The sequence below is a fragment of the Ischnura elegans genome, chromosome 11 (assembly GCF_921293095.1).
Source record: "Ischnura elegans chromosome 11, ioIscEleg1.1, whole genome shotgun sequence".
In the NCBI taxonomy this organism is placed as follows: domain Eukaryota; kingdom Metazoa; phylum Arthropoda; class Insecta; order Odonata; family Coenagrionidae; genus Ischnura; species Ischnura elegans.
Window position 1 is genome coordinate 89,690,547 of NC_060256.1, and position 137,025 is coordinate 89,827,571.

The following is a 137,025-nucleotide window of genomic DNA, read 5'->3' on the forward strand; positions in this document are numbered from 1 at the left end:
GGATGTGTGGCGTAGAGGTCATTATGCGCCATTACAGCTGATTACTTTTCTCGCAGAAAAAGTGCAGGCAGTGGCGGATCTATTGGGGGGGGGGGTAAAAGGGGGCTAAAGCATTGAATATCCTATTTACACTAGATAGAATGGTAATTTTTCCGACTCCCACTACTGCTGGAATTTTAACCCCCACTCATTCCCCCCTTGTCCCTATCCTGCATCCGCCACTGAGTGTAGGTTCAATATTTAAAAGCAATATTAAGATAGTTATTTCTTTTAAAAATCAAGAGTTCAATTTCTGGAAATAATTGATTATTCATGAAAATGGTGCTTTCTAGAAATAATTCAATCCCAAATTTACTATTCCATGACAAATTGCCTTACGTACAAACTAATATTGACTTTCGTGCGAAAGATTGCGCGATTGTGCGTTGCGGGTGACTCCCGTAAAAGTTATCACCGCGGCTAGTCCCGGTATACTTTAAACCAATATTGACTTATTCAAATTCTCGGCAGTGTTGTATTCGCAGTCCAGTATCTGGAATGAGAACTTCTTTCCTTCCAGATACATTTACTGCGTGTTTAAGGTATTCATTTCAGTTTTTTTTTCTCCAATATTTTGTGGATCATATATTCTCTGACATGGTAGTTATGTGAATACCGTGATAATGTATTTAATTTATGTGCTAAGAAGCGAAGGTATAAGCTTTTTATTATAGATTGATGCCTTCAGATGATCACCTAGGCCTGAAAAAATGGAAATTGGAAACATGTTTGATCATCGTTCTGTTCTGAAAAGGGCTGGTCGGTCCCTTCTTCTGCTACAGCCGAAAGCCCTTCTGGTGAGGAGATTTGTTTGGTTTTTCATCTTTGTCGACCGTGACAGGCGTTCATGTCTCCAATAATTCCTATCTACTCACCTTTACTTTTATTCCATTTCTTCTAAATTTCTTCGCTAAAAAAGACTTTATTTGGTATATTAATGGCACTATACCTTCGAGGTAATTCAGAGGGATAGAATTATGGAAGAGCATAAAAAAATCAATTTTTGCACTGAAAACGTTTTGAAAATTTTTTAAACATGCTTGATCTGGCGTTGAGGTTACTTATCAGCTATCTATCACAGTTATTGCTATCATTCATTGAAGAGGTAGGTACTCTAAGGAATCATTTTGTTGCGTGGCGTTGGTGCCTTAAAATCTATGATGGTGGGAATACTTAAGGTAAATAAATAAAGAAATTTTGATACTCGTAGTGACGAGAATTTGAAATTAATTGGGTAAATTAACCTCAGGGACAAAACCTATATTGTAATTGTACCTATTTTTCTATCTTTTCAGAGAGAAAAGAAGGTATAATTATTATGAAATTGATTTTGAATTGATATATAAATACAATAACTAATCGATATTTTATGGAAACGATGATTTCAATGTGAACTATAGAGTGGGCTATACACTTCAAATTTTCTGCCATTTTTGCGTGTGTGACCATGATCATGGATACGAATAAGTAATGTAGAAAGTTCGCTAAAAAAATCTTTGAATACAAAAGTCTTTTCCAGTTATTGGAGTAGCTGGTTTCAGATTTCATTCGTGGCATTAGTCCAAAAAAATAAACTTTGTGATTTCAACGTGTTTTAAAAACTCACAAATGATCCGGATTTTTCCAAAAATATGGCGAATAATTGTCTATTTATCTCGAAAAATGGTTTGCGTCCCATTAATTTAGCTGTTTTTGATCGATAAATCGATTTTTATTAAAATTTACGATGCCTAGCTAAAAATATTCAGGATTTGATATCCTATTCTGTAACTCTGGCAAAAATGATGCGAATTATTTTGGTGAAGTGCACTCAAGGTTTCTTCCGGTTTAAATTATCGGTCGACGTAATTAGAGAATACTGGGTCTATTTAAGAATCTTTGGCCTATCGTAATTAACTGATTTTTCGTGACTTTTTAATGCCTCATACGGAAAGGTAATTTTTGAGTTGATGTGTTATTGAATACCTTTTCTCGACCAGTTTCAAGATAATTCTAGGAAGTCGTTGGTTATTTGCTTAAATAGAAACAAAAATATTTCTGGTTGTCATCAGCGTTATAATTTCCAGTTTAAACCTTTTTAGGCATGTAAACGATGATGGAATGTATTAGTGTCATTTTAATCGTAAGTTGTGATAAAATATTTTCGTTGAATAATATGGAAATTAATGAATCCGCTTTTCTTAAAGGATTTTATTTTATTTTTTACAAATCTTTTTTCCACTTTTCCTTCAGCAATTTGGAACAATTTTGCTCAAGGGTTGCTTCTTTTTGGTCGAAACTCAAAAAGCATTGAGGATCATAATCTCATGTTATTTCTACATTGCATTCCCTGGAGTGTTATTGTAACTATTAACTTAGTTTCACTAATATGTAAAAAGGAATCGTAAATGATCTCTACATTGTCTTCACTCATGTCATTCAAAGCTCTATTCATAAAGAGTACAAATATTTCGAGGTAGACACTGCTTTCTCCAAATAGAAATCCCCTCTATTAGCATCTTTGTGCATGGAGGGAGGAATTGAATAGGCACCAACAATTATTACGGGAGTCATGGATCTTTTTGTTGTATTTTTAGGCTCTATTATGCCTTGACGGTGTCGAGTATCCACTGCACGTAAGGTCCGACCCTCGTGTATATCCCTGGTCTTCCAGCGGTCGCGCAAATGTTTGGCCCGATCGAAACGATGCCTCCGACCGTCCACTGTCCGCCTCGCCTCCCCGGCACCGTGTCGATGGTCATCAATGGTCCTCCGCTATCTCCCCGGCAGGAATCCTTGCCTGCTTCGCCACCGGCACACATTTGGTTGGCGTTGAGGGTGATCTGGCGCTGGTAAACGGGCTGGCAGGCATCGTTCGTCATCACGGGGATTCGAACCCACAGCTTCACTGGGCTTGAGGTACCTGTGAAAGTAGGGCAATTCTCGTTAAAAAGATCCGATAAAAATGTGCTGTTTTCACATTTTTTCTATTTAGGTCGTGTGTGAAAAACTAAGGCCCGTTTTTCCATTAATGGACAGTTTTTATTCCATGAGAGAATGATTGGAGATTCATCGGTTTTTCAAGCATAAAACAAAACAAATAACAAATACATACATTCAAGTACCTACAGAGAGTATGAAGGTTCAGAGCGAACCCTTCAGGGATACAACGCCCCGGGGCCGGGAACCAAGCCCGTGGCTTATACGCCCGATCGACCGGGGAGGGGGAGGAGAGGAAGGGAAAAAGGAAAGAGGCGCCGCCGCGATAGGAGCCCGTCGACGCCTCTGGGATAAGGATAGGAGCGGAAGGAACGGGAGAGGGAAAAACACCTCAACGCTATAGAAGCGAAGAGGGCCCTACTATAAGCGAAACCAAGCAAAGCCATTAATATTCTAATGATCTTGGAGAATCACTCTATGAGGAAGAATGATCCAACGATCAAATCGTTAGATTTTTTAAATACCTACAGTAAAATTCACAATTTTAAGAATCAAATCAGTATATCACAGCATCACAATAACTTTAATGTCAATATATCCAGTGCATATTCTATGCTAGATTATTTTTTTTATTCGTTAGATTATTTAGAGTGATTTAAAATGAACGACTTTGAAATGCACGCCTCCCGTATATCGTCATTGAAGATTTATTTCTTGCTGGATTTGAATATTTCATTTCCATTTAGTGTTGTAGGTAGCTTTTAATACTCACTGTTCTCTGTCCTTCCCCATCCAGCCACTATCATGGACTCCGTCTCATACCGCTTGGTGATAGCAGCACCGTTGGGGAGGCAAATCGGAATGATGTAGTCTGAAAATTTCAATGGGAGAAATCGAAATATATACGATATGTCAATTCTCATCTATTAATAGTAAAAATGGGGCAAAATACCTTATCGGGGAACTAAAATCTAGAATATAATCCGTAGATTCAAGAGTCATGGAATGGAATTTTTCCATATCGAAATAAATATTTGCAAAATTCCACGATTATAAAATTTATTACGACCGAAATTTCAATTTTATTGCTTCACCTTGAAGATGATGTAGTTACATTGAAATCTAGGTCGTAATTTATTTTTCAATCGTTGAAAATTGCAATTATTTATTTCTATATAAAATCTAGAATTCTTAAATCCATATGGACTAAAATCGTAAATTTATTTGACAAGTTTATAACTACTATAGTGTTATTTTAAGGAAAAGTTGGTTCGACTTCTTGCTGCCATTTTATTTATGATGCAATTTTGTCAAATTTTTAGATTTTTATTTCCTTAATTTTTGTACCCAATTGGTTGGAAAGTTACTTTTTCATTTCGATCATCTTCAAAGAGGACTTTACCACATAAAATCACCTTCAAACAGAATGCCGTAAGAAGCTTGTGAAACCTAAATAGCGAGATGTTTTAAGAGTGTAGCATAAAAAATGAATTACTATCGAAAGAGACTTATTAGAACATCGCTGAGATCATATGCCATATTTGTATGCAGATGCTATGACCATGCTATGTGCAAGTTTCTACGATTGTATGGTGACATTTAGGCAATTCAGCCCATGTCCAGAGATTCGTTCGGGGCCCTTAGTCGGGGCTCATCATCAAGGCTGAATGTTGTTTTATATGATTGAAGATGAGCCCCGAGTCGGCGCTTGAAACGTTGGCCTTTTTGGATAAATTAACCCGGTGGGAATCCCGAGAAGAGTTGACACATTGGTCAGTCTATATATACAGGGTGTCCCATTTATCTTGACCACCCGAAATAACTTTTTGTCCAGATGCAAATTCAAAAATGTGTCAAGCAAATGTTCATTAGCCGTCAGGGGGACATTAATCAGCATGGTTGCCTTCCTTGTAGCTTTGTTATTTACAAAGATATGAACAGGAGGAGTTATAGGAGAGTATATGAATTGCCGAATGAAAAATATAGGGTGCCAATTAAAAGAGACATACCGCAGTTCATATCTTTGTAAATAACAAAGCTACACGGAAGGCAATCATGCTGAATAATGTTCCCCTGACGGCTAATGAACATTTGCTCGACTCATTTTTGAATTTTCATCTGTACAAAAAGTTATTTCGGGTGGTCAAGATAAATGGGACACCCTGTATAGTTAATAAATATACGCGAATCACTCACCGGAGGTGGTCGCCTCCCTTTCCAGTCGCAGGAGGGCAATGTCGTGGTGTTTGTCCCTGCTCTCGGACTGGTACTGCGGGTGCGGAACCACCTCGGCTATGTCGAAGTCCTGAGCGGGATCAGCGCAAAGGCGTCCTTCGGTGTAATTCATGCAGTCCGGCTCCGTCTCCGTGTTGTGCTCCCCAAGACGCACGCCAACCCTGTAAAAACCGTTCTTTACAGTGCTCTATACATAAGGCTCAAAGAGAAAATAATAATATTTTTCTATTACTCCACACAACAAATTTCTTTTAATGTAGAGTGATTTTAGGTAGCCTTGAAGGAGTACCAGTTTAAGGCTACCGTCAAATAATAATGCATTATGCTTTTACTTAAAGATACATATAGCTCGTTATACCATGAAACCCTCTTGACAGTGTATGAGCGTAAATTATAGCTAACTACTAACATTTTATTTATAACTCATTTACATAAATTACTACAATATTTGCCCTGCAGTCTCTTTGGTGAGAAGCCAAGAATATTTATTTCCCAAATATTTTTGGGCAGACTTTGAAATAGTACATGACTGGGGTAACACATTGAATACCTTTGGTCCTACATACAGAAAACTTCTTTTAAACATCGTCTAATTATGTTTTGTTTAGGTTTACCTTTTTACGGATGGTAAAGGGAGAAGGCAGGCATTGAAATATTTCCGAGTTACCATTTGTAGTACATATATAAAAACCCTAGAACCTTATAAATATTTAGATGAATGTATGGAAACAAACTTAAATGAAGAAAAATTGGGAAGGATCTTTCAAATCTATTCTTTTTCAAAATAACACGAGTAATACGTAACACAAATCACTCTCCACGAGGAAAATGAAAAAAACTTCGCACGTTGCACTCGGTTTTATATATAGTACGGTATCGATTTGGGTAGCCAAGCATTTCAGAATTTAATCCAACAATTTGAGTGTAAATAATTTAAAAAAAGCTTTAGAAAGAACTTGCTCGGCATTTGTTGCGTTTCTTGAGGGAAAATTAATTAAGAATAAATTTAAGAATTAAATTAAATAAGGATTATTTTTATTGTTTATTATCTAATTATCTCTAATTGACGTAAATATGTTCGTCTCCGTGAAGATCGAAAGTAAATCTAATATATCTGTTATTAATTATATTGTTAATTAATTGCTGGATACGCCTTTAAAGAACATTTGTGGAATCGTTAAACTCTAGTATGCAATGATCCATATTTGGAAAAATCAATAAGGGTGCAAGTACAATGCTTATGTGAGCAGATAAACTTTTATTTTGAAGATTCAGTAAATAGAGAATTTTATTTCCTTTGTTGCACATTTCGGATTCATAATGGGCCCAAATAAAATTGGTGGAAAGAATTATGCCAAGATATCGAGCAGCCTCTTTTTTTAATTTTACAATGCTCGTTTGAAGTCGAATGGGTGGAAGGCTATCATGATCGATACTATTTAAAAGTCTTGAATTTCCTGAAATGATTGCTTGAGTTTTATGAGCTTTGGATGTAGGCAGTGGATATTACCCCAATTGCTTATGGATAAAAAATATCTCGGTAATTGTTTCAATAAAAACAGAAGTTCGTCCAGAGAACAGTGAATATAAAATAGGGTGGTTTCCTATTATTTTTTTACTGCCTAAATCGAAAGATAATTACTCCTGGAGTACGTATTTCCGCTTTTAGATTTTTAAATGACGATATCTATTTTTCGCCATTAAATGAAAAGTGAAAAATTTCAAGCGCGCAAAAACGTGACGGGTAAGTATGAATGCCGGGAAAACTCCGTGTGACGTCGTTCTGGTTCCCGCTGTCGCAAGTGAGGTGACCTAGGTGCGAGGCTCTGAGCGCTGATAAACGACGCAGGATGCTAGCAAGTAGCAGAGTACCATGATACTGGTAGCGCTTGGCTTAAATAAGGATTATTAATACCTTATCAAACGAAGAAAACTTTCCGACCTTAGCCAGTTTTAATAGGTGGTTATTAAGACATGTTTCCCTGAGCTCTGTGCCTCATGCATGCATTGGTAACCTCAGGCGATGTAAAACTCCTATCTACTCGTATAGAAACTAGGTCCCTGTGACGTCACGTGGAGTGGCGTCGCATGGGCGCCAATATGGCCTTTTTCAAATGAGGATAAAATTGACCATTGCCATTCGTCTAAATTGGGATACCTAAAACCAAATAATTTGTATATTATGAACACACTAATGGTGGGTAACGAATCGCAAACAGTGCCCTTCGTTTTCTTTGATGAAGGAAACTACCCTATTGCAGATTGTCTACGCAGAGCTTATAGTTACATCCAGAGTGCGTGGCTTGCCTGTTTTCATTAGGTAGACAATTCCCATCTTGTCCTCTGTTCTTAAGTACTTGACATCAGAAGCTATAAGTCCTTAAACACAAGCTATTCAGTTAATGCGTTTTTTTTCATTTCTTCAACCAGTGTATAGGATTTACAGAATTATTGGGCTATAAGCCTGTTGACACGTACGTTGAAGATACTGGTATAAATCATTTTCAGAAAAATGGAACGTAGAGCAGAAGAATTCTGTGATGTGGACCGAATCAGATTCATGAAAGGTAATTGCACGAGAAAAACAATTCTGGCTCTTGGGCTGCTCATAAAGAAGATAATGGAGAAGAAGAAACCTACGTTCATAGAATTTGTCGACTTGGAGAAGAACTTACTTTACAACTTGAAATGGAATTTAATGCCTACAATTCGGAGAGAAATTGGTATGCTCCTCAATGATCTAAGAATTGTACACAAAGTCTACAGAAACTTAGTTGCCGAAATAAAACCTGGGCAAAACTGCGAAGAAGCAAAAATAGGAAAGGGAGTGAGACAAGGGTGTACACTGTCCCTCCCTCATGTTTAATGTATACATCAAGAAAGCCGTCTGTGAAATGAAAGAGAAGGCTCCAGTTATCGATATCCGTGGAGAAAGAATTAGTATGCTGCGGTTTGTTGACGACAAAGCAGTGATAGCCAAGAAAGAAAATGATTTGAAGAAGACTTAGACCAATATGGAAAGGGCAATGGCCAGGTATCAGATGAAAATATACGAAGGGAAAACTAAGGTATAATTATGCAGTAAAAGAGAGAAGAATTCGACAAATATTGAACTGGAAAAACAAAACTTTTTTGTTTGTTGTTACTAAGGAAGCCGAATAACCAGAGATAGGCGAATCAAGAAAGAAATCGTCTGTCCCCCTACTTCAAGCGAAGGTCTTTGGCAGCATGCAGAGTTTCTCTTTTTACTTACAGTCTTGTATTGCCGATCCCTCTAACACAGTGAGCTGCAGTCAGCACGTATCGATTACTGATAAGAACGCCACCGCATAGGAACTGGCGTCCCGTTCCTGAAAAATGAAATTTTGAATTAACCATCAGGTCATTGTATCCGTAGGAGGTTATTTATACTCAACATTGAAATTCATCTCTAATGACAAGATACCCAGCATTAGTTCCATTTCGACTTTGATGATTGACTGTAAAAAAATATTATTAAAAAAATGATGACCCTGTAAGTGCCTTGTTGTGGTCTCTTGATATCCAAATGGTGCCTTAAATTTGTTGTATTAATATGAATCTTAGATTTTCTTTTTTTCTCTTATCTTGATCTCATTTAATTTATGATCAAATAATAATTCTTGGAATGACATATACTCCAAGAAAAAAGAATCATTGATATGAATCTAAAAAGCCCCCAAAGCATGTATATTCTGCTAATGCAAGCACCTCTTGAAGGACATTGGATCAGGACTTATATAATGGAACATATTTTAGAATTCCATGAAATATGCCTGTAAAATGGTTTGAAATATATATAATTATTGTCTAGTTAGTGAAAAAAATGTTACGACCCATGTAAGCACATGTTGTGGTGTGTGTGCATGTGGGAGCACATGTTGTGGTGTAAGTGTGGTGTGCATGTGGGAGTCCAAATGCATGCTGCATGCTGGTGATTGATCACCCCCTGCCAAACACCCTAGAGGTGGCTCGCAAAGTATTATGTAGATGTTGTAGATGTAGATGTTTAAAATAAAAATATGTGATTTCTTAAACTTTCCAGAAATTCAATAGATAGAACTTTTGGGTTAACCTCGTCTTGTGTCTTGTAAGCCGTCAACGTTTCTTCCCCTCTGCCGGGGACCTCTTCAGGACAACAAGGCTACAGGGCTGCGCTTCTGCTGCTGGCGGCTAGCTCTCTACCGTCCAGCCGCCATCGTTGACGACTTTTAAGACGCAAGACCTGGGTTAACTAAAATTTTTATCTATTGACAGAATGTACCGAAAAGTTTCAACAACTTTTCCTTATGGATTATTCCGCCAGGTACAATTTCCTACTTTGTACTTAATAATTTTCCCGCAACATAACTATCAGTTTAATCCGCGAACTGAATAAAATACAAAGGAAAGCTGTGCGATCCGTCAAAAACTGATACGGACGTACAGACAGCGTTAACCAGATGTTCAGCGAATCAGGCTGGGAGCTGTTAGAGGCTCAGAGGCTACGCGATAGGCTTAGATAGCCTGAATAATTGAGAATAGATATCTTTAAGAGTGACATGGAGAACATCATATTAGAGATCCACCTTATTTCCAGGTCCAACAGAAGTGATAAATCAAGGGAGATACTTTGCCGACCGGATAGATGTGGGAATTCGTTTTTCCCCCGAACTATAAATAATTTTAATAAATGCTAATCGTAATTTCGTCAGAGTATTTCCTTTTTATGCGTAAACGGCTGTTGTCCTAACACCCTTGCCACACGTATTTATAGGCGGCTTGCGGGGCAGTGTGCAGATGTGGATGAACGTAAATACTCACGCGTCTGGTACTGCAGAAGTGCTAGCCATGGGTATTCCTTGAGGTCGGCCTCCTCTCCTCCGAATATCCTGTCGTTGGCGTCGGCGCCGCAGATGTCCGTCCTCAGGAGTCCCCAGTTGGGGTGGTTGGCCAGGTTGCCTCCACCGCCACCCCCCTGGTTTCCACCGCCACCTCCCTGGTTTCCACTGCTACCCCCTCCGGTGCTGGTCGGTGGCCTGCCTGACGTGACGGGAGGTCGGGTTGTTCCGGAGGTGGGCACCGGCGACACTGACCCCGAGTTGGGGCAGCACACGAACGGGCGGTTACCCTGGGAAACATTCAGTACACATTCCAGTTAATCGGGGCACATCGAGACCCAGACCCACGAATATTTATTTATTTCCTAGAAGGCCAGCGTACGTTGTTCGGGAAGGATAGTACGCGGGAAAAAAGGTTTTTTAATAACTATCGAACAGGTATGACAGGGAGTATTTTTATTCAATTGTATTAGGCTCAACTATGTGGAAGTTAATGCTCGAAAATAAAAAGGAGACTTCGTTGATTTCCACTGATTTATTTCGTCCGTACGACATGTTTCGAACCATAGAGGTCATTATCAAGTACCTATAGCCCTTGATTAGTAACTCGATACTGATTAACTTAAGCAATTGAAAAATAACATGAATAAAGCACTTGATTAATTACTTTTTTGTATTCCTTTTGCGGAAACTTACGTTAAGCTCCTAATTTTATGCTTTTCAATCAGAACAAATACTTGATAATGACCTCTATCGTTCGAAACATGTCGTACGGACGAAATGAATGAAAGAGTATTTTTGTTAAATTTACTTAAACTTCGATGCAAATAATGAAGCACTTTATTAACTACTTTTTTGTACTCCTTTTGCAGAAACTTACGATAAACTTTTTATGCTTTTCAATCAGAGCAAAGTTTTTCTGAGTGGATAATCTTTCGTATGCGTACTTTACGCCGCTTTTATTATCCATTCGAGCTTAGTAGCGCTCTTTAATCAAACTGCTGCGGCCATTTTAATAGTATCTATCAAACGGAATTTGTAAAACTGGTTTGGTAAATTTTGCCGAAATATTCAATGCTCCATATGAACCCAAAATTTCGATGAATTCATCAGAAACTGGTATTTCAAACCAAACTTTTTTTTTCACCGTCCCTACCCATAAAAATGGGAATCTTGGAATTAATAGTGAAATGGGTTTAGGCAAAGGAACATAGCAGGTTTGATGATGGTACACATTTGTATCAGCAAAAAATGGGAAAACGATTTCCGTATATCGCGCGGGGTCATCTTACACCCCGCTTCACAGCATTGATCGTTGTGTGTGACGGTTTGTGCGCAGGACAAAAAAGCCCGTGTAAACCCATACCCTAACAAGAAAGTTTGCACCTAGAGGAATAATAGTTAAGTGTAGAAACCTTTGAGTTACGTTTTCCCTTTGAGCATGTCAAGAGGTGTATGTACCAGGCGGAATATCCGACCGCGGAAGATGTATGACGTGAAGTGAAAAATGGTAATGAGAAAATGACGCGTCGGACGCAACCAAAATTAACGCTCTGGGCTTTGGGAGTATGAGATTCACCTAGATATTAACTTAAACCTGAATCACTCGATCATTTTTTTTCGTCGCGAAAGTGATCACTATCGCGATCACTGCGCAAAATGATCGTCGGCGGCAATTGTTTTTCGCGATCGCGATGAGGATTCCCGTCGCTATTTTTCATCACTCGTCCCGTCGCTTTTTCCGTCGCGAAAACCGTCACTAAAACCACATATCAGCCAATCGGAACGCATTCCCCTATGGAGCGATTGCAGCGCAGCATTTGATAATTGTGGGAATGACATAAATAAACAAACACGCTATATATTTCCGTGATGTGGGTCCTATGACAACGAGCTGTGCTATTGGAAATGATGCGAAAAGCGACGGCGGGAGTGACCGTGTGATTCAGAAAAATGATCACTAGAGCGATTGCTTTTCGCGACGGGAAAAGTGATCTCGATAGTGATCAATTTCGCGACGAAAAAAAATGATCGTGTGATTCAGGCTTTAGATTGCAATCCGTGCAGTCATATGGTATGTCAATTATGCAGTCAATTTTTTTTACCCCCGCGGAAACCCGGTAGAAGTTTATTCAATTTATGCCGAATATTACGCGACTCGTTTCGATGGTTTATCAACATTTTCAAGTCACTTTTTCAAGGAAACTTGAAAACGATGCTTAATCATGGCAACGCGTCGTGTTGGTAGGTTAGCCCAAAACTGCTCGTGATACATAACTGGTAGTGACGGTGGATTTGAAGCAAGACTTTATAGCAATATGCAACTTGATGTGTCCAATTAACCTTTCCTGAGGCGCAATATTGGAAATGCTGACTTCAGGCGCAATGTGACTGACAGGCACGGATGTAAAAAAGCATTGTTAACTCTTAGCACGGTTCAGTGGTACACCTTTAAAGTTAATGCAACCATTACTAGTGTACTCGTAAACTTACATGATGTCTTTCATGCTATGCATATACTTCTTTACATACGGCGCCGGACCGATCCAGCAAGATCCGATGTAATATACCCTTTAGGATGTTAAGTATTATTATATGTAATGTATTTTAGCATGTGAATTCTATTAGATCAGTTTTTCTTATTTTGCTATCTTATTTATCCAATGATGGCTTTGTTTTTCCATTATTTTGCTTAATAATGCTGCATAACCAGCTACTTATCAGTCAGCATAAATGCGAAAAGTGAAGGTTGCAAGATGCGATTTAATGTACTCTTTAGGCTATTGAGTATTATATGTATTCTAGCATGTGAATTCTATTAGATCAGTTTTTCTTATTTTGCTATCTTATTTATCCAATGATGGCTTTGTTTTGCTTCATTTTTCCATTGTCTTTCTTGATTATGGTGAATAATCCGCCACTGATCTGTCGGCATAAATGCGAAAACAAAAGGCTGTATAGAGCATGTCAAAACAAAAAGCTACCATTAGCGTCATAAGGGTCTATGCCGCCTAGTGGAACGGAGAAATGAAAAAAAATCTTGCTCTATGCCTGTCAGATCCATTGCGCCCGACAGAAGATTAAGGGTTAATCAAGTCATTAAGTGGAACCTGCACGATATTCTAATCTTAAACAACCAGTTTTACAATCAAAAAGTCTGGAAATTTTTGAGGATTGTGTGAGAAGAGCGACAAAAGTCAGGGAGTCAACTTAAAAAAACTAGATTTTCGATAAAAAAAGCCGGAAAAATGGTATGATAGCGTGAGAAGTTTGCAAAAGTCAAGTAGTCATCTTATGCAACCAGTTTTGCGATAGAAAAGTTCGGATGATTGTTAGAATAGTGTGAGAAGTTTGAAAAAGTCAGGGTGTCATCTTGAAAAAAAAAACAGATTTACGATCAAAAAGTCTGGAAAAATGTTATGATAGTGCGGGAAGTTTGCTAAAGTCAATTACTCATCTTATGCAACCAGTTTTACCATCGAAAAGTCCAGAAAATTGTTATTATTATTATATTATTGTCAGGGGCGTAGCTAGGAATAAAGGCTAGGGGGGTTTTAGGCGCAACTAATACTTACGGGTTTGGAGGTATTGCATACCAACCAGGGTAAGCAGGAGCTAAGGGGGCCCTCCAGAAAATTTTAAGAACAATGGTTAAAAATGGCGAGTTTTACGGATTTCTGGGGTATATTTGATAAATACTAACACTATTTATTCTATAAGTAATAGTGATCCAAATAAGTAAAATGGATTAAACTTAAAAATTTCTCTGAGCGCTGATTTTATCCCCCAACCCCCCCCCCCCTCGCTGCGCCACTGATTACACAGGCCAACAATGAAAAAACTTTTTTACTGAAAATACCTCATTCTTATGTTTTTGAAGTTGCTGAATCCAAATATGATGGTTTTATAGTTGTATCACCCACCATTTATTCACATTTTACAGTTAAATTTATGAAATCAAGCATTATTTTTTTAATTTAACAGCTATTTTATAGTTATGATAAAATTGAAAAAGTAGGACTAGTGAACGAAGATAATGGGGATTACCGTTGGTACTTCACCGAGAAGTTCAGCGAGCGATTCATCGCAGAAAAAGCTACACAAGAAGCTTCAAGGAAAAAAGGGAAATAAAATGTAGACCAATTCCAGTTGACAAGTGAACCCTGTATTATCACGCTGTAGTAAATGCAAACAATTTTATCACGATGTAGTGAACAGTAAATACAAACAATTTTATGATGTAGCACAGTGTACTGACATCGATTTCCCTGTATACCGTACAGGGGTATTAGACTAAATATTAAATACATCTTGCTTGGAAACTATGGGTGATACAAAAAAACTAAGGCCAGGTTTGGATTCGGCACATCAAAATCTATAAAGATCAGCTATTAAAATAAAAAAAAAGGTTTTCAAACAAAATTTTTTTATAGGCCTGTGTTACTGTAACATAGTGTGAAAAAGTCTGTTAGTTTCGTTGTGATACTAGAGAGTTTTCGCACTGGTTGATTCGTGCCAAATGTAAACACGGATTGTGTACGCACCTGGAACCCGCATTGCGACCGCCGCAGGAAGTCCACCGTGCTGGGCGGCAGCGGCCTCTGGTTGATCAAGTTGCGCAAAGAGTCGCACGTGGCGATGGAAATGCACTGCCCTTGCTGGCCGTTTGGGGTTTGGCATTGCCCACCAAAGTTTTCTGAAATTCAGGAGAGATAACAATAAGAGCTTGTTTTTGGCATTGATCATATGCACTCATTCTTGCTTTAGTGAACACAGTAATGATACACTCTACAATAGTAATGATACTCTAATCAGTGGTGTAGCGAGGGGGGGGGGGGGGGTTTGGGGGATTAAACCCCCCCAGAGCTCACAGAAATTTTTAAGTTAAATCTATTTTACGTAATTGGATTAATATTGCTTATAAAATAGCGTGAAGATTAATAAAATATCCCTAAGAAGACCGTAAAAATCACCATTTTGAACCATTTATCTTAATTTTTTCCGGCGGAAGGCCTCCGCACCTCCCGCTTACCCTGGAGGGTATGCAATACCCTCAAGCTAACCAGTATTAGTTGCGCCTGAAACCCCCTCTAGCATTAATTCCAAGCTGCGCCCCTGACTCTAATGACCACCTGGTAGTATAGGTTACTAACTTATGTATTCCTTACATGTTTCTGCATGTTTTATGTATTCCTTGCATGTTTCTGGATTTTCCTAGTATTTTTAACAGCATGTTTTGTATGTTCTAGCATCACTGGCAGATTGCCTTCACAACTAGTTGGCAAGTTTTGCCTTTGCACGAATGTGGAAGTATATATTGATGATTAAATTAGATGATACTGCCTTTAACTCCTACTTAGAGGTGGTTGAAAGTTCTGGTAAGCTTCTGTATTAGGTCAAACGTCAAGCTAATCAAAACTTTAAGACACCGCCAGGTAAAGTGGATGGCTGTATCATCTTGCGGTTAGTGCAAAAACCAGAAATTATAAAATTGGCTCTTGGTATGCGTGAAATTTTCACGACCCTTTGGTGTGCATGTGGGATTACTCTTACATGCCGCATACCGGTGATGGATCACCCCCTACCAAACACCCTAGGGCTGGCTCGCAAGATATAGGGTGGTTTCCTATAATTTTTTATTGCCTATATCGAAAGATTATTACTCCTGGAGTACGTATTTCACGCTTTTAAATTTTTTAATGACGATATCTATTTTTCGCGATTAAATGAAAAGTGAAAATTTTCAAGCGCGCGAAAACGCGACGGCTAAGTAGGAATGATAGGAAATGTCCGTGTGACGTATATTTGGTTCCAGCTATCGACGTGTGAGGTGACCTTGGGGCGAGGCTTGAGCGCTGATACGACGCAGGCTGCTAGCAGGTTGCTGAGTACCCTGCTAGCAGGTAGCGCTTGGCTTAAATAAGGATTATTAATACTCTATCAAACGAAGGAAACTTTCCGAACTTAGTTATTTTTAATATCTGATTATTAAGACATGTTTCCCTGAGCTCTGTGCCTCATGCATGCATTTGTAATCTCAGACGATGTAAAACTCCTATCTACTCGTATAGAAACTAGGTCCCTGTGACGTCACGTGTGGCATCGCATGGGCGCTAATCTGGCCTTTTTCAAATGAGGATAAAATTGACCCTTGCCATTCGTTTAAACCGGTATTTCCAAAACGAAATAATTTGTATATTATGAACACACTAATGGTGGGTAAGGAATCGCAATCAATGCATTTAGTTTTCTTTGATGAAGGAAACTACCCTATTACGTAGATGCTATCGCTTTTTGGTCACTCTCGATGACGCAGCTCCCTCCGTTGTTGAGGTAATAATTCATGAAATAGATAAATTGCACGATTTGGCCAAAATTGAAAGTGCACCGATCAGTCTGAAAATTAGTTTGTCGACGTATCACGTTGTCTAGATTCGAAAAATTAAATTTTTGAAAAATCTTTTTTTTTAACCCCCAATAAGTAGAGAATTAAGACTTGGTTACACGATACATCACACACGCACGAGTTATTTTCTAAATGCATGAACGCGAGAATGGACACCAAAATGAACCGTGTGCGAACGCATTTACGGAAAATGGAACCTGTTCTAATTTGGTTTATCCATTCGTAAGTGTGTCGTTCCGGTCCACAAAAGTCATTCACACAAACAGACATTAACTCGTGCATGTCAGTGTACCGTGTAAACAGGCCTTAATAGTTTGCTTTCCAACTATTATGAAAGAAATGAAAAAAAATGGTCAGCTTTAATCTTCAATTCCCTAGATTTCATGTATGGAATGCATGAAGAGTACGGTGGCCGTTGGAAAGTTATGTAAAAAGTAAATGATATTCCGTTCCTGTTCGCCATAATCATTCATGCGATCAGACTTTTATTCATTCGTATTCAAATACATACGTATTAATTTATCGTGTAACAAGGCCTTTAGATATAGTTGGCAACACTGTAATGTATGGGAAAGTTAATGTTTCGACAATTTTTCCTAGTGTTTCGATATTTCCTATGTTCCTAGGGTTTCAGACTATTTTAAAGGGGGTCGGTTCTTTGATTTTATTTCGTATCTCGTCTCGTTCACCCCAAGTGCCCATAAATAAAGGCAGTTGGCAACACTTTCATTGGTAGAAAATTGAAATTGAAATTTAGTGTTTTTGCGATTTTTCTTATGTTCCAGACGATTATACACATACAGGTCTATTCTTCAACTTTTTGTTGTATCTCGTCTCGTTCTCTCCAACCATTTGTATGAGTGAGTGAGTCAGAGAATGGTCAGAAGTGGGTTTTATAGTACGTAGACGCCTGTTAAAAAAGTGATGTAAGCTTCTCCCATAGCCATAAACAAAATAACATTTTGTCCTGGCCTGAATTGGACAAAATCATACTTCGTATAAAATTTAGGAACTTTACTTAGCTGCCAATGTAAAGTATGTCAAAAAACTTTTGCAAATTTATGTCAAAGTATTCCTTTTTTTGAAACATAATATATTTTCATAAACTTTAATGTTTCTTGCGCAGTTTATTCAATCAATCAACTCTGTCTATTTGGGTTATTGCGGTGGGCTTTAGTGGCATATTCATTATTGTTTTGCCATAAAGTTCATGTCGCCATAGTTACAGCTTCTGCAGGATAAACAAAAGAAATGTTTATATTGTGGAATAAATTAATTTTGCTTCATTTTGTATTATTTCGCATTGTTCTTGTTATTATTGTATAAAGCGCCTCAATATTTGCAAACCATATGATTATGTCTCCGTGGTGTGGACTTCATTACTCAAAGAAAAAGACGTCGCAGTAGTTGTCAATGCATGAAATACAATTAGGCAGTAATTATTAGAAGGTGTTGTGTGGAAATGTTCATCACTTTCGTGCAGGTAATAGGAGGTGTAGTGGAAAGCACTGTTTCCATTACAAAGGGAATACTCCCCTACTTCTATGTGATAATGAACAAGTCATGTCGCTGCTGGCAAAACATCGGTTATTACGATAATCGCGTCATACTAGAACATACAGCTGTTGGAGGGAACGTAATTCCATGGAAAAATGAAAGTGCTCCGCATCTCCGTGACGCTAGGCCGTTTGAATCAATCAAGGACATATCATTCCAACTTGGACGACAATTCTTGCTCATCGCGGTTTAAGGAAAAGGAATTTTTACGAATTGGAATTAGAGCGGTTTTTTCCGTTAACCTAACTCTTACATAGGCCACAGTTACTTTTTAAAAATCAACGAACAACTTGAATCGACCAAATGGTCATTCCAAGCTTAAAATCAGTTCCTGCATCTTGGAAAAAAACCTCTATAAACACATTCTTCATACGATGTCTCTTAATCTAGCTCTAAAAATAAAATATTTTATATATATTAGGTTCCACTTTTTATTATTTCATGTTTTAAACGTTGTCTCAATTTCTATGTACTTCATAGTTTATTGCATAGTTAAACTGATCAATGAGCTCAGTTTATTTGGATAATCACGGTGGGCTATAGTTCATTATTCATTATTGTTTTGCTGCAATTTTGTGCAGTCAAATTTATCGTAGCCTCATCAATTGGCCCTTATACATGACTTCTTAATGAACGCTTTTCCAACGAAATTGAAATAAAGGAACGGGATTATACAACGATCTTGAAATTTTAAAATATTAGATTAAAATTAAAATTTATTATTATTTTTTTAAATCTGTTAAAACTAGCTTCCTGCCATACTGAATTTTTTTCGTGTTTCTGAGAGGTCAAAAATAAAATGTCATGCTAAATATGAAGTGTAAAGTGTCAAATTTAATCCAGAAGAACCTAACCAGTTTATAATGGAAATAAATTCTTTCAGGTTGGGATGGAGAATTGAATTGTAATATTTGAATAAACATAATCAGTAATTACTCTAACGTCAGACTATCTTAAATGAAATGTAAAACTTGGAAGGTCTTCCGCTCAATTCCTATATATTTCGAAGTGAATACTATTGAATTAAATGGGGGTCACCTTGCATTTTGAACCTGGAATAAATTCCTTTGGGAATTAATGAACATAGATAGGGTAGCGGTCGGCGCAGAGTCCCGCAAAGCCGTAGGTCCGTGGGTCGACTTCTGATCCAGGGATTTTTTTCCCTTGGCAATTAATGTGAATTCCACAGCTTCTCACGCGGTATACTTGAAATATACCGCAAAGGTCGCCTTCATTGTAATAGATCTACATCTGCTTACTTCTCCACAAGCCGTCTCATCAGCGTGTGACTTTAGGACACCAAAATTTTACGAATAAAATGGAAATGCTCTTTCGAAGTTCCGCCTTGCATTTATTTATCGTTTAAGTCCTTTCTTCTTCAGGGTAAAACAAATTCCAATACCTATCCGTTCGGCAAAATACCTCTTTCAATTCATAGTATCTGTCGGACCTAAAAATAGAGTGAGGTTCGAATATAATTCCTCCTTTCGCTCTGAAAGATATCTACTTTGAGTGCCGGCTGCTAAATTTAAAGCCCTACTGAAAAATCCAGCTATTTTAACTATATTCGTACATTTTTTTAAACATTAGCATCAAAAATATATTTATGTCGATATGCATTTCAATACAAATGGACTTTGCTCTCTTTTTTTGAATGAGTTGAATAACATTTATTGCTAATTTTAAAATATGTAATTTCACAATGAAAACCTACTGTTTTTGAAAAATAAAAAGTTGCAACGTATGATGTACCACCATAACATGCATAATAATTTTTTTAATACGCTCAATTTGAACTATTTAAAGCATGGAAATCATAAACAAGCATTTTTCCAAGCAAAGCATTATAAATCCCGGATGACAAAAAGGGTCAATGCACCCTCAACGAACCCAAAGAATTTTCACAATAAGTGGCCTTAGATGAGGATGCCGGTAGCTACAGAGGACTTTTCGTCCTCAAGACATAAAGTGAACTCTTTTTCCATCGAGCAGTTGGTTTTTGAAAAAGCGGAACCCCTAAGCAGTAAACTGGAAAAATACCACGGGCAAAATATTACGGCTTCACGCATACAAAGCCAATTAAATGGAAAGACGTAATATTACGTCCATTTCAATCCTCAGAAGGATTACCAGGACGTAATATTACATCCATGGCATGCAAAGTGTTCATTACTCAAACAATCTTAGCTTAGCGCGCAGCCTTTGAGTGTCTAGCGGCTCCCAGCCTACTTCACATCAGATGTATTTATGAGTTCATACGTTTGTCTTGATGTTAATTATATATACATATGAATTTTTTGTTCTACTCTGTCATATATTTAGTCGCATTCTGTGAAATCGATGTATAATGTAAATCTACTTATTATTGTAATATGTCTGACTCTATTATATTTATAACCATATATGTTCCTAAGGGACAAACTTGTCCCGGAATAATAAATGTCATTTTCTATTCTATTCTACTTCGTTTAACGCTTTCTGTAGGACCGTAGCAGTTTTTAACGAATCGCGCAGTTTTTTTTTTTTTTATTTTATCAAGGTCATGGATTAAGTCTTTCTGCATCGGATCCCATATGCTAGCTGCATATTCAAGTTAAGATTGGTATCTTCCATGCCTCATAAAAATTATTCTTTATTTTGGAGTACCGGGAATGTTCAGAGCCATTATTATTTTTAGACTCTCATGTTGTGGCTGTGAGGAAAGGGACATGTGATATGATCTCATGAAAGATGTTTGGCCGCCTCGCGAGGGGACGCGAAGAAGATCCAAGAAAGGTCGTTTTGAGATGCGGTTCTGCCTTGTTTTGATATTCCTTCCACCACCTTGGACTCTCTTGCCCTTGAAAGTGGACTTAAATGCTGAAGGTTTTCCGCGAAAGGAAAAACGTCTGGTTTATTGGATGGAAGTACAAGGAAATGAATCGCCATGCGTGAAGGAAAAGACGTTACAAGGTACAAGAAATGGAGACATGCGTTTGGATGCGAGAGGGTGCTCATTTTTCTCTGAAACGTACGCAGTATTTCTTTAAGAGATACTTTTTCGCCGCCTGTTGTGCGGATGATGTCACAGCCCAAGAACGTAACTGGCGAGTGATGTAAAGACATTACGTAAAATTAATTCCAAGCGTGGTAAGATAATTGAGTTTACTGCCATATTAGTTCTGTCATGCAATGGTAATTGTTTTGAAAATGTGGAAATTTTTCAATCAAGGGAAAGATAGACACTGTCAATAGGCGATTAGGATTGAGTTTGTGTTGGATTAGACCCATAGGACCGATCGAATGAAACAGTAAATGAAATGAGGGGAAACGCTTGAACATGTCATTTTAGATTTCAGGCGAGATGGAGTGGAAATGATGCGTAATAATTGTGGCAGAATAGAGGGAGATCAATAGCCTTTTTCGAGCATAATAGGCCTGAATCGAAAGATAATTAATTACCCCTGGAGTACGTATTTCAAGCTTTTAGAATTTTAAATGACGATAGATATTTCTTGCGATTCAATGAAAAGTGATAATTTCAGAGCGCGAAAACTAAGTATAAATGCTGGGAAAAGCCCTTTGACGTCATTATGGTTCCGGATTTTTGAGGCCACCTTGGTGCGAGGCGATGAGCGCAGCTACGACGCAGACTGCTTGCAGGTAGCGCTTGGATTAAATAAGGATTATTAATACCTTATCAAACGAAGAAAACTTTCCGACCTTATGCACTTTTAATAGGTGATTATTAATACATCTTTCCCTGAGCTCTGTGCCTCTTGCATTGGTAATCTCAGACGATGTAAAACTCCTTAGCATCTGGGTCCCTGTGACGTCACGTGGAGTGGCATCGCATGGGCGCCAGTCTGGCCTTTTTCAAGTGAGGTTAAAACTGATCATTAACATTTGTATAAACTGGGATTTCTGAAATCAAAACTTTGTATATTATGAATACACTAATGTTGGGTAACGAATCGAAATCAATGCATTTCGTTTTTTTTGATGAAGGACATTGCTCTAATGCACTCGAAAAATATGGGCCACTATTTACCTGATATTTTACAAGCAAAAATTGGCAAAAGAAAGTGCTTGGAGAGCCCATAAATCCAAAACGCAAGCACTGAGGACATGATATGAATGTGTTAAGTGACATCAAGGCCATAAAAAGTAAGAATAACTTCCTGCCAGGGAGCTTAAAAAAATTACCCACCTGACGTAGAACGAAGTGGAATACATCGTCTTACGCTGATTTCTTATTAGCTAGTGATAATTTCATTACTCGTTAAAAAATACAAACATCAATTGTCAAAAGGATTTAATGTTATGACGAAATCCTGATTATAAAATAGCCGAAGTATTATTTCAGACGCGATACCGTGGAAATAGTTAACGCTAATTATTCCATGTGGTTTTTCTCCGAATATTTGTGGAAAGAGGAAGCGCTATCAAATTTAAAATTCAATTAGCCATTGACTGCTAACGAGTCGACTCAGGAAATTTCCAATCACTGGTGCGTATAAGACAAGCAGTCAATAAAGCAAGGCTGGAACGAGGAAAGCGGAGGAACTTTGATTATCGGCTACCCTGAAAGAAAAGGGCTTGGTGTTAAGGTCAAGGAATCATTTGGTGTTCAATGTAACAATAAATTTTTTTGTGATTATCCACGAACATTTTATTTCACCGACTTACGTTTCGGTATGTTTATTGCCATTATAAAGTTAATTCGCCGTAGCCTTCGTTAATCAAATTAATTGTAAATAGGAATTTCCATGCGTTATTTTTTGCCATATTAAGCATCCTCCGTTTCCACAAGGTATCGCCTGCCAAATTAAAAATATCTGATCTCAAATAATCGTTGATTACAGCTAAAAATAGCGTCGAAAGAAAAGAAAAAACTACATTTATTGATAGCCGGTTGTTGCTTAGAAATTCAGTATGATGTTCAGATCGTAAGGCAATCTAAATATTTATGACACTTCTCATTTTTAGCTTATATATTGAAATTCAATTCTTAGAAATCGTATATTTATGACAGCTAGTGCGAATAGGTCTCGATGAAGAGTCAAATCTAGTATTATATGTTTAATTTCTTCTTTTCGCTCTCTTGTTTCATGATAGCTATTTTGTGATAACTAATTGCGTGCTAGTGAAACTTATCGCGATAGCGAAATAAGGCGATTTAAGTTCGTTAATTCTGCGAGGGAAAAACTCTCCATTGACCTGAACTTGAACTATAGGACACTTCGAACCAGGAAGGAAAAATGACTCCTCCATCGCCTAACTGGTGGATATAACACCCGGTGCTAAATAAGGAGCTCCTGGAAATAAAAAATCACTTCGTTGTGCATTCCACACTAATGCACTGCATTAAACAAGTAACTTTGTTCACAGTCACGTGAATGGTTTCAAAATTATTTAAAACAAGGGTGAAATACTTAAAAAGAAAAAAAATAATTTGGCTTAGCAAGGCTTTGAACCCGGATCTCTTATTTATAGGTCGGGTATGCTATCAGTTACAAGAATAGAATGCCGAATCAATTAAAATAAGGCGTAGTGTAACTGATATCACAACAAACAGGTAAGTGGGGGATACAGGTTCGAAATGAGATCATGCCAAATGACGTTTGCACCTTTGATGTAATTTCCACTGTAATACTTTGTTGTACCAACCATAGTAACAATGATTCTACGTCAAGGTACGAGTATGGATTATATGAAGAGAATTTTCATTTCCCATTTCATGGTTCTCCGAAGTAAATCCTCAAACGTTGAACTTGAGATCCTGTTTGGAATCCAGATTGTGGTGTAATATTTTTTTTTCGTCTCGATGGAATTTTTGCTTGCCATTGCACCCAAGTTGAGAATCCCGTTAGGTTCACCGCTGAAGTGTCCATGATTATCGCTTAAGGCCTGGTTAAATGGTGTATTGACACGCACGAGTTAATGTCGGATTGGATGAACCCGAGAATGAAAGCAAAAACACACTACGTATCTTCCCAACTTGCGCGTATGAATGAACAGAAAATGGACCCTGTTCTAATTTGGTTCATGTATTCCTACATGTTCCGTTTCGGTTCACAAAAATCATTCATGCAGTAAGGCCTGGCTACATGGTACATTAGCATGTACTAGTTAATGTTTAAATGTATGAACGCGTGAATGAACACGAAAATGCACCGTTTAACCTCCCAACTAGTGCAAACGCATGAACAGAAATTAGAACCTGTTCTAATTTGGTTCGTGCATTCGTACTTATTCCGTTCCAGTCCACGAAAATCGTTCATTTTATTTCGGATACAGCTCTTATCGGCCATTTTATACCAGGGTAATCAACAAATTTAGCGAGTAAACGTACACGAACAGCCATGCCCTGGATCGGGAAACGTACCCAGGCGGGAAACGAACCCTCGCGACCTCTTCATTGGCAGGCGAGGACGTTACCCCGCCGCCACCGAGGCCGGCGAAACTGTACAAGTTCATGTACTAGACTACTGCGCGTCAGCATGTGTCGCGTAACCAGGACTTAAAGAAATAAGCGTAGCTTTTATTTCCAAATATCGACTTTTACACTTACGTGCGTAAACGGTGGACCATAGAGAGAGCAGGAAGATCAGTTGAAAGCTCCGGTGTAGTCGGCTGGCCGTCTTCGTTTCCATGGCGACCGAGTGAGGATTGGCACGGGTCACCGGAGTTTTAGTGGAGGCAGATGCACATTCACGCACGCGTGTTCAGTGGACGCCCAGAGACGAAGCACTGCGGCGCCGAGGCCGCGTAGACGTAAGGACGAGACGTCAAAGGGGATTTGGAGGGGGGGGGGGGGGAATAAAGGGAAGTGGGGGGAAGGGGTGGAGAACTTGGCTGCGGAAAGCAAACAGGCGTGACTATTAACCGTTGCAAACCTCTGTCACCCGAGTGGGAAAACCAACATCTCGAAAGGCAGTCTTTCGATTTAAAACAAAGTGCACCATATTAAAGCTCTTTTATTTTGCGTTTACTAATGGCATTAACACCTTGCGTGCCATGGGCGTAATATTACGTCCTGCTAATCCTTCCGACGATTACCATGGACGTAATATTACGTCTTTCTATTTTATTAACTTTTTTTGCGTGAAGCTGTAATATTTCGTCCATGGTATTTATCCAGTTTACTGCTTCGTGGTTCTGTTATTTGAAAAATTAACTGCTCCGTGGAGTTATTGCCCAATTCTGCCCTCCTGACTGCGCCACTTGCTTGGCGATGGCTGGAAGGTTTTTTTTCAGACTCTCTGTCCACGGAGGGAAGGGTTGATGTGGAAGAGTGACGGAATTATCGCGAGAGAAGTTTCATCGGCCCGCCGCACCGTCGGGAATGCGCGATTGTTGCGTCCACGTAGCCGAGGACTAGGCGCTTCTTTGCTCTTTCCGACCGGCATGGTAGTCGAAAATAGGGTAGTTTCCTTCAAAAAAGAAAACGAAAGGTATTGATTGCGATTCGTTACCCACCACGTATTCATAATATACAAATTATTTTGTTTTAGAAATCCCGGTTTTGACGAATGGCAATGGTCAATTTTATCCTCATTTGAAAAAGGCCAGATTGGTGCCCATGCGATGCCACTACACGTGACGTCACAGGGACCTAGTTTCTATACGAGTAGATAGGAGTTTTACATCGTCTGAGATTACCAATGCATGCATGGGACACAGAGCTCAGGGAAGCATGTCTTAATAATCACCTATTAAAACTACCTAAGGTCGGAAAGTTTCCTTCGTTTGATAAGGTATTAATAATCAAGCGCTACCAGCTAGCAGGGTACTCTGCTACCTGCTGGCAGCCTGCGTCGTATCAGCGTTCAAAGCCTCGCCCCAAGGTCACCTCACTTGCGGCCGCGGGAACCAGAAATACATCACACGGAGTTTTCCCAGCATTCTTACTTATCCGTCGCGTTTTCGCGCGCTTGAAAATTTTCACTTTTCATTTAATCGCAAAAAATAGATATCGTCAATTAAAAATCTAAGAGCGTGAAATACATAATCCAGGAGTAATAATCTTTCGATTTAGGCAATAAAAAAATTATAGGAAACCACCCTATTGGAGAGAATAACATTCTTCTTATGACTAAATGATAAACATGTTGCAGTACATGTATCCAGGTTAAATTTTTATCATTATCATTGGTGGATGCCTGAACAACAATCGGTAATACTTAAATGGCATAAGGTATGAAGTCTCTAATTTGCCATGAGGAAGTCTGATCGGGTGAAATGAGATAGGTAGGAGAAAAATATCTTATTAACATCGTATTTCCGTGGAAGGAATAAACTTATGATGGTAACTAATTAGGTAAGTTACCATCTAAATAGATATACCGAGCGAAGTTAGGAATACATTAGGAGCAAATACGTAGGAATTCGATTAATAAAACACGGAGGTATAATCTTTTTCCGTAAGATTTAATGATTAACATAATGAAATGGATGTATTCACGTAAATTTTTATAGATGAACATTGTTAGATACCTGAACTATAATAATTGAAAAGGTAAGTGTGTAAATGAGGTTACATACTAACATATTCTCATACCCATGTACAATTTTTGTACTGATGTTGTTCTTTTTTTTACCAAACCACCCAATATTCCCAATGAGCCCATTATAGATCTCCAATGAGCCCATTTTCTCCTTGAGAGGGGAATTTAAATCCAAAAATTCCCTACCCAGACTAACCCAAGACTTAATTATACCCCGTATCTATGAAGGACGATCAACATTTGGATTCTTCTATTATGAATTACCTATTTCCACTCATTTATTATTCATGCATGTTGAAAATCTTTTAAGGCTGTCGAAAATCTATATGAAATTTCATTGCATGATTTTAAAATTATAAATTATAAATTTTGAGTTCATTTGTCGTTTATTGTTTTATTGAATTCCCCCCTACGACCTTATACTTATTCCCATTAAATTCAAAGATTATTGCGCCTACTTTCTTTACCTCTTTGTATTTGACCTTGAGTGTTAAATCTATATACACTATCCCATTGATCGTGTGTCACTTTTGACCTCTAATTTTAGTGTCTTCCCTATGTGGTAAATTCATGAAAATTGGCATACTTATTGGGAAAAGTCGTATGTTTTATTGAGTGTTAGCAAAATTTTACAATTTTGAACTTTTAACCTCACAATGTGGGTAAAAACGAAAATCTAAAATTTACCTTATGTACTAACCAAATTTGCTCGTATGTAATTTGTTGGTATATAATGTTAAAAAATTCGAGATTTAATAAATTCTGAATGTCATTGACAAAGATGTCATTTCTTTTGTTTTCGGGCGCGAGAATAACGAAAAAAATACACTTTTATTTACGAAAATTCAACCGTTGAGCCAGTAAGGTCAATGCCAAGGTCACTGGAGTGACATGAAGAATAGCATACCAACAAAGGTGTCGATCCATAGGTTTTGTAGGGTGCCCTAGTCAATGGTATAGTCCAAATACCCGTCTTATGCACTAACTGACCTCCAACACTAATAATAATAATAATAATAATAAAATGCCTTTATTCGGGCGAGGTTGAGACTGGAAAGTCCCCTCTTCCACCTAACCCCTCGATAACGTCAATGCAAGCATATCATAAAATATTAGACAAACGTTTACAGTACCAAGAATATACAATATACACTGTTTGTGAAATGTCAAAAAATATAAACAACTATTTGTGAAATTTTTGTGTAGAAAAGATTTAAGTTGGTGGGAAAAAACATGAGGATAAGGGTGTAATATCCTTCAGCGAAAAAACCCACTGCAGGAAAACGCCCACACAAGAAGGGGGGCGTGAAAAACCTGCGAAAACCTACTGAGTGAAAGCTAATGTCATGTTACATGCAAAATACAACATAGTTCATGAGATACATAGGATACACAAATATTACACAAGCAATTAAGATATAAAATATAACATGTATATATATACAAGCATTCAGTGATGCATATCACTTTGTCGCAGGTGCTGCTCAGTGTCATGTATACCTACTTGTTGTGAGGTGAAAAGTGCTTTGTGTAGCCTCCTCTTAAAAGATGCCAATGATGATGAGTTCCTAATTGAAAGGTTAAGATTATTCCATTCCCTACATGCAGTAACGGTAAATGATTTGTTGTAAATGACAGTTCGGTGATGAGGTATAACAAGATTGTGATTCCCTCTTGTGTTAGTCATATGGACAGTGTCAAGACTCCTGAATTCGCATGATAGGTAAGGAGGTGTTTTTGTGTTTAGAATTTGATATAGGAGAGAAAGATTATGCAGCCGGCGTCGAGAGTCAAGTTTCAGCCATGACAGTTTATTAATATAATCGGTTATATGATCCGATAATTGTAAGTTAAATATGAATCTAATGCATCTGTTCATGGAACGTTGAAGCTTAAGACTAAGTTCTTGAGAAAGGTCCTGGTAGGAAATGTCAGAATAGTCAAATAAAGGTAATATTAAATTAGATACTAATTGCGCTTTAAGAGATGTAGGGATGACATATTTAAATTTTAATAGGGGATAAAGTGATTGATTAACAGATTTAGTGATTTTATTTACATGTGATGCCCAAGAGAGATTTTGATCAATAATTAATCCTAAGTTTCTGACTTCATCGCAAAAAGAAATTGGGGAATCGGCGATACGTAAATTTGGCAGTTTATCCCTCTGCACTCTCGCTAATATTCTTGGGTAACCAATTAGTATTGCTTGAGATTTATTAGGATTTATGCATAGGAAGTTATTATTGCACCATTCTTGGAGGTATGCTAAGTCATCATTGATAGACATCAAGCTATTGCTTAAATTATTGACTGTGGAATGCAAATAGATTTGTAGATCGTCTGCATAGAGGTGATACTTGCAATTTAGTCCTGATGAGCAATCATTGATGTAAAGTGAGAATAGAAGTGGACCGAGGATGGAGCCTTGTGGGGCTCCTCTAGTAAGGTGGATCCAAGAGGATTCCAAATTATTACGGAGGTCTAAGCGTGTAGAGCTATACGTCGGGCTACCGTAACATTCAACGTGTCGAACTATAGGTTTTAAAGGGTGCTCAAGTCAGTTGTGCAGTTCACAGACGCGTATTTTTAATTTTTTGACCTCCAAAGGTCATTATGGGGGGTCAAAGGTCATTGATGTTTTATAATATCAGATAGACTAGTGTCCCCAACCAAATGTTTTAAAGGGCAACCAAGTGAGTGGCGTAGTTCACGATCCTTAAGGAACAAACGTCAGCCAAAAATTGTAGGAACTGTTGGAGTACCAGAATGCCTTTTCCGCGAGGACAAGTCTTGGGGGGGGGGAGGGAGAACTCCCCCACCATTCGAAAGCGACAATTGACTTTCAAGTGTTTACAAGGATGAATGAATATATAATTGAATGTTTATTATGCTCCAGGATGACCTATCCAAGCAAAGAAAAGAAAATGCATATCATGTTCTGCTCTGAAAACGATTGTAATTTTTTAATTATATTCCATAAATATGAACTAAAAAGAGAAAGAGAGAAAACTAAGGTATTACAACTACATTGTAGTATGGAGCAGAAGAGAAGAAGTCAAGACTAATATTAAAATAGGCAAGCAAACTCAGGTAGAGGTGGATGATTTCCGTTATTTGGGAAGCAGTATCACCAGTGTAGGGAGAAGCAAGAAAGAGATTATCAGCAGAATAGCCCAAGCCAAGAGAGGCCTGATGAGGACAATCGTCGAGGAACAAGTGGATGCCAAGAAGGATTGAAGGAAACCTCGAACATAATATATGGAACAGGCAAAGGAGGATGTGAAAGAGAAGAAATATATAGGTGTGAAAAGATTAGCTGATAGGAGAATCGAGTGGAGAGCTGCGTAAAACCAATCCTAGGAATGCTGGCCAGTGAGAAATATGATGACCAGCGATGCAAAAAATATATTTATTTCCTATTTTAAAGAAATCACATCGAAAAAAATGTTTCGACGAAAACATTTTGTTCACTGTGATTTCAAAAAAAACAACAAAATATTCATTATCAATGATAAAAACATGTGTTGAGTGAAGATAGGGATCACACCACATATGGATAGAGCACCAGTTTCCTTCCTTTTGCCTCCAATTTACCTCTTACGAGGTATCCCTGTATGTATATACTAATTTTCCATTCAGCTTTGACTAAAATACAATAGCACCTCGAAAATTTTCGATACAGGAGTCCAGAGGCTAGACTCGAAGTCAGGGGCGAAGTGTTTGCCCAAGGGCCGTGCAGACGACGTGGTCAAGGGTCCCCAAAAAGCACACTCAGTCGTAAAAAAGTGAGATAAAAATTTTAGATGAGCATTTTAATGACTTAAAAAAACAGGTAAGTGTAACATTGTTTTCAGTTCTCCTCATACCTGAGTAAACACATCCACAATTTTATGTTTGTCCACCTAAATCTGACGGTCCTTAAAAACTAAGAGCTACATATTTTTGTACGACAAAGTGCTGCTCAACCTAAACGTTAGGATCTTAATTTTATAACGCTCGCTCACCTGGCACTTAGGTACACGGGACGGTCATTACAAATACTTAACGCCCTGGGGCCCCGGAGGCAAGACAAAGATTAGAAATGCCACTTGAATCCTGCCTCTAAATAAATGCAATGGGCAAAATAAAAATTCTAAAATTCAATTTGTACGACCAAATGTTGGTTATTTCACCGCATCCCGTATAGAATTCAAATGATTTTAAGAACACTGATGTAATTAATAAAAAAACAACTATGCCGTTTTGATGTCACATATTTCTGCTTCCGTAAAGTTAGAGTTTTAGCTCATGTATTCGACCATTATTACAGCTTCAATAGAAGGTCGATTTCTGGAATGTCCTTCAGAATATCCTGGAATGATTTTTACGTGGGATAATAAACACGTCTACCTTTTTATAAGTGATCGCGAGGAAAACAAGGCAACTACCCCACAGCGAGGGAGTGTATTATCAAGATCAGATCAGAGTTTGAGTGCTACGTGAGATGATCAAAACATTATCAAGTGTCTCTAGGCTCAAGGCTCTACTTCACACGGGACAGCATACAATCAGAGACTTTATATATTTTTTTACATCATTTGTGTTTTACTTGAGAAATGTTATACCCTGGCCCGTTCCCACCTAGTGACGGAAATATGTCCGTCAAAATCGATTTTTCGATCAAACGATTGTTAATCGAAATGAAAAGCTCGACTTTTTAACAAAAATCTAAATTTGATCCAAATGACCGATCAATCGAAAAAGTCAACTGTTCTTTTAAAAAAACAACAGTTTGTACAAAAACTTATTTATTATTAATTACAAAATCACTCAAAATACGCATTTGAGTACCTACTAGAAAAAATCTACTAATAATACATGCCTGAATTATTTGCAGTAAAAATTTATAAATGCTCGCGCATTTAAGTTTTGGGATCACCACTTAGGACCTTTCGGCTTCACTAAAATTTAGATCTAAATCTAAAACGTAGATCGAATTCGATTTCCTCGATATCTGACGATAAAAACTCGATTTTCGATTTGGATCGAAAACGATTTTTCCATCGCTATTCTCGCCGGCCCAACCTGGACACTTCGCCCCTGCTTCGAGTGCCATTTAATTTTTAAATGTTGAATATTGAAAGCATTCCTTTGCATTTCCTTACTGCAAAGTTGACAAGGACACTAATTAACTCTCAGGAAGTGTTCCCTTGCCGCAAACTGTCGGTTACGTAAGATATGAACGGGATGAGAAAAACATTCGACCATATCAGGAAGTCCGACAGTAGGTAAGAGCTGTGACCGCAGATGGTACCTCACCGATGTAAGATATGTCCACCGCAGACATCCTCCCCTCGAGTCGTTTTACTCCCTATGTCCCAACTGGATCCTGTATAATTATCGTATTAGGAAAATACACCTTGGCGGTCTTCGGGTGTTCGTGTTGAAACTAAATGCAAAGTGAGATTCTGGTATTTCCAACTATGGTCAGCCATTCCCAAATAATTCTGGTTAAGAAAAATGTACAATCCTTTTTACCTCATAGCTACTTCAGAAGGAAATTAAATTTCAAGACATCTCATTTTCAAAATAAATAGTGAAACTTTTCTGCTCAATCATAACTATGGTGGCAGCTACATGTATTTTGCCATTTTGCCGGCCTCAGTCGCGGCGGGATAAATTCTTTGCCTGTCAGACCGAAGGTCAGGTTTTTGTTTCGTTGGTTCAAGTCCCGCCTAGGCGTAAAACCAGGGCATTGGTGTTTGTGATTGTCTATCGTTGTTGATTGTTGTAAATTCCCTGTTGTAAAGGCCTGTGTGCTGTTTACAGGGAGATAAAAATATATATAAAGAAATAAAAATTAAACTTCACCCCACAAAAGAACACGTAGTCTCAATCGTTCCAGAGTAGAGTTGAACATATAGAACCAGTAAATATAAATTGAAAATATAAAAATATAAATTGTAAACATAAAAATGTAAATATAAATTGGTTAACCTCCACAGACCGTATGGGGAATACAAAACTGCAATTTTTTTGGTATCATTATCATCATGTTCGGGTAGAAATTATAGCAAAATGCAATACATTTTGAAGAGTTAGTGTAAGAACACCATTCCAGGGGGTGTATGCCTGACGCTGATATGAAGTTGCCCATTGGTTTCTTAATTCCGAGGGGTTGATTCCGCTTGGTGAGCAAGGCGATCAAAATAGGGTGGTTTCCTTTTATTTTTTTATTGCCTAAATCAAAGATTATTACTCCTGGAGTACGTATTTCACGCTTTTAGATTTTTAAATGACGATATTTATTTTTCGCGATTAAATAAAAAAAGAAAATTTTCAAGCGCGCGAAAAGGCGACGGCTAAGTATGAATGCTGGGTAAATCCCGCGTGACGTCGTTCTGGTTCCCGCGGCCGCAAGTGAGGTGACCTTGGGGCGAGGCTTTGAGCGCTGATACGACGCAGGATACTAGCAGGTAGCAGAGTGCCCTGCTAGCTGGTAGCGCTTGGCTTAAATAAGGATTATTAATACCTTATCAAACGAAGGAAACTTTCCGACCTTAGCCAGTTTTAATAGGTGATTATTAAGGGATGTTTCCCTGAGCTCTGTGCCTCATGCATGCATTGGTAATCTCAGACGATGTAAAACTCCTATCTACTTGTATAGAAACTAGGTCCCTGTGACGTCACGTGGAGAGGCATCGCATGGGCGCCAATCTGGCCTTTTTCAAATGAGGATAAAATTGACCATTGCCATTCGTCTAAACCGGTATTTATAAAACCAAATAATTTGTATATTATGAATACACTAATGGTAGGTAACGAATCGCAATCAATGCCTTCCGTTTTCTTTGATGAAGGAAACTACCCTATTATTTGTGTGCGAAATTTTTCATTCTAACGACGATATGAGCCTCCGGATTGAGTATTCGGAGCAGAAAAGTTTTGACACATCAAATTCCTGTCGCTCTCCAATCTGTGGCGACCGTAAATGGTACCATTATATTTTGTGTCGTTGCCAAGGAGACCTGAATATTTTGTTTATGTATCCAATTCAGAGACTGTGATTATAAAGGGCCTTGCTTAGTAAGCATAATAAATTAATTTGATGAACGTGGAGATCTTCTGACTATTCCATTTTCCTCACATTTCCTAAGTCTATGCTTGAATTGCTTTTGAAGGGATAAGGATTTTTTTATGAGTTAGGTCGTAGCGAAGTGAATAAATTTACTACCATATATTTTCCTAATAATTTAAGACATTTTGACATGGATAATGATTTAATAGCTTCATATAAATATGTGGTAAGAAAGATTTAGCCTCTCATTAAAAAAATAGTTCATAGATATTATTTTAAAATTTTTAACCAGGCAAGAATATTTGATTTTACGGCGGTGTAGATATGTAGTTTGTATTTTAAAGAACGCATTTTGAAATTAATTTAATATTTTGCATCGGAAATACAGTTTTAAAATTAATTTGATTTTTTTATCTGAAATGCAGATTCTAAGAGTAATTTGTATCTGACGTGTATTTTGCCTATCTCTGCTCCTAATCAAGCCAACTTTTGGACTGAATCACTGAGTGAGTGAGATATAATAAAGTTTTCTCGATATTTTTCGAACACCATGATTTAGTAATCTTGTAGTTGTAACTTAGTTATCCTCGATTTCCAAGTTTTCATGTAACATCTGCACGGCAGTATGCTTCAATGGGCTTGTGGGAGAATATGTCTGAGCAACAGCCGTTAACAATAAAAGGAAATTAAGGGCGCGTTGGATATATTTGGTCATGAGCCTTACCTAGAATGGATTAGTCTGCTGCACCGCCTGTCAAAGCCCAAGCAGCAGACGATATCCATCGGATATCTAAATAAGGCAAATCTACATCAAAAACACGTTGATATTACACGATGGATATTTTTTCAACGTTACATAGATATTCTACTTATAATATCCACGACGAGCTGTAAAAATAACGTTGCACACATATTCAAGTTAAAATATCCGTAATATTAAAAATTGTTGATCAAAACAGTATCCATAGGTATGTTCTGTATTGAATTGACATTGAATATATTTTGTTTGTATGTCTGAGGATTACCAAAAACCATAATAAGCAAACCCCATTATCTACTCATAAGATGTTGTGAGGATATCTAGGAGATCTTGTTAAACAGAATAATGGATGAAACAAATAGAATATCTATGTAAAATCAAACTTTCCATCATGAAATAACCAAGTGTTTTGGATACATCAACCTTATTTAGGTATCCGATGGATAGCATCAGCTGCTTGGGAAGCCTCATACTCTCCCTTGTACATCACTCTTAGTAATTGTTTCTGCTCTTTCTTAATGACTTCATTCAATTTATCTTTTTAAATAATTAGACCAAATTACAGGGCAATATCCTCCTTGAAAGAACAAGGTTTAGACACGGTGGCTGAATCTCAAGCGAACGTTCTCGAAGAGTCTAAAGGATAGGGAGCCACTCGTTGAAACAGCTTATCTCTTCACTACTAAAAACGGATGGTTCTTTCGAATTAAGTTTTCTCAGAACCGCGCGTGGGTGGTATTTTTATTACCCTGTCATTCGTTTGGTGTATTGCCTTTTCATTGGCGAGTCTGATATCAGTATCCCGAATGACGGAGGAGAAGATGGACCCCGTTACGTTGAAGTTAGCGATATTGAATAGGGTGGTTTCCTAATATTTTTTATTGCCTAAATCGAAAGATTATTACTCCTGGAGTACGCATTTCACGCTCTTAGATTTTTAAATGACAATATCTATTTTTCGCGATTAAATTAAAAGTGAATATTTTCAAGCGCACGAAAACGCGACGGCTAAGTATGAATGCTGGGAAAACTCCGTGTGACGTCGTTCTTGTTCCCGCGGCCGCAAGTGAGGTGACCTTGGGGCGAGGCTTTGAGCGCTGATACGACGCAGGATGCTAGCAGGTAGCAGAGTACCCTGCTGGCAGGTAGCGCGTGGCTTAAATAAGGATTATTAATACCTTATCAAATGAAGAAAACTTTCCGACCTTAGCCAGTTTTAATAAGTGATTATTAAGAGATATTTCCCTGAGCTCTGTGCCTTATGCATGCATTGGTAATCTCAGTTGATGTAAAACTCCTATCTAGTCGTATAGAAACTAGGTCCCTGTGACGTCAAGTGGAGTGGCATCGCATGGGCGCCAATGTGGCCTTTTTCAAATGCAGTTAAAATTGACCATTGCCATTCGTCTAAATTGGGATATCTAAAACCAAATAATTTGTATAGTATGAATACACTAATGGAGGGTAACGAATCGCAATCAATGCCTTTCGTTTTCTTTGATGTAGGAAACTACCCTATTCAGCTCGGTTTTCCATAAAGGTTGTTTTACAAGGGGCACGTACTTGCACAATCTGACGTGTGTACGAAGGCGCAGTCAAAATTGCGTCGTGTAAAGCGGTGAATTGCTGGAACACATGCGATAATGCGTGGACGTGAGATGGCAAAATAGCCCCTGTTCTAATTTCGTTCATGCATTCGCGCAATTCCACACCATTTTAGAAATTAATGCGGCTCTAAGCTGCTTCCGTGCCCCGTGTAAAACGGCCTTTAAAGTCTGGTAAAAGGACCTATTAACCCGTGAAAGTTTATTTGTGAATAACTGAAGGATTTTGGTGGACCGGAGCATGTACGAATGCTTGAACCAAATTAGAGCAGGTTTTTTTTCTTTGTTCATGCATTCACCAAAGTTGCGTGAATATTCGCCTTCATTCTCGCGTTCATGCAATTAGAAGTGAACTCGTGTGCGTATGTATCGTGTAACCAGGCCTTGAAGAGTGGGTTAAAGTATAGGCATGGTAATTCAATTAATAATTTATAATCATTTGACGTGGTTAGGATTCGATCGTGGATCTCTAGTATTTTCCCTAGTTGTTTCACCATTTAGTGTACTTAGGTAGCCTTTGCTCTAAAGGCATTAATAATTTAACTGACAGTAATTATTTAATTGATGAATTCTCTTTCGTAAAAGAGGAGGGTAATTGTAATAGTATATGGTAATTAGGTAGTAGTATATAGTAATACCCAAACATATAGTATTTTCCCGTTTGGGAATCGTGTCGTTGTGGTGGCTTCCCACCCAGCGGGCCCGGGATCAAATCCCGGCAGTGGTAGAGAATTTTCAGAGACTGTTCGATCCCTGCTTGAATGTTGTGTGGAGGACATCTCAAGCGCAACACCCCGTCCGTCGGATGGGACGTTAAGCCGTGATCCCCTTGGCGCTTAGCAGGCTAATGCCGACGCCGGGTTTCTCTCCACCCTTCCTTACCCTTCCCTAATGGCGCAAATGACCTTAGCTGTCGGTCGCCTCCTCCATATACCATACCATACCATTTTCCCGTTTGTAACGATTCTTGGATTTGAAAAGCATTGCGGCTGAGAAAATGAACGCAAAGCTCAATTGGCGTCTGAAAGCGGCCAGCTCAGGAACTACTTGAAGTCTTCCGAAATTTTGTCCTTGTCATGCCCTCATACGACCGGGAATTTTAAATACTATATTCCCTGTATGCCGGGGAATATTAATCATATCCGTCGCCTCATGACGACGCGTTAAAGCTTACGTACTACGAATTTTTCCCCATATTCTTCGAAGTATACTTCGCTCACGACTCACCTAGAATGGAGTTTGCTCTTGTCGGGACATCTGTGAGCACAGCCTACATATTAGGCGTTGAGATTACCTTAGGGTACAATCGTTCCGGTGGCGTAGTGGGTAAAGCATCATCAGAGGTTCCACAGATCAAGTGTCAGTGGCGGAAGATTTGATGTTTGCACGTATGTTATGCGAAAAAGCTATAGCCAACGTTTCTGTCTATTTTAAACCATCATCAGGGCTTAACTTTGTACATATTCATTAATATTATTATAATAACTTTTTAGCGTAACTTTTTTGCATAACATACGTTTACCTGCACTCCAAGAAATATTTTTATATAAATATTTATAGAAAACAACGTTATTATCACGAAATATGAAGAGAAGTAATTTTTTTCAGCGTGGAATTGTTCATATGTACCATCACAAGTTATGAACAATTTGACTTTTCAAAAATTGCATTCTAGATTTCCTAACCTTACCTATTTCCTCTTTTTTTAACCCCTCCTTCTTCTTTTGCCAGTAAATTTCTGTTCAACCAATTTTTCAATTGATTTTGATGTAAACAAATTTGCGATTATGATTCTCAATTGTTCTTGTTACTTTCAATAATCGCAGCTCCGCCATCGGATTTTGGTGGTTATTTTGAACTTATGTCCATATTTAGTTTTAAATTGTAAATAAAAATCGAAATACAGTTAAATCATAATAAAATTATTAATATCAAACTTTCATCTGGTTCTGAGTTATCCTTAAAATGTCAGCTTGATAGCTAATGGGAAAGTGGGTTAAATTTGAGTTGCGAGATTTGACACGGACAAGATGACGAACAACTAAGCGAGCTTATAAAAATGTTATAATAAGCAATAAATATGAACACACTGTGGACATTTTTCTGATCACTGATGGCTTTGGAAAATCTAGCGCGAGGTCCTGAGGATTTTGCAAGGCTATTGAGTTCTTACGCGCTTGTTTATTTGTTGGAATTCAATCTTGCGTAACCACAAACGCCCACTGTTTAGCGAATTTAATAAAAACCTGGCAAGATATCTAAATTGATTCGTTATAGTATCGTGAACAGTGGCGCCGACTCCATGGGGCCTGAGGGGGCCCGAGCCCCCTCAAAAATTCGTTGTGTGTGTGAGGAAAAATGTGCCAGACTTGTTGATTTTCCCCGGAGAGTCCAGATATCGAGATTCGAGTTACCAGGGTTCTAATGTTGATCATATGACTCTTCGAAAATGCTTAAAAAACTTATAACTCACTACTTATAAAATTTCCTGGGGCAAGATCCCCGATTTGGGCCCCCCAATATTTTTTGTAAGTCGGCGTCCCTGATCGTGAAGGAGGTTATTTCCATCCTACAATAAGGATTTCCTTTAATAAAACGGGTCCAATATTTTTCTTACTCACTGGAATATATTCAAACGAAGATACTATGGCCTAAATTTATTTACCTAGCCACACAAGGTGGCTTACAAGTTACAGCGCACTGTATAGATTTAGGTAACGATACTGGATCGTAAACCCTTCATCATCGACTCCATAAATAGTACTAGGAAGTTCATGATTCTCTCTTGGTGAAACAAACTTCCTAGTCATTCCCTATCCATTTGTAAAAAACAAGACCGCCGATGTGTACGATAATTATCAGTCAAAACTGCTATTAATAACGGTCCAGCCTGTTATCCATGCTCCGCGCCGCTGAAATCGGTAATCCCCAGATAATCAGTATGTTTGGTATTCCCATGACCTCTATTTTTTAACGGTCGCGAGCTCGCGGATAGTGTGTATTAACGGCCGTCCTTAATTTGCATGAATATTAATATTTCCGTTTCAAGTTAAGCCGTCTGGTTTCTGTACTTAATCCTTGACCTCTTCCAGCTCATGGTAACGTGGATCCCATCGTAACATCCGAAGTCCACTGGGAAATACGATGCGTTAGTAATCTATTTTGGCTTTCATTACATTAGCACGACTACGTGTGATGACAGTATATTCCGGAAATAATTCAATCTAAGGATTTTTCTAATAAATTTAATTATTTCCCGTATCGGTTGAAAGAGTTATTTACTCCTGCCAATATTTTGAGTTGAAGTGTGTATATAACTAAATACACTGCACAGTGGTCCCAATCGCTAATCTAGCGGGACAAAAGTCAGGTTTGCAACTTTTAAAAATAAAGTCACCGCAGGTGTAGCGATATCCGCAAATAAATGCTTCATCATGATTGGTAACTTATACAACGTTTATATAAATTATAACAATGTTATGCTACTGCAAAGTCGCGCGTTGAGATTGCCTACCCTCCGCCTACACCCTGACGGTGGCTGACTCGCTTGCATTAACACGTACATGCTACATAGCAATAAAGAAAGGAACCACAATTTCTAACGGTATCTTAAATCCATTGATATATAGCATTATTCAGAGTGATTTTTCTTCAAATATAATTGCTTTCAAATACTAGATTTTAAATGGTAATATCTCAGTCTTTAAAACCTCGTTTTTTAATCGATTTCAAATGTTTAAATTGACATATAAAAAATGTATGTCGAGGTAGGAATGCGAAACCTTCAAAGACATGTAGAAACGTCCTTATAGTTATAGATATTTTTATCGCATATTTTTTTGGTGCACTGTACTGAATTTGTGCAAGAATTAAAGCCGTCACGCCTGTTTACACAATAATATGCTACGTACGTACGAGTTAATGCCTGTTTGCATGAACGATTTTTGTGGACTGGAACAGAACATGCACGAATGAGCCAATTTAGAAGAGGTTCTGATTCGCACAAGTTGTTAGTAACATGGTGCATTTTCGTGTTCACTCACGTGTTTATACACGTAGACATTAACTCGTACGTGTCAATGCACCGTATAAACAGGCCTTAAAGGAGAATGTTAAATTTCCATACCAATGGAAAGGAGTCGAGATACGAGAAATCAAAAAAATTGTGGTGGCCAGTGTCGTAAAAGACGACGTCAATGGCATGGAATTCGCGATCACCGATGGTGCAACTAGAATTTATTTTTGAACGCGTCAGTTACATTTTTGGAATAATTCAAGAATTATGTGCCGTTTTGGATTGTATTTTTTAGCCTCGACCCCTGTACTATAAACAAATCGGATATTGAAACCCCCTCCCCGAATTAAGCCAAGATATTGCGCACGTGGCCATTGAGAAGGACCTCGAGAATTGCTCTGCTTTTAAATATGAGGTAAATCACGCAGCTTTGAATTGTTTTCCTCAGCTCATTGGCCTCGGATGAGAATCTGGGAATACAAATCATTGTGATCCCACACAGTTAGTAGCCCATACTTTGTACTAGCAAGGATATAACTTGAGACAAAAGGTGACTTTTTATTTTTCAGGTTGGCGAACATGGTTTAAACTGGGTGAGTGCTCAGAGTGGTATCTATTGTTGCATGATCATACTGCCTTAAAAGAGTTGTGTCGATTTACCAGTTATTTCTTAAGTGCATGAGTTTTTGCAGGAAAGTTTTGTTATTGTCGAATGAAATAAAAAAAACTACTGCAGTGACCGAAGTCAGAGTATTTTAGTTTTGGCATGGTACTGGCATTAGAATACAAATGTGCCCAAGTATAGGGGAAGTACCCCCTCAGAATAAGGATGGGAGAGAGGGTGCTTCCAGGCTGAGCAGTGGCAAATTCTATAGTCAACGTGGTAACCACGTGACATATGGAAAAGTGCGGGAGATTTGAATCTACCGTGGCGCGGGAGGCTTTAAGCTACTGTATTACGGTGATAAGATAAGGACTGAAGAAATACAATAGGGCTCAATTACTTCGAAATACTCGAAAATAATGGGAAAGAGTCTTAGTAAAAGTAATCAGTATAATTATATCTACAATTAATTTTCATTTTTCTCTCACGTATGAGTTAACTTTTCAACTATGAAATGTATGTTGCAAAGCTTTGTTTCTGTGTCTATTTTAAATGCTTGTCAGGATATAAATTGGTCAAGCATTAAAAGTTTCAAAATAATATCAGAAATAGTAAAAACTCAGTTCAAATGTTGCATAGATTCCCTGTAAGGCACTTACGCTACGTTTCCAAAAGATTTGGCCGTAGTGATAATATTGAGCGATGCTAAACGTGTAATTTATATGTTGATAGTAAAATTATTTCACCATGGAAAGTAAAATATTGCGTAGTTTTCAAGTCTGCCCATTTTTTTTATGGCCAACAGTATTTACATATTCACCAAACCGTTCAGATGACTCATTTTTTTTCGGGTTTAATAGGCTTCCTTCTGGACCAAACAAATGAACTTGATGTTTTTCAATTTTTTTGGGTGATACTATAGGGGTAGTTGTATATTTTCATAGTATACTTTTTCCTGCAGATTGAGCAAGTCAAGACAAAGTCGAGTTGTTTTTAGCATGCCCAATCAAATAGAAATTTTAAACGCAATTAAAATTCAATTTACTGCAACTGAGATCAAGTAACTGGGTCATATTTTATACACGAAAGGAACGCAACTAGACCCTAGCCGTGCGAAAGCCATTCTGCATATTGAACCTCACTACTGCCTCGAGTTGTGAAATTCTATATGCCAAACAAGACAGCAGCCCTGACTAATTTGCGATTTTAGATAAAATTTTCTGATAATCTTGCTAAAATCAATCCAAGATGGTACAGGACAGAGGGACGAACTGCCCCTGGCGAAGTCGAAAAATTCGTGCCCACCGCAATCCACTGCATGCTGCACTCCAGGTCACCATATTTTTTTCAAGAATGCTTACAAACATATTGAGCATAAGCAGAAGGCAGAGAAACAAAAACAAGAGTTTGAGTTCAAGTTCTGTATTTTCATTCTGGTCATACATTACAATAGAAAATAAGAAAACTGTGATTACACGAAAGGAATAGCAAAATAGTACAAAAAATAAATGAGATCTTGAAGAAACAGTAAACATCATTTAATTAGAAACACATGGCAATGTGGCATCAAGCACACTTGATATCATACCAGGTGAATAGCAAATAAGAATTGTATGTTATCCATGATGAATTGGCAGGAAAAATATTTTTGAAGACGTTATATTAACAGCAGACTCAGACCTCTGAAAAGAATATGGAATTGTTAATTCTACAGGTCGAAGCTAAAAAATTATATAGGGGAAAAGTAAATCACAGTTTCAACTATCCATATGAAACAAAAAATGAATAGATTATTCCTTGATAAACTGAAGAATGGCGCATGGGCAATGAATGAAGTGCTACATGAAAACACCACGATCATGCAGAAGATTTGGAGAATAAATGGAAGGAATAATTAAACAGGCAATGGGTACAAAATTAAACACTCCTGGTTGCATCTATCAATATAAAATATAAAAAAAAAAGGATTTGAGGTATTGAAAATTAATCCAAGCAGGAAATCTTTTTTAACCTTTTATGATTCCTTCACTTTAAAATATGGGCTTTTATTACTACTATTTTCAACGCTAACTCGTGCTAACTGTAAACATTATGTCACTTCATCTCATCTCAAAATTATAACGATTTCATTCCCATATTTGTTAGTGTAACCAGCTAATCACGACTCTGTTAAAAAAGGGCCTTCTAGCCTTACCAAGCAAAATATATCAATGAAATACGTTCATTGTTGCTTATGACACGGCTAAAAATGCTATGGGATGGCTTGTAGTTTTTTCTTTTAACTTAAAATTGTGAAAAATTATTCTTGACAGACTTAACCTATACGTTCGGATTAAAATTCTGTCGAACAACGCTTATGCATTGTGTCACGAAATTTTAACCCGGAGTAGCTGATGCAAGTAGAAACCAAAATTACAACAATTTTTAAATTGAAAACGCACCATTTTTAAACTACAGAAACTTTAAATCAAGCGCTCCGATTGGCCGGGAGTTTGCCGTGTTGCCGGATGCTATAAACAATCCATGACTTCGAATGCTTTACCTGCCGGAGATCGCGACGTATCCAAGGCATCCGGCAACAGGGCAAACTCGCTGCCAATGAAATCGCTTTGCTAAAAACGTTTGTAATTTAAAAATGGTGCGTTTTCTACCTAAATATCTCTGGTAACTTTGGTTCCTACTGGCATCGGCTATGCAGGGTCAAAATGTTGCTCGACTGCAGTGAAAGCTCAGGAGATATGCGGGTTGCACACACCATATTTTGATGTAAATTTGCACTCATTTACAGGCACTATCTTTTATTGAAGCAGCTATATAATGTGCATATAACCTTTTTCATAGATTAAAACACTCTGTATGGATGGTATAGAAGGTAATATTTCCTTTTAAACTCCTTTATATGCAAATTTTGTATGACACTCACAGACAAATAAAGGGCATCCTGTGCCTTAAAAATGTGGAAAAAAGTCAGATATCTAAGACAACGAAATAACTGTTCCCTAGTGTTATAGGTATATCTTAGGCTTCATGGCTCATGCGTCATTAAGGCGTGATTGAGTCCAGGATCCATTGCATGTAAGCTCCGACCCTGGTGTAGATGGCTGGCAATCCATTGCTGCCGCAATATTCGGGCCCCCTGGACACGACGCCCACCGCCGTCCAATGCGCCCCCTGTCTCCCAGGCAACATTTCCACGGTCATGAGGGGTCCCCCACTGTCGCCCCTGCAGGAATCCTTGCCCCTCTTCCCGCCGGCGCACATCTGGTCGGGGATGAGGGAGGTCTCCTGCCGATAGATGGCCTGACAATCGCTCAAGGGCACCACGGGAACTGAAACCCACAGCTTCACCGGACTTGGGACTCCTGAAATTAATAATGAGATGTTTGCGGTATAATAACACGTTGAAAAATAAGAATTAATATGAATAATAAAATCAGAAGAACCAAGCGTGATGGAGTGGAATTTTTCCATGTTGAAATAAACACTTGCAACATTTTTAAGGTACAATATCGTTGGAGCCAAGGTGCAAAATTTCAGCCATTTAGTACCATGATGAAAATGATGTAGTAACATTAAAGCCTAAGTCGTTAATGAAAGTTTACTGTCGTAGAAAATTGAAAGTGTTTATTTCTTAATAAATATGAATAAACACGAAATTTATAATAAGGCGTTGCCAGCCTCGGTGGCGGCGGATCTATGTCGTCGCCTGTCAAACAAGAGATTGCGGGTTCGAATCCTGTGTGGATAGGTTGCACTTATCCAGGGAATGGTAGTTCGTGCACGTGTAATAGTAAAATTGTTGAAAACCCGATGTAAAAGGTCATTCTGCCGTTTTCGGTGGCACGGGAATAAATAAATAAATTGTAACTCAAAAAGATACCATTGATCACGTCATCATCATTACTCAGCAATCCTAACATTGTTTGACGCAGCTCTCTACTGAGAACTGAACTCCATTGAGAACTGAAATTTAATGAGAACAGAACATGGATTCAGGAAAAGTAGATCATGCGAAACCCAGTTAGCGCTTTTCGCCCACGATATTTTAGTCTCCGGAGAAGACAACATTCCAGTAGACGCGATTTTACTTGATTTCAAAAAGGCATTTGATAAAGTGCCCCACGGAAAGTTAATAACAAAACCGAAATCTTATGGTCTAGATGAAGATTTCATTTCCTGGATAGAGAACTTTTGAGCGACCGCGTCCAAAGAGTAGTATTGGACGGTGCAGTCTCCAATGGGTTTAGAGTCACTTCTGGCGTCCCTCAGGGTAGTGTCATTGGCCCACTCCTATTCCTTCTTTATATAAACGACATTGGCGAAGTAGTACACAGTAAGTTACGATTATTTGCTGACGACGCTATAGTTAACAGAGAAATCCGTTTCAGCAAAGATACAGATGAACTAACGAATGACCTTGCTGCTACCCAGGCTTGGTGCGATGCATGGCAGTTAGAATTAAATTCAGAAAAATGCGTAATAATGAATTTCTGGAAGAAGAATAACTCCCTACAACGAAGCTATATAATTCGGGGTACCCAATTAGAGACTGTTGAATCCGTGAAATATCTAGGAGTTAGACTCAATAATGATCTATCGTGGAATAAACATATTCGGGAAATAACCGGTCAAGCTAATCGTAAAATGGGTTTCGTTAAAAGATTACTAGGAAAGTGCGACGACAAAGTGAGAGGAATTAGCTACTTTTCCCTCGTTAGACCCCATGTAGAATACGCTGCCAGTGTTTTGGACCCTCATGAAAAAGGCTTAATAACAGAGTTAGAACGCGTTCAAAGAAGAGCTGCCAGGTACGAGAGAGGTCGTTACGATAGTCTTGTTAGTGTAACTGACCTCTTAGATAAACTCGGATGGGAATCGCTGTCAGACCGTAGATTGAAAAGTTGACTAAACCTTTTAGATAAATTCAAGAGCAGTGTCTTTACTAACGAAGCTAGGCATATCTTACGGACGCCAACATACTACGGAAGATCAGGTCATATAAATAAAATAAGAGAGACAGAGTGTAGAACAGACAGATTCAGAATGTCTTTTTTCCACGATCAATAAGAGATTATAACGGCAGCGATAGAACTCATAAATAGATTAGATGACTTGTAGTGTAGCCTACGAACCTATGTAAAACTTAATGCATGTTTCTTAATTTTATTATTATTTCTAACAGCATATGGTAGTATAATTTGTTAGTATGCGTGACGTATTTTGTACTGTGTGGTGTGCGTGTTCTAATTGCATTGTGCATGCTGGTGATTGATCACCCCCTGCCAAACACCCTAGAGGTGGCTCGCAGGATATAATGTAGATGTTGATTCCTCTTTTGTCCTCTCTAGATAGGGCGAGTCTGAGGTAGCTTGATATCACTATGGTGAAAAGAACATACCGAACGTCATCATAATTCAGCTACAATTATGCACTGAACATTTTTCAAAAAGCTCAATTTTAAAAAAGACACCAGACTGCGTGCGGATGGGACAGATACAGCCTTAATAGATATTTTTGGGCCCCCCAAAATCCCACCCATGGCTATGTGTCTGATGCTATCATGGGTAATAGCCTAGAGTAGTCACTTGGATGCTAATGGAAAAAAATGAATCGTATATGGACAGCTTATTGTAAGATCATCATCATCATTAGTCGACAGTCCTATGAATAGTTTGATGCACCTCCTTATACTTCTCTACTATTCGCTAGTCTATTCATAGTGACTTGTTTCTTCTCTTTTACATCTCTTATAATCTGTCCTATGCAACTCATTCGGGGCCGTCCCTTGCCATTCTTCCCTTCCACCTGTCCTTCTACGATAGTATTCAGCAGGTCATACGGTTTCATAATATGGTCAAATAAGTTGTCTCGTCTTCTCCTTAAGGTTTTTAGAAGACTTCTCTTTTCTCTCACTGTTCTTATCACCCCCTCATTACATCTACATCTACATAATACCCCGCAAGCCGCCTAAAAGGTGTATGGCAGGGGGTGTTAGGACACCAGCCGTTTATGGCTATAAAAAAAAATGAAGGGCTCTAACGAGGTTGGGAGATTACTTACTAGGTCGATCCGTTTTATCTTCATCATTCTTCGGTAGCGCCATATTTCGAATGCTTCCACTCTTGACTTATCTGCTGCTGTCATCAACAACATGATCATGGATTTATTGATATGAATAGGATGAAAATATCATACCGAACGGCAGTATGATGCAGCTAAGAGTATGCACCGAACGATTTCCAAAAAGCACAATTTAAAAAAAAGACACCAAACTGCGTACAGATGTAACCCACTTAGAGTATTACAAAACAGAGGGTACGAAGTCTATTTGGATCGCAAATTTCTGCACAGATATAACAAGAACATGAACTAACTAGCCGAATGTAAGACTTTGAATCAACTGTTGGAATTATGACCACTATAAACAATTATATAAAAGGTTTTAAATTTTCCTCATTTTTGCTTTAAAGTCAGTCATTTTGTGCATATTTGGATTTATTCATTGGAAAAAAATAAAAAATGGGAGTACATGAAAAATTATCGCTAAAAATTGCAGCTCAATCGGACATTATTTGACCCTGACTGTTGATAGAAATTGCCAACATTTTGAAGAGCTCTGCCTCAGTAGGTTACTTATTGTACTGTGTTCATTTGGGTTACATGTTTTTGAAAATTTGAAGTTGCTTAAATTCAATTATGGAAACAGATCCTATAAAACACACAGTGACGTAATAATACGCAAACCTTTAAAGTAGGGATGAATCTATTCCAAATTTCTATTCTTGATTCCAACGATTCTCGGACACAGAATCGGAATCGAGAATCGATCGCCTAAAGTTGATTCCGATTCCATCGATTCCAGGAAGATAAAGTTTTAGAGAAAAGAATATAGATCCCAAAAGATGGTGAAAACGTTTCCCATTACTGGCAATGTATTTATTAGACTTGAAAATGTAGCGTTAAAATATCTGTATATTCCTCCCAGCACCATATTGAGTAAAATACTATTGAGCACATCAGGCACTCATGCGATGCAAAAAGAAATAGAATCAATCTCGACAGAACAATGATGCTTGTTTTCTTATACAAAAATATGTATGAATAGATTGTAATTTTCATTGCACATCGTCATTTAATTTTAACAATCCCGTCATTTAATTTTAACACTATTTAGCATTTATTACACTTACTCTTCTCGGTTCTTCCCCATCCAGCCACAATCATGGACTCCGCCTCGTAACGCTTTTGAACTGCAGCACCAGTGGGAAGGCATATTGGAATGACGTAGTCTATGACAGGGAATAGAAGGAGAAAACAGTTTGAAAACATAAAAAAGTTACGACGAGACAAAACATTATACAAGAGGAAAACGAATTTTAATGCAAAAATACCTAGTTGCAGCACAGAGTGTTACCTTCATGGTGATAGTAAAAGAGAAAGCAAGCCCAAGCATAATGCTATAAACTTTTTTCCATTTGTGTGAATTTCACTAACTATGAAGTAATTTAGGAATGAGTGTTACATATTAGCTGAAATTAAACAATAACCTCTTATTTTTGGGCTCAAGCCGCCTCTGGACAGTCAATATTATTGTACAGTATTTTGGTTTGTGCAATATCATTGATGGTTCGTTCGATTGATCTTTATATAGACTCGGGTGAGAATCTCTGTCAGACCATAGACTGAAAAATAAACTAAACCTATTAGGTAAATTCAAGACCAGTGTATTTTCTGACGAAGTTAGCCGTATCTTACTTACGCCAACCTGCTACGTGAGATAACATAAATAAAATAAGAGAAACTGTAGAACAGAGAGATTCAGAAGGTATTTTTTCCACGATCAGATGTCAGTGATTACAACGACAGCGTTAGAACTCACAAACAGATTAGATGACTTGCAGTGTTGCCTACCTACTTATGTATACCCTAATGCATGTTTCTGAATTTTATTATTATTTCTTACAGCATGTGGTAGTATAATTTTTTAGTATTCGTGACGTTTTTCGGACCGTGTGGTGTGCATGTGGGAGTCCTCTTGCATGCTGCATGCTGGTGATGGATCACCCCTGCCAAACACCCTAGAGGTGGCTCGGAGGGTATTATGTAGATGTATTCGGGAAAAATGGAAAGGTTGTGCAATATATTGCATGATTTTCAAAATATTGAAAATACATTGCGCAAACGGGATAAAATGTTGCCGTTTGTTGGCAATGTTGTGCAGTATTCTGTCAGTTAGACTCCAGCAGTCGTTTGTACCAGTCGTCTCAACATTGTGTTACTATCATGGGTGACAAGAAATCCGAATAAGATATTATTGTGGAATGTATTGAGGTATAACGTGGTCTTCCGGCTCTGTGGGATGTGAAGTGCAAAGATCATAGTAATCGTGCGAAGAAAGGGTAGCGGTACAATGTTATTATGAAAAAGTTCCGCGAATAATACGGATGTGGAGAAACAAAAAGTAGCAAAAAAATTAAGTCTTTGTGAAAAATCTTCCGAAAAGAATAGAGTGATTTCCTTCATCAAAGAAAACGAAAGGCATTGATTGCGATTCGTAACCCACCATCAGCGTATTCATAATACACAAATTAATTGGTTTTAGAAATACCGATTTAGACGAATGGCAACGGTCAATCTTAACTGCATTTGGAAAAGGCCAGATTGGCGCCCATGCGATGCCACTCCACGTGACGTCACAGGGACCTAGTTTCTATACGAGTAGATAGGAGTTTTACATCGTCTGAGATTACCAATGCATGCACGAGGCACAGAGCTCAGGGAAACATGTCTTAATAATCACCTATTAAAACTGGCCAAGGTCGGAAAGTTTCCTTCGTTTGATAAGGTATTAATAATCCTTATTTAAGCCAAGCGCTACCATCTAGCAGGGTACTCTGCTACCTGCTAGCATCCTGCGTCGTATCAGCGCTCAAAGCCTCGCCCCAAGGTCACCTCACTTGCGGCAGCGGGAACCAGAACGACGTCATACGGAGTTTTCCCAGCATTCCTACCTAGCCGTCGCGTTTTCGCGCGCTTGAAAATTTTCACTTTTCATTTAATCGCTAAAGATAGATATCGTCATTTAAAAATCTAAGAGCGTGAAATGCGTACTCCAGGAGTAATAATCTTTCGAGTAAGGCAATAAAAAAATAATAGGAAACCACCCTATTGAAACGGATTCACGGGGCAGAGAAGTGTGGTGCCAGTGATGATGACTTGTGGCCACAGCAGTTATCACACAACAAAATACATTTTTACTCAACACGTTGACTTAATGAAATTCTGGTAGGGAATTTTTGTACAATGTGGTTGCACATATGTGCTCACGATTGCGCAATATATTGCGCAACCTTCAATATCGCCTTCGGTATAGTCTTTTGCACAAACCAATATATTTGTAAGATAGTATGGACCGTCCAGGGGCTGCCGTCAAAATATTGTGCTACCCACATCATCAAAGAAATATTATTTTCTGTCATTCCGTTAATAATGAACCTACAGTGACAAATGAAGTATCATTTTATACGTTGAATCACCGGCTTCTGGCAAAAAATACAATCTCAATTCAAATTTCACTATTTACCCATTAATGTGACTGAAAAGTTTTGATTTTTCCATGTCGATTACCCGCTGGAGGTATATCGACTCCATACATTTTTTTATTCTGAACTAGAAAAAAGGTTTAAAAAACCGTCAAATCCATAACAAAACCAAAGAAACGTGTAAGCAGGAAAAAATATTAAAAAGAAAATCGAAGAAGTATAAAGAGTGTTTAACGTTCTGTAAAAGAGTCAGCGTATGTAAGGAACTTAAAAGATAACATGTATAAAAAATGAATCAAAATATCGTGTTGAAAGTTTACGAGAATTATTATCAACAGGAATTGGCAACAATAAATGAAAATAGTTCGAAATGCAAATAGTGATTGTACATGGGTGAACGGTATTAAGTTTTTATGTATATGAGAGAGAATTAGGTAGAGAGACCAAGCTCTCTTGCCTGTATTGTATTCATATGTTTTGTATATTGCTGCAAGAAATCAAGAATAATGAAAGTACTTTTGGATGCACCTTATTCTTTATTTAAAACCCAATTACACCGTGTCCTAAACATATTTATTCACTGCCCTAATAGCACCAAAAACATTATATCTGTATATTTTTAAGATTTCTAAATACATCGGTATACAGATTTGCATTATACATATTTTATACATGTCTGATGATCCATTGTCCTTGATGTATACCAGAATCTTTAAAATATACAAATGATATCCTTACGGCGTAACCAGGGATCATCAAACATGTATAATATACACATTTACGACGAGTTATACGTATTTAATCTATATAAAATCCATATTATGGCAGCAGATATAATACGTATAATATCTACATATTTTCTGCGTGGTAGAGGACATTTTCATTTATTTTATACAGATATAATATGTGTACAGTGTGTACTATGATACGTATTAAATCTAGATATAACCCTTTTGGTGCTACTAGGGTGATAGCGGAAAAGTACGAAATTTTTCACAGGTTACCTAGTTGCAAAATAATATTCAACGTCTATGAGCCGCTTAAATAAAGCGCTACATGTCCCTTCGTATAGCTGCATGATTTACATGGCGTCCCTGCTGCCGTGCGACTTTCTCACCTGTGATTTGGGCTTCTCTATCCAATCGGATCAGGGCAATGTCGTGGTGCCTGTCTCTGCTAGACGGCTGATATTGAGGGTGACGGATGACCTTGGCTATCTTGAACACCTGCACTGGTTCCCCACACAATTTCTTCCCACTTTTACTTATGCAGTCTGGATCCGTGTCGATGTTTTGCTCCCCGAGGCGCAAGGACACCCTGTGACAAGGAGATGGTATAACTGAGTACAAGGATCTGACCTCTATAGCCTTGAGTACAAATTGTATAAGGAAATGCTTCAAATGCTTCTAACGTGTAACGATCGATAAACGATAGATAAACTCGGTTGGGAATCTCTATCGGACCGTAGCACAGTGGGCGGAAATCGGAAAAAGCCGGACAAAATTACAAAATGGCTTTTTTTGAGTTATATACTTGAAACTTCGCAAGTATACTCAAAAATGATTGAACTTTATTGATATGTACCTCATTTGACATAGATCCTACCCGTTACTGAGATACAGAGGCTCAAACGTGAGCAAATTTCCATAAAAACGCCCGTCTTCAATTTTCTCTGAAAATCTTCCAAAGTAAGTGAATGGTGAAGTTATGGGTGGATTCTTGCCGAATAAAAAACCACATAATCTGTTATCATGGTTTTTTTTATTTAATATTCCGTAATCTTAAAGAATACAGTCCATTAATTCTTACCGTGCAGTAACAAAATGGCGGATACTGTTTTTCGACGAAGTTTTACATTTAGGTAGAGTTTCAAATAGGTTTTCGGCAAGGTCGCGCAGAGTAACTTATATGAGAGCATTGTTTGAAGATTTTTTGAGGTCTTTATGCAGTTTTCTTTGAAATAAGTTTGCGTCGCCGGAAATTACATTGATTTTTCGATCGCGCGGCAGGGTTCCTCTCCATGCGTCGGGAGTTGGATTAGCCGCGCCGCGGTAAGGTTATTGAAGCTATATGGGTTTTAACGCTCAACATTCACCGTTTTTATGTTTTGCTTCAAGACACCGATTCTCAAATGGTCTATGGTGAAGACAGTGGAGGTTTTTTCATGCGATGTACTTGCACGTTTCATCGAAGTTCATTTCGTTATCTTCGGATACGATCGAAGACCATGCTTCTATTAAAAGCGTTCAAACCTCGACAAAGTGAGTTGTTTTCTGGGACTCATACAAAAAGACCTACCAGAAAGATACCAGCTGAGACCCTTATACCTTCTTCAATCACCGATCCCTGACCCTCAGGATTCTAATTTCGAAAACGGTCGTTTTATGACACCCTGGAGCGGAGCCCTTGGCCGTCTTAACGGAGGTATTTCCATGGGAACTTCTAGCTTTTTTAAAATGTGCATCATACCCTCAGTTCTACTTTGACTTACAGATTACCATGTCTTTACACGTTTACCATACGTTCTTCCCCGTGTACGCATTAGGGCATTAGATAATCATAGTTTCGACAAATTTATTATTTCTAAATTTTACATAGGCTCCATCCGCAATTCCATAGAAAATGCCACCTCACATTATTACATGACTTGATATCTACAAAATAATATTGGAATTGGTGAAAAAATCATTCACTCGGTAAAAAATATTTGCTCCATTATTTATCGCGGAGGCTGAATTTAAGACAAGACCCTGATGCTCTGAAATTTCTCAATGACTTTTTGACAAAACGCATCCTATGGCCATACCTTAAGAAATGGGTAGAGTGTTCTCGAAATAATGAACGATTTTTGTGTCGACACAAAAGTTGGCTCGCTGACTCTATAACATTTCCAGAATTTGTTATGCATCACTTTCCCGATACTTCAACGACAGCCGGTTGAGTATTGTATTTTTGTACAAATCTATTCCTCTCAAATTGATTGATTAAATAAAATTCCCCCGGTAGCTTCATGCTACAAAATTCATATTATATTTGCCAGGCATTCTAGGGCGGCCAAAAAAATGTCGCACCTCATGTGTTAGATCACGCAGAAGAAAATTCAAACTTAAAAAACTACTGCTACTACTGCTGAGCTTGCTCTCGCGGCATCTGTGAGTTTGAGAGAGAGGGGAGACACTGCAGCAGCTCACCTAATTGCAGAAATAACAACTACGACCCCTACTCGGGCTAAGAGAGTTCTTTCAAAGTGGAGGACGAGTGAAAAGGTCCACCCTGAGATGACAGTGGAAGAGGCTCTGTCATTGATGATTGCCTCTGATTTGACCAAGCGTCAACATCGGTCTTTTCGTAGGACAGCTCTGAGCCATGGACACGAATTGTATCCCACTTATGATAGAATAGCGATAGCAAAAAAAGGCAGCTTATAACGAAGGGATTAAAATAACTGAGACCATGTGCGAAGTAAACCTTCAAGCACCACTGAACCACACCATATTGGGAACAATAGCCTGCTTAGCCACCACTTCCACCTCTCAAGAATTAAAATGTGTGGTGAACTACAGATTAATCTCTAAGTACGGTTTTGATAGAGGTTCGGGTCACTCTCAATATAAGCAAATGTGGCAACAAGTGGATGCTTCAGATAAATTCCTAGTCATTAGTTCCCTTGTATCTCTTAGTTTGATTAACGGCGCTACAGGTAACGACTGAAGTTTCCACTTTCTCTTGGTTAATTACATTTATCTCTAAACTTTTGATAAAGAATTTAAATTGCATCGGAGGCACTTCTCGCATTTAGGCTCTACAATTTTAGATAACACTATCTGGGAAAATCCACTGCCGACGTCGACACGATTTTGTCATCCCATCCGCTTTAGGCAAAAAAAGAGACAAAAGAAGTTACAAAATCAGAAAGACATTACCTATATCGAAAGGCAGGTGGATGGCCTTAATGATTTCAACTCTGGATTTTACACGATCAAGTTCTGTTTACTACTGACCATGATCAACGGAAAAGTAATGCTTATATTGCTTGCCTTATTTTCCTAATTTTTTCTTAATCTTAAAACCCATTTAATTCATTATCCTACAGGGAAGTATAGTCATTTTGAAATTAAGAAAAACGATAGTTTTTAGTTTGCAACACACTGAAGGACAGCTGAATCATGGGGTTCTAAATCTGCGGTGCAATAGCGTCGGGTATGAATAACTTAGGAGATGTAAAATATCGTTCACCTGATATCGATAAATATTCTGTTGGTTTGTGTACGCTGAGCTGCCACATATGATTTTCTGAATGCATATTGGATATGTCGTATCGATTGGAATTTAAACAGTGGCATTTGATAATTTTAATTTTAATTTATTTTAGTTAGGAAAGGAATGCTAAGAAAATTTTCAGCTAAAATTGATAATATAAATTAAAATAACTATTTTGAAAAAGATGTTCGGGGATTTATTGAAAAACGTACATACAGGATTTATTGATTTCAGGTTTATTGAAATTTATTGATTACAGATTTATTGAAATTTCTACGCTCCACAAGCAAATTAAAATCACTTTCACAAATTCTGCGCACTCAAGAGAACTTAACTTTCCTTCACCACAGTCACAGTAGAACTAAGGGTATAATACACGTTTTAAAAAATCTAGAAGTTCCCGTGGAATTGTCGACCTAAACTACCCTGTCTTCATCGTATCTGCTTCAACAACTTTCTAGTGCTTACTGTAGGTGCAGAACATGAGATTTTCACGCGATCCATAATTTTCGTCCATAAAATTTTGATTATTTAGTTGCCATCAGTAATCTATGTTCATGATAGGTAATGTTAAGTCACTGAACACTGCATTATTAGCTATCTTTTTGAACATAATTCTCTTCATCTCAAGAGTAAAACATTAGATTTAATGACGCTTTTTGCAGTTCGTTATTTGTTCAATTTGCCGACTTGGGTGGCGGCGGGGTAAAATGCTCGCCTGTCAAAGAAGTGTCGGGTTCGAGTCCCGCATGGGTAAGTTTCCTTTATCAAGCGCAACGTTGTCGCAGAATAATTTATTCACTCCATTTATTTAAGTATTGATCCGTCGGTACGTATGAATAAAGTATGAATTTTGTAACGTAAAGATAAATGTGGAATAGTATTTATTCAATAAATTTGAAGGAAATAGATTTTTACAAAAATACCAACTCCCGTAGAAGTATAGAGAAAGTAATGCAAAGCATATTCCGGAAATGTTATGGATTCAGCGGGCCAATTTTTGAAGCGACATTTTAAAAAAGCTAGAAGTTCCCATGGAAATACCTCCGTTAAGACGGCCAAGGGCTCCGCTCCAGGGTGTCATAAAACGACCGTTTTCGAAATTAGAATCCTGAGGGTCAGGGATCGGTGATTGAAGAAGGTATAAGGGTCTCAGCTGGTATCTTTCTGGTAGGTCTTTTTGTATGAGTCCCAGAAAACAACTCACTTTGTCGAGGTTTGAACGCTTTTAATAGAAGCATGGTCTTCGATCGTATCCGAAGATAACGAAATGAACTTCGATGAAACGTGCAAGTACATCGCATGAAAAAACCTCCACTGTCTTCACCATAGACCATTTGAGAATCGGTGTCTTGAAGCAAAACATAAAAACGGTGAATGTTGAGCGTTAAAACCCATATAGCTTCAATAACCTTACCGCGGCGCGGCTAATCCAACTCCCGACGCATGGAGAGGAACCCTGCCGCGCGATCGAAAAATCAATGTAATTTCCGGCGACGCAAACTTATTTCAAAGAAAACTGCATAAAGACCTCAAAAAATCTTCAAACAATGCTCTCATATAAGTTACTCTGCGCGACCTTGCCGAAAACCTATTTGAAACTCTACCTAAATGTAAAACTTCGTCGAAAAACAGTATCCGCCATTTTGTTACTGCACGGTAAGAATTAATGGACTGTATTCTTTAAGATTACGGAATATTAAATAAAAAAAACCATGATAACAGATTATGTGGTTTTTTATTCGGCAAGAATCCACCCATAACTTCACCATTCACTTACTTTGGAAGATTTTCAGAGAAAATTGAAGACGGGCGTTTTTATGGAAATTTGCTCACGTTTGAGCCTCTGTATCTCAGTAACGGGTAGGATCTATGTCAAATGAGGTACATATCAATAAAGTTCAATCATTTTTGAGTATACTTGCGAAGTTTCAAGTATATAACTCAAAAAAAGCCATTTTGTAATTTTGTCCGGCTTTTTCCGATTTCCGCCCACTGTGCGTAGGTTGAAAAGTAGACCAAACCTTTTAGATAAATTCAAGAGCAGTGTCTTTTCTAACGAAGTTAACCATATTTTACGGACGCCAACGTACTACAGAAGATCAGATCATATAAATAAAATAAGAGAGATAGATTGCAGAACAGACAGATTCCGAATGTCATTTTTTCCACGATCAATAAGAGATTATAACAGTAGCGATAGAACTCATAAATAGATTAGATGACTTGTAGTGTAGCCTACGAACCTATGTAAAACTTAATGCATGTTTCTTAATTTTATTATTATTTCTAACAGCATATGGTAGTATAATTTGTTAGTATACGTGACGTTTTTTGGATCGTGTGGTGTGCATGTGGGAGTCCAATTGCATGCTGCATGCTGGTGATTGATCACCCCCTGCCAAATACCCTAGAGGTGGCTCGCAGGGTATTATGTAGATGTAGATATTGATCGTCCATTTTGCACCGAACCGCACTGAAAAAAATAGTTAGAAATACAAGTTTCTGATGAAATTCATAGAACGGAAATAGAAAAGATGCATGGAAGAGTTACTTGGTGAGCCACTGTGTGTGTTATTGAGATACTTGGATCGTGATCCCAAACGTCTTAATGAGTTTATTAGTAGTTGGAAACATGCGATTATTTTATCTTCTTATGGCGGGCTAAACCTACTTTAATCGGTGGAATACTTTTATAAATAAATCGTGCGTGGTACAAGTTATTTTCTAAACTTCATGATTGGATATTTATTTCCTCTAATAGGGTTTTTAGATAGAAAGGAAGGGGGTAGGCCTTATTTTGAATTGAAGAGGGAAGTTCTTGAAGGAAGGAGAGACTCCCAGGATTCTTCTTGAGTACTCCATGGAAACCTACCTTAATCGGTGGAATACTTTAATGTAAGGCAGGCTGATGTTGGCGGTAGCTTACCGTTTTCGACGAATGAATCGCCATTAACGCCAGGATTACGTATCACGAAAGAAAGTAGCTTTTTTCGTTATCTCGTGCATTCGCTCAACCGAAGAAACTTAGTTACTTATTGGACTAGTCCTTAGCATTTGGACTTGTCTTACTATGCACAAATCAATAAATGATGTGATTATTTAAATAATCACGTCACAGAGGCTGCATAATAATCACGAAATCGATATGACAGGACTCGATAACGATTCTTAATGCTAAATTTCTTTCAATTAGATGGAATGAAGATAAAATGGAGATTATTTCATTAAGTAGCACGCTAAATCGAGTTTCACCTATTTAAATTCTTGTGAACTAGTGGAAACTTCTTTCAAATTCTCTTCATTCACGCCAATAGCCGGTTTTATAGTGTCTGGTTAGCGCTAACCATAAGATGTTACAGCCTACCGCTCTACCTGGTGGTGGCTCAAAGTTCTGGTCAGAATGAAGTCTAATCTTACACAGCAGTTAATGGGAACTTTCAACCGCTTCTTGTTAAAGTTAAGGCTGTATCATCTTATGGCTAGAGTTTACCAGACTTGACAGAAACCGGCCCTAATTCAAGTTGGTTTGAGCGAAGATTATGTCTCCACATACCTCAATTACTTACTTTATTTTATAGAACCCGATGTGAGAACACCTTACCTTATAATATCACTTACAGTTTTACTCTGAATTTTAGTCCAGTGACGCAATGAGCTGCTGTCAGCACGTATCGGTTACCAATAAGAGCTCCACCACACAGGAACTGAAGCCCGTACTCTGCGAAAAGGCCGTATTTATGTAAGTCGATCATTTAATTAATTAAGTCGCTCCTTTAATTTGATTAAGCCTTATCTTCTCATGTTCTTAAGCCTTATTAAGCCTTCTTAAGTTCTTAATCAAGTCTTATCTTAACTTAAGTTAACTTTTATCTTTTTTTATTTGAAATTAACTTGTTGACGTAATGTTTTTTCTTACAATTTTAATCAGTTTTGTGCAATATGATAGAAAAAAAGAATTCCTTTCTTGACTTTGCGGTTTTAAGTGTTCTTTGCCTTCTAATACGTAAATTACGATATCATTTTCATTAAATATTAGTCATAGCATTTAATGTAGTGGTAAAGTATTATAAGAAAATTTTTAATACTTTGGTAGATAATAAACAACTTTTGCTAAGCAACCATATTACACAATACACAGTGATCGCCGAAACCGGTGAGTCTGTCGGCAATGAAAAAATCCATCGGCAAGCGTGAGAAGATTTTGGTAACATTTCTTTTTAATATTTACCCCAGAAGAGGTAGAATGACTGATGCTGGATTTTGTTAAAGTTATGAAACTGCGACTTGTATGAGAGGCGCTTCGACTAAGGGTGGCATGCAATGTTGGCTGGAAATCCTTCTTGCTCTTAGTCTTGACTTAGCACTTATAGAGGCGTTTTGTAAAGCTCTTTGGTAACGGCCGTTATACCTCTTTTTCAAATCCGCTTATTTGAAAATCGCGGATTCTCAGATGAAAAATTTATCGCACTTCTGTTATTTAATTTTAAATTTAAAAATTATTTTGTTTAACTCTAATTTTATTTTACTGTGACGGTAAAAGCGAAAAACGTCATCACCTAGTGGTAGGTGAACTTAATAAATACATCGCGAGATGTGTACTATTTCCCCAAGAATGTAATATTTAGTTCAGATTCCAGATTATTTATCAGATAGCCTCGTTCTTCTCATTATTTACTCATGGTTGAACCTAAACATACCCTCTTCCTTTTACGTTAGAAACAATGAGCGTTGCAGATGACCCTCTAGTCGATGCAGCACTCAAACAGTTCTACTAATACTAAATATACCCATATACTTCGTCCATAATCATGTATCTTGCGTCATTTGTTTTCAATACGATTCAGATTCATTTTTTTACTACACAGTTGAAATTAAGACGTGTTATTGTTTCTTTTGAGCACAATGTTTTGTAAAAAATATGAAAACCAATCTATAGTTTATATTTTTGAGAGTGAAAATATCATTGGAGCTACTCATCCCACTATGACTCAATCTAAGGTGTCCATGAACCACCACTTCCCAATCGGTCTTAAGTTCAAATGCCCAGGTCATCTAAAATATTGTTGCGAGTATTACTGCACAGTCATCTTTAACACAAGTTCAACAATATTGGTTTGTTTTAAAAATACGTTTCCACTAACATGTGTAAGTACTACATACGCGTACAGCTGAATTTTATATTTATATTACCACTAGTGGCTGCTAAAAAATTATCATATTTGGCAAAATATTGAGATTTTCTGAAAATTTACATTACGCTTTGCTGGTGAACTCATAGCGTGTTTTTTTTGCTTGTGCATGAAAACAATAAGAAACTAGGTCAATTTGTGAAAATTTCAAGATTCTTTCTGTACTGTTGCCCAAATTATAGGCATTTGAAAACTGACTGCTTCCACAAAGCTCGCCAGAATGGACATTTCTGATGTTATTTTTTAAATTAATGTCACTTTATGAAAAAATTGACTTAGAAAATTAAAAGTGGTCAATTTGGAAATAATTTAATAAATATTTCTCTAAAATTTGAAAACCAATATACAGTTAAACAAAATACTTTACATAGTTGAGACGGAAAACATTATTGGAGCCACCCATCCCACTATGACCCAATGGAAGGGTTCCATGAACCAGCGCATGTTATTGGTCGTAGGGTTCAATGCCCAGATGATCTAAAATATTGGTGCGATTATTACTGCAGTATATAAGCAGTGATTCGTCCGGATTTCCTTCACTTTTGATCCATTTTCTTGGGCAATATTTCGCCAACGTTCCAGTTGGATTCCTAAGGTCCACTGAAGGTTAGCGCCATACTTAACAGGAAGAAAAATTAATGTGCACTGTTTCATATATTCCATACTTAAAAACAATGAACCGCGGTATATTATGGACTTCTTTCCCAAGAGAACAATATTGCCTAATGTTGTTCCAAGCAGTGGCGCAGCGACCTATTTTTTTGGGAGGGATAAACCCTCCCCCAACCCACCAGATCTCAGAGAAATTTTAACCTAATTTACTGAATTGAGTTAATAATACTCAGAGAAAAGTGTAAAGATTAATGAAATATCCCTCAGAAAGCCGTAAAACTCACCATTATGAACCATTTTTCTTTAATATTTTCTGGGGGGGCAGCACCTCCCGCTTACCCGGGCAGGTATGCCATACCCCCAGACTCCCCGGTATCAGTTTTGCCTATAAACCCCCCCCCCAGACTTAATTCCTAGCAGCGCCCCTGGTTCCAAGAGCTGAACGGAAAACAGCCGGTGCTTACCCGTTTGGTACTGAAGGAGGGCAAGCCACGGGTATTGCTTGAGGTTGGCTACGGTTCCTCCAATTATCTTGTCGCTCACGTCAGATCCGCAGATGTCGGGCATTAAGAGGCTCCAGTTGGGATGCTGTGAATAGTCCACCCCGCGATCCTCGGTGCTGTCGTCTTCTTCGGGGAGCGGATCGTCCGTAGGACAACACACCAGTGGACGGTTCCCCCGAGTGACATCCTAATCGTCAATGTAAACGAGGTAATTTATATGGATGTATTTATTGCCAAGTTGAAAAAATCATTCGGTAACCATTTTTAGCGATACATCAACTGTCCCCCAACCGGTAAAACTTTGAATACACCGGGAATATACACGACGGAGCAAAATTGTCACGAAATTATAATCCTGGATAGCTTATGCCAGTAGGAACCAAAATTACATCATGACGTTTATGTCGAAAACGCACCATTTTTTATATTTTATAGACTTCAGGATCAAAAAGGAACTTCCTAACGATTCAAGTATTGGGTAGTTTCCTTCATCAATGAAAACGAAAGGCATTGATTGCGATTCGTTACCCACCAATAGTGTATTCATAATATACAAATTATTTGGTTATAGAAATCCCAGTTTAGACGAATGGCTATGGTCAATTTTAACCGCATTTGAAAAAGGCCAGATTGGCCCCCATGCGATGCCACTCCATGTGACGTCACAGGGACCTATTTTCTCTACGAGTAGATAGGAGTTTTACATCGTCTGAGATTACCAATGCATGCATGAGGCACAGAGCTCAGGGAAACATCTCTTAATAATCACCTATTAAATTGTCTAAGGTCGGAAAGTTTCCTTCGTTTGATAAGGTAGTAATAATCCATATTTAAGCCAAGCGCTACCTGCTAGCAGGGTACTCTGCTACCTGCTAGCAACCTGCATCGTATCAGCGCTCAAAGCCTCGCCCCAAGGTCACCTCACAGGATGGAAGCGGGAACCAGAATGACGTCACACGGACTCTTAACAGCATTAATACATAGCCGTCGCGTTTTCGCATGCTTGAAATTTTTCACTTTTCATTTAATCTCGAAAAATAGGCATCGTCATTGAAAAATCAGAAAGTGTGAAATACGTACTCCATGATAAATGATCTTTCGATTTAGGCATTAAAAAAATAATGGGAAACCACCCTCTTGAGCTTTCCATTTTATTTAGTCAACTGAGAAGCACAACAACAACAATGAACATGTTATTTATAAAAACAGTTAAAGCATTAAATTTCAATCTCAAAAATTTATAAATTAAAGAAACTTTCAGCAAAGTGTTCCGATTGGCCGTGAGTTTACCCTGTTGCCGGAAAATCTGGACGAAGGCAAAGGCAAATGCAGGAAAAGCATTCGAAGTGATGAGATTTTCTGAGCATCCGGCAACAGGGCACACGCGTGGCAATCCGAAGTGCTTTGCTGAAAGTTTCTGTAGTTAAAAAATGGTGAATTTACTTTTTTTAAATTACTTCATATTGCCGAAAAAAATTACTTGACACGACTATCGGCTTTGTGCTCGAAGATATGAAATCAAGCATAGCTGTAAGCTTATTAAAAAAATCATTTCTCTGCGTCAAATTTGACTTTTTAATATTGATTGTCATTTCGACTGCTGCAGTGATTGCTAAAAAAAATTTATCCGTTCCCTTATATATTTTTGACTTGATATAATTAGTACTTAGGGGAAAGTATTTGAAAAATAGATAATAGTAGATTAATCATGAATGGCTTGTATAAGTCATAAAATTTCATATGTTATGATACATAAAAATGTCATTTGAATGCCTAACTATCTCGTGAATTTATAATTTTCTCTCCATATGGATATCCTAAAATGTGTGTTAAGCGAGCCAACTTCTCTAACGCCAGAAAGTCTTGTAGATTCATCGAATTAATTCCTCTGAATACCATCAAATAATATTCATCAACTATATATAAGAATGGAGTGCCATAAAAGGCGAGACTTTTCAATCAAGTTCAATCAGCCTGTGAATTATTTTCATTTACCGGAACTTGGCGACTTATTTCTCTTTCTGGTACCCTTGTTCCTAAATATAAGTCGTAAAAATTGGATTTAAAGTGATGAATTTTTATGTTTCATGGCAAAAGAATTCAGTAATTCTCTTTCTAATTGAATTGCTCATAATGAAATTCTATGGAATCAGAAAATGAGCAAATTATTCAAAAGAAATGTATTACTACGTTCTACAAGAACTTATCTATTGGTCCCACACCACCGCACAAATATACCTTCGATCCTTCGTAGTTTCTATTTCTCGCAGATTGAATTCATTGCCGGATGATTTCAAAACATGTAAATACTTGACAAGTTTTCAATGTTATAACTTCAAACATGCTAAAATGAAAAAGAAATTGATATTTATATTTTTTATTGCTGTATTCTCATTCACTCGTGGGCAACACATATAAGGAATACTTGCGGCATAGCCCTAATGAAATTAGGATTCGTCAAGCGTATTTTGGAAGGATTTCGGTTGAGAAAGTAAAAGAAAGGTGCTATTTCGCACTCGTCCGACCGCACTTTGAATATGCAACGAACATATGGAATCCGGTGCAGAATGACTTAATCCGTGAACTAAATGAAATACAAAGGAAGGCTGCGCGGTTCGTCAAAAACTGCTACTGGCGTACAGACAACCCAGATGTTGAGTGAATTAGGCTGGGAGCCGCTGGAGACTCGCAGGCTGCGCGCTAGGCTTAGATCGTTTAAACAATTGAGAATAGATATTTTAAAGAGCGACACAGAGAACATAATATGAGAGCCCCATTATATATCCCCGTCCGACAGAAGCGATAAATTAAGATAGATGTTTTGCCGAACGGATAGATATGGGAATTTGTTTTTCCCCCGAACCATATAGGACTTTAATGAATGCTATAATCGTGATTTCGTTTGAGCATTTTCTTTTAATGTGTAAATTGCTGGTGCCCTAAAACCCCCTGCCACACGCCTTTTAGGCGGCTTGCGGAGTAGTATGTAGATGTGTACGCAATATCCAGGATTTTTAGTTGATTTTTTCATTATGTTTTATTTATTTGTTTTCTATGTAAATGTAATGTATAGGTTGTACATTTATCAATATACGATACTCTTAGATAGGACCAAGTAGTTCTCAATATTAATGTCTATTATTATTATTCAAAAAAACGTCCAATATCATGGTATTTCCCTTTAGGAACCTTATCAAAATCAAAATTATTTTTATCGGGCTGGACGATATTGCTTGTAAATTTACGTGCTCACCACGTATCCACACTGCGACTGCCGCAGGAACTCCTTTGTTTCCTTGGATATGTCCGGCGGAGTTATTAGCGCTCTTAATGGCTCGCAGACGGCTAGCGGAATGCATTCTCCTGCCAGGTCATCAGGCGTTCGACAGAGCCCGCCATATTTGATTTCTGTGCAGATATGAGAGGTAACAAGTGAAGATATCAGTATCAATAAATATTTTCATACCAAAGAAACACAATTTTTTACTCAACCCCCAAGAGCTATAACCAATGGAATGTTAATTACTCTTCTTCAAGTGAAGCCAAAAGGTTACACTCTGTTACGCTGGTCAATAAAAATTGTAAACTTAAAATATCACTCTGACAAGCCCTGAAGAGGAAATTTTCTTAATAGGGTTCAGGATGTATATGTGCTGACTATGATGACAATGGGATAGGCTTACATCGAAACGTCGCACAGTGGGGTCAAACCGCACATTAAGGCACACAAGTCCAAAGATGAAAGTTAAAATTGTAGTTTTTTTAATATTAGGGTGGGTAATCGGATGTTCTAACTGCATAACGGATTATTTCACAGGTTGGTAAGTATGCTCCTGCGCGTAGGAATTTGTGACAAAGTAAGAGAATAGAGAAGCACAGGTATCGTAAACGCAGACGCCTAAATGGACGGTCGATTTTAAACCGTGATTATAGTTCTTTGGTCCTCTTGATTTCAATTTTGAAACTTGATCCATTGAATCAATCGATTGAAATAAGAATGGAAAATATAAGTATGCTTCTAGTATTAATATTTTGGAGATAATAACCGTGGAGAATTCATGAATGGGGAGTCGTTGACTTTTCACGATGAAAAGTTTTAAAGTTGGGAAAAGTTTTATAATCAAAAGGAATTCTATCGTGATTTTAGATGTATTATTCATTAAAGAATGAGCGTAATAATTTGAAAGAGATCCAACGCCATCGAGTGGCAAAAGGATTTAACGATAAAAGGATAGCTATGCATGACAAGGCGAAAGGGAATTCATCCGGCCGCTATGGCCGCATGGCAACGGGTAAACTGTAATATGAACAGTGTCAATTAAGGTATTATTATTATTTTGAAATAAATCAATTTTGCATGCTCTATGAATTGTATCTACTGTTAGGTACAAACGGTGAAGTTTTCTAGACAAGGGCTGAGGTTTTTGCGATGCGATTCCACTCCAGGTGACGTCACAGGGACCTAGTTTCAACACGAGTAGATAGGAGTTCTTTATTGTCTGAGATTAATAATGTATGCATGAGGCACAGGGCTCAGGGAAACATCTCTTAATAATTACACATTAAAAATACCTTAAAATACATTAAAATTAAGTTCGGAAAGTCTCCTTCGTTTGATGGGGGAATAATAACCCTTATTTAAGCCAAGCGCTACCTGCTAGCAGGGTACTCTGCTACCTGATAGCATCCTGCGTCGTTCCAGCGCTCAAACCTCGCCCCAAGGTCACCTCACACGCCGACAGCTGGAACCATAAATACGTCACACGGACTTTTCCCATCATTCCTACTTAGCCGTCGCGTTTTCGCGCGCTTGAAATTTTACACTTTTCGTTCAATCGCGAAAAATAGATATCGTCATTCAAAAATTTTAGAGCGTGAAATGCGTACTCCAGGAGTAATAATCTTTCGATTTAGGCAATAAAAAAATAATAGGAAACCACCCTATTGCAGACGACAATGCTTTTGATCGAGGAAGAAGTACGGGAATAGAATATCAAAATGTGGCACCAGTGATCTATGCGCAGTGAACGCGCTATTTGGAATTTTACAAAAAAGTGGCAAAATCCCCGCTTACCCTGTAAGGGTTAAGAAGGCATTAGCATGGAAAGTGTTAAGGATGGTTGCGTTACTCACGTGCAATCGTAGTGGAATGTATGGAGAGAAGGAATATCAATGGAAGGGTGCCGCAGATTCGACTGACCGTCATCCTCACCGTGTATGCGTTTCGCTGGTCAAGGAAAAGAATGCCTGTAAAGGCACACGCTAGTAGTAGACTTGGTCGATTCCGGAAGACTGTTGCACTGAGGCTTTCCTGTGAAGTTAACGACCACAAAGGCGGTAGGGGAAGCTAAGGGTGGGTCCTTGGGAGAGGTTTGAAAAAGGAAGTGGAAGAGAAAAGCCGCACTCACTTTTTAAGATAATTAAGGCTGGGTTATTGGAAAAAAATATTATAGAGGTATATACTCTTCCTCCTACATTGGAAGGAGCGATCATAAATTCAAAATTAGTTCAAGAAGCAGAAAACAGTAATTTTGAAAAAATCCTTCCTACATAATAAAGGAGTGGAACGACCTACCCGAATATATTTTTAAGATTTAAGATTTTTTCCCCGAAAATGCTAAAATTTCTGAGAATGACTTTTCATCAATTCTTGGCTGATGTCATTGTGATTTAAAGGGAGAGTTGGAAATTGGTTTATTTTTGTCAGTCTTCATTTGTTAGTCGTGTGACGCTGGAATTAATTTTTTTAATACTATCGGTGTATTTCCTGTTCCTTTACCTTTTTTTCTTAAATTTGTAGACTTTTCATTCATTTATTTAAATCTATTGCTGCCACCATACAATAGCCTACTTTTAGCAACGTGTAATAAATAAATAAATAAATAAACAATGAAAAACAATTATCGTTAGATTCCAGTACCTCCCCGTGCCTCCATGAAAAATGGCGTCATGATTTCGTTTTTTCTCGGCGACTTATATTAATAAATATTCTCGGGTTACTGGCTGAGTGAGAAATTTTTAGGCAGACGTCTCAATGGAACATTCTTCCATTGTCGTCGGAGCAGTGATGAATACAGGTTTGTTCTTTCGCCCAGCATCTCACATTCAGTGAATGTTGCTCTCATTAAAAGCGCTCAAGCCTTGAAAAAGTGAGTTGTTTTCCTGAGACTCAAACACTCAGACCTCTCAGAAAGACACTAGCTGAGATTCCTTATTTACTCCCCGATCCCTAACCCTCATGCTTCCAATGCGAAAACGATTTTGATCCCGGATTTCTACGATAAGCAATCTAACTCTCTAACTACAGGTCCACCACATTGCCAACTTTTACGCATAATTTGATATTTCACTTGCACTGAATTATTTATTTCATGCTTAATAACTGATCATTCTATAATTAAAATATGAAGATACCACCAGGCACCGTTTTTTTCATCAAATAATGTACTTTTTCAATATGAAGAGTATTGCCCAAGGTGCAACGTGAAAGATAGCCAGTAATGATCTACAGTTCGTAATTGCTCTGTCACTTTAGAAAACAAGGATAAGGCGAAGGATGCTTTGCGGTAAACGGTCATTGCAAGAGTACAAGGAAATATGCGGTCTAGGTCTGCAATACTGACAAGCGCCGTGTGAATGCACTTTTATCGCAAGTGAAAGAGACGTGCTATTTCGCACTCTTCCGACCACACCTTGAATTCAGCGACTATGTGGGATCCGGCGCAGAAAGACTAAATCCGTGAACTGAATAAAATACAAAGCTAAGCTGCACGATTCGTCAAAAACTGCTACGGGAGTACTGACTGCGTTACGCAGATGTTAAGCGAACTAGGCTGGGATCATCTAGAGACTCGGAGGCTGCGCGATAGGCTTAGATTGCTTGAACGATTGAGAATGGATATCTGAGCGACACGGAGAACATAATATTAGAGCCACACTATATTTCCAGGTCCGACAGAAACGATAACTTAAGATAGATATTTTGCCGAACGGATATGTGTGGGAATTCGTTCTTCACTAAAAATTTCGATAAAGTACTTAAATAAATACTAGGCCTGATTTTGTTGCAGGATTTCCTTTTTATATGCAAGCGGCTTGGGTTCTAATACACCCCGACGCTCGCCTATATAGACGGCTTCGGAATAATAATAGTAGGACTATTAAAATGACGAAGAAATGCTGTTAATATAATATAATTATGACCGACATAGATATCATCCATATCTTCAAGCTTATTAATCAAGCTCAACCGTGATTTTTCTGTAATGTATTTAAGTGGGGTGGGGCCATTGTGTTATCTAAAGCTGCCAGGGATGAAATCAGGATGCGAGGCTATTAAATTTCCAAGTAGATATTTCGGTATGACAGCTTAAAAGTTCAAGAAATGGAAAATATCCATTCGGTCATATTTGCATGATTATTTATAGGCGTCCGATATTTAAGTGTAAGTTGGTGTCCGAACACCTCCTGCCACACGCCTTAAAGGCGGCTTGCGGGGTAGTTTGTAGATTAAGTAGATCACCTCGCTACGGTACAAACCAAATGGGGGTTAGAGGGAGCAAAATCTTCCCCGAGAATCATTGTGGGCACCATTAAACATAAAATTTAAAAAAATGCCTTCAAAAGTTGACTTTGCTCTATTTGGAAGATATCATTAACGAGTGAAATCGGGCGCCCTTTGAGGAATTCTTTCGGGGCTCAGCACTATGTCATTGACTTCATCTCCGCCGACGGATCGGAAAACGACTTGCCGCCCATTTTCAAGGCCTCTTTATTCCACCGCGACACATTCCACACTGCAAAATCTGATACCCGTGTCTGTGTCTTTTCCTCCCCCGGGATTTCCAACATAAATAACCGCCGCGTCATATCTGATCTGATGTCGTGCGTAGAAACTTCAGGGGTTCTTTCCGGACCAAAAAAAATCTCCCCCTTTCCATTTTCACGTTCCTCCTCGCCACATACATAATAAACTCTCTGCTTCACATTCCCCGATTCCGTCTTCCCATCTCTCAACGCTCACTTTAATACTAAATCCCCTCCTTGTTTAACTCACTGGCTTCAAAAATTTTTTCCCTTGATCTCTTTCCCTCTACCACTATTTTTTTTTTTTTTTTTTTTATTCTAAAACCACCGGATACAGCTCTCATTGGCCATTTTACTCCGGGGTGTTCAACATATGTAACAGTAAACGTTCACAAACAACCATGCCCTGGACCGGGGAAACCTACCCAGGCGGGACTCGAACCCGCGACCTCTTGTTTGGCAGGCGAAGACGTTACCCCGCCGCCACCGAGGCCGGCATTTTCAAAACCTCCCTAAAATGACACCTGAACAATTCACCACCCTCTAACCCATAATCCCCCTTCTCATGCTGAAGAATTTTATTTCTTGATTTTTGTTTTTATATAGCCACTGTATTATTTTTAAGCCGTTATTTATTTATTGAGGTCAGCCAATGTAAAAGAATATGAGCCGTTTTTGGCGGTTAAATAAAAAAATAAAGATAACACGCCTTGGAAATGGGCAGCAAGTCCTATTCCGAAATTTCGACGGAAATGAAGTCAATAACCTGGTGCAGAGCCAGAGAAAAAATTCTTAATATTATTCACTGGGTCAAACTAAATCGTGTGGGTCAATCTTAAGTCTCCAATATATCTAGAAAAAAAATATTCAGGGTTCATTTTAGGAGAACGTCCAATTTGGGGTTAGGGGGGCATCTGAAGGTGGTAATTATTATTTGGTGGTAATTGTTATTGGATTGGTTCGGCAAAATATCTATCTTAAGTTATCGCTTCTGTCGGACCTGGAAATATAGTAAGGCTCTAATATTATGTTCTCCGTGTCGCTCAGATATCTATTCTCAATCGTTCAAGCAATCTAAGCCTATCGCGCAGCCTCCGAGTCTCTAGATGATCCCAGCCTAGTTCGCTTAACATCTGCGTAACGCAGTCAGTACGCCCGTAGCAGTTTTTGACGAATCGTGCAGCTTAGCTTTGTATTTTGTTCAGTTCACGGATTAAGTCTTTGTGCGCCGAATCCCATATGCTCGCTGAATTCAAGGTGTGGTCGGAAGAGTGCGAAATAGCACCTTTCTTTCACTTGCGATAAAAGTGCATTCACACGGCGCTTGTCAGTATTGCAGGCCTAGACCGCATATCTCCTTGTACTCTTGCAATGCCCGTTTACCGCAAAGCATCCTTCGCCTTATCCTTGTTTTCTAAAGTGACAGAGCAATTACGAACTGTAGATCGTTACTGGCTATCTCACACGGTGCACGTTGGGCAATGCTCTTTGTAGTGAGAGAGTACATCATTTGATGAAAAAAAGGTACCTGGTGGTAAGTTTATATTTTGATTATAGAATAATCGGCTATAAAGCATGAAAATAATTAATTCAGAGAAAGTGAAATATCGAATTATGGCGTAGAAGTTGGCTATGTGGTGGCCCCTGTAGTTATAGAGCTTATCGTAGAAATCCGGGATCAAAATCGTTTTCGCAGTGGAAGCATGGAGATTGAGGAGATTACCCGGATGAAATCCTAAAAAGAATTTACAGATATTCCTGTCAACTGTTTTTTAACACTTACGGTGCAGGTGTAAATTTTGAATTCATATTCAATGGCGAATCTATTATTTCGCATATTTCGTATTTAAAAGACTGATTACCGTACAATTATGTCAAATAATCATATTTATTTTTTATCTTCTTTATTTTATTTAATTAATTTTTAAACCACCGAATACAGCTCATATTGGCCATTTTATATCGTGGTATTCAACAAATTTAACAATTGAATGTACACAAACAACCACGCCTTGAACAGGGGAAATCTACCCAGGCGGGACTCGAACCCGCGACCTCTTTCTTGATTGAAGTGGGATCGGGAAGTAAATAAGGTATCTCAGCTATTGTCTTTCTGAGAGGTCTTTGTGTATGAGTCTCAGGAAAACAACTCACTTTTTCAAGGTTTGAACACTTTTAATAAGAGCATGGTCCCCGATCGTATCCAAGGAAAAGTAAATTAACTTCAACCAAGCGTGCACTTACCTCGGCTGAAAATCCTCCTTTTTCTTCATTATAGACTATTTCAGTATGGGTATGTTGAAACTCAGTTTAAATACGGTGAATGAAGAGCGTTTAAATACATGCAGTGTCAATTACCTTACCGTGTTGCGGCTAATCCAGCTTCAGACGCGCGGAGACGAACCTTGCCGCGCATTCGAAATATCAATTTTATTTCCAGCGTCGCAAACTTATTTCGAAGGTAACTGCATATATACCTTGAGAAATCTTCAAACACTGCTCTGATGTAAGGTATTTCGCATGAATTTGCCGAAAACCCATTTGAAACTCTTACTAAACGTAAAAGTTTGTCAAAAAACAGTGTCCGCCATTTTTAACTGCATGGTAAGAATTCGAAGATATTCTTTAAGATTACGGAAGCTAAAAGAAAAATCACGGTAATAACCGATTATAATTTTTTTATTCCGTAAGAATCCACCTCTAACTTCACCATCTACTTTGGAAGATTTTCAGAGAAAATCGAAGACGGGCGTTTTAATGTAAATTTGCTAAGGTTTGAGCCTCTGTATCTCATTGACTGTAACGGGTAAGATGTCAAATAAGGTGTAATTCCATAAAGTTCATTCATTTTTGAGTTTACATGCTATTTTTCAACTTTTGATCTCAAAAATGGCCATTTCGTAATGTTGACCGGCTTTTTCCGATTCCCGACCGCTGTGCGTCGTTGATAAAGAAGAAAATGAAGCAGTATAGGGTAGTTTCCTTCATCAAAGAAAACGAAAGGCATTGATTGTGATTCGTTACCCTCCATTACTGTATTCATAATATAAAAATTATTTGGATTTAGAAATCCCAGTTCAGACGAATGGCAACGGTCAATTTTAACTGCATTTGGAAAAGGCCAGATTGGCGCCCATGCGATGCCACTCCACGTGACGTCACAGGGACCTAGTTTCTATACGAGTAGATAGGAGTTTTACATCGTCTGAGATTACCAATAAATGCATGAGGCACAGAGCTCGGAGAAACATGTCTTAATAATCACCTATTAAAACTAGCTATGGTCGGGAAATTTCCTTCGTTTGATAAGGTATTAATAATCCATAATTAAGCCAAACCCTACCTACTAGCAGGGTACTCTGCTACCTGGGTACTCTGGTACCTGCTAGCAGCCTGCATCAGCAGCTTGCGCCTAGCGGCGTACATGTCTTCGCCCCAAGGTAACCTCACACGGTACGGCGCGCGGCGGCAGCGGGAACCAGAATGATGTCACACGAGATTTTCCCAGCATTAATACTTAGCCGTCGCGTTTTCGCGCACTTGAAAACTTTCACTTTTCATTATACGCGAGAAATATATATCGTCATTTAAAAATCTAAAAGCGTGAAATGCGTACTCCAGGAGTATTAATCTTTCTATTTAGGCAATAAAAAATAATAGGAAACCACCCTATTGTAAAACAAAAAAAAACGTATTTAGTTCCCTGGATTCCCACCTGGCCGACTCGACGTTTGCCAAAGATTTGAGAATGACTACGTGGACAAATTAAATGTTTACAACATGCTAAGGTCATCTATGGAGTTAACCCAGATCAACTTGTTGCTCCCTTTACCGCGATGAAATTAACTTTTCAAAGATGTAAAAGTCGACAAGTGAGGTATAACCAGCAAATCTCGGTATTTAAAAGTACTCTCATTTTTATCGCAATGTGCAGCATTAATGGGAAAGAACCATCAAATGCATATGAAAATTTTTATTTTTAATTTTTTTTCAACAGGACAAGGATTTCATAGGAACATATGTACAGTTCGATTCACATGATGAACGTCTTCATTAAGCTCCCTCTCCTTACGGTATTTCGTCCGTTCAAGGTATTTATGACGTATTGATGGAAATAAATAATATGTAACCTTGTTTTTTTATTGCGTACAATAGAGTGTGAAGATCGTATCGTATATCCCACTATACTTTTCAGTATCGAAGATAAGTGGAAGTTTTCTCCTTCACTTTACTTATATTGAGCGGGAATATGTGTTTACATATTTTTACACACGCTAAATGCCCGTTCCAACTCTTGTGTTATTCATTTCTCGAGTAGATGATGGAAGGCCTGTACGTTGAATATAAATTTATTTGAGAATTTAATGTGAAAAATAATACTCTCTGAGTCGCTTTCAGAAATCATTCGGGAAAAGGGAAGAGAGGCTTGATTAAATGCCAAAGTTTTTGAAAAGGTTCTATGTTAACGCCGAAAGACCAAGAAAGCGTTCGAAAGCGATAATAATAAACTTAACTTTATTTTGAGTTCACATAATGACGAAGGGAAAATTCTCATATTACAATTAACGATTATCGAACTAACTCCAATGTAGAGACACCTAGCGGTCATCGCCGAGCAAAAAAAATAAGCATCGAATTTCCAATAGTACTTCCAGTACTGAAGTTATTAATGCTGCGATGACCGTTATATGTCCTCTCCGTTTCAGGTGTTTTGCAAATTAGGTCGTCGTTTTACTACAAGTAAACTCTAAATCAAGTTAAAGTGATTAGGGGCGCTTGTGCCAACGTCCTAAGTAAGTAAGCCCCTTAAAAAATCTCACATCGATTTTATGTCGACTTTATGAGAAAATATCACGTAAGTATGTGTTAGTACTGCACAACATAAGGAAAATGAATACTGGCAGATTTTGGCGTTTCAATTTTTTCTTCTTTTGTTCGCCTTATGAATAAATAAGAACTCGACTTTCGATCGAGCGAGAGAACTCAAAACTATAAAAAAGCATGCATATTTCTTCCACACGCCCATAAATGCACCATATGCCTCGTTCACCATGCACATTTGTTCATTCACAGTAATGAGGACGTATTGCTTCTAATAAATAGTAAAATAACCGTGTTTTTTAATAACGTATATTGGTCAGCGAAAGGTCCAATCCCTAACCCTCTCATTATATTTCTTAGTCTCTGAAACAAGGAAGTGGAAGCTAATGCTGTTTTCTGGCTCCATTCGTTTTCATATTGTGGGCGTTCTTTTTCCCATGTTTTATCCTGTTGCTTAGTTTGAATCGATTTGTCACCGATGTCATCGTTTTCGCAGAATTCCACTCTCACTAGGCATGAAGGCCTAAGCATACATCCATGGTGTTCGGGCTGGGATGACTCGCGAGTATCACTATAACTGGCTCAGCTGTAGTCCTGGGCGAAACGTGAAAGTGAGCGATCGTCGTAGTTCGATGAATCGCGTTCACTCCCGGATGTTGTCCAGTATCCAGTCGAGGTAGTTGGTGACCCTGGCGTACACGCCGGGCATGTTGACGGAGCCGCAGAGCCTGGAGCCGAATGAGACCACGCCGATGAGGACGTGCCGTGGGGAGGAGTCGGACGCGTTGGCCGAGATGTCCTCCTGCCTGGAGAGCGGCCCGCCGCTGTCTCCCTCGCACGAGTCCTGATCCTCTTGGCCGCCGGCGCAGATCTGGCTGGCCGGCTCCACGTCCGCGTCTTGCCTGAAGGCCTCTATGCAGGTGTCAGGGGGAACCACACGCACGTCCACGAAGCGGAGAGTTGGACTGCCGGTCGGGGAGCCTGTGGAGATATCATTATTGTTTTATTGTCAGTATTATTTTAATATTAATGAAAAAAATAAAAAAAGAGAGAAATCTACATAATACCCTGCGAGACACCTCTAGGGTGTTCGGCAGGGGGTATCCAATCACCAGCATGCAGCATGCAATTGGACTCCTACATGCACAGCACACACTACAAAAAACGTCACGCATACTAACAAATTATACTACCATATGCTGTTAGAAATAATAATAAAATTAAGAAACATGCATCAAGTTTAACAAAGTTTAGTAGGCTACACTACAAGTCATGCAATCTATTTATGAGTTCTATCGCTGCCGTTATAATCTCTTACTGATCGTGGAAAAAAAGACGTTCTGAACCTGTCTGTTCTACAATCTATCTCTCTTATTTTATTTATATGAACTGATCTTCCGTAGTATGTTGGCGTCCGTAAGATATGGTTAACTTCGTTAGAAAAGACACAGCTGTTGAATATATCTAAAAGGTTTAGTCTACTTTTCAATCTACGGTCCGACAGAGATTCCCATCCGAGTTTATCGAAGAGGTCAGTTACACTAACAAGACTATCGTAACGACGTTTCACATACCTGGCAGCTCTTCTTTTCACGCGTTCTAACTTTGTTATTAAGCCTTTTTCATGAGGGTCCCAAACACTGGCAGTGTATTCCAAATGGGGTCTAACGTGGGATAAGTAGCTAATTTCTCTCACTTTGTCGTCGCACTTTCCTTGTATAATAATAATGCTAATGTGGATTTGAGAGTTTTAGACTAGCATGAGATCTCACGATGTAAAACGCATAAGGGTTCCAGGCAGTTTAAAGTTTTTGTTCCTAAACTGTTTAACAGCGGATGAGGGCTCATGGGAGCCCTTCGAGGATACAACATAACGGGGCCGGGAACCAACCCCGTGGCTTATACGCCCGATCACCCGGAGAGGGGGAGGAGAGGAAGGAAAAAGTAATAAAGGCGCCGCCGCGAGAGGAGCCCGTCGACGCCCATGGGGTGGGATAGGGAAGGAAGGAATGGGACGGGGAGAAACATCTCAACGCTATAGAAGCGAAGACGGCCCTACTAACAGCGAAACCAAGCAAATGCTATTAATGTTCTAACGACTTTGGAGAATCACTCTATGAGGAAGAATGATCCAACGATCAAATCGTTAGATTCCTAAACTGTTTAAAAATCTAAAGGGTTAATTGGTATCAACCAAGGAGGTTGTAAATATACTGGAGGGGGCACCACTGGTTTCGAGCGTGGAGCGAAGTGTGGCGGGAATGGGGGTGCTTGGGTAGGACAAGCCACGCCCACTTCACCAAAACATTTACAATCCCATAAGGGTCAATGCTTACTATTTGGTGAAATTTTTCGTGATAAGTCGGTAATACATTATAATAAACTATGAAACGCACAATGTTAACCTTTTTTCCTTACTTCATTGGTAGACTTCGCAAATTTATGACTCAAACATCTTTCATCGGGAAAAATTATTATCCATCACCACGGTTACGTTCCACAACCAGCTCAGTCTGAAATAAAATTTTGCGAGAGTAAACTAGTCATTTACCGGCACTAATACTGGTATTTAATTTTAGTGTAGTCAACGAAAAATTAGCAATTACTGTAATAAAGTATGTTTTCAAGGATATCCTCACCAGTGAAGATGCTATCAGACACAGATTTTATACATTAATAGAAGAATCGCGAATGATGGGAGCGAATCTTGGACGTTGACAGCAGCAGAGAAGTCAAGATTGTAGGCATTCGAAATGTGGTGCAAACGAATAATGATGAAGATAAAATGGATTGACCGTGTGAGTAACGAGAAAGTGCTAAGAAGAGTGGGAGAAAAGAGAAACCTCCTAAAAACCTTAAGCAGAAGAAGAGACAACTCAGTTGGCCACATTTTGAGACATGATGAACTGATGAAAACAACCGTAGAAGGACAGGTGGAAGGGTAGAAAGGCAAGGGACAGCCCCGAATGAGTTACATAGGACAGGTTATAAAGGATGTAAAAGAGAAGAAATACGTCGCTATAAAAAGGTTCGCGGATAGGAGAGAGGAATGGAGAGATGCGTCAAATCAATCTTAGGAATGTCGAATAATGATGATGATGATCTTAGACGTCCATGTCCTATTAATTTTTTCCATTTTCTACCTAGTAACTAGTATAGGTTATTTTAGTTATTACCCAGGATGGCATCAGACACATAGCCATAATGATGATGATGATGATCTTAGACGTCCATGTCCTATTAATTTTTTCCATTTTCTACCTAGTAACTAGTATAGGTTATTTTAGTTATTACCCAGGATGGCATCAGACACATAGCCATAATGATGATGATGATGATCTTAGACGTCCATGTCCTATTAATTTTTTCCATTTTCTACCTAGTAACTAGTATAGGTTATTTTAGTTATTACCCAGGATGGCATCAGACACATAGCCATAATGATGATGATGTTGATCTTAGACGTCCATGTCCTATTAATTTTTTCCATTTTCTACCTAGTAACTAGTATAGGTTATTTTAGTTATTACCCAGGATGGCATCAGACACATAGCCATAATGATGATGATGATGATCTTAGACGTCCATGTCCTATTAATTTTTTCCATTTTCTACCTAGTAACTAGTATAGGTTATTTTAGTCATTACCCAGGATGGCATCAGACACATAGCCATGTGTGGGTTTTTGGGAGGTCCAAAAATATCTATTAAGCCTGTATCTGTCCCATCTAGCTCAGACTCCCACACATTTACTCTAGTTTAGAAGTAATTTTAAAATTTTCGCGAATGTGTTTGCGTTGCTGGTGTGGTGTGGTGCTTGCATTAAGAGTAACCTTTAATGTTATAATTACTATGGTATTTGCAAAGATAACATAAAATTGGATATGTAGCTGGCAGTACAGAATACACTTTTTGTGTATGCGGATAAAAATGTTTTTTTAATATTTTTGTTATGTTTTGTTTTCATTTTAGTAGCTGAGCATTTTTTCGTGTGCTTAAATTTCATATTGATAGCCAGTGATGACCATTCTTTGAGACCCTCATGTTGTATTAGTCTTTGAATCTGGACTTTTAAACTGGATTTCCAGCTCTATTATTGATGTTCCTTTCCACTTAATCATACACTTTATTTTATTGTTGAGCTATGAATTTCTTGAAAGCGTGTTATCGTACTAATTTGCCCTATCATCATTTCTTCCATTCGTTTTTATTTTTATTAGCTTTTATAGATATTTATAAAGTGAACCTTCCAAAAAGCAGATGTCTCACCTAAATTATCTTATATTTTTATTGATAAATCATATTTACTTTATTTTTCGCCTCATAATCATAATTTTGCATTTAAATTCAATCCCCCACTTACAATAGGGTAGTTTCTTTCATCAAAGAAATCGAAATGCATTGATTGCGATTCATTACCCACCATTAGTGTATTCATAATACACAAATTATTTGGTTTTATAATTCCCAGTTTAGACGAATGGCAATGGTAAATTTTAACCGCATTTGAAAAAGGCCAGATTGACGCCCATGCGATGCCAATCCACGTGACGTCACAGGGACCTAGTTTCTATACGAGTAGATAGGAGTTATACATCGTCTGAGGTTACCAATGCATGCATGAGGCACAGAGCTCAGGGAAATATCTCTTAATAATCACCTATTAAAACTGGCTAAGGTCGGAAAGCTTTCATCGTTTGATTAAGAATTAATAATCCTTACTTAAGCCAAGCGCTACCTACTAGCAGCCTGCATCGCATATATCCTCGCCTTAACGTCACCTCACTCGGCGGCAGCGGGGATCATAATGACATCAAACGGGCTTTTCCCAGCATTCATACTTAGACGTCGCATTTTCGCGCGCTTGAAATTTTTCACTTCTCATTTAATCGCGAAAAATAGATATCGTCATTTAAAAATCCAAAAGCGTGAAATGCGTTCTCCAGGAGTGATAATCTTTCGATTTAAGTAATAAAAAAATTATAGCAAACCACCCTAATGACCTTAGTTGCCGGTCGCCTCCTCCAAGAACCATATCATGCCAGAGGTTAGCGATCACCAAATAATGTAAGCCAAAGAGTCGTAGAATCTACATCTACATAATACCCTGTGAGCCACCTCTAGGGTGTTTGGCAGTGGGTGACAAATCACCAACATGCAGCATGCAAGAGGACCGACACATGCACACCGCACGGTCATAGAAATATTACGCACACTAGAAAAATATACATGCTTATTCATAAAAAATTACTAATGGTTAGTAATTCCTAGAGCAAATACATGCAAGGGTAGAACAATGAAAACACATGCAATGATTGATCCTAGCGAGCGACGCCATTAATCCTATCAATTGAGACAACGTTGCTATCCATAATAGTACGAGGGAAGAATGACATTTTAAATCTCTCTGTTTTGCCGTCTATTTCTTTTATTTTATTCTCATGATCACGTCTACTATAGTATGATGGTAAACGAAGGATATGATTCACGTCGTCTGAGAAAATATCTTCTTCGAATTTCCTAAGTAAGTTAAGCCTATACTTCGATCTACGCTCCTGTAAAGATTCCCATCCTAACTCGTGTAGAGAATAAAGACAAATGTTGCGATAGTTATTTTCAGTCCCCATCCTCCTATTACATTGTAAACTGCTGCGTGAGCTCTTTATATTGGCACGATGTTGCCGGCAATTCTGAGAGGACAGTCGTGGTGTCATATACCAGAGAAGAAACTGAACGGGATTATTCAGGCAGAAGCATTATTACTTTCCGGGCGTCGAAGTGAAGTTGCGGGCTGGCAGATGATCCCTCGTTTTTATTTTAATTGAAGTTGAGTGGTAGGCTATGAAGGTTGTTCTATGAGTAATGGGCGATTCTTTATGTGTGGTCGCTGTATCAACTGTCGTCATGTTATTGTTTCCGCAACAGTAACCATAGTAGTGCAATTAGTTTGTTTAGCTGAGCGTCTATGTTTTGATTGAAAAGCGTTTGTTGTTTATCAACACTTACCTATTTCTGTTACTCCCCAGCCGGCGACGGAGGACCTCAGGCCAGTGTAGTTCTTCGTGGTGAGGGAATCAAAAGGCAAGCAAATTGGCGAGACGTAGGCTGAAAAAGTGAGTAAAAATTATTAATATCAAATACAGAAATATTTATTTACCTGTGTTACATCGTCCATTTTATTTCTGGAGATATGAGTGTCTGCTTAAATAGTTTGAAAATATTTACGAAGATTTTGTGTAAAGGCTTAGAAGGCTTGGCCTGTGGTATCTTTCATCTATTCCTCGGCCCATCAAACGCCAATATCTCCTCAAGGAACATGCACCACGTTAATATTTAAAATAAGTGCTATAATGTACTGAAATAACAAAATAGTGTGAAAGTGATAATAAGGAAGTGAAATTTTGTTTTTTATAACCAGAGGTAGTAACCAATGCAACTTCTCGCAGTTCATACTATCTGTTGAACGTTACCTAAGATGATGAATTCACAATAACACTCAAAATATTTGGTGTCGTAAGTAAGCATGGATTTATTTGATTTTCCTCGCTATGTTCGGAGGTAATGGATGTGCATTCTGAGAAGTAGGTTGAAAGATCGACTTGAAGCAAGTGATAGCCTATCGATACTTAAAATCCTCTGTAGCAAAGGTTGGCTACCTTTCTAAACAAATAGCAATCAATTATTCCAAAATATGATCTGATAGGTACTTGCATTTATCATATTAAAATGTTGTGCATAATTATACCACATGAAAAAAGTGCGTTGGTGTTTGATTGAGATACACATATACAATTATTTATTTAAACAAATATTACTGGCATGGAAGTATCAAGGATTTATTCTTTAGGGGGGCACAAGGGTCTGACAGGCAAACGATTTTCTCATACTTAAGATTAAAAACAACATACTACAATTACCGTATTTAAATTATATATATTCTCTTCATTTTAATATGAAAGTTATCAATATGAAATTAAATGAGTCGTAGTTTCGTAGTTAAAGCGTTTTGATATACAAATACACAATAATACACTAAATCTTCGTAGTACACAAAACAAAACGGGCGTAATGATAAAATACAAAAAATTTTGTCTATTTTTCGAAGCGTCTGGTTGGGGAGGGGGGCGCGTGCCCGCGTGCAATCCTTGATTTTTGGAGCTTCGGTTGTTATTTCTATTGCTACCCACAAAAAAAAAACGTTTTTGTTCACAGTAAACCGATCGTAAGGTCTATATTTTCACGGCCTTTTTCATGAACTAAGTTCTGAAACCACTTTTCTCTGCTTTCTCCATATATTTTATATCCGTAGTGCTGACAGATGTTAGTTTAATAGTAGATATTATACGAGTAGTATCGTAAGTATATGGGTAACAGGTAGCATCGTCACGAACAGGATACTTGTACAAATCTGGAATGCAAGCTAGGAAACTTCGGGCAATACGACTGCTATAATCTGGTGTAGAACCCAAGAAGAATTCCTGCATATTATTCGCAAGGAAAAATTTTAATCGTTTGACTACCTTTTCCTCTCTATATGATATTTCCTTTTTTCACTCCGTCCGATTACCATTGGAGCGAAAAAAAGTTATGAAAACAAGATTCTTCGAACACATGGTCTCGCTAAGAGGTGTCGTAAATTTATGGCTCTGTGCATCCTTTTTCAGTTATAATTGCAGAGCAGAACAACAGGGTAGTTTCCTTCATGAAAGAAAACTAAAGGTATTGATTGCGATTCGTTACCCACCATTAGTGTCTTCATAATATACAAATTATTTTGTTTTAGAAATCCCAGTTTAGACGAATGGCAACGTTCAATTTTAACCACATTTAAAAAGGCCAGATTGGCGCCCATGAGATTCCACTCCTCGTGACGTCACAGGGACCTAGTTTCTATGCGAGTAGATAGGAGTTTTACATTGTCTTAGATTACTAATGCATGCATGAGGCACAGAGCTCAGGGAAACATGTCAGGTTGGAAAGTTTTCATCGTTTGATAAGGTATAAATAATCCTCATTTAAGCCAAGCGCTACGAGCTAGCAGGGTACTCTGCTACCTACTAGCAGCATGCGTCGTATCAGCGCTCAAAGCCTCGCCCCAAGGTCACCTCACAAGGTGACAGCTGGAACCAGAAATACGTCACACGGAGTTTTCCCAGCATTCCTACTTAGCCGTCGCGTTTTCGCGCGCTTGAAAATTTCCACTTTTCGTTTGATCGTGAAAAATAGATATCGTCATTCGAAAATCTAAGAGCGTGAAATACATACTCCAGGAGTAATAATCTTTCGATTTAGGCAATAAAAAAAAATAGGAAACCACCCTCTTAGACTCGAAGGGTACTTCGGTAGGTTATCGGGTCGGATATAACGCGGTGGAGATAATGATTATCATTAGCATCCTTGGACTGGAGGGATGATGTTTCCTCTCCATAAGCCTGTATCACACGATCATTTTTGCCGTAATTTTCGGGTGATCACTCGGACATGATCGACGCGCGCAATTGTTTTTCCTGATGGCTCCAGTGAAGAGGATTCCCATCACTTTTTTCATCACTCGGTTCGTCGCTTTTTCCGTCGCTGAAACCATAGCTCCAAACAATCGCGCGTCGTCCATCTTGTCAACTGCCACCACCTCGGAATTTTAAGATCATAGATAACCACTTTGTAAGCACATTAACCCAAATTATGGCGCAAATAATTGATGCGTAGGCATGGGAAAGGTAGGAGGTCAGAAAAAATTCGAAATTTCGTTTTTTCAAGGAGAACGTGGTGCATAAATATGCCAACCGCATGGACAAGGTAGAAAGTATTTTGGTACAATATATCAGTTGCTACGACTGACGAAGTTTGTACACTAATATAATCTTCACAATGTTGGCAAACCTCTTTCTTTCTGCTCCTGTAAAATTCACATTTAATGACTTACTAGTTACTACGAGGGCCGTTTTTTTTTCAACCTCCGACTTCTCAGCAAAAACATCGTACAAGCGACAGGCGGGTACTGCGCAGGTAGGGTAACTGCGAGTCCTTCGCACCACACGCTCAAGTCATTTTTGACAGTAATTGTTATTTTAAGGTTAGTAGCAATCTCATTAACTACACTGCCTCGATGGATTCTACCGCCAAGTGTCCACTGCGGAGCGACAGCCAGAAAACTCGCCGAATGGCTTCAGCATTGACATGCCTTGACCATTATGCCGGTTAAAAGGATTTTTAATGCAATGTTGCTAGAGTGTGAAACAGTGTGAAAAATTACGTCCATTCCCATTCAAAACAAAAGAGGAGACATGCTGACATCTAGAAGTGTATTAATCCATGACAACGCTCGTCATCTCAGCGCTGATTTAGCTCAACTGCCGCCAACAACCTAGTGCCGTGTGACTACCGCCTTTACGCTGAAATGGAGATGTGGCTTGGAGGGAAGGCGTTTTCAAACGGGCGATGAGCTTCTGGACAAAGGCAAAATTCATTGGGAGTCATTGGCGGCAACATCCTGACTGACCTGAATTCTCAAGAGTGAGTCATTCGGGAAAAGACATACTGGATTTTTAATGGTTAAAAACGTAACTTTTATTAAAGACTACATCCATATTTTGTTTAATTTGCTATTGTTAAACTATATAATATGATTTGAACGCAAAAGTAGACGTTTTAGATCAGCGATAGCGGGAGGGACCGCGTGATTCAGAAAAATGATAGGTCGAACGATCACTTTTCCGGCCCCGAAAAGCGATAGCTCGAGTGAGCACTGGGAGAGACGAAACATATGATCGTGCGAATCAGGCTCAACAGAAGGTTTCAGTTCCCTCGAAATGCCAAAGGGGAAGGATCTAAGGGGAGGAAAAAGGGACAGGGACTCTTATCTATGGGTAGACAAGGTCCCCACTCAACCGTGAAAACCTTAAAACCGTGAATAAGCCGTGAATTTCGTCTGCCGTGAAAAAAACCTGGAAATAGCCGTTAAATTCGCTGTACAACCTTAAAATCCTCTCAGACTTGATTGTAGATCTACGATTGACGGATAAAAAGAAAAATCGATACTTCGATCATTATTTCAAGGTCAGTCACATACAGACACTCTCCACGCATCTATCTGCACACGTGTATTCGAAGCGCAAATATTGGTCCGCGTGCCATGAAAACACACAGACCTTAAGGCTGTTATTGGACGACCTTTAACCAAAGTGATCATTAACCCTGGCGAGAAATCAGATACCTCTTCACTTTCCTGTCACCCTCCATTTTCCCACTCACAACCCTTAGCCGACCTTACGATACATAAGACACGGTCTCAGGCGTTATTTCGTGGAATTGCTTCATTATTGAATGAAATAAAATAATTGTGTTTTATTTCATTCAATGACCTTACGATAGGCGACGTCATAAGAGCGCTTTCATTGCTGCGTTTTGCATTCTCGGCGTTTGTCGCGTTTCCTATATATTTTTAGGTAACGTACGGCCGGTGATTGCTATGTGATCAATATTTCTTCCTAAAATGACTCATCAGCAGACCGTGAATTTGACGGAATTTATACCGTGAAAACCTGGAAAAAACCGTGAATTTTATAATTTAGTATAAGTGGGAACCCTGATTGAGTTTGCAAAGAAAGTCATGGCGCTTACTTGTGATGTTGGCATCCCTGTTGAGACGCACTAGGCCCACGTCATGACGGTATTTGGGACTGTCGTACGATCTGTGGGGCGTGGCGTTTTCTGGGCTGAAGTCCTGAACTGGGTCAGCACAGACGCCATCTCCGTCACAGTCTATAGCAGTCCGCTCGTCGTGCTCACCCAACCTCACTGTCACGCTGAAATCAAACATAAAATGTTAGTTGCTCACTGAAATTTATTTAATAAATGCCCAAAAACTCCCTACCATTGATGACTTCATTTAATAATTATCTCTAATAATTAGTAATAATCTCGTAATTAATTTCAAATCCAGGTTGAAGGCCAGTAACAGCTCCCTTATTACTGGCATTTGGGACTACGACCAAATTATCCCAACAACATATACACTACCTCAACAAATCACTCTCATATGAGTCTTTCCTAAGTCTCAACGTCCTTCAAATCTTAGGTTTGTAATTAATAGTTTTTAAAATCTTTATTCTTTAAATAGAAAAAAGGAAAATAATAAATTTTTAGAATTTCACAATTGCGAAAACATATAAAAACAAAAAGGAAATCAAATAAAAATCCTAGTTCGTCAAAAAGAAATATTGAAAAGTACAAATTAAAAAAAACAATTCCTCAAATTTCAATATATATAGTTAAGTATCTATGTGCAATTTTATAATGTCACTAAAATTTATTCAAATGCTTCATTTTCAATTTCAAATCGTTAGAAACAAGTTTCCTTTTCACACAAACAACATTTTACTCCGCCAACTTAACCCTTTGCGCTGTAATGACGAGTCAAGCCCGTCATGAACTTCCGATGCCAAACCGCGCAATGACGAGTGTATCTCGTCATCAGGTTCTCATAATTTAAGCATAATTTAGAGGAACAATATAATTTTTTTGAAAGCTTAACAATGTCAAAACATTCACAGTATATATAAGAAGTTCATATTTCATGAAACATGATGCATTGGAAGGATTAAAATGATTTTATTCGAGTGGCGATAGCTATGCACTCAATGTTTAATGATCAGATTTTATTTCACGGTTCTACGTTTATAACAAATTACAAAATGTCATTTCATAGCCTACCATTTAAAAGAGAACCACAGAAAAAAATAAATGGAGAACAGGAGCACGATATTCGAAAAATAAATCGAAGTGGAAGGAGTTAAATATATGCGCCAAAAATTAAGTAAAAAATAAAAAAAAAGTACAGCAAAGTCTTGAGATGCGAGCCGTCGAGCGGGCGAAATTCGAGGAGCGGCCGACTGCAGCGCTGCACATGGTCACACAGATGTGTGTTAGCTGCATTAAAGTGACCAAAACACAAACACACTTTATAAAATCAGTTTTTTTCTTTACATTCCCTATTGTTATAATTTTTTTACAATAATTGTCGTTCATAAATACATATTTCTTATTCAAAAATTCGTAACAAAACGATAGGGTAGTTTCCTTCATCAAAGGAAACGAAAGGCATTGATTGCGATTCCTTACTCACCATTAGTGTATTAATAATATGCAAATAATTTGGTCTTATAATTCCCAGTTTAGACGAATGGTAATGGTCAATTTTAACCGCATTTGAAAAAGACCAGATTGGCGCCCATGCGATGCCACTCCACGTGACGTCACAGGGACCTAGTTTCTATACGAGCAGATAGGAGTTTTACATCGTCTGAGATTACCAATGCACGCATGAGGCACGGAGCTCAAGGAAACATGTCTTAATAATCATCTATTAAAACTGCCTAAGGTTGGAAAGTTTCCTTCGTTTGATAGGGTAATAATAATCCTTATTTAAGACAAGAGCTACCTGCTAGCAGGATACTCTGCTACCTGCTAGCAACCTGCGTCGTATCAGCGCTCTAAGCCTCGCCCCAAGGTCACTTCACACTACGACAGCTGGGACCAGAAATACGTCACACGTACTTTTCCCAGCACTCAGCCGTCCGTTTTCGCGCGCTTGAAAATTTTCACTTTTCGTTTAATCGCGAAAAATAGATATCGTGATTTAAAAATCTAAAAGCGTTAAATACCTACTCCAGGAGTAATAATCTTTCGATTTAAGTAATAAAAAACAATAGAAAACCACCCTATATGGGTACATTTTTGGGGCAGGAACGGATTAATGAAATTTCAATTAATTTCAATGAGGAAAAATTGCTATGAGATTGATTGATTGCAAGGTTGCGGAACGTATTGAACAAGTATCTCGAGGTATCATTGTATTTGTAAAAAGCTGGTTTGGGTGAGTCACTGTACTAACCGTCAATCCGAAAATATAGTTTCCAACAACTTTATACTTACACGCTCTAAGGCGATGTGTCATTTGATTTAATCAATTATATATATTTTCACGGCTAGTATCTGGAGTAGGCGACCGACAGCTGAAATCATATGCGCCGTAGGGTCGGGTAGGGAAGTTAAGGTGGAGAGAAACCCGGCGTCAGCATTCGCCTGCTCCTAGCTAAAAGCCCCAAAAGGGACCACGGCATAGCGTCCCATCCGACGGACGGAGTGCTACACTTGAAATTCCCTCGACAAAGTACTCGAGCAGGGATCAGCCAGTTACTTAAAAACTCCCTTCACCGCCGGCATTTGAAGTATGCTGTGCTATAGTGATTATGATATGGCGATATTTACCACAAATTTTTGCTTCTTCCCTTTGTTAGTTTGAAACATAATATAAAACGCTGTTGTAGCCTATTGCCTAAATTATCTTCAAATACCTGAATTTTTAGTCATTATATTGAAACAATCGTTTGCGAACCATATAATAACTTCAATGGACTTGCGTTTAATTATTTCTTTATTTGTAAAAGTATTTCCTTTACTATGCAGCGATCAAGGAATAACTCCATTGGACTGAGCCGGAAAACAAACCACAGGCCCTGCATAAGTGATTGATACTCTTGCATGAATTAATGACTTTTATGGTCTTTGAATTTCACATTTTTTACCTCTGTTAAGTCTTTAAAAGTATGGAATTTCTTTCCCATGCATTCAAAACTGAAAATAGGGTAGTTTACTTCATCAAAGAAAACGAAAGGCATTGATTGCGATTCGTTACCCACCATTAGCGTATTCATAATATATAAATTATTTGGTTTTAGAAATCCCAGTTTAGACGAATGGCAATGGTCAATTTTAACCGCATTTGAAAAAGGCCAGATTGGCGCCCATGCGATTCCACTTCACATGACGCCACGGGGACCTAGTTTCTATACGAGTAGATAGGGCGGCGCACATATCGTCGCCCCAAGGTCACCTCACGCGACGGCAGAGGGAACCAGAATGACGTCACATGGGATTTTTCCCAGCATTCATACTAAGCCGTCGCATTTTCGCGCACTTGAAATTTTTCACTTTTCATTTAATCGCGAAAAATAGATATCGTCATTTAAAAATCTTAAAGCGTGAAATGCGTACTTCAGGAGTAATAATCTTTCGATTTAGGCAATAAAAAAATAATAGCAAACCACCCTATTATGGGAATATCATGTATTCCCTTCTTAAAGAAGTCACTTGCCGCATGTTTGCAAGTATAGAAGGTAGCATTTGAATACTCACAGTCTCATTCCAGATGGCAATTTAGTCACGCAGTGGGCTGCGGTGATAACGTATCTGCTGTTGATCAGAGTACCACCGCATCGGTAGACCACATCGTTGGAGTTCCTCCCTGTAACGCAGGAAAAAAATCAGTCCAAGAAAACGATATCTACATAAAATTACAGCAAGTTTACACTCAGGTCGAAGCCTGTAAGGTCGTCTTTCTCCTTTCCATTGACTGCGCAATTGATCGCGCATTACGGCTTTTGCCATTAGTCCGCCTACTTTATCTATACCTATATAATGTCAGGGGAGGCTTCGGGGGGTCCAAACCCCCCGAAATATAAAGATACAATTATTTTCCTTCAAAAAAGAATACAAAATAATGAAAAATCATGAATATACAAAATATTTATTCTACAAATGAAGTTTTTTCGATTACGAAAAGTGTTACAATTAGGTTAAAACCCATTACTTAGTACCCTGTTTTTAAAAAAATTCCCCCCATGGTTTTGGAACCCTCCCCCGAATGAAATTCCAGGCTACGCCACTAGGTGACCAATCACCGGCTTGAAGCATGCAAGACAACCTCAATGCACACTACACAGTCATGAAAATATTAGGCATAATAGCAAAAAAAATACGACCACATCCATGCTAAGGCATAACTAACCAATGGATAGTAATTCCTAAAGTTAATCCTTGCAAGGTTGAAAAGGTTGTGAGTACCCGCGCCATCCCAATAGGTGTTTTTGCCGTATAAATATGCGTTAAAAGAGTATCAAATATTGTCAACGAAAAATGTCTTTATGTTAATTCTCGCTTTCACTCGTAGCGCTGTGACCCTGGACAAGGCCTGCAGTCTTTTCTGGAGACCCTCTATGACGTAAGACCATACCTCCATCCTTTGTAACCATGCAACACCGCATCTCCCTCCGTTGTTGAGATAATTCACGAAGTAGTGAATTTTCAACGATTTAGTCAAAACTGAAAGTGCTCCAATCGCCTTGTAAATTGGTTTCTCATTGTATCACGTGGCTTAGATTCGAAAAATAAAATGGCTTTTTTGACCCCAACCCATATTGATCCCCAAAAATTAGATGCATGGAGGCATTTGGCTACTCTATAATAAATAGAAACTTTAGTGTTTACACAATTTATTTCTAGGGTTTCAAACGATTTTTTGAGGGGGTCGATACTATGATTTTTGTCGTATCCATCTCGTTCGCCCCAAACATTTGTATGAGTGGTTGGGCGAAAGTGGGTTTTAAAGTATAAAGATTCTTTTACTAACTCAGGTTCTTTTTATCTGTAACTTTACCTGAAAACATTTTTATGACAGATCTTCGGGATGATCGAGCAACTCCATGAACCGATGTACCTTTCGTTACCATTACGTACAAATATTTTCGACAATTATCAAGTTATTTCTGGAGCTTTGTTACGGCATGTCTGAAAGTGAACATATAATTTTTCCCCATTTTGGACTGGAAGTAGAAAGTGACGAACAAATAAGAAAATTCCATTATTTTCACTGTAGCGCTAGGAAATTTAGGGATCTACAGAGTCTGTAAGTTCTCCTCACTTTGACGGTAACTTGGATTTAAAGAAAATGTTCATGGAGTATTCTAATCAGGTTGCTTTAATTTAATTTAAATTATTAGATTCGTAGTTAATAACTTTTTATTTACTAATTAAATCTTTTCTTTATTGGTATCTAATTAATTATTTTACTTACTGGAGAATCAATTGTCGAAACAATGGCGGTTTATCCTAAGAAAATTGTCGACGGATATTTTTCATTTTACTCATTTTTTTTCTAGGTTGTGCCGGCAGAAGTAGATATTTACCAAAATGGCCAACCAAGGTTGCGAACAAATCAACATCGAAGAGCTGAGGGCCTCTGCTCAGGTGAGGAAGTTGAGAATTAAGAATCTCAATCCTTTTCCTTATCTACTCGGTGTTACTATGGAGTTGAAAACTCAAAAACAGTCGCTGTTGGTTCACAACGACTATTGAATGTCTTCACTGAACTGCTGAAGGTCATTAGTCGGAAAATGTCAATTTTTTCTTGAAATTATCCTGTAGCACAGAAGAGAGTTTTATCTATTGAGAGAAATAAAAAGTACATTTAGTTCTATAAAATCATCGATTTCGTTATTTTTACGCGGTTTATGCCTTAGCTGATTGAATATGCTATTAATGGGTCGGGTATGCCGAGTTGAATTCCTGTAAATGGCGGAAGATTACTTCTTTGCGTCAGAATCACATGATCGATTTCCACGCAAAATTACAGGGATAAAATCAATGAATAGATATGATAAGTTCGCGTGCACCATTGATTTAATTGTAATGGCAGCGCTTTCGTCTATATCTAGGGTTCATTTCATATACCTATCTATGCGACTGAGAGGCCGGCCCAAGTATTTTGGGGGGTGAGGGCGGAGGGCAGGTGACTTCCTGAGAAATTACTAAGAAATTCATTGACCACATTAGATATGTGGTTCCACCAAGTGAAGCCTAAGCATGTGATATATATATATATATATATATATATATATATATATATATATATATATATATTCTATAACTCGACTGACACCCGACCTTAAACCAACTCTCTTACTTTTTCCAGTGTGAGGGCTACGGTTTAGGCCCCTCGCGGCCAACTCACTTGCGACGACCCAAGTCAACGCTGTCCGGCGATAGCGGCCGCAAGGGTACCTGTGTGAACGAGTGCCCGTCAATGGTCACAGCTATGTGCGGGTGGCTGTACACCGTGGCAGCGGACCCCTACTACTGGGACCTGACCAAGAGCGTCGTCCTGTTCGCCATCGGGGTCAAGGTGGCCAAGGAATGCATTGGACTCGAATTTTTGACCACGTGCAACTGAAGCATGCACTTGGTCGGGAACCTCTAACCATTAATTCCGTCAAGCCTTGTATCATTCTCAATTTGAAAATTTTCTAAATTTTATCGATTACTTGGCGTTGATTAAAAAATTGTTTCAGTGCAAAAGAGTGAAAAATGACTTGGTAAAATTAAGAAATGTTAGTTATCATTTTGATTTTCTCCAGTTGCCTTGAATGTATGACCAACTGCACTTTGCATGTATTATTAATGTTGTTTTTGAAAATAAATGTAGCTACGACGTAATCTATTTATACTAGTAACGATATTCCTCTGAAGATGCAGTATTTATATCATTTCTGGATCAGTATTTTCGTTTACATTATTTTGTAATTACCTCAATCGATTTAGGCTTGCCCTCGTTATTGAAATAACGATTAAATACCAGAAAAAGGAATATTTGAGGACTATTATATTTTTAATGTGATGAAGTTGATGCGTAGTTTTCCGCGGCATTGTCTAGATGATGTCTCCATGCTTCTGAGTTTCATCTGCTTATGTCATCTGCTCACCGCGTGGATTTTCTTTGCGACGACAGTTTCTCCGGTATTCCAACCGGCGTCTTCAGGTCGATGTTGGGATTCAATTTTTGGTGACTTATATAGTGCACTCTTGGCGCCAATTTTTTTGTGAGTGAACCCGGACACCAGACACTGCTTGACGAAGCAACAGTTGTTGCATAAGAAAATAAATATTATCCCAGGCTAATAAAGGAGGCTATCGAAGTATTCAAGACGCCTGAAAACATGAATAGAGAAGACGGCTACCCTCTCCACAACTCGTGGAAGGGGGTCATACGAGAAAAAAGGAGGTGCACCAATAATCATCCAGCATGAAAAAATGGCGCCAAGAATGCACTATATAAGTCACCACAAATTGAATCCCGACATCGACCTGAAGACGCCGGTTGGAATACCGGAGAAACTGTCGTCGCAAAGAAAATCCACGCGGTGAAACCCAGAAGCATGGAGACATCGATTTTAATGTGATTTTTTCGAGCCAGAAAAATAGACTGCAATACCATTCCTGCAGATCTAAGCCACTTAGAAATTTATTATTATAGTAAGTCAAGATCACTAATAAATTCTCGTCATAATCTACGACTGACAATTTCCCATTATGTTATTTATCCAAAAATTCCCTAACTCGTACCGTTATGATGTACCACGAGATGATGAGATTCAAAAGACCTGGTTAGACGATGCATTAATTCGTACAATCTATCGTACATATCTAAATGCATATAGGTACTCGAGAATAAACGCAGTATATACCACCCGGATTGTGCAAATTCCTGGACGCAAAGTAGAATTATGTTATAATTAGGGTCATGCATTCGTGCATTTGCACCCTAATTTATTCGTGCGTTAGTTCCGGCCCACCAAAATCGGTCATACATTTAGACATAAATATATATTTTGGCAAACCAATCTAAATTTCCTGGATTAGAGAATTTTTGAGCGACCGCGTCCAAAGAGTAGTATTAGACGGTGCAGTCTCCAATGAGGTTAGAGTCACTTCTGGCGTTCCTCAGGGTAGTGTCATTGGCCCACTCCTATTCCCTCTTTATATAAACGACATTGGCGAAGTAGTACACAGTAAGTTACGATTATTTGCAGACGACGCTGTAGTTTACAGAGAAATCCGTTCCAGCAAAGATATAGATGAACTAACGAATGACCTTACTGCTATCCAAGCTTGGTGCGATGCTTGGCAGTTAGAATTAAATTTGGAAAAATGCGTCGTAATGAATTTCTGAAAGAAGAATAACTCCCTACAGCGTAACTATATCATTCGGGGCACCCAGTTAAAGGCAGTTGAATCCGTGAAATATCTAGGGGTTAGACTCAATAATGATCTATCGTGGAATAAACATATTCGAGAAATAACCGGTCAAGCTAATCGTAAAATGGGTTTTGTTAAAAGAATATTAGGAAAGTGCGACGACAAAGTGAGAGAAATTAGTTACTTTTCCCTCGTTAGACCACATTTGGAATACGCTGCCAGTGTTTGGGACCCTCATGAAAAAGGCTTAGTAGCAGAGTTAGAACGCGTGCAAAGAAGAGCTGCCAGGTATGTGAAAGGTCGTTACGATAGTCTTGTTAGTGTAACTGACCTCGTAGATAAACTCGGATGGGAATCTATGTCGGACCGTAGATTGAAAAATAGACTAAACCTTTTAGATAAATTCAAGAGCAGTTTCTTTTCTGACGAAGTTAACCATATCTTGCGGACGCCAACGTACTACGGAAGATCAGATCATATAAATAAAATAAGAGAGATAGATTGCAGAACAGACAGATTCCGAATGTCATTTTTTCCACGATCGATAAGAGATTATAACGGCAGCAATAGAACTCGTAAATAGATTGCATGACTTGTAGTGTAGCTTACTAACCTATGTAAAACTTAATGCATGTTTCTGAATTTCTATTCTATTTTCTATTTCTAACAGCATATAGTAGTATAGTTTGTTATTATACGGGACGTTTCTTTGACGGTGTGGTGTGCATGTGGAAGTCCAAATGCATGCTGCATGCTGGTGATTGATCACCCCCTGCCAAACACCCTAGAGGTGGCTCGCAGGGTATTATGTAGATGTAAATTTCGGGATGAATCGCTGGGTAAGATGGAGTGGATACTTAATGGCTTTTTTTTATTAATCTACATCTACATAATACCCTGCGAGCCACGTCTAGGGTGTTTGGCAGGGGGTGATCAATCACCAGCATGCAGCATGCATTTGGACTCCAACATGCACACCACACCGTCCAAAAAACGTCTCGTATACTAACAAACTATACTACTATATGCTGTTAGAAATAATAATTGAATTAAGAAACATGCATTATTTTTTACATAGGTTAGTAGGCTACAATTCATGTCGATACAATCTCAACAATTTTACATTATTGCCACAGGTGATAGAATTATAATAATAAAGATACACACCTTCCACTTTTCGATCCCTCACATACTAATAGAGCTATTCTCGGTGACAAATCGACAGCTTTTACCTTTACGAAGGTAAGTTGATGACGTCACAAGCTTCTGCCAACAGTGTCACCGCTTTTTCGCTAGTGCATGGACCTTGCGTGATTCTTTGTTGATTACACTCTTTTTATAGATTCCTTCTCTTCATTAGCGGGGTTTCTTCAACAAGTTCACTAGACCGTAATTCCAATGACGCACCCAACTCATGAAAACGTCGGGAGAAACTTAAGCGTTTTCTTATTTTCATCTTACTATCAGAGAATAGCTGAATCAGGAAGTTTTGCTCTTCGTCGTCTCTTATCTTTCCCTTTTATCTCCCGAATAAAATGCTCCCGAACGCGAGGTATTTCCACAAACTTTATTGTAGTAGGTGGTGTCTGGTTTCAAATGGATCCATAAAAATAGCGAGATCATTTTAAGACTGGTCAATTTTGATTTTAACTTTTTATTTTCATTGTTGTCGCATCGTTAACATTGATGCCAGAACGACTGGCCGCTGGTCTTCGTATCGTGATGTCAACTTGAACGCGAATGATATATCAAAGATCTGCATGATGATAAAAGAACACAAAAACTTTTGTTATTTTCCACTCTTAGACAAACTTGCACCGACTTTGGTATCAAAGGAAATTCGTCATTCTCAAGATGAATCACGGATCTCGTTAAAATCGAAGCGATTGTAAATTTGATTAATGTCAGGAAAATAACAAAAGTTTGTGAATTCTTCTATCATCTTGATTGAAAAATTCTATTAAATTAAACCCTAGTCTATTGTTTATAAAGTATTGATCTTCCGATGAAACGATCTTCACTGCGGCGCAAGTGCGACGATAGAATGTGGCATCGTATTCAAAACCCTTCGGGCAATAATCGTCCACTTTCTTCTTAATACGAGGTTAATTGTCACTCTTACGAAAACTTTTCCCGTGATAGAAATTTTCACCCTAGAACACTGCGAACAAAACAGTGTTCTCTTCAGGTCTTTGTACGTGGAATTTCCTTTCACGAAGCACTTTCCTCCATTATTGAGAATTTTTCGAACTAACTATTCTTTTACTCCAAGAATATTTAATCGAACAGTCTTAAAACTTGGTGAATTCCAAAGAGAACTTTGTGAGAATCGCTTGTTACCAAACAACATAAGTAAGCAAATAAGTGTCAAAGAAGAAACTCCTTGTTGAGTATGATGTTAAATATCGAAAAATGTGGAGGTCCTGTGTCTCACTGCAATTGCAATTTCGTAGTGTTTTGTCGTAAACGATATGTCCTATGTATAATTTGACATTTGGAATGTTGGCTGGTGCTGATTTTTTCACAGAGTTTCTCAAAAGTGAGCAAATACTCTAATTCATTATCGATTTGGAGTGAAGAAGCCCAGAAGTTGTGTTGATCAATGTGGCATTCTTCCATCCAGTAGCACTATTTGACACGAAATGAAAAACTTCTGGCCGTTTAGAGATGGGCATGTGATCAGTATGTCCCGTCTATTTCCAAAATCTTGCATCCATGTTCCCTGCACTAACATCACATTGGGTGTCTGTCGTATGCCAATTAGATTACAAATGTATACTTGCTGACAAATTACTGAAGAATCATTCATAACCTTATTGTAGTGCAGTGGCGTTGCCAGATATTTCGTTGGGGGTGGTCCAAAACTAGGGCGAACATTTTTTTGAAACCAGGGTACGAAATAGAGGGTTTTAAACAAATTTTAACACTTTTCGTAATCGAAAAAACTTCATTTGTTGAAGTAATATTCTGTGAATTCATGATTTTTCGATATTTTGTTTTCTTTTATGAAGGAAAATAATTGTGTTTTTATATTTCGGGGGGGTCCGGACCCCCCCTTGGCCTCGCCACTGCTGTAGTGCACTCTTTTCGGAAGAAAAAAGCCATAAAATTTACAATAAACAATTCACACCAATAACTTTCCTATAAATAAGATTATGACCTTGTCCTTGAGAGTAAATGTTCCTGCTATAAATCTGTTCTAACTGTAAATCCATTTTCTAAAATCACAAGGTAACGAAAATCTTCTCCAACGTCATATTTGACGTCCCTGTAAAGCTGCTTCAGTCATATTGCTCGGATCATTTTCAAGCGTAAATTTATTTTCGCTCTGTCACAAAAATGTCTTACGCCCCCTTTCCAAGTAATGTCTCGCACCTCACTGTTCGTTTTCATGAAGAGCAAACCTCAAAGAATTTTTGAATGGTCATGAGCTAGTCATTTGTTGACAGGAAATGAGATTCCCTTGAGGTGTAAACTTTAAGAAGGAAGGGCTTCCTGGTTTCCTGTTGCGGTTTCCCGAGTTTTTGGTCCTTGCATCTGTTTTCAAAGCTGTTATACCGTTTATGGCTATGCTCACTCAAGGCCAAACTCGTCTATTAAGACGACGAAAACGGACGAAAATAAGAGTTAACACTCGTGATAATTGCTGTAGTTTATGATCTACTGTCGGAAAAAATGAAACATCCGCATCCATTTGTTAAGCATACGTGTGCTTTCAATATGCATTGTGGCTTATTAGTACTCCAGTAAAATCAAAAATTTTCTCTCTCAAATATGATCATTATTCTAGGACCTTACGGCTCGAAGTGCTGTTTAAAAGGATAGTTTTTTAATACTGGTTGGCAAATGTTCAAAATTACCTAATGACATAGCATTTGACTAAGGTAATTTACTGCGTTGCATTGTAAAAGTCGAACTCACGCAACAGTGGTAATGAATGCTACAAAGCTGAATAAATTTCAGATCCTTGATGTTTCAAATAACCTACCGTGAGATGTATCCAATTTCTATTGAATTGAAATGAAATTAATCTTACTATCACTCATTGTGTGAATAACCCACAGACAAAATATCATTTGCCTGATTGATTTGGCGAATGCTTTTTTCTCTGTGGATTATTCGCACAATTTGTGCATTGCGGGTGACTCCCGTAAAGTTATCACAGTGGCTAATCCCGGTATGCTTTAAATTACTATCACTAACTCTCTCAGTGACTCATTCCAAAGTTTGATTTTGATAGGTGAAGGTCGAGCTTGCCACAGACTTCATAGAGAATAATACGCATGATGGCAATAATCCACATAAATACTCACATCCTGAAGTAATTCTTAATTACTCGCACACAAAAATTAATATTGCCGAGCCAGGTTTCGACAAAACATGTGCCATTGTAAAGGTGATTTGAAGGACTGGGTTGGTGCCTTAAATAATCCTTGATTTCATAATCGCGACTCATAATGGAAAGGGAGGGTTGCAAACGGGAGAAAGCAGAGTATGAAGAAGTTGGGTACGGAAATAAAAATTGGAGAGTCACCTGGGAAGACAAATGAGATCGGCCACCATTTTTTGAATTACAGTCCATTGTGATATTTATGTTCACGTACAAGTATTCTAGCGGCTAAGGTAGGTTCGCATGTAGTATTCACGAATTTATCCGGCAGTTCTCCTCAATTCTCAATAAGGCCTAATTTCCCTTTCGTATTTGGATAGACTTTCGGGTTCCGCCCGCGTTGTCATTTTGATAGCGACGTTCCACCCACTGTGCGGTAGGCGTCGTCAGGCCAGGCCGAAGTGGAGAGTGCTTCTAGGGTGTCCAATAATAGAACAAGAAGCGCTCTCCACTTCAGCTAGGCCTGAGGACGCTTACATCACAGTAGGCGAAACGTCGCCATCAAAATGATAACGTGGAAGGAATGTAGAAATCTATCTTACTGAGAACCTGAATCTTCCCCTTGCTTAGCTTAACCAAGCAATCTATCCTCTGGAACTATTTTTAATATGCCTCCTCCACTCAGTGTTCGATGCATCCAAACCCTCTGTCTCCTCCGTGCCTCATGCAGAAGCTTTCCCTCCTCGCCCACCATGTCCAGCACTTCGTCGGTCCTCCTCATTTCTGTCCAATTTACTTCCTTCGCTATTCTCCACCCCCACAGCTCGAGCCTCCCGTCTTCTCCCGTCCTCCTTCCTAAGTGGCCATGTTTCCGCATCGCAAAGCGCTACACTCCATATCAGACTCTTCACTTACCTTTTCTTTATATTCTTACATAAAGATCCTCTAATAAGCCACTTCCTGTACATTGAAAGCCTCCCTTGCTAACGCAGTTATCTTCCTGATGCCCTTACTACTGCATCCGTTTTCCTCTAATGTGCTGCCCAAATAGTTTAATTGCTCCCCCTGCTCAAGATCCTCCTCCTCTCCGTCCACTTCACCTTCTCCGATCTTCATCTACATCTACATAATACCCTGTACCACCTCTAGGGTATTTGGCAGGGGGTGATCAATCACCAGCATGCAATTGGACTCCTACATGCACACCACACGGTCCAAAAGACGTCACGTATACTAACAAATTATACTACCATATGCTGTTAGAAATAATAATAAAATTAAGAAACATGCATTAAGTTTTACATAGGTTAGTAGGCTACAATACAAGTCATGCAATCTATTTATGAGTCTTATCGCTGCCGTTATAATCTCTTATTGATCGTGGAAAAAAAGGCATTCTGAACCTGTCTGTTCTACCATCTATCTCTCTTATTTTATTTATATGATCTGATCTTCCGTAGTATGTTGGCGTCCGTAAGATATGGTTAACTTAGTTAGAAAAGGCACTGCTCTTGAATTTATCTAAACGGTTTAGTCTATTTTTCAATCTACGGTCTGACAGAGATTCCCATCCGAGTTTATCTAAGAGGTCAGTTACACTAACAAGACTATCGTAACGACCTTTCACATACCTGGCAGCTCTTCTTTTCACGCGTTCTAACTCTGTTATTAAGCCTTTTTAATGAGGGTCCCAAACACTGGCAGCGTATTCTAAATGTGGTCTAAAGAGGGATAAGTAGCTAATTTCTCTCACTTTGTCGTCGCATCTTCTCCAGACCCACACTTTGAACGAATCCAGTCTCTCTTCGTCTTCTTATCTCAACGTCCAAAATTCCGCATCGTAAAATGCTGGACTCCAGATCAGACTCTTGACTCGCCTTTTTTTTAATTCTTACTTAACGATGTTCTCTCATCAGTTCTTTCCTAATCATGAACGACTCCTTTTGCTAACCAAATTATTTTTATGATTCCTTTACTATTTTGTCCATTTTCTTGTGAAATGCTGCCCAAATAGTTAAATTGATGCACCTCCTCAAGTTTATGCCCTCCCAATTTTATCTCGAGCCTCATATTCCCAACCCGCGACGCCATGCTAAACAAAACCGTTGACTGTTATCGATTGAGATAAATAAAGTGACCCGAAATTAATTTAAAAAATTTATAACTAAATTTAAACTGGATATATACTTTCGAGAGTAAAACTGTTGCGATTAAATTGCTAGTTAAAGCAACCCGTGATTTGTCGAAACACCAATCACTGTTATAAAAATTTATTTTTCAAAAAGTATCTACAATCAATATTTTTTTCCTAAATTCATTCAAAGCAGAAATTAAGCTATAATTTTTTTTACAAATTCGTGAAAAATGGCAGTCGAAGATCGATCAAATATCATTGTATATCGAGCAGGAAATTCACGCTGTACGGGCTCCGGTGTCGTTCAGGAAACTTAATTCTGCGGCGTCAACCCGATTGTCCCCAATTCGAAGAAAAACTGACAATTGGAAGTTTGACAGAAACGGTGCGCTTAGAAGGGTGCATTTTAAGTGAATTCCATTACCTCTCTGGTCACGTCCAGCACGCAGAGGTGTCGACGGAATTGAGCACCGCGATGACGGCATTGACGGCGGTCCGCGATATTGATCTCTACGAAAATAACACGACGACCGGCGTTCCAAAGCTGTCATTCATGGGCTATGAGTAATTGGGATTTTATTTGGCGCGCAACACCCTACAAGAGTCATTGACTTCAGGGGCTGCAATGGATCCGGCTCATAAGTGATTCCGTGCTCTCGACTCACAGGTTTAACCACGGTGTGCATTTAAAAACCGTCAGCTTTTGGATTGAATACTAAACACTTCCCTTTGGATAGTTTTGTCCGTATCAAATGACTCAATTTCTAGGTATTTCGGCGTCTGCGATCTATCGATTATTTCCCTCGAGTTCATTTCTTCTGTTCTCAGAATTTTATGTCATTCTTTTAGGGCAGTGCCTTACTAAATACCATAATTGAACCGTCTCACAGTGGGCTGAAATCGAAAAAAGCTGGACAAAACCTCAAAATCGATTTTTTTGAGTGCGGAAATTGAAACTTTGCACAGATGTTGTCAATACTTAAGTGCATTTTTTTACGCAAACCGTTTTCCATGGGTAAATTTTTTAAACAAATCACTTGGCCTCAAAGTTGAACAAATTTCGCAAAAAAAGCGCTCATTGAATTTTTTTCGAAATTCAGCATGTTAAAACTAATGCCACACTTTCTGTAGTTATTCAATAGAAACAAAAATATATAATATTATTATGCGGTTTATTATTATTAATTCTTGGCCACTTTCACGACTCAGTTGCATTATTTGTGGCCGATACGATACAAAATGGCGGACCCTGTTTTTCGTCGAAATTTTGTGTTCGTGTAGGATTTTAAAAAAAGGATCACCGAGTTACCCCGAGATATTTACACCGCTTTTGCAATAAAGCATATATAGTGTGATACCAAAAGGACAGCTGCGACCACCAGCGACGCCGAAATTAAGATCGATTTTTCGAACGTGCGGCACAGCTCGCAGCTCGCTGTTGGCCACGGGGAATATCGTGCTAGACAGATGTCGGACATTGAATCTTTTAAAGCAGATTAATTGTATAAAAGCTATAATATCTTAGTACCACATTTCATTTCCATTTCATACAACCTAATTTCTTCGCTGTCTTGCGATATTTATCGTCGATACGAAACAAAATGGTGGACCCTGTTTTTCGTCGAAATTTTGTGTTCGAACTAAATCTATTTCTAGTTCTAAATAAATATGTACTTACAACCAAGAAACCATTCTAATTCTTGCTATTCTCCTTCAATTTTTGCTATTTAAAATTTGAAAGTAAGAAGATCCTGCACTGAAGTAACATACTCAAACAATTTACTTGCAATAATCGCATGTTAAGAAAATTACGGCTAAACATTATATTCTACCCACTTAGCCTCTTCAAGCTGCCTGGAATACATCGGTGTCCTTAGAAAGTTAAAACGATACTTACTTGAGAATTACAGAATTCAAATTAAAATTGCCTATCTTCTGAAACTTTGAAAAAATAGAGCCAAAAGCGGTGGCCAAAGCGTTCATTTTCATCCCTAGTACAGGTTCGGATCCAAATTTTCGTAATATTTTTTAAATATATTTACAGGATGCGTCACGCTCGACTGATCTTTTTTGGCGTATTTCTTGCTTAAAATTTACACTACCACCTTAAAATATTTCACGGTATGTAGAGTAGACCCTTTAAAATTAAACTGGATTCGAAATTTGAAAATTTGGCGTCGGTATTTTCCCAAAGTTTTTAGATTTGACGGACAAATGCAGTACAATCTCTGTAATACTGCCTTGTGGTTATCCTACACGTCCAGTATCCCGGCGTGCAGAGCTAGTGACCTCCCATCGGCCAATATAATTTCGTCAGTTTTAAATGTAATATTTTTCAATCAGGGCACCCACGCAACCGTGAAAAAGCCGTGAATTTCGTACACCGTGAAAAAAACCTGGAGATAGCCGCGAATTTCGTCGTAAAATCTTAAAATTCTCTCAAACTTGATTATAGAATTCGTGCGTAGGTTTCCGCGGCGTTGTTCACGATGACGGCTAATTTTCGGGTTCCTGCAACAAAAACAACTGCACTTATCAGCCATTGCATAGCATGTTTGGAGTGAGGCGGGTCATAAAATTGATTTCGAAAAAGCGAAGATAGTGGCAAAAGAGAGTCGCTACTACCCAAGGCGTGCTCCAGGGAAAGAAAAAATATCAAATATTATTAGTACTGCCAATAAAATTCTCCCGCAGAGTATACAAAAGCCTAGAAAAGAACCAACCGAAACTCTAACTACAAAATATGACATTAACCTTGTTGTAGTTAATTGCCGTAGCGTAAAAAACAAGCGCGCCGAAATCGAGCATATTTTTCAGGACGCAGACGTGGTCATGGGGACAGAGAGCTGGCTTACGGAAGATATAAGCGACAGCGAAGTTTTTCCTCCAGAATATAAAATTTACAGATGCGATCGACACAATAGAACACGTGGCGGAGTTTTTATTGCAGTTAAATCCCATTTACAAAGCGCCGCCCACGAAATAATTGACAACGAAATTGAAAGCGTATGGTGTACAATTAAACAACGAAACAAAAGGAGTATTCATGTTTGCTCTTTTTATAGACCGCCGAACTCCGAAGTCGATATTATGTACCTTCTAGAAAATCAAATATCCGCATTTACTAAGAGAGACAGTAAAGGTGTAATAGTAATCGGGGGAGATTTTAATCTTCCATCCATAAACTGGGATACTTACACTGTAAAACCGAATTCAAGGAATAAAGAAATCAGCGAGGTATTACTCAACATACTTGCAAATCACTCTCTCGCCCAAGTAGTTGACAAACCTACGAGAGGAAACAAGCTATTAGACCTTTTAGCAGTAAGCGATCCTAAGTTGATAAAACAAGTCGATATTATTGACGGTATAAGCGACCACAGAGTAATATTTGCAACGTTAAAAGTTGATGTGGTGTCAGCCGTAAAACCAAAACGCAATATTTACCTATTCGATAAATGTAACTTCACTAAATTTGGCGAGATGCTTAATGACTCCTACAAAAAATTCGTTGTTACATCAAAGGACCAAAGCACAGATGAAATATGGACACGTTTCTTAGAAATTCTGCGCCAAGGAATCAACGAACATATTCCGCAAAAACTGAAATGTGATAATAAGGAACCTCGCTGGTACAACAACGATGTCAGAAGAGAACTTAGGAAACAGAGAAAACTATACAACTTGTACAGAAAGTCCATCACGTCTCGTAATAAATCGAAGGAACTTGAAGCTAAAGAAAGTTACGCTGCTCAACGCTCAATAACCAAGAAATCAATGCGAACTGCAATGCGAAAATTTAAGAAAAAAGTACTTGGTGAATTACTCGAAAAAAATCCGAAATCCTTTTGGTCGTACGCGAAAGAGCTTCAGGGAAAACATTCAACCGTAGATTCGTTATTTGATAAAGATGGTAAACTTGTCACCGAAAATATTGACAAAGCTAACACTTTAAATGCCCACTTCGAAAGTGTATACACTACTGACGATACTCAATTCAATGTAGACATCCCATATACTGAGGATTTGATGGAAGAAATATCTATAAAACGTGATGGGATAACTAAACAACTACAATCGATTAAGAATAGTAAATCTCCGGGTCCGGAGGGAATACCCGCGCGTGTCCTCAAAGAGTTAGCTCCACAGATCGCGCCTTACTTAGAGATCATATTCAAGAAGTCACTCTCCGAAGGGAAGTTACCGCCCGACTGGAAAATTGCAAGTGTTACACCCATTTTCAAAAAGGGAAACAGAAATGACCCAGGCAACTACCGTCCAATTTCCCTAACATCAATTATAGGCAAGATACTTGAACATATCGTTGTTAGTAATATCATGACTTTCTTGGACAGACGTAACTTCCTCCATGACTGTCAGCACGGATTCCGAAAAAATAGATCCTGCGAAACACAGCTCGCGCTCTTTCTTCACGACGTTATAAAATCTGGTGAATCGAAAAGACAAGTTGACGCACTATTTCTAGATTTTAAGAAAGCTTTCGACACTGTACCTCACAACAAACTTTTATACAAATTACAGTCATGCGGATTAAACGAAACAGTTGTAAACTGGATACGCGACTTCCTCAGAGATCGTAAACAAAAAGTAGTTCTTGACGGAATTAGCTCTGATGTTGTAAAAGTTACATCAGGTGTTCCACAAGGAAGCGTAATCGGCCCCCTGTTGTTCATTATATACATTAACGATCTCTGCTCCCGCATTAGCAGTAAAATACGTTTATTTGCTGACGACGCTGTCATCTACCGTGAAATTAGTGATCACTCTGACTATGGAAATCTATCATCGGACTTAAACAACGTTCAATTGTGGAGTCAAGAGTGGGGACTCGAACTTAATCTGAGCAAATGCATGGCGGTATATTTTTTGCGGAATTCGTCCAACACTAACAATGTTTATGCAGTGGATGGCATTAACATAAAGGCAACAGACGAAGTGAAGTACCTGGGAGTTACGATAACCTCGAACCTCACGTGGGGAACTCATATAAAGAATATTTGCGGCATAGCCCTGAAGAAATTAGGATTCGTCAAGCGTATTGTGGGAAGATTTTCGGATGAGAAAGTAAAAGAAAGGTGCTATTTCGCTCTCGTCCGACCGCACCTTGAATATGCAGCGAGTGTATGGGATCCAGTGCAGAAAGACTTAATCCGCGAGCTGAATAAGATACAAAGGAAGGCTGCGCGTTTCGTCAAAAACCGCTACGGGCGTACAGACAGTGTTACCCAGATGTTAAGCGAATTAGGCTGGGAGCCGTTGGAGACTCGGAGGCTGCGCGCTAGGCTTAGATTGCTTGAGCAATTGAGAATGGATATATTTAAGAGCGACACAGAGAACATAATCTTAGAGCCACACTATATTTCCAGGTCCGACAGAAGCGATAAATTAAGAGAGATTTTTAGCCGAACGGATAGATATAAGAATTCGTTTTTCCCCCGAACAATAAAGGACTTTAATAAACGCTTGTCCCAACCTCGTTAGAGCACTTCTTCTTTTTTTTTTTAATTGCTGTAAACGGCTGGTGTCCTAACACCCCCTGCCACACGCCTTTTAGGCGGCTTGCGGGGTATTATGTAGATGTAGATGTAGAAGGCAAATCAGGGAAGCAATTGAAATCCACAAAACACAAAATATTAACAGGGACAATGGCTACCCAATCAGCAACGCGTGGAAGAGAGTGCTGACCAATCAGCGCACAGGGGGAGATCGGCCAGTGCTATATAAGACGGCAAAAAATCAAAACTTCTCACCTTCGACCTGAAGACGGAAGCAGGATGGCTTTCGAAACTGTTGACAACCATAAACGACAGACGCGGCTGGAGTACCCGAAAATTAGCAGTCATTGATTATAGAATTACGATTGACAGATCAGAAGAAAAATCGATGTTTCGATCACGTTTCAAGGCCGAGTCACGTGCAGACACTGTCCACGCATTTATCTGCTCACGCGTATTCGAAGCGCAATTTATTGGTCCTTGTGCCATGACGACACACAGATCTTAAGGCTGTGATTGGAAGACCGGTAACCGGTATTCATTTACCCTGGCGAAAAATCAGGCTCGTCTTCACTTCCATGCCACCCTGCTCTCTCCATTTTCCCACTCACAACCTTTAGCCGGACCTGAATTTTGCTATCGATAGGTGACGTCATGAGAGATACGTCACAATCATTGCGCGTTTTCTTTTTTTACTTTTAGTTTACGTGCGGCTTGTGATTGTTTCGCGATCAATATTTCTGTCTAAAATGCCTTATCTACAGACCGTGAATTTGATGAAATTTAGACCGTGAAAACATGGAAAAAACCGTGAAATTTATAATTTAGTTAGGGTTGAAACCTTGTCAATACAAAGTATTCGTTTCATTAATACGTATTTAGGTGGTCGTCAGTTCATAATTTGCATAAATTTTTGGTTACGTGCACCGATGAATCTGGAAAAGATATGTTCTTTGCAGAGGTGTTCAGGGTTTATTCTGCCAATATCGACCATATTCGTTTTTATTAATTTGGTTATCTATCTTAACTCACGCCCTTATAATTAGTAATATGAAGACTTGGCGTCACTATATGTATTTAATTGCAAAATTATACAAAGCTGTTGAGCATCGTGTTTGTTAGCTGTACGTTTCCAATAATCCGGCGTTTCCGATAACCCGGCAATGCCACGGCTGCATATTTTTCGAATTATCCAGATCACACTGTATATGTTGAAAGAGTCTACCAAATGAACATTTCAAGATGGTAGTGTAAGCTTTGCCCCAATAACTCATCAACAATAAAGAAAATACGTCCGGTGGAACGTATGGAATAATTCGTTAACTTGAAATCATCTTTATGTACTTACGTTGGTACCCCAGCCGCGCTATCCAAGGGAACGCCCCGAGGTTGGCTTCTCGGCCGCCTACTATCCTCTCGTCGACGGAGATTCCACAGGCCCCTGCCTCCGGCAGCAACCTCCTCTTCACCTCCCGAGCCGCCCTCCTGGAACCCACGTCCGAGTCGTCACCTCCCGGAATGAGCGGTGACGGGGTGGTCGAAGACCTCGGACGCGTTGCGGCAGTCCCTGGCGTCGCTGGAGGTCTGACCGAGGATGATGTCGGCCTTCTCCCGGCCGCTGTGGGCCTGGTAGCCGGTGGTCTGGTCGTGGTCGGAATCGGACGAGGAGCTCCGCTACCTCCAGTGGTTTGTGGTGTTGTCCCCGTCGTCAAAGGCCTACGGGTACTGGATTCCGGATGGAAAGGCTCGTGCCGTCCGATTCCGGGATGATCCGGATGTTCGCCGGGAATGGGATGGTCGAAACCGGAATGCGGTTGAAGCTCCGGCACCTCCGGGCAGTCGTGGTTCACTGTGCTGCTCCTATGAGTTCCCCTCCCGTGGCAGCCGTGAGGGTCGCTGGGAACCATGCCCTCCTCGGAGGACCCGTGGTGTTCAGAGCCGTCAGGGTGCATGCCGTGCTCGGTTCCTGGTGAATGGTGCCCACCCCCTGGGTGATGATGGTCACCATTGCTATCCATACCGGGGAATCCGTGTCCATTGGTACCTGGGTGGACTGGGTTATCCCCGTGGTGCGGGGAACGTACGCCTGGGTGAAATGGATGGTCGCCATGGTGTACGGGGAGATCACCATGGGGTACGGTTCCATCACCATGGTGCAGAGGTGTATCTCCGTGGTGCATTGGTCCATCGCCATGGTGCATCGGTGTATCGCCATGGTGCATCGGTGTATCGCCATGGTGCATTGGTGTATCGCCATGGTGAACGGGTGTATCACCATGGCGCACGGTATTGTCTTCGTCGGAATCCACCGATCCCTCATCTCCGTGTGGGCGATGATGCACGTCTCCATCGCTGCCTGCACCGTGGTGCGGTTCCGCCTCTCCTGGGTGCCCGTTGTGATTGCGGTCTCGGTTCTCCTGAGGACAGCACACCAGCGGATGTGCAGACGCTCCGTGAAACCCGCAGTTAGCTTCCCGTAGCTTCCGCAGTTGAGCTGCACTCGGTGCACCGCGGTGACGGTGGTTTAAGGTGTCGAAGTAGGTCGGGCATGTCCTGAGGTCAACGCATCGCTCCCCGGCCGAACAGCGTCTGGAGCCAGGGCTCGCGGGCGTTGGTTCCGGGAACCTCCCTGGACCGCGGTGCATGTCTGGGAAGTAAAGAGTGGGGTGGGAAGGAGGGTAGTGGCCCCAGCCAGGAGGCCAATAGGTTGCGGGAGGCCTCGGTGTGGGCCGTCTCGCTTCACCCCACGAGAATCACGACCTTCATATAAGTAAGTACACATCTGGATTCAAATTGCGAAGAGTGGAAATTTAAGGTGAAAGAGAAAAGGCCATCTCCCAAGAAACCGAATAAATCCTACACCACTCAGAAGTCTTTACATCGAAACTGGAAGCTTGTAGCCGGTGGAAGGGCTCCATATTAGCAATGATAACACTTCGTGACTTCCAAAATTGTTTCTATGTACATTCATAATGTCTTGTTGGCCGACACCGGTCGAAATATTTTAAATAAATTATGGAAGTCAAGGGGTGTTATCAATACTAACTCAGAAGTCTCCCGCCATTGAATATTTTTATGAACAGTAAAATTTTAAGTTAAATTAATTATCTACGGAGTAATTTTATGTAGAAACTCCATAGTTAATGTTGATAGAGGTAATTAAGTTTTTCCTGCTTATAGCATGCTTGAAGAGATGAGTCGTGTATATTGAATGAGGTTATCCACTGTAAGAAATGGAAATGCCAGAAAAATGTGCGTGGGAATTTTTAAAAAATCACTTGTTACGTCCCATAAGGAAGCTTTATTTCCAGCTATAGTTTGGACAATTTGGTCTCAACCAGAGTGCGGCAGAAGCTCAATTACCTCCGGGCAGTCGTAGTTCACTGTGACGCTTCAATGAATTCCCCTACCATGGCATGATTATGTTCGGCAATTGTATGCTATTGTAAATTTTTCGTCGCGAATAGTATTTTAAGGAAATAACACCCTATTTTCGAAACCATATCAGTGTGGAACGTACCAAGTGAATATTCATATCCTATACCGTGCTTCCATAAAGAAAACCCGCAAACGTTAAACAGAGAACATGCAATGGGATGGAAATAGAGACCAAGAAATGAAAATGGGAAACCGTTTGTTGTAAAACTGCCACCTCATATGATGTGATGAAACAATGGTTGCTCTATTGTAGGAAGATAGTCACGAAATGGAATAATAAAAAAATGAAGCGGTTTAGAAGATATAAAGACTTGAATGAGCAAGTGGAGCAATAAACAGTCATTGGATGGGTAACTGAGCTTCTAGGGAAGACATTGGGAAATATTTTAGTTGAAGAAATAAGTTTATTTTATTAGACTACTGGAGTGTAATTATGTAAGAATTGCCAATTATCTGGACTAAAAATTTGGTTCGTCCTCGAATAATATCTGTAAATCTTATGAATTATGGACGATGGAGGTAAGTGAGAAGGTTTTGGAGAAATGTATTCGACTCCATTTCACCTTCAATAAATTTCAAGCTCTTTCTTGGAAATAATTCATTCACTGTCTTTCCTGATACCTAGCATACATTTGTAGAACGCCAGCTTAAAAATTGTCACCTATAAAAACCTGATCTTACCTTATAGCTATGCCAACAATAAAATCTGGAAAGAATAGAGGTCCTTCGAGACCTGGCGTTGAAGATGAAAGGGACTGATAGGGTGAGAAACGAGGATGTAAACTGCAGAATAGGAGGAGAAATGACACCGCATCACTGTAAACAAGTAAAAGAAGAACGCGGTGGATTGGCCACGTATTGAGACACAGCAGTTACATGGAAAATTTAATGGAAGGGAAAATAGATGGAAAATTCCCCAGAGGAAGAACGAGAAAAATTATCTAGGACAGATCAAAAAGAGTTCGGAGAAAAAGAGCCTCGATTGGGTGAAAGTACAGGCTTAGGATAGGTTTAAATGGAGGGCTACTATATTCTAAGAAATGCAATGCTTTGAAAAAAATGCTTTCATACAACATTTCAACTTCTTGTGATTACTTGTGGATTCAGACATGCGGACGAAATTTGACTCGTGCTGGTGCATGCTATTCGTGGCCGTGCATGCATTGTGAAAAAGCCCGGACAGTGATTGCATTTTTTACGGAAATTATTTTTTTCAAAGGAGTCGCCTACTCTCCTTGCAATTTCCGTAAAAAGTGTGCAGGAGGAAGCATAATTGTTTCCGTTTCAGTAACTCACCTCTTCCCGCACAGCAGCTGCAACAGGTGACTAGCAACAACAGCTGACAACCCAAGACGTAAGGTTTCAATTCCACCATTTTGAGGGATTATTCTGTGAAGTAGAGAAAAAAATAGACGTTAAGCTTGTCGAAAAATTTAGGCAATGGCATCCATTCTTGCATTTCTATTCTAAATCAAATGTCGCGAGAAAAATACGGTAGTAACTGGGAATTAGACCTCTAATGTAGGTGGTATGGTATTTGGAGGAGGCGACCGACAGCTGAGGTCAATTACGCCATGAGGGAAGGGTGGAGAGAAACCCGGCGTCGGCATTAAGAAAAACTGCTCTTAACGAAAAGCGCCAAGGGAACCACGGCTTAACGTCTCATCCGACGGACGAAGTGATGAGCTTGAAATGTCCTCCTCGCAACATTCAAGCAGGGATAAGGCAGTCTCTGAAAATTATCTGACACCGCCGGGATTTGAACCCGAGCCCGCTGGGTGCGAAGCCAACACTCCAACCACTACACCATCCCGATCCCTCTGATGTAGGTTTTCGCGGCGTTCAGGTTCTCAATAGGGTAGACTTTCGAGTTCCGTCCGCGTTGCCATTGTTGACTTCAGCTGGCCTGAGGATGCCTACTGCACAGTAGGTGAAACGTCGCCGTCAATATGACAACGCGGACGCACCCCGTAAGTCTACCCTACTGCGGGAATTAAATCACTTTAATATGGTTATTCGACCATTCCCTCGTTTATCTTTCTGAATAGCTTTAAACATTTCAATAAATTTCTTTTTTGAATTGTCGAAAAATAATTCTTTTTCGGGAATGGATTTTCTTTCTTTTTGTTAACTAGAGTGGCTGCTTTTTTATTTCGACCGAAAGAGAAGAACAAATATTCACGAAAAAAATTTCTTCATGAAACAGCAAATTTCCATCAGGGGTCGAAGTGCTCTCCCCTGGCGATGGAAAAATGTCCGTCGAAATCGATTTTTCGAGCAATCGATTTTCAATCGAAATGAAAAGCTCGACATTTTATTGCACATATCTAAATTTGTACCATAAGATCGATTAATCGAAAAAAATATCTACGGTTCTTTGAGGACAACAGTTTGTACAATAACATGTTTATTATTCATTTGAAACACGCTCAAGAAATGGTTCAAATTGAACGCATTGAAACCAAGGTCGTAAAGAATTTTAGTATCGTAGAAAATTGAAAGTATTCATTTTTCTATGGAAAATTTCGACTTTATCGCGCTTGAAACCTCGGAATTTAATTTAAATTAAAAAAAATAGAAATGGCAGTATTACGACCTCTTGTGAACCGCTTCTTAACCCTTATCGGCGAAATCAATGATGCAATAAAATGTGAAACCGTACCGCGTACCAATAAACCCGATCCGATTGATATCCCCCGTGGAACGGTCTCCGCTGGAAAAATCCAGACAGTATCGAAAGCACGGAGCAAACACGTTCTGAACGATTTGCCGAACTGCGTTTCAATAGTTTGTTTTTTTTAACCTGCCCAAAATCAGTCTGATCGCAATAAAAGACTTGCTGTGTGCGGTGCCTGCCAATATGATTCCCAATTCACCAATGGAAAGATTTACTCTACTTTCAGAACGTTACCTCAATCAGACAAGGGCGCCGACCTATAAAAAATATTGGGGGGGCCCATATCGGGGGTCTTGCCCCGAGAAGAAGTTAAATTTAAAGTGTGTTTCAGCACCGAAACACTATCATGATTCACACCACTTGTTTTCAGTTAACCTGCTTAACCTGATAATTATTTGTTTTAACACATTATTTAATGTATTTTAAAAGGTAACTATCGTCAAACATGGGAAATAAAAAATACCTGTATAGTTTTGTGATTTCACAAAGCATAATATAACTTAATTATTTTCTATAATTATTGAGGGGCTCCGCCCCCCAAACGAATCTTTGAGGGTGCTCGGGCACCCTCAGGCCCCATGGAGTCGGCGCCACTGCAATTAGACATGCTCATTACCTCCTTCTGTTGGCACGGATTTCTATCGTTTATGGTAGAGAGTAACTGTAAAAATTCCATGTTGATTCCTTTTTGAAGATTGTCGAAAAATCATATGATTAAGGCCAAATGTGAAATTTGACTAGAGGGTAAGACAGTGAGTAAAAATAACTCTACGTCTTTTGTAACTAAGGATATACACACATATTGACATCTTGGTCAATGAAATTCAGACTTTTTTTCTATCTCAATTTTTTTAACATTGAAACCCCATAAGGCAAAATCAAAATTTTGGTTTGGACCCACATTGTGAGGTGAAAAGGTCAAAATTGTAAAATTTTGCTGGCACTCAACAAAACTATCTCCGTAAGTATACCAATTTTCATGAATATTGCGCGAGGCGAAGTTACTGAAATTAGTGATTAGATTTTTCCATCACTTAGTCAATTTTCGTATTAATTATAAAACTATCATTCAGTTAAAAGCCAAGCGTGGCGTTACAACTGCTGTTCAGCGGCCGCATTCTGGTTGGCTGGAAGACGCTTCCAACCACGAATATTGCAATAGCGGATCCTCTAGTCTTCCTCATAATGTGTTGTCGCCCACCGCGCATTCAGATGGGTTTACAAAAGTCGCCACTCGCGTCGCTGTCGGACACATTAATCTCAGTTTCACGGGGAAATAAGGAAAATTTTAGGGTTGTCAACCGAAATTTACATTCACCATGATGTTATTTATTAAATGTATAACTCTTCAATGCTATTCCTCGCATTTACAAACATTGCAATCCTACCCCACCTACCTACCCTATCCTACCCCAGAGGCGTCGTCGGGCTCCTATCGCGGCGGCGACTCTTTCCTTTTCCCTTCCTCTCCTCCCCCTTCCCGGGTGATTGGGCGCATAAGTATCTGACTTGGTTCCCGGCCCCGATTCGTTGTATCCTTAAAGGGCTCCCCTTGAGCCCTCATTCTCTTTGTATGCCGCCTATCCCTCCAATCCACGCTTATTTTCTTATGGATGTCCACTAACAACGAGATTACCAAGTCCCCTTTATCAAATAAATTTTCAAAACCCATGAAGCAGGCATACATATCCTGGTAATATTAAAGGTTCCTCTCCACTTACGGACTCATTATCGGTATTGAATCGCGAGTTGAATTTCCTTTTCTGAAACCAAAACTGATATTCGTCTGAATCATAATTATCGTATGCATTAATTCTATGAACCGAATACTCGTTTGCCCTCGCCTCCTTTCATCTGTTCAATATCCTCAGTACCACTTACGTTGCGAATGATATTAGGATAATAACCCAATAGTCTCCGCATTCTACAGCTTTCTTCTTTTTTGCTGGCGGAATTAGAACAGTTTTTACGTAATCCTTCCTTTAATACCCCTCATTTTAGATCTTGCGTATTTCAGAAAATCTTCTCTCAACATCTTTACCTATATTCTCCAGCAGCTCACACGGGATACTGTCCAACTCCAACGCTTCTACAGCCTTTATATCACGAAGGGCTCTCTCAATTTCCGTGACGAACTATAAAACCCCTTTAAAAATGCTATACAAAGTAGCGCACCAAAGGCAACTAGCCTATTTATCATTCAAAAATATTTTTGTAATTCGACAAAGCACCAATTCGCTAGTTGATGATTTGCCGAGGGGATAAAGACAAGAAAAGGGATGGCAGCATTACGCAGGTGTTAAGCGAATTAGGCTGGGAGCCGCTGGAGATTCGGAGGCTGCGCTCTAGGCTTAGATTGCTTGAACAATTGAGAATGGATATCCTCAGGAGCGACACGGAGAATAGAGTCACACTATATTTGCAGTTCCGAGAGAAGCGATAAATTAAGAGAGATGATTTGCCGAACGGATAGATATGGGAATTCATTTTTCCCTCGAACCCTAAAGGACTTTAATAAATGCTAGCCCCAACTTCGTAAAGCACTTCATTTTTTATGCGTACACGGCTGGTGTCCTAACACCCCCTGCCACACGCCTTCTTGGCGGCTTGCGGGGTATTATGTAGATGTACAATGCAAAATATTGGAAAAAAGTGGATCGCGTTGCCCTTATCACCGCGCAAAAAATAGACCAACACACTTTTCAAAAAACACTTTTAACAATTTTGTTGCCTCAAAATCCACGCATGGGGTAGTGTAATTTGCAAGTATGCGTGACGTTTTTTGGGCCGTGTGGTGTGCATTTGGGAGTCCAATTGCATGATGCATGCTGGTGATTGATCACCCCCTGCCGAACACCCTGGAGGTGGTTCGCAGGGTATCATGTAGATGTAAATATTTAATATATGCATTTGTACTCAAGACAAAAAAATATAATAAAATGTAAATAATGGCTTGTAATAGACGAAACACACAGTGTAATATTTCACTTCTAAAGAAAATCACGGAAAAAGTGTTCCGACACTGCTAATTTTGCCTATGACGTCACTGGTGAAACGTACATTTTTCCACAATCATTTTATCTTTTTCTGGCTGGGAACTGATGTGAAAAATGATCGTGTGATTCAGGATTAAGATAATTCTAGGCTTGCCCAACTCCGTCCAGTTGGGTGTGCTGGGTGGATTATTATTATTATTTTTTCTTAAATTTTCTTCAGTTTTCACTGAGTAGCTATAGTGTTAAGAGCACGGGTTTTCACCAATGTAACTCTTCACTATTGAATTGCGTTGAGAAATTTTCTCGTGATATGACAGGTTGAAATTATTACAGCCTTTTGCAGTTTGATGTAAGTATTTGGATGGAGGTTGAGTATTTTGAAACTATTTTGTATGTGTTTTGGGATGATACCGGTAGCTGAGATGACAATTGGAGCTATATAAACCTGTTCCATATTCCATATTCTTTTTATTTCTATTGCCAGATCTTGGTACTTGTTTATTTTTCCTGTAATTGTCTTTTCGATGTTATGCGACAGTGGCACGGCAATATCAACTATGTAGCAAGTTCTATATTTCTTGTCAATCAACACTATATCTGGTCTATTATTAACTATAGTTTTATCTGTTTGAATAGGCAGATCATAATAGATTTTAAATTCGCCGTTTTCAAGCACTGTTTCAGGGTGGTACACATAATATGGGGTCTTAGTATCTATTAACTTGTGTTGGTAGGCCAGTTTTTGGTGGATAATTTTTGCAACTTGATTATGTCTACTTAAATATTCTGTATTAGCTAGCATCTTACAGCCAGATATAATGTGCTGGATTGTTTCAGGTACTTGAAAACACCTTCTACATTTGTCATCTGTTATGCTTTTATCACCAAGGATGTACTTTGCATAATTTTTAGTGCGGATGACCTGGTCTTGTATTGCAAGCATGAACCCTTCGGTTTCTCCATAAAGTTCACCCAATGACAACCATTTGTTTGATGAGATTTTATCAACATATGGTTGATTGAGGTCATTGATGTGTCGTCCATGTAATTCCTTCTGGGCCCATACTTCTACCTTTCTATTTAATAGAACAGCTCCTGTGTTGGTTGCTTCATCGGTCGTGCCATTTTTTAGATTTAATGGTGTTAATTTGTTGTCGGCATATACTATTGATTTGTGAAGCTTCGAACTGTTTGATTTATCGTAGAAGAAATGTTTTAGTCCATGAATTTGGTTTTTGAGGAGCTGTTGTAAATCTATTAACCCTCTACCTCCCATATAGCGGGGTAGCGTTAGCCTTTCTATTGCAGCCTTTGGGTGATGTAAATTAAATTTTGTGAATGTTGTACGTATTGATCTTTCTATGCCTGCTATTTCGGTTTTGGTCCAGTCAATCACTCCAAATGTATATGTCAACACAGGTACCGCAAACGTATTGATGGCTTTGATTACATTTCGTGCATTTAATTCTGTTTTAAGGATGGATGTTAGTCTTTTATGGAATTCAGTTGTTAATTCCTTCTTGATCTGTTTATGTTGTATTGATTTTGCTTGCAGGAATCCAAGGTATTTGTAGTTCTCATTTGCTTCCATAGATATTATTGACTCGTCTTCTGTAACATTGAAGTTACCATGCTTGATTTTCCCTTTTTCTATGTGAAGCAATCTGCATTTATCCAATCCGAATTGCATTTTTATATCCGCGGAGAACCTACTTGTGACATCCAAAAGGTACTTGAGCTGTATTTCATTTGAGGCATAGATTTTAATATCGTCCATATATAGAAGGTGAGACAAAGTAAAACTGGTGTTTGTACTATTTTTTATTTTGTATCCATATTTAGTGCTATTGAGGGCATTTGATAATGGGTTCAACGCCAGGCAAAACCAAAGTGGACTCAATGAGTCTCCTTGGAATAAACCCCGTTGTATATCAATGGTTGGTGTTATAAAGCCTTTACCCGATATATTGACCATTAGGGCTGTTTTCCACTTTGCCATAGTTGCTTCTAAAAACTTAATGATGGTGCCGTGGATTTTGTATGTAGTCAGAACTTTTAAGAGCCAATTATGTGGGACACTGTCAAACGCCTTACGGTAGTCAATATAAGCAACATGAAGGTTTCTGTTATTTTTGCGTGATTGTTGTAATACTACAGAATCAATTGTCAATTGCTCCTTGCATCCCATATGGAACTTTCGGCATCCTTTTTGCTCTTCTGCAAGTATATTATTCTGGTCAATATGGCTATATATTTTATTTGTAATACAAGACGTGAGTATTTTGTATATAGTAGGTAGACATGTTATGGGTCGATATTGTGTTGGATCTTCCGTATTCATTGTTTTGGGCTTCATGTATGTTATCCCTGTTGTGAAGAAATCAGGGAGGATTGTTGGGTTATTAATAATATCATTAAAACATTTGGCTATGGCTCCATGTAGAGACGTCAACTGTTTATACCAGAAGTTTTGAATTCCATCAGGACCTGGTGATTTCCAATTATGTGCCTTTCTTAAAACTATTTTGATGTCCTCGGTTGAGATTTTAGTAAACTGCATTTCAACTAAATTGAGGTGTAAGTTTTCTTCGTTTCCAATCCAGCTTGCACTCGAATTGCTTTCTGTTGGGGTCGACCATATTGAGGACCAGAAGTTGTACACTCCATCCTGATCTGGCAATTTACCTTCGATGTCAGTTGTTGCAGATGATCTCAGCTTCTTGTAAAATGATTTTTCGGAAGTTTTAAATTCCCGGTTTTGTTCCTTTCTATTGAAAGACTTATTGTATCTTTTAAGGCGCCCAACTTTAACTGCTAGTTTTTGTTTATTAAGTTCGAGCAACTCTTTGACATACCTGCTGTGGTTTTCATTGGCTACATCTATGTTGAAATTTTTGAAAACACATTTAAGTGATGATACTAACTTTCTTGATCTATTTCCATTTTGATATTGGGTCAATTTACCAATTTGCTGCCTTAGATGTTTTATATCGCTCTCTAAGCGTTTTCTCCATGGTGGAATTGTTTCTTTTCTTACTGGCACTGTTTCAGATCGGGAATTCGGTTTGATTTTGAAGCCTAAGTGTTTACTAATGGTGATAGAAGCAGCATAAATCAATGTATGGATGTCGGATTATTATTATTATTATTATTATTATTATAGTATTCTACCGATTAAGGTAGGTTTCCATGGAGTACTAAAGAGGTGATCTGGGAGCCTCCCTTTCCTTCCAGCACTGCCTTCTTTAATTCACTGTAAGGCCTACTCTCTTTCAATCTATCTAAAAATCCTATTCTTTTCCTTCCCCTCCCTCGTTTCCCCAACATTCTACCCTCCAACACCATTTTCAACATCCCCTCACCGCTAAGCACTAATTCCATCCAAACCTTCTGTCTCCTGCGTATATCATCTAAAAGCTTTCTCTCCTCGCCAACCATATCCAGCACTTCGTCGTTCCTTTTCCTCTCCGGGGGTGGATTATACAGGCAAAAAAAAAAAAAAAAAATTTGTTTGAAAACTTTTTTATTTTAATAGCTGATCTTTATAGACTTTTATGCGCCTTATTTTTTTGTTTCACCCATAGTTTCCAAGCAATATGTATTTTAATATTTAGTCTAATACCCCTATACGGTATGTAGGGAAATCAATGAAACACTGTGTTATATCATAAAATTGTTTGTATTTACTATAGCGTGATAATACAGGGTTCACTTGTCAACTGGAATTGGTCTACATTTTCTTTCCCTTTTTTCCTTGAAGCTTCTTGTGTAGCTTTTTCTGCGATGAATCGCTTGCTGAACTTCTCGGTGAAGTACAAACAGTAATCCCCCATTATCTTCCTTTATTAGACCTACGTTTTCAATTTTATAATAACTATGAAGAAGCTGTTAAATTATAAAAATATTGCTTGATTTCATAAATTTAACGGTAAAATGTGAATAAATGGTGGGTGATACAACTATAAAACCATCATATTTGGATTCAGAAACTTAAAAAACATAAGAATAAGGTATTTTCAGTAAAAACGTTTTTTCATCGTTGGCCTGTGTTATTGAAGTGAATGAAATATCAGTGCCATTGATAGGGGCCCGCCTTGAAATCGGCCTTGAGCACTAGCGTTTCCCAATTCTTTCGCCCTCGTGGGGCCCTCCCAGGGTTGAGAAATATGGGATTACGGAAACTGAACAGTGGGAAGCATTCGCTTGGGAGAGCAAGATTTCACCAAAACGAAGGCCCGTCAAGGACTTGAAAGGACCCAGAAATTCGCATGAGTCACGAAGGTCACTGCCCACTCTGGTCAAATATTGGGAGCGGGAAGATAAGTAAATTCTGTGGAATTCCGCCGTGGTCTGGCATTGGAAACTATGATTCTGCCTCTTATCTTTCGGGATATACCATTAGCTAGATATTCCTTTTCAACCCACTGCCTACCAGAGGGGTCTTCATTTGTTCCGCAAGCCTGGCTTAGTGCCAGCTTAACAATGTCTGGTTGGCGTTAACCGGAACACGATACAGCAGTAACCGTAGCTTTAATCCATTATAACCCAATAGCCTTCTGTCTTATGTATTCCTTAGTGTATGTTTCTGAATTTTCCTATTATTTCTAAGAGCATGTTTTGCATGGTCTAGCTTTATAGGCAGATTGCCTTCGTGAGCAGTTGACAAGTTTTGCCTTTGCATGAATGTGGACACATAATTTGTTAGTATGCGTAAGATTTTTATGACCGTGTGGTGTGCATGTGGAAATCCTCTTGTATGCTGGTGATTGGTCACCCCCTGCCAAACACCTTAGAGGTGGCTCGCTGGGTATTATGCAGATGACGATGCCCTAAAAAACCTTCACAGCATATGTCTCTCTTTCGACAACGACGGTGATTTCCAAAGAAACAAACTCACCCCACTAAGTTCTGGTGCCTTGCCCACAGCGTCATCAATCTGACTACCACATCCGCCTTCTACGACAATACTAATGCGCAGAGGAGATGATGAGACGAAAGTTTAGTAGGCCACCGCTGCAAGGCCATTCCAGGAGATGGGTTCGAGAGGTGGATAAGAAATTATAAGCCTATGGGTGAATAGGTTCATAGTTTGTTTGACACGCTAAAATTATGTGCGCATTTATTCATGTTATGTGAAACAGGATTGGATGACCACAAAAAAGCATACTGTTGAAGACGCCTCTACATAAATCTATTGACTTACCACCATTACGTTACTTTCTAAAATAATTGGAATGGGTTTTCAATTGGACTTAAATATGAGAACCGCCATGCCAGAATTGGATACCCCACGGGACAGACCAATTTGAAAATTATGAAAAAGGAAATTTGTGGAAAAAATTAAATTGACGTTTCTTTTTTTATGAATGTGACGGGTTAGTTTATTTACGGAAAATTAATGGGTTTTGCATAAAAATACTGTTTTAAAATGTCGCCACTTGCACGAATCGCGGAATGCCATTCTCACACTGATAATATAATTAGCTGAATTTCGAGTATTTTTCCCCTATACGATCCGCCTAATATTAATCTATATGTTTGCAGTTCCTCTGCATTCTAAAACGGTTTTGTAGGAAAATTTACTTTTCCCGCGAAGGTCTCAACAGATATATTTATTTTCGTGTCGTTCGTCAAATGGTGCTGCTCTTTCATTGCACTATGTACGTTTTCATAACGACAACGTACAATTTATCATTTAATAATTATTCGTCTATTGCACCAGAGGGCGCGTAAATTGAAAATTTTGTTGTTTTTCACCAGTCAATTTTTTTGCAAATGCAATCCAGTGTGCTTGATGAGAGCCATGATTGCTGTGATTCTATCAAATAAGAATAGATCATGCTGAAAGCTCCACGGTGGAGAACCCGCAACCCCTAGAAGCTAATAGAAGGGTGCTCTGTATCTGCGATAGAAAACTTTAGTTATGGCATGGTGGTTGAAAAAACTTCTTTTCTATCTAATCTTTCTTTTTTTTCTATCGTCAAAAACGTTTGAAAAAGTCGTCGAAATAGTAAGGAGCTGAAGAAAAGTAACCATGTAGAATCCGCAATGAATGAAAGTGACTATTTTTATGCTATATCATAATCGTGCTTGTTTGTACGTATCCAGTTAAATAAGTAGATATCACGTTAGAGAAGTTATAAGTTATCATCGAGAATTGATGGAAATTGATGGACAAATTATGTGTTACATGGAGAATTCTCTGTCCAATGATAATTATATTGTATGGCGATAGTTATATCTCTTGCTAAGAAAAATTACAGAGAATAATTTTATAAATTTTTAGAAGATCTGACATTATTTTCTTAACATAATTTTTACTCAACTTACTATGAGAAAAACAATTTTTTAAACCAATTCATCGTTTTATTTCTGGACGCGAAATTTGATTTTCTTGATTTCTCAGCGTTAATTTTTCTGAAATGAAAGTTCTATCGATCTTGAATGAGCCGCAAACCCCCAGGTGAGCATTGAACTTGTCACAGGCCTATTATGCACTCGCGATGGAGGAAATCACCTTGGCAGTGGAACGGAAAAATTATTCCTCTCGTAGTGTCCTCCGAATACATTAAGGTTCAGGTGTGTGAGGCTAAATTGGCAGCTACGCGGTCACAATTCGAAGAAGATCGGTCCCTCAAAGGGCGTTTTTTTCTAATTGGTAGTGTTCTAATACGGCGGAGTTACGACCAGAGAAAATGGCATGAGTCTTAGGTTTAATGATGAAATCTTAGGGTGGCTGTAAATATTGAGTATATCAAACGCAAAATTTAACCCAAGGCTTAAAAGGAAGGCAATGATGTTATGTAAACCGAAATTAAATGTGCCATGAAGTAAATCGAGTTTCCATAATTTGGCTGGCTTATCAACGTCCGCATGCGTACTTATCAAGGAACATAAAATAATGAAGATCAAATGGATACAACGTATGAGTAATTCGGAAGTTCTTAGGATAGTAGATAGGTTCTTAGGATAGTAGGAAGTCTTTCGAAAACTTTGAGTGGAAGACGTAGCAACCTAATTTTCCATATCATAAGACGCGATGGTCTAATAGAAATAATTGTTTAAGGGCAGTTGAAAGCAGTGGCGTACCTAGGAATACGCTTTGGGGGGGATGAGAGTACCTGGGGGGCAAACCCCCCAGGTACTCCCAAACCCCCCCCCCCCCCCAGACATCGGGGATTCCCGGAAAATTTTTGAAAAATGACATCATTTTGTCACTTAAAATTTAACTTAAATCATATGCACTTACTGTATATCAAATTTAGACAATTCCTCTAAGTAATTTTTTATTTCTCTGAGGCTTGGGGGGGGGGGGGGGGGGGGAGATCTATCCCATCATCCCCCCCATAGTTACACCTCCTGTTGAAAGGGATAAACGGCAGAGGTAAGCCACATATGCGTTGTATAAGGTAGATAATGAAGGATGTAAAGGAGAATAATCATATACGTGTTAAAAGATTAGCAGCTTGGATAATTAAGTGGATAAATGCATCAAATCAATTAGGAAATTGGAAAAGGTCAAGATGGCAATAGTTGCCGACGTTTCGAAGGCCTTCTCTGCCAATTATCATTATGGCGAATGAGTAAAATGAGAATGAATTATAGATATGATCGAAACGTTTCACAGCAATGGCCATCTTGACCCGGCCGATTTCCCGAGAAGACTCCATCAGCATTGATGATGTTGATTAATGATTTTAATACACGTATGGATTTATTTTCAGTCGAGGGAGCCTGCTTGGGGATGGGGATGACTTCTGAGCATGACTGTACACAAGCCTAATGCACTGAGGGGAAATAGCCTCAGGAGGACCTCCATGGTAAAAAAACATTCAGCCGTGCGTAAACAGGCTCGCAGATGGATAAAATCTCTCCCTTCTGCCCCCCCACAGAATAATCCAGTTTTTTTAAAATGTACAACTCACCTCAAGGTCGACGGAATTCTCCTAATTTCTGTCTTCCGCAGCCCTCGAGGGGAAGGTATCCCGGCACCCTCCAGTGGTGGTCTCTCACCCACGCTCCGTTGGAGATTCCCTCAAGCGGAGCACCCGGACACACACTCAGAGCTCACAGCAGGGAAGTGGCGGTAATGAGATCGGCGGACGGAGATATTTCTACGCACAAGACCGTGGCGATACGAGTGAAGACTCGAAAATGCTCTTGACTGCTCCCGCTGTCTTTAAACGATCCCGCCCCGTCACTAAAATGTCGGCAGCCGATCGCCGGCAGGGAGGAAGAAGACTGCGTGTTGTCCTTCCTCCTTTTACTCCTCCCCTCCCTCCCCTTGCGCTCCGCGCCATCTTTCTCCTCCCTCCACCTCGCCTGGCCCATACCCATCCTCTCCTCTTTGGCCTAGTAATGTAGGCATGAAAAGGAAAACATCGATACAAAATATGTATGAGCTCTTAGGACTTTGCGTGCTATGGGCGTAATATTACGCCGCGAGAAATCCATCGATTTTCGCTACAGACGTAATATTACGCCATCCTTATTTTTAAATGTCGTAGTTTGCCATTTTTTTAACAAAATGGTAAATATCCTAATCTAACCTATACATAAAAATTAAGAAAAAACGAAAGCTACATTCAATCTTTAAAATTATATCTAGCACCTACTGCTCTCATCAAAGGGTGGTTGATAAGAAATAGCAGAAAAGTATTGGAAATAGCCAGCACTGGGGTGCAGATCTACAGTACCAAGGTCAGCACGGTAAGTGTTAGGTTTTAGGCGGAAATTTCTTTCTTGGAGCGAAACTGCGAGGGATTTGAACTAGCATATGTTTTTTTTGTATTTTCAGAATCGCAATCGAATTGCCGATTGGTACGAGTTCGGTCCTTGGCCTTTACTAGCGTGATTATGCCTATTTTACTGGAGTGTTATTCGCTTAAGAACTTAGACTATTACCTTGATATTTCCCCAGAAAAATGCGGTGCACCTTTTTTAATATTCACCTGTACAACTCAAACAAAAATTACACATTTGTGAAAATGCTGAGGTAAAATTTCGAATTTGAGATACATGAAAATATTTACAATACCGTACTCTACTTACCCTAATAATGTCAGGATGATACTCTAACATGGATGTACAAGTAATCCGTTCAGAGCAAAGACCGGGATAGTGGGATTGATACGTCAATTTAACAACGACACACGATGCTATGATAAAGTTGTACTCCTGAATAGGGCAGACTCCGCAAATATTGCTCGCAATAAATATTTCTTCATCTCAAATTTCCTCTCTACTACCAAGGAGAAGAACCAGGAGATCCTTGGCGTTGTGGAAACCCCGCAAACTTAAGCGCTTTCATGTTAGGTGCACTGCATTTTTCTGGGGAAATATCAATGTAATAGTTTAAGTTCTTAAACGAATAATACTCCAGTAATATAGGCATTATCACACTTGTAATAGGCATATTTCATCTGAAGGGTTTAGAGCAGGGGTCATCAACCTTTCTAATGCAAGAGCCAAAAATCGATTTCACATTGGTTGGAGGGCTAAAATACTTCATGTCACTTTACCACCACATTAATAAAAACATATTTTCAAAGTGCAATAATCTTTATTGATTAAAAAGTTCAATCAATCAATGAATGCGATTTTTGCATTATTTATTTTTGAAGAGTGTGACGATATATAATTTATATTTTGTAGCGCGATGCAATATTTTCTTTATCCTCTAGGGGCCGCAATAAATAGCCGGCGGTCCGCGGGTGTTAGAGTCTAGAGAATGGCATTCGCTAGCGTGAACATGGTCGGCTGAAAATGAAAAAGTGATAACTCGCGTTGTGTTTTGGTTTGCCTTGAGTAGCGCGAGAAATACTTCGCGAACTGTGATTTCAACTGTTTTTCGTTGTCATCAGTGGTAGATTAGAGGCATGTTAAATATACGAGAGACACCTGCCCATACAGGGTCACCAATGAAGCAAAATAAAAATCCTACGGCCACAAGTATTTTTTGTTTAGCACCTCTGCATTCGATAGATTATTCCTCCAAACTTTTCCAAACACTAAATTGAATCAGGTTGGCAACATCGTTACACCTGTCTGTCTCATGTCCTAATTGACACGGTTACGGCGTATGCAGAAAAAAATTTCACAACACATATTATTATGAATACAAAATGAATGAACTACCTTTTTTAACGGTTCTCTCTCTCAAAACACACCGTCCGAAGAAGTATGAAAATGTTATAAAGCTATTTGTTTTGCGTTCCGCGCGTTTCCGGCCTGAAAAATAAAAGTCTCACATTTTTAGAATTCTACTTGCCATCAAGCATGTTAAACAAAACCCCTAAAGACCGTTTGACACAGGGTACGTGATTACACAATCTCACGTGTGTACGAAGGCGAAGTCAAAATTGCGTCGCCTAAAAGCGGCGTATTGCGAGAATGCATGCACGTGAGATGGCAAAATAGTCCCTGTTCTAATTTCGTTTGAGCATTCACGCATTCCACGCCATAGAGGAAAATTAATGCAGTTCAATACCGTGTCCCGTGTAAAACGGCCTTAACATCCGGTGGCCCAAATATTCGGAATGCACTGTTATAAACTTCACCATTAATTAATGCTCAACCTGTAGTATCGATTTTCCAGAAATATCTGCATGATACCCTGCGAACCACTTGTAGTGCGTGTGGCAGGTGATGAGTATTTTTCCTCAACAAGCACTTAGGTAAATGTTAGTCCCACCACAATGACACGCACAGTTACGTGGCAGTCGTTACCTCACACCCAGCATATTCTACCATTTAAGCTACCTACGAATAAACATGAACAAAATTAGGCATGCAAAAAAGTTATGCACACATCGACCCTTTAGTACTACTAGACATACGGTTCGGTAATAGATTAAACCTATTAGATACATTCAAGAGCTGTGACTTTTCTAACGAAGTTAGCCATATCTTACGAACGCCAACATACTACGGTAGTTCAGATCATATAAATAAAATAAGAGCTATAGATTGTAGAACAGACAGGTTCAGAATGTCTTTTTTCTACAATCAATAAGAGATTATAACGGCAGCGATAAAACTCATAAAAAGATTGCATGACTTGTAGTGTGGCCTACTAACCTATGTAAAACTTGATGCATGTTTCAAAATTTTATTATTATTTCTAACAGCATGTGGTAGTATAATTTGTTAGCATGCGTGACGTTTTTTAGACCGTGTGGTGTGCATGTGGGGGTCCAATTGCATCCTGGTGATTGATCACCCCCCGCCAAACAGCCTCGAGGTGGCTCGCACGGTATCATGTAGATGTAATTTTGAGTAAAAAATAACCGAGTTTCCAACCCTGCAAAAGGAAGTATTTTTATGTACAAACTGAATTTTTATATGCGCCGTCTACTTACGTGGACAATTTTTGTATGCGTCGGCCACTTTAAAATTTCTAAACCCCTGAAATTATAATCTAGAGCGCAGCTTATTCCCCCAATCAGGAAGGCCCTTAGTCGACCCGTATTTTGCGAAAACTATCCGTCACGCATGTTATTTTTGTATCATGCGGAAATCCGGTCATCGTCTAACCACTGTCGAAGTTGCGCAGTGGAAACCCTGGGCGATTTGCGCGGAACCTATTGTCGAGAAAAGGGGGTGACGTCAACGACTGCATCCTCGCCGATTTATACGAAAATTAAAACACGTCGTAAGTTTGGGAAACGGATGGTTTTGGGGAAGAAAGTTACTATATGTGTCGCATGCGTCCTCCGAGCCAAGGTGTCTGTCGAGACAGCAAGTGGGGAAGGGAGGGGTTGGCGGGGAATTACCGGCTGTGCGCATGACCATGGCCAACTTTAGACAGGCCGGAACATGGAATTTTGGCAACGCTGTGCCGGGGTCCTATCGTGTTTGTTTGAGAGCATGGCGACTTATGCGTGAAGAGTATCCGTGTAACCGAAGAAGCATTAAATCTCTTGTTAAAAAGGCAGAACTGGACTTCTTTTGTGGATATCATATTGACTAAAGGTACGTACAATAGTTTTAAGATAAGTTTTGGGAGCTGAAGGAGGAAAATCACGTTCATTACTTCAAAAGTGTCGCGGTCACATGCCGGCCGGCCATAAATGGTGGGGAATTGAGAGTGCAACAATACTGGTTTAAAAGGGGGAACAAGAATTATTTTTCTGTACTTTGTTTTGCCTTACGGTAAGTAAAATAGTTTAAAGATATTATCAGTGAGTTGTGAGTGGATATTCAACAGTATTTCATCCAAAGCATAGCGTCTGTTGGCGGCCGGCCACGAAGTAACCTTGAGAGTACACAAATGAAACGAGGCGTATTTGTCGGGATATAAATGCTGCGTTGTTTTTACAATTTTATTATTCTCGGGTTAACAGTGATTGCTATATTTGGTGTGCCTTATGAATAACTATGTGTAGTTGTGTTTATAATAACGTCGTATATTATTGAACGACGAATGGCTTCTCGTTTACTCTGTTAATATATGTCTCCAGGTACTGATGTTATTCATATTTTCCAAACTTATCATGAATGCACTGCTTTTTTTCTGTGATCAGCGAAACTATCTTTATTAATGCAACTTTCCATTGTTTTCATTAAAGGGGCCCAAGCGTTGTTGTGTGCAAATTGCAGAAGCAACTACCTATCCACCAAAAACAAGGGGTATGTGACTGTGTTCCAGTTCACCAAAGATGAACGCAGATGACATAAGTGGCTGAAGAATATCCCTCGGAAGGATTGGAATCTTTCTTCAAGCGCAACAGTTTGCGTCAAGCATTTTGCTGAGCGGGATATCCTACACCGAGTAACTTACATGAATAAGAACGGTGGAGTGAAAAGTTACGAGTTAGATCGCCTAAAGTTGTCCCCTGGTGCTACTCCCACAGTGTTTCAGGCCCTCTCCTCTTCTTAAAACTTCTTATTGTGATCAGTGAACCATGAAAATCTGTGAACATAAGTAGATGTACTTCTAAGAAATGAAATCAGGAAATATTGTATGAATCAGTGGAACATGAAAAGACTGCTGATGAAATGACAATATATATCTTTATTTCCGAAAGACATGCTAATTTGACATCTGGCCGCCTTCTAATACTGAAGGTACATTGGAAAATCAATTGCTACTAAGTGATATGGAATATATAAGTGGTATTTTGAACTAATTCATCTTTCCCTTCCAGGTAAAACTTCTTGTTGTGATCAGTGATCTATGAAAACCTGTGAACATAAGTAGATAAGATCTTGGAAATGAGATCAACAAATATTTTATGAATCAGTGGAACATGAAAGAACATTGATGAAATGTCAATATTTGTTCTCGTATCGATAAGGGTACCTTAATTGATATTTATCTGCCGTACTATACTCTAGGTATGTTGAAAATCCAAGGGTACTGAGTGATATCATATATGCGTGGTATTTTTGAACTAATCCATCTTTGTATTGCAGGTAAAACTCCTTATTGTGATCAGTGAAGCATGAAAATCTGTGGAAATAATTAAATATGAATTATTTATTGGAGATGAAATGAACGAATATTGTATCAATTAGTGAGAACATGAAAGAACTACTGAGGAAATGACTATATAAGTTCTCATATTGAAAAGACTTAGTAAATTGACGTCTAGCCGCCATCCAATACAGTAGGTATATTGGAAAATCCATGAGTGCTGAGTGAAATTATGTATATATGTGGTATTTAGAACAACATAATAATTTTCTCTGCAGCTAAAACTTCCTTTAGAGTGAACTTTGAAAATTTGGTCTTATAATCAATTATTAAGAACCTGGTGTGGCTACCATTATCGAGATTAATTCAATAATTTCCTTTCGTTTGTAAAATTTGATTTGATTTTAATCAGTATTGAGTTATGCGGTAGTATAATGTTATTTGTTGAGACATTTCTCCAATTCGGAAGTCATTATTATTTCATTATACTGGTCTTGGTGTTTAGAAATATTAGATTGACAATATATTTATCTTCCTTATGGCTTCATATTTTTTACACATTTTTGTCTAATACATAGAATGTTAAGACTAGTTTTTTTGTTATATCACATAAAGTTTTCTAATTAGCCCTTACATTTGTACTAATCATGTTTTTTTCATCAAATTTTTCCATCAGATAATGTGGTGCCTGTGAAACTGATAGCTGTTGCTGGTGACGGTTCATCGGTGAACTTCAAATGGCACGATCTATGGAGGTTGTTTCCGGCTGAAATTGAAATTAAGAACCTGTGGCAGCTTTTATTTATTCCACTTTCTGGAGTAATATTTATGCTTTGATGGCCATGCCTTGTGACATTGTGAGGTTGTTTGATATGTTGTTTGACCTCTTCAATATGAAATGTTTACCGGAAAATGTATATATCTGATTTTTATTTTAAATAAATGTTGTTAAACGTCATACATTTTTTTCTCTCCTGAAATACCGTGGCGAAAGGTGCTATAAAATAACGCATTACTTTTTAACATGTTAATTTATTAGGTTATTCAGGGAGGTGAAATGATGTTTATTTTAAAGCCGCTCTTTATTTCTAAGTCAATAAATTTTATAGGGTGCTATTCTATATAAACAACCAATGGGTTAAGCGGTAATCTAAGCGGTATTTCCTTCTTGGTCTGAATTTCTGGGTCGTCGATCGCGGTACTTAAATATATTTCCGTGCATAATCTCGTATCCCTTGCCTTGTTATTAGTTCTCACGATTACTTTTAATAAACAGCTGTTATAATACGAAATACAACCACTCGAATAACTCAACCCTACCGTAGTTTTTATCTTAACTTTAGGGAGGGTGAACGGATGTCCATCCGTATTTACATCACACAACGTCAACAGCTGAGAGGCCGATCCACCGGACCCCAGGCAGTAGGACCCCTGACGTCACGTAAAGCGCTGTCGCCAAATTGCATGTTCCGGCCTGTATTAGAGTTGGCCATGGCATGACTCAATGCTGACTCCGGCCGCAAGCATGCTTGGGGCGATTGTTTTTCGCACGCGCTCTATCGTCAGCTGAGATCGGCGGCGGACCTCAGAGACGTGGCCGGAGACGGATGAGACGGAACGCGATGCGAATTGTCAAACGAACGGAAGACGCCAGTGTAGATATATGGCTATCGATGGTCGATGTTTCGGGAATAGGTTGCACATCTACATCTACATGATACTCTGTGAGCCACCTCTAGGGTGTTTGGCAGGTGGTCATCAATCACCAGCATGCAGCATGGAATTGGACTCCCATATGCACACCACACGATTCAAAAAGCGTCACGTATACTAACAAATTATACTACCATATGCTGTTAGAAATAATAATAAAATTAAGAAACATGCATTAAGTTTTACATAGGTTAGTAGGCTACAATATAAGTCATGCAATCTATTTATGAGTTCTATCGCTGCCGTAATAATCTCTTATTGATCGTGGAAAAAAAGACATTCTGAACCTGTCTGTTCTACAATCTATCTCTCTTATTTTATTTAGATGGGCGTCTAGTTAGGACGGCCAGATTTGTGATGAGCTGTTACGACAAAAAATGCAGCGTTTCCAATATATTAGGCGAGTTAGGATGGAGTTCCAGTCTTTACAGGAGCGTAGATCGAAGTATAGGCTTAACTTACTTAGGAAATTCGAAGAAGTTCTTTTCTCAGACGACGTGAATCATATCCTTCATTTACCATCGTACTATAGTAGATGTGATGATGAGAATAAAATAAAAGAAATAGACTGCAAAACAGAGAAATTTAAAATGTCATTCCTCCCTCGTACTATTAAGGATAGCAACGTTATCTCAATTGATAGGATTAAGGGCGTCGCTCGCTAGGATCACTCATTGCATGTTTTTTTCGTAGTTCTAGCCTTGCATGTATTTGCTCTAGGTATTACTAACCATTCGTGCGTAGGTTTCCGCGGCGTTGTTCACGATGACTGCTAATTTCCGGGTTCTTCAGCCGCGTCTGTCGTTTTTGGTTGACTACAGTTTCGGAAGCCATCCTGCTTCCGTCTTCAGGTCTAAGGTGAGAAGTTTTCATTTTTTGCCGTCTTATATAGCACTGGCCGATCTCCTCCTGTGCGCTGATTGGTCAGAACTCTCTTCCAAACGTTGCTGATTGGGTAGCCGTTGTCCCTGTTTAATATTTTGTGTTTTGTGAATTTCAATTGCTTCCCTGATTTGCCTTGGGTAGTAGCGACTCTCTTTTGCCACTATCTTCGCTTTTTCGAATTCAATTTTATGGCCGGCCTCACTCCAAACATGCTCTGCCATTTTTATTATCTCTGTTTTACAGTCTATTTTCTTTATTTTTTTCTCGTTTTCACGTCTACTATAGCTCAACGGTAAACGAAGGATGTGTTTCACGTCGTCTAAGAAAACATCTTCTCCGAATTCGGTTAAGTAAAATCATCCTATACTTTGTTGTACGCTCCTGTAAAGATTCCCATTCTAACTCTTCTAATTGCAAACGCTACGTTTTTTTCATAACAATTCATCACGAATCTGGCCGCCATGCGCAACACTATATAGATATATGCTATCAGCACTACATTTACATAATACCCTGCGATCCACCTCTAGGGTGTTTGGCAGGGTGTGATCAATCACCAGCATGTAGAATGCAATAAGATTCCCACATGCACACCACACGGTACAAAAAACTTAACGCATACTAGCAAATTATACTACCGCATTCATTCATTCAAAGGAAAAACTTTCCAGCCACTCAATAAGGTCTTCTGCCAATAAAGGTAGAACACACATAACATGCTGCTAGAAATAATAAGAAAATTCATAAATATGCATAATGGTGTAGGTACATGAGTTAGAAAGCTGCAATGCAACTCTTCTAATCTATTTGTTGAGTTCTAACGCTGCCGTTATAGTCTCTTATTGATCGTGGAAAAAATACATTCTGAATCTGTCTGATCTACAGTCTATCTCTCTTATTTTATTTATATTATCTGATCCACCGTAGTATGTTGGCGTCCGTAAGATATGGCTAACTTCGTTATAAAAGACACTGCTCTTGAAAGTATCTAAAAGGTTTAGTCTATTTTTCAATCTACGGTCCGACAGAGATTCCCTTCCCAGTTTATCTGAGTGGTCATTTACGTTAACAAGACTATCGTAACGACTTTTCACATACTTGGCTGCTCTTCTTCGCACGCGTTCTAACTCTGCTTTTAAGCCTATTTCATGAGGGTCCCAAACACTGGCAGCGTATTCTTAATGGGGTCTAACGAGGGAGAAGTAGCTAATGTATCTCACTTTGTCGTTGCACTTTTATTATATTGTTTAAAAAAACTAATTTACGATTAGCTTGGCCTGTTAATTCTCAAATATGCTTGTTCCACGATAGATCATAATTGAGTCCGACTCCTAGATATTTCACGGATTCTATAGTCTCTGATTGGGCACTCTGAATGATATGTCCATGTTCTGGACTTAATAAGGGTCCCACACGCTAGCAGCATATCCTAATGAGGCTTTGCTTTGGTCAGGTAGCTTACCTCTGGGTTTAGGGCTTCTACCGAGAATTCTTTTAAAAAATCCCAGTTTAAGGTTGGCTTCCCCGCATACTTCGCTTATGTGTCTACCCCACGGAAGCCTAAGAGTAAATGTAACTAAGAATGGTGACCCCTAGTATTTTACGATTTCGAAAGTTGAATGCCGTAAGCGGTGTAACTCCTTCTTGAAGAGGTTCCCAAAAAAATTCCCAAAAATTCATCACGATGCACTTATCTAAATTTAATTCTAGATTCCAAGTTCTGCAACAATTCTTTAAAACAGCGAGTTCCTTTTCTAATTCCAATCTATCGCAAAGGGCATAAATTTCCATGTACACAACTACAAAATCTGCGAAGATGCAGATTTTGTTCTTGACCGCGGTGGTAATGTCATATAAGTGAAGATGGAGCAAAAGAGGACCTATAACACTTCCTTGGGGTACTTAGAAAACTGCTAAAATATGCTATAGGTTAGTAAATCATATAGTCTACCCCTATGTAAAGTTCGAGCAATTTAAGCGCGAAGAAGCATAGGACGAACTCACCCATAAGTCAATTAACTGGTGACCTTACCTGGAACAAAAATATCAGTGAGATAACGTCTACATATTACGCTGAGTGTCACCTACATAGGTGTCGCAGGTGGTGAACCATCACGAAAATGCACCAGGGGATTTACATTTACTTCCACTAACATATTCCCTACATATCACACAGAAGCTATTGTATTAATATATACCGTATTATATACACTATTGTATTAATTAAACGTAGCCTCACAGGAAATCCGCAATGCGAAAGATACGAGGAAGTAAGCTTAGGAGCGGTAACGCCGGACAATAGCGTCATTATTCCCAAAACGCGTGCAAACATGTCAAATATTATTAGTACTGCCAATAAAATTCACCCGCTGAGTACACAAAAGCTTGGAAAAGAACCAACCGAAACTCTAACTACAAAATATGATATTAACCTTGTTGTAGTTAATTGCCATAGCGTAAAAAACAAGCGCGCCGAAATCGAGCATATTTTTCAGGACGCAGACGTGGTCATGGGGACAGAGAGCTGGCTTACGGAAGATATAAGTGACAGCGAAGTTTTTCCTCCAGAATATAAAATTTACAGATGCGATCGACGCAATAGAACAGGTGGCGGAGTTTTTATAGCAGTTAAATCACATTTACTCAGCGCCGCCCACGAAATAATTGACAACGAAATAGAAAGCGTATGGTGTAAAATTAAACAACGAAACAAAAGGAGTATTCAAGTTTGCTCTTTTTATAGACCACCGAACTCCGAAGTCGATATTATTTACCTTCTAGAAAATCAAATATCCGCATTTACTCAGAGAGACAGTAATAGTGTAATAGTAATCGGGGGAGATTTTAATCTTCCATCCATAAACTGGGATACTTACACTGTTACGGATTCAAGGAATAGAGAAATCAGCGAGGTATTACTCATCATACTTGCAAATCACTCTCTCGCCCAAGTAGTTGACAAGCCTACGAGAGGAAATAAGATATTAGACTTTTTAGCAGTAAGCTATCCTAAGTTGATAAAACAAGTCGATATTATTGACGGTATAAGCGATCACAGAGTAATCTTTGCAACGTTTAAAGTTGATGTAGTGTCAGCCGTAAAACCAAAACGCAATATTTACTTATTTGATAAATGCAACTTCACAAAATTTGGCGAGATGCTTAATGACTCCTACAAAAAATTCGTAGTTACATCAAAGGACCAAAGCACAGTCGTAACATGGAAAAACTTCTCAGAAATTCTGCGCCAAGGGATCAACGAACATATTCCGCAAAAACTGAAATGTGATAATAAGGAACCTCGCTGGTACAATAACGATGTCAGAAGGGAACTAAGGAAACAGGGAAAACTAGACAACTCGTACAGAAAATCCATTAAGTCACGTAATAAATCGAAGGAACTTGAAGCTAAAGAGAGTTACGCTGCACAACGCTCAATGACCAAGAAATCAATGCGAACTGCAATGCGAAAGTTTAAGAAAAAAGTACTCGGTGAATTACTCGAAGAAAATCCGAAATCCTTTTGGTCGTGCGCGAGAGAGCTTCAGGGAAAACATTCAACCGTAGATTCGTTATTTGATAAAGCTGGTAAACTTGTCACCGAAAATATTGACAAAGCTAACACTTTAAATTCCCACTTTGAAAGTGTATACACTACTGATGACACTCAATTCAATTTAGACATCCCATATACTGAGGAATCGATGGAAGAAATATCTATACAGCGTGATGGGATAACTAAACAACTACAATCGATTAAGAATAGTAAATCTCCGGGTCCGAAGGGAATACCCGCGCGTGTCCTCAAGGTGTTAGCTCCACAGATCGCACCTTACTTAGAGATCATATTCAAGAAGTCACTCTCCGAAGGGAAGTTACCGCCAGACTGAAAAATTGCAAGCGTTACACCCATATTCAAAAAGGGAAACAGACATGACCCAGGCAACTACCGTCCGATTTCATTGACATCGATTATAGGCAAGATACTTGAGCGTATCATCTACATCTACATAATACCCTGCGAGCCACCTCTAGGGTGTTTGGCAGGCATATCGTCGTTAGCAATATCATGACTTTCTTGGACAGACGTAACTTCCTCCATGACTGTCAGCACGGATTCCGAAAAGGTAGATCATGCGAAACACAGCTCGCCCTCTTTCTTCACGACGTTATAAAATCTGGTGAATCGAAAAGACAAGTTGACGCACTATTTCTAGATTTTAAGAAAGCTTTCGACACTGTACCTCACAACAAACTTTTATACAAATTACAGTCATGCGGATTAAACGAGACAGTTTTAAACTGGACACGCGACTTTCTCAGAGATCGTAAACAAAAAGTTGTTCTTGATGGAATTAACTCCGATGTTGTAAAATTTACATCAGGTGTTCCACAAGGAAGCGTAAATGGCCCCCTGTTGTTCATTATATACATTAATGATCTTTACTCCCGCATTAGCAGTAAAATACGTTTATTTGCTGACGACGATGTCATCTATAGCGAAATTAGTGATCACTCTGACTATGAAATTCTATCATCTGACTTAAACAACGTTCATTTGTGGAGCCAAGAGTGGGGACTCAAACTTAATCTGAGCAAATGCATGGCGATACATTTCTTGCGGAATTCGTCTAACTCTAACCATGTTTATGCAGTGGATGGCATTAACATAAAGGCAGCAGACGAAGTGAAGTACCTGGGAGTTACGATAACCTCGAACCTCACGTGGGGAACACATATAAAGAATATTTGCGGCATAGCGCTGAAGAAATTAGGATTCGTCAAGCGTATTATGGGAAGATTTTCGAATGAGAAAGTAAAAGAAAGGTGCTATTTCGCTCTCGTCCGACCGCACCTTGAATATGCAGCGAGCGTATGGGATCCGGTGCAGAAAGACTTAAACCGCGAACTGAATAAAATACAAAGGAAGGCTGCGCGTTTCGTCAAAAACTGCTACGGGCGTACAGACAGTGTTACCCATATGTTAAGCGAATTAGGGAGCCGTTGGAGATTCGCAGGCTGCGCGCTAGGCTTAGATTGCTTGAACAATTGAGAATAGATATCTTTAAGAGTGACACAGAGAACATAATATTAGAGCCACACTATATTTCCAGGTCCGATAGAAGCGATAAATTAAGAGAGATGTTTTGCCGAACGGATAAATATGCGAATTCGTTTTGCCCCGAATCATAAAGGACTTTAATAAACGCTAGTCCCAACCTCGTTAGAGCCCTTCATTTTTTTTATAGCTGTAAACGGCTGGTGTCCTAACACCCCCTGCCACACGCCTTTTAGGCGGCTTGCGGGGTATTATGTAGATGTAGACGTAGATACCCCATTTATGACGGCAATCTGCCTATCGAGATATAACATGTGTAACTTGCTGTTAGAAACACTGGACAGATTCAGAAACATGCATTAAGGAATACATAAGCTAGTGAGTTACACTACCAGTCCTAAAGCTGTCATTATAGCCTCTTTTATAGGTCGCGGAACAAACTACATTCTACATCTAGGAATGATTTCATTATTTCATTTAGTTTTTGGTATACTTAAGAATTAGGATTGGCTAAAAAATACTGGCACATGGTAGTATCGAGTACATAATTACAATTTGGGACAAAGTTGACGTTCTAACATAAACAGATATACCGTGGGATATAATCACAAACTGTAGACGTTAAAATAGAACTCTGAATAACCGTTGCACTTTCAAAATAAAGGCTGAATCACACGATCATTTTTTCGTCATTTTCGAGAGATCAATTCAGCGATCAATCGAGTAATCACTTGGAAATGATCGTCGCGCGCGATTGTTTTTAGCGATCACTTCAATGATGAGGATTCCTATCACTTTTTTCATCACTCGTCTGGTCGCTTTTTCCGTCGCTGAAACCGTCCCTGAAACACCATATCAGCCAATCAGAACGCATTCCCGTATGGATCAATTGCAGCACAACGTTTGACAATCGTGGTAACGACATTGGTAAACACAAATACCTACGTTATTATTTTGCTATTACAACGAGCTGTGACATCCAAGGAGGTTGTAATTATATAGAGGCGCTGTTTCCGAGCTTTTGGCGTGGTCAAAGTTCCACCATTTAAGTTTGAAAATTTTTGAACTTGGTCTCCAACTGATATTTTGAGGTGGATAAGTTCTGTTCTGAAAATGAACTACATTAAGTGAAAAATGCTACCATAATCATTAGTATTTCGCCGCTGATTGTCATTGGATTTTTCTCATCATTCGCGAATCTTATATTAATGTATAAACTCTTTGTCTGTTAGCAACTTCACTGGTGAGGATACCCTATAAAATATACTTTATTACTGTATTTGTTAGATTTCAGTTGGCTATAATAAAATTAAATATCAGTGTAAGAGCAGGTAAATGACTAGTTACTCTCTTACTCTCGTAGAATTCAAACACCACGGTTACGTTCTACAAAATGGAACCCTAGGTCGGGCTCGCGAGGATACACTCCCGGGGGCAGGGTCTGTAAGCGCGAGCTTTTCACCTCTGCACCCAGAGGGGGGTGGACAGGAAGGAAAAAGGAAGGAGGCGCCGCCGCGATAGGAGCCCGACGACGCCTCCTGGGACGGGATAGGTAAGGAAAGGAAGGGACGAGGAATCCCGCACCGTCAAAAGCCGGGCGGGTCCTACCATCAGCGAAACCAGGCATCAGCCATTTCTATTCTAACAACTTTGGAGGATTATCCTATGAGGAAGAACAATCCCACGATCAAATCGGTAAATGGTTACGTTCTACAAAGAGTATGAGGGTTCAAGACGAACCCTTCAGGGATACAACGCACCGGGGTCGGCAACCAAGCCAGTGGCTTATACGCCCGATCAGCCGGGAAGGGGGAGGAGAGGAAGGGAAAAGAAAAGAGGCGTCGCCGCGATAGGAGCCCGACGACGCCTCTGGGAGAGGATAGGAGCGGAAGGAACGGGAGAGGGGAAAACACCACAACGCTATAGAAGCGAAGAGAGCTCTACTTAAAGCGAAACCAGGCAAGCCATTAATAGTCTAACGATCTTGGAAGATCATTCTATGGGGAAGAATGATCCAACGATCAAATCGTTAGATATGGTTACGTTCTACAATCAGCTCAGCTGATTTGCGAACGTAACTGTGGTGATTGATTATAATTTATCCCTGGGAAAAGATGATTGAATCATAAATTCGCGAAGCCTGCCTATGCAGTAAGAAAAAAAGGTTTAAATTTTGCGTTTCATAGTTTATTATAATGTATTACCGACTTATCACGAAAAATCACGCCAATTAGTAAGCATTGACCCTGGTGGGATTGTCAATGTTTTGGAATTCAAAGTGGGCGTGGCTTGTCCTAACCAAGCACCCAGCACCATTCCTGCCACACTTCGCTCCACGCTCGAAACAGTGGTGCCCCCTCCTGATATTTACAACCTCATTGATGATATTGGAAATGATGCGAGAAGCGACGGCGAGAAGGACTGTGTGATTCAGTAAAATGATCACTGAAGCGATCACTTTTTCGGTCGCGAAAAGCGATTGTTCGAGTGATTACTAAGAGGGACGATACAAATGATGGTGTGATTCAGGCTTAAGGAATTGTTAAACCACCATTCTTTTTTATTTTTTATGTTTTCCCAACTTAGGGACACCTTCCCCTTACTCGGGAAAACTTCGTTTTCTAATGCCCGTAATATGTCGAAACCAAAATACTCTAACGTGGGACCGTGGTAGGTTTTTTTATTTACATCTAAATGTAATAAAACTTACCCGCAAAAAAAACACATG

At 38.9% G+C, this 137,025-nt stretch overlaps 3 protein-coding genes across 3 annotated transcripts; 1 reads left to right on the plus strand and 2 right to left on the minus strand.

Annotated features, from left to right (window-relative positions):
• Positions 1–2,214: 2,214 nt before the first annotated feature.
• On the minus strand, positions 2,215–24,736 carry LOC124168523 (CLIP domain-containing serine protease 2-like). Its single transcript, XM_046546850.1, has 7 exons — positions 24,548–24,736; positions 14,576–14,727; positions 10,015–10,321; positions 8,447–8,543; positions 5,155–5,354; positions 3,731–3,829; positions 2,215–2,941 (listed from the first exon to the last, which is right to left on the minus strand). Exons 1-7 carry the CDS (start codon positions 24,627–24,629, stop codon positions 2,622–2,624), a joined length of 1,257 nt encoding a protein of 418 aa, XP_046402806.1. The 5' UTR covers positions 24,630–24,736; the 3' UTR covers positions 2,215–2,621.
• Positions 24,737–41,932: 17,196 nt separating this feature from the next.
• LOC124167663 lies at positions 41,933–121,444 on the minus strand. Its single transcript, XM_046545647.1, has 15 exons — positions 121,149–121,444; positions 108,847–108,939; positions 105,461–106,849; positions 87,459–87,567; positions 83,883–84,067; positions 79,269–79,367; positions 73,910–74,243; positions 69,906–69,927; positions 65,769–65,982; positions 63,889–64,043; positions 60,597–60,822; positions 57,950–58,049; positions 51,186–51,385; positions 47,717–47,815; positions 41,933–43,888 (listed from the first exon to the last, which is right to left on the minus strand). The coding sequence occupies exons 2-15, from the start codon at positions 108,923–108,925 to the stop codon at positions 43,569–43,571; spliced, it is 3,531 nt and encodes a 1,176-aa protein (XP_046401603.1). The 5' UTR covers positions 108,926–108,939; positions 121,149–121,444; the 3' UTR covers positions 41,933–43,568.
• On the plus strand, positions 79,289–90,593 carry LOC124168526. Its single transcript, XM_046546854.1, has 3 exons — positions 79,289–79,375; positions 89,261–89,348; positions 90,073–90,593. Exons 2-3 carry the CDS (start codon positions 89,292–89,294, stop codon positions 90,328–90,330), a joined length of 315 nt encoding a protein of 104 aa, XP_046402810.1. The 5' UTR covers positions 79,289–79,375; positions 89,261–89,291; the 3' UTR covers positions 90,331–90,593.
• Positions 121,445–137,025: the final 15,581 nt, after the last annotated feature.

What these genes read in the sequence shown, in the direction of transcription:
- LOC124168526 (XM_046546854.1), top strand. Translation starts at nt 89,292, where the DNA reads ATGGCCAACCAAGGTTGCGAACAAATCAACATCGAAGAGCTGAGGGCC. An exon ending in AGCTGAGGGCCTCTGCTCAG is followed by an intron (nt 89,349 to 90,072) that starts GTGAGGAAGTTG and finishes TACTTTTTCCAG; the next exon opens with TGTGAGGGCTACGGTTTAGG.
- LOC124167663 (XM_046545647.1), bottom strand. Translation starts at nt 108,925, where the DNA reads ATGGTGGAATTGAAACCTTACGTCTTGGGTTGTCAGCTGTTGTTGCTA. An exon ending in AGTCGCAGTGTGGATACGTG is followed by an intron (nt 60,823 to 63,888) that starts GTGAGCACGTAA and finishes ATTGACGATTAG; the next exon opens with GATGTCACTCGGGGGAACCG. An exon ending in CCTCCTTCAGTACCAAACGG is followed by an intron (nt 58,050 to 60,596) that starts GTAAGCACCGGC and finishes GCCTTTTCGCAG; the next exon opens with AGTACGGGCTTCAGTTCCTG.
- LOC124168523 (XM_046546850.1), bottom strand. Translation starts at nt 24,629, where the DNA reads ATGGAAACGAAGACGGCCAGCCGACTACACCGGAGCTTTCAACTGATC. An exon ending in GGTCGCAATGCGGGTTCCAG is followed by an intron (nt 10,322 to 14,575) that starts GTGCGTACACAA and finishes AATGTTTCCCAG; the next exon opens with GGTAACCGCCCGTTCGTGTG. An exon ending in ACTTCTGCAGTACCAGACGC is followed by an intron (nt 8,544 to 10,014) that starts GTGAGTATTTAC and finishes TTCATTTTTCAG; the next exon opens with GAACGGGACGCCAGTTCCTA.